This window comes from Somniosus microcephalus, chromosome 21 (assembly GCF_052327205.1).
Source record: "Somniosus microcephalus isolate GS21.2 chromosome 21, FLI_Smic_1.0, whole genome shotgun sequence".
In the NCBI taxonomy this organism is placed as follows: Eukaryota; Metazoa; Chordata; class Chondrichthyes; order Squaliformes; family Somniosidae; genus Somniosus; species Somniosus microcephalus.
In genome coordinates this window covers 57017962-57139857 of record NC_141007.1, presented here as the reverse complement: position 1 = coordinate 57139857, position 121896 = coordinate 57017962, and the positions used below count along the sequence as shown (strand labels likewise).

At 45.4% G+C, this 121896-nt stretch overlaps 3 protein-coding genes across 6 annotated transcripts; all 3 read left to right on the top strand.

Annotated features, from left to right (window-relative positions):
• Window positions 1-303: 303 nt before the first annotated feature.
• sirt7 (sirtuin 7) lies at window positions 304-41698 on the top strand. Its single transcript, XM_085963721.1, has 10 exons — window positions 304-500; window positions 9001-9138; window positions 14859-14963; window positions 22987-23057; window positions 23985-24057; window positions 29140-29238; window positions 31232-31468; window positions 33052-33132; window positions 34798-34904; window positions 38040-41698. Exons 1-10 carry the CDS (start codon window positions 411-413, stop codon window positions 38206-38208), a joined length of 1170 nt encoding a protein of 389 aa, XP_085819847.1. The 5' UTR covers window positions 304-410; the 3' UTR covers window positions 38209-41698.
• An 8765-nt stretch (window positions 41699-50463) lies between these two features.
• On the top strand, window positions 50464-80327 carry LOC147102838 (Fc receptor-like protein 5). 3 transcript variants are annotated; one of them, XM_085963718.1, is made up of 8 exons: window positions 50464-50701; window positions 51852-51887; window positions 59399-59677; window positions 61723-62016; window positions 62995-63264; window positions 64168-64410; window positions 65099-65197; window positions 79906-80327. In XM_085963718.1, the coding sequence occupies exons 1-8, from the start codon at window positions 50668-50670 to the stop codon at window positions 79956-79958; spliced, it is 1308 nt and encodes a 435-aa protein (XP_085819844.1). In that variant the 5' UTR covers window positions 50464-50667; the 3' UTR covers window positions 79959-80327. The 3 variants fall into 3 exon arrangements, with proteins under 3 accessions (XP_085819844.1, XP_085819846.1, XP_085819845.1); XM_085963720.1 differs by lacking the exon at window positions 79906-80327 and adding an exon at window positions 66404-74824; XM_085963719.1 differs by lacking the exon at window positions 79906-80327 and adding an exon at window positions 68253-74824 and having other exon boundaries at window positions 50465-50701.
• Window positions 80328-94995: 14668 nt separating this feature from the next.
• Window positions 94996-103745, top strand: pde6gb (phosphodiesterase 6G, cGMP-specific, rod, gamma, paralog b). Of its 2 annotated transcripts, none has more exons than XM_085963715.1 (5): window positions 94996-95099; window positions 95533-95721; window positions 99332-99572; window positions 100846-100886; window positions 101680-103745. In XM_085963715.1, exons 3-5 carry the CDS (start codon window positions 99367-99369, stop codon window positions 101754-101756), a joined length of 324 nt encoding a protein of 107 aa, XP_085819841.1. In that variant the 5' UTR covers window positions 94996-95099; window positions 95533-95721; window positions 99332-99366; the 3' UTR covers window positions 101757-103745. The 2 variants fall into 2 exon arrangements, with proteins under 2 accessions (XP_085819841.1, XP_085819842.1); XM_085963716.1 differs by having other exon boundaries at window positions 95049-95140.
• The last annotated feature ends 18151 nt before the right edge of the window (window positions 103746-121896 follow it).

Sequence of the window (121896 nt, the reverse complement as noted above, 5' to 3'; positions counted from 1 at the left end):
TTTGTACGCAATCCCCAACTTCAATTTTGTTTTCAGATGGGGAGGGAATGAGAGTAATTCATTGCTACTCATCCCTTTTTTTTGTTTGAGAAAAATTTAAAAGGAATCAAAATGTGCAAAATATTTTTAAATGTAAAAAAGCATGTATATTTTAAAATAGTTTATTGTACTTGTACCTTTAAAATCAATAACCAGATATTAGGACTCCCCTTTAAGAGAATTACCACTGGCGAGCTGGAGGCAGCAGTGGGAGCTGTTTGGACTCCGGCCACGGGGGGCGGTGTGCGGCGGGAGCGGGCCTGGGAGGCGCCCGGGGAGTGGGGGGGGAGGCGCGCTGTCTGCTGCTGCCGCTCTCTCGCTGTTTAAAGGGCCCGGGCGGCTGGCCGCGCCTCCGCCCCCTCTCCCCGGCAATGGCCGGCGTGTCCCAGAGGGAGGCCCGGAAAGCGGCTGATCGGCGGCAGAAGCGAGTGGTGGAGGAGCAGAGGGCCAGGAGCAAACTGGTCAGGTTCCGGCATTGCATCTTCCTCGGTGTGCGGGCGGGTTTTTGTCTTGCTTTGTGTTTTTATCGATAATCAAACCAAGCGGCGGGCCTGAGTCGGGCCCTCCAGCTCGCACCGGGTTACAGGGCAGATACCCCCCCCCCACCCACCGCCCCCATCTGTGGCATCTAGTGCAGCAACTTCACTCCTGTCAGTCACTGCAAGGAGGCAGCGCTCACACCGTGCCTGCCCCAGTTCACCCCCTCCCTTCCCCCTGACTGTTACTGGGGGTCGGTTCTTCAGGCTCTTGCAAACGACCCTCGCCTCGGAGTCAGAAGGTTGTGGGTTCACAGTCCCACTCCAGCGATTTGAGCACAAGAAACAATCTAGGCTGATACTGCAGTGCAGTGCTGAGGGAGTGCTGCACTGTAAAAGGTGCCGTCTTTTGGTTAAACCGAGGTCCCTCTGCTGTCTCAGGTGGACATAAAAGATCCCATGGCATTATTTTGAAGAAGAACAGGGGTGTTATTCCTCAATTCATCCCTCGATCAACATCTCAAACAGATTACCTGGTTGTTAACATAAGACATGGGAGCAGGAGCAGGCCATTTGAGCCTGCTCTGCCATTCAATAAGATCATGGTTGACCTTCTACCTCAACTCCACTTTCCTACACTATCCCCATATTCCTTGATTCCCTTAATATCCAAAAGTCTATCGATCTCTGTCTTGAATATACTCAACGACTGAGCCTCCACAGCCCTTTGGGATAGAGAATTCCAAAGATTCACCACCCTCAGTGGAGAAAGATGAGAAAGTTTTCCTCATCTCAGTCCTAAATGGCTGACCCCTTATTCTGATGTAAGAAGTCACACAACACCAGGTTATAGTCCAACAGCTTTATTTGAAATCACAAGCTTTCGGAGCGCTGCTCTTGAAGGAGCAGCGCTCCGAAAGCTTGTGATTTCAAATAAAGCTGTTGGACTATAACCTGGTGTTGTGTGACTTCTTACATTTGTCCACCCCAGTCCAACTCCGGCATCTCCACACCCTTATTCTGAGACTGTGAACCCTGGTTGTAGACTCCCCAGCCAGGGGAAAACTCCCTCCCTGCATCTACCATGTCAAGCCCTGTAAGAATTTTGTATGTTTCAATGAGCTCACCTCTCATTCTTCTAAACTCCAGAGAATATAGGCCTAGTCTACTCAATCTGTCCTCATAGGACAATCCCCCCGCCCCCCCCCCCCCCCCCCAAAAGCCCAGGAATCAATCTGGTGAACCTTTGTTGCACTCCCTCTATGGCAAGTATATGCTTCCTTGGGTAAGGAGACTGAAAACTGTACACAATACTCCAGGTGTGGTCTCACCAGGGCCCTGTATAATTGCAGTAAGATGTCTTTACTCTTATACTCAAATCCTCTTATAATAAAGGCCAACATACCATTTGCTTTCCTAATTGTGTGTTGTACCTGCACGTTAACTTTCAATGATTTGTGTACAAAGACACCCAGGTCCCTCTGAACACCAACATTTCCCAATCTCTCACCATTTAAAAAAATACTCTGCTTTTCTATTTTTCCTACCAAAGTGGATAACTTCACATTTCTCCACATTATGTTCCATTTGCCATGTTCTTGCCCACTCACTTAGCTTGTCTATATCCCCTTGAAGCCTCTTTGCATCCTCCTCACAACTTACATTCCCACCCAGCTTTGTATCATCAGCAAACTTGAATATATTACATTTGGTCCCCTCATCCAAATCATTGATATAGATTGTGAATAGCTGAGGCCCAAGCACTGATCCTTGCGGTACCCCACTAGTTACAGCCTGCCAACCTTAAAATGACCCATTTATTCCTACTCTCTGTTTTCTGTTTGTTAACCAATCCTCAATCCATGTTAGTATATTGCCCCCAATCTCATGAGTCCTAATTTTGTTTAAAAATCTCTTGTGTGGTACTTTATTGAATGCCTTCTGAAAATCCAAATACACCACATCCACTGGTTCTCCCTTATCTATTCTGCTAGTTACAACCTCAAAAAAATTAACAGATTTGTCAAACACGATTTCCCTTTCATAAATCTGTGTTGATTCGGCCCAACCCTATTATTATTTTCTAAGTGCCCTGTTATCACGTCCTTAACGATAGATTCTAGCATTTTCCCTACTCCTGATGTCAGGCTAACTGTTCTGTAGCTCTCCGTTTTCGCTATCCTTTTTTAAATAGTGGGTTCCAATCTGCGGGAACCATTCTAGAATCTATGGAATTTTGGAAAATGACAACCAGTGCATCCACTATCTCTCACCACCTCTTTCAAAACCCTAGGATGTAGGCCATCAGGTCCAGGGGATTTATCAGCTTTCAGTCCCATTAATTTCTCCAGTACTATTTTTTTACTAATACTAATTTCTTTCAGTTCCTCATTCTCGCAAGACCCTTGGTTCTCCACTATTTCCGGGAAATATTTTGCGTCGTCTTCCGTGAAGACAGACGCAAAGTATTTGTTTAATTTTTCTGCCATTTCTTTATTCCCCATTATAATTTCTTCTGTCTCAACCTGTAAGGGACCCACCTTTACTTTTGCTAATCATTTTCTTTTTACATACCTATAGAAGCTTTTACAGTCTGTTTTTATGTGTCTCGCTAATTTACTCTCATTCTATTTTTCCTTTCTTTATCAATTTCTTGGTCCTCCTTTGCTGAATTCTAAAATCCTCCCAATCCTCAGGCTTACTATTTTTGGCAACATTATAAGCCTCTTCTTTTGATCTAATATTATGTTTAACTTCTCTTGTTAGCCACAGTTGGACCACTTTTCCAGTGAGGTTTTTGTGCCTTAAAGGAATATATATTTGTTGTAAATTATGTATTTCTTTAAATGCTAGCCATTGCTTATCTACCGTCATACCCTTTAATGTAGTTTCTCAATCTATCTTAGCCAACTCGTCCCTCATACCTACATAGTTTGCTATTTTTTAGATTTAAGACCCTAGTTTCGGATTTAACTAAATCACTTTCAAACTCAATATAAAATTCTCATATTATGGTCACTCTTCCCTAAATGCCCCTTTACTACAAGGTTATTAATTAACCCTTTCTCGTTGCACAATACCAGATCTAAAATAGCCTGTTCCCTAGTTGGTTCCTCAACATACTGATCTAGGAAACTATCTTGCATGCATTCTATGAATTCGTCCTCCACACTATTACTGAAAATTTGGTTTGCCCAGTCTATATGTAGATTAAAGTCCCCCATGATTACTGTATTACCCTTGTTACATGCGCCTCTAATTTCTTGATTTATACTCTGCCCTACATTACAACTACTCTTTGGGGGCCTATAAACAACTCCCACCAATGTTTTCTGCCCCTTGCTGTTTCTTAGCTCCACCCAAACTGATTCTACTTCTTGATTTTCGGGGCGAAGATCCTTTCTCTCTACTGTCTTTATCCCATCCTTTATTATCAGGGCTACCCCTCCTCCTTTTCCATTCTGTCTATCTCTTCTAAAAGTTAAGTATCCTGGAATATTTAGTTCCCAACCTTGGCCACATAGCAGCCACGTCTCCGTAATGGCTATTAGATCAAACCTATTAATTTCTATCTGCGCTATTAATTCATGTATTTTGTTGCAGATGCTTTGCTCATTTAGATATAGTGCCTTTAGCTTTGACCTATTTCTATCTTTCCCTGATGTCGGCTTAGTCACTGATGCCTTATTACCTTTGTTACTCTCTGTCCCTTCCTGACCCACTCTGCTTATTTTTAACCAAAACTCTGCTCTAGACCCTTGACATTTCTCTCACTGCTTTAAAATTTACTCTTTCATGACCCCCCCCCTCCCTTCATTAGTTTAAAGCCCCGTCTACTGCGATAGTTATTCGATTCACCAGGACACTGGTCCTAGCCCAGTTTAAGTGGAGTCCCCGTCCAAACGGAACAGCTCCCTCTTTCCCCAGTATTGGTGCCAGTGCTCCATGAACTGAAACCCCTTCCTCCCACACCACTCTTTGAGCCTCGCGTTTAAACCTCTAATCTGTTTGTCCCTAAGCCAATTTGCGCGTGTCCTAGGTAACAATCCAGAGATTATTACCTTTGAGGTTCTGCTTTTTAATTTGGATCCTAGCTCCTCAAACTCCCTCAGCAGAACCTAATTTCTAGTTCTACCGATGTCATTGGTTCCTATGTGGACCACGACAACTGGATCCTCCCCCTCCCACTCCAAATTCTTCTCCAGCCGCGAGGAAATGTCTGTAACCCTGGCAACACAATCTTCGGAACTCTCGGTTGCGGCTGCAGAAAACAGTATCTATCCCTCTGACTATACTGTCCCCTACCACAACTACATTCCCTTTCACTCCCCCCACTTGAATGGCCTCCTGCACCATGGTGCCGTGGTCAGCTTGCTCATCCATCCTGCAGGCTTTTTCCTCATCCATACAGGCAGCAAGAACCTCATACCTGTTGGACAAGGACAAGGGCAAAGGCTGAGGTTCCTCCATCACATCACCTGGGGTCCCCTTACCTGCCTGAGTTGCAGTCACACCCTCCTGTCCCTGACCACTAACCAGACCTGTACCACTACCTAACCTAAGGGGTGTGACTGCCTCCTGGATCAAAGTGTCCAGGTAACTCTCCCCATCCCTGATGCCCCGCAATGTCTGCACCTCAGGCTCCAGCTCAAAAGCTCTTGAGCTGAAGTTCCTGAAGATACAGGCACTTACTGCAAACATGGTTGTCCGGGATCACAATGCTCTCCGCAAACTCCCACATGCTGCTGTTGCGGCACATCTCCTGCACTGCCATCCCTATATGACCTAATTAGGTAACTTAGCTTACAGTGTAGTTTCTTGGCTACTTACTTGATCTAGATTAAGTTATGGGTACTGAAATTAAATATCTACCTGTAACACAAAGCACTACAAGTTGTGTAGGCAAAAAGCAGCAACTCCTTCCCCCTCTTCTCCGAATTCCCAAATAAAACACTCTTGTTTAAGTACATTCCGTTTTAATCCCACTCTGTGCAGACCATCGTTATCGCATTACCACAAGTTGGCGGAGTACAACTAGACTGCATATGCTGACTCAACCGAGACAAGATATGACCGTTCTTCCCTTGTCAGTGAATCCCGACAGACCACGGCCAACTCAAACCTCTCCTGGCCGGACATCGGTGCATATGCACTTCCAGCAAGGGCTCCTGGATAGTGACCACAGGTGGGAAGGCTGGGTGATTTTTATTCCCCATCTCCCTCACTTCCCCCTTTTTGCTAGTCCAGGGGTGTTGAGGCCAATTGTAGCTCCCTTTCTGTCACCCCAGACGAGATCGGCTAATTTGGCATGCACTCATGATCGAACCTGGGACCTCCTGGTCCATATAGTTCAGTTCTGGGCTGTTGTCTTACCCCATTGGGTTATTTTGGAACTAAAGTATTAGCAGATTGAAAAGTTGTTATGGCTATTTTGGGAAGGGGGAAGCCCTTTTGCCATGCTGGTTATGCACAAATGATGTGACTCCTGTCAGATTTGCAATATAATTATGAATGATGAAGGCCATTTAATTGGTCCCAATTCATCAATCCAGAGAAGACCTAAATCTCCCTCCCACCACCCCCCCCGCCATTTCATTATCCAATTCATTCTTAAATGATTTGTTTTGTATATGTGGAAGACAAAAGAAAAAGTTTGCTAAGCACTTTTAATAAATATCATGCCCATTTCAGGTCTATGCCACATTCACACACAGAAGAAAGTCACCTTGTCGATGGTGCATCATTTTGGAAAAGAATTAACACACAGCCACAACTTCAATAACCAGGACCAGAAGTAGTGCAACATGACCTTATTTGCAAAGGATTGAGTGGTTTAGTAGCTTACTGAATGAGTAGCTGAAGTGTACAGACCCGAATACCCAGGTCTGATTTCCTGTCTGTAGTTATCTTAATGGGGTGGAGATAGGTGCTGTAAATGGCTCTGAGCTGTGGATTACAGAAGAGCAGAAACTGCCACGGTTCCTGATTGCTCCTTTTGGAAACGTGTGTTTGTGGATGACCTGCGAGGACAGAATTGGGCTCAGCCATGATGTCTCCTTGCTGTGACTGATGGCCACTTGGGCAAGGTGCCAGAAGGTGCCTGGCACCCATTGATTTGTATTCGAGTATACAGTCAGTGTTTTCATGGGAAGGAGGGGAGAAAATTGTTGAGTAAAAGGAAAAAAACAAGCCAATTGTACATGCTTTATTACTATCAAACTTCACACTGTGTTGCAGTGGTGGGAAGAATAGCTACATTCTCGTAAGTGCTCTGTGGCCATCTGTGGCTGGGACTGCCCAAATGGTTAGGGTGAGTGATTTAGCATGGGACTGCAGTCCCCAACTAGTCTTGTGAATATTTACAGTCACTACTTGTAGTAGGTTTTTCTGCTAAGCACCCCAGTTTTGCATTAAAAATCTTGGAAGCAGTAAACATGCCATTTCCTAAGTGAAAACAAATCACTTTCCCTATAAATGACATGCTGTATACTGCCTCTATTCCCACTTGAGGGCTGCTTATAACGCACAGTCATTGGTAGCATATCCAGTATTATGTGGGTATGAGTCACTTAACAGTTCAGTTTGCTAGAAAACGCATCTATAATTAGGTTGGAGACACCCACGATAAATATATTATGCATCAATAAATTCAGTTAACTGTATTAATCTTTATACTGAGAAAACCTCTTCGTATTTTTTTCGTGCAATGAGTATGTGTTTAAAGCCCATCTAGTCTGACCCATGAATAAACAGCATATTGCCCTTTTAATGAGGTATTAATGGCATTCTTTCAGCTTTGTCAAAGATTAAAACTTCAACCGTCTCTGCAGCACTGACGTTCTGTGATACTCACTAGCATGTGGTGGCTGTGCCATTACATATTAAACTAACTGTTGTTTTACCATGTCCATATACTCCATTGATGAGGTATCTGTGGGACATCGTGGAGAGTTAAAAGATTAACAGTCAAACTTCTTCGTTTCATGGAGCAATGGACTTTCCAATATAAACAGGATGACTTTGAAGTGTCGTGAGAGGAAAGCATAGCTTGTCTTCTTATATGTAAAGTGCTTGTGCAAAGAAATACATGACAGTAATGACGTCAGCCATGAGTGATCAAAGTGTAACTTTAGGGGCTAGGGCAATAAACATAGGTAGAGGTATCCATTAGCTATAGTATAGAAAGTTAACGGTTATAAAACCTGTTCTTCAAAGATGTTGGAAACTTAGGTCAGGAAGTCTTGTTTAGGGGAAGTAGCTTTAGAGTAAACAGTTACAACTGTTTACAGGAAACTTTTTTATCCAGCACCGACGGGACCGACGTGGTGCCGGTTCATCAAAAATTCCGGATAACCGAAAGCTATAGTAAAAGATACGGAGAGCTGACAGCTCCGTATAAAGCAACAAACCCTGTTGCTTAGCAACAAGTGCAGAACAATGGCCACAAGTTCCAAGCGTCTCTGTAGCTTAGCAACAGCTGCAGCCACACCCTTACAGAGCAACAGATCGAGGAAGGCAAGTACAATATGAAGTAAAACTTACTTGAACCTACTCCTGAATTTTGCCGGTTAACTGAGATTTCCGGTTATTTAGGTGCCGGTAAATCGAAAGTTTCCTGTACATGAATAGTCTGTCTTCAAAGAATTTAGGAATAGATACGTCATGAAGTCTTATCTATGACATATATCTTTGATGTAGGCAAAATATATATATGGTGTATAAAGGAGCATGGTTTTCAACAGTAATTCAGAGGGCTTGAAAGATAGAGAAATCGAAAAGCCACTCTGATCAGGATTCGGTTGCTCCCTCAACCGAGGTATTAATAAAGTCTGTTCTGTCTACTATACGAAGTGCCTCGTGCTTACTCGAAACATGTTATTGTGAACCATAGAAGGAAGGAGGTTGAATGCTAACAGCATCACCAGAGGTTATGATATATTATAGAATAACATTGTTCCATGTTTCGCAGGAGATTATTAAAAGAGATTATTTTTTCAGCTTCAATGCAAAGTTAAGAGCCTGGTGTATTAAATTGTTAATGACATTTTTACTGTCCAGGGACAGGAAGCTCACACTAAAGAGGGAAAGGATAGTAAACTGCAGTGTTGTCAATAGGATTTTAGCAAAGTGTGATTGTGGGCTTGTGAAATTGGAATTATGGAAAGCACTCGGCAGTACAATCAAATTATAGTTTCTTTTTGATATTTTCATCTGTGCACTAGCTTTAACGAATATATAAGTTTGTAAACATGTTTATGATTCATTAAAACAATCGCACAAATGAAAATATCGGAGCTTACAAACTTGGAATGTTTTTTCTATGTACCTTTTACTATTTTTCTTCAAGTATTTATCTAACTTCCTTATATTTATCTAACTTCCTTATAAGTGTAATTGAATTGGCTTCAATGGCAACTGGTGGTAATGTCTTCCATATTCTAATAGCCCATTTCTTCTAACCTCCCCTTAATTGAATCTGCTGCAGGTCTCCAAAATCCTTCAAAAACCAGAAGAACTACGAACAAAGGATGACCTCACTGTGCTTGCAGCATGCGTCGACACTGTGCAGGAGTTGGAAAAACGAAAGCAGAAGAGTGATGCACGAAAGAGGAAACTGGAAGAGGTGGGTAATTTATACAGTGCAATGTAGCTGATTGCTGAGCTTCGTTATTACTCAGTTATATACAGCAACAGATTTTCTCACCCAGTCGATGGTAGTTTAAATTGGAGAAACAATTATAAAAAAACTTAAGATCTAAATTGTAGTACCGGACTGCTGTCATGACCAATTCCTGCCATTCCTTCTACTGGATGCAAGAAGAACTTGCATTTCTATAGCACCTTTCACAACTTCAGGACATCCCAAAGGGCTTTATAGCCAATGAAGTACTTTTTGAGGTGTAGTCACTGTTGAAATGTAGGAAACATGGTGGCCAATTTGCACACAGCAAGCTCCCACAAACTGCTATGAGATAATGACCAGTTAATCTGTTTGTGATGTTGTTTGAGGGATAAATATTGGCCAGGACTCCGGGGATAACTCCCCTGCTTTTCTTCGAAATAGTGCTATGGGATCTTTTGCATTCACTCGGGGCAGCAGACGGGGCCTCGGTTTAACATCTCATCTGAAAGACGGCAGCTCCGACAGTGCAGAACGCCCTCAGTAGTGTCACTGAGGTGTCAGCCTAGATTATATGCTCAAGTCCCTGGAGTGGGACCCGAACCCACATCCTTCTGATTCAGAGGCGAGAGTGTCAGTACGATAACCCGTTCTCATATATTAGTGGCTGGGCTTTCAGTCACTGAGGTAGCTGTTAGATTTCCTTCATCCTTTGCCCACGTCCTCTGTGCCATGTTTAATTTTTTTGGCAGGTAAACTGTTCTTTGGCTAATGGCAATTTGTAAACCAGCACGAGGAGGCAGTTAGAAGTGTAGGTGTTCCCCTTTTTCCTCGGGGAAGCACCTTGACTCTGCTCTCATCTCCCTGATGCTTTGACCATTATTGGAAATTCCATGTGTAAAGAAGTCACAGACATTAATCCAACTTCTGTCACTCTTGCAAAGTGAATGAACTCACTGGGCTGCCTGTTATATCAGCCTTGGGTCAGTGGTAGCGCTTTTGCCTCTGAATCATGTCATGAGTTCAAGCCCCATTCCACGAGCAATAATCTAGGCTGACACTTTTAGATGAGACGTTAAAATGAGGTTTTGTATGCCCTCTCGGGTGGATGCAAAAGATCCCACAGCACTATTCGAAGAAGAGCAGGGGAGTTCACAATGTGTCTTAGCTAATATTTATCTCTCACCCAACACTAGCAAAAACAGATTAACTGATCATTCATCTCGTCGTTCGTGGGATCTTGCTGTGCGCAAACTGGTTGCTGCGTTTGCCTATTAAAAACAACAGCGACTAAACTTCAAAAGTAATGTAATGGCTGTAAAACACTATGGGGGAGAAATTCAGTATCGCCCATTTGGGGCGCAATTATCGGCCGGGCGCAAAGATTAGCGCCTGGCGCTAATTATCGCCTCCGACTGCAAACTTGGCTTTTATCGCCCCTGGAGGTGATTGGAGCGCTAAATCAGGTGCTACACACCTGTCTTAAGGTGCAAAGGCCGAGGAGCGAGGCGCTACCTCACAGCGCTGGCGAAGCTCATGTGATGTCAGTCAGCAATGGAACACAGACACACTGGCGCTGGCCAGTTCTTAAAGGGGAGGGTCGATCCTGCTCTCCATCCACACCCTGCTCATTGCAGCCTTGAATCTCGGCCTGGAGAGACCTGTATATCAAATCTGTTGGAAGGAACAAAGAAGAGGCCCAGGAAAAGAGCTCAGAGTGCAGCCCCCATATTCTTTTTTAAATCGATGCAAGGAATATCAAATCAGAAAGAACCTGCAAAGTGCTGCTCAGTACCCAAAACTCCTCAACACAGCTTTGAATATCTCCTGCAGAGTCTCTCACTCCGAATGCGTGGTGCAAAAATTTTGCCGACAAAAAAAGGCAGGAAATGGTCGCCTTTAAATAGCGCTCCCCCAGTCCTTTCCCGACTGCAAAACGCTCCCCTCCAACCTGTCGTTGCTAGCAGCAGGCGGTAAGACAGGGGGCGCCACTCAATATCCGGTCCGGGGCGCTACCGGGCGTTGCACACTTGACTGATGTCACAATCTGCCAGCACAGGAGATCGTGGCGGTAGTATTTAGCGCCGCCACAAAATGTCTAGTTAATTTCGTGAGCGGCGCAAACATCGCCGCGCACGGGCGCTAGTTGCTTTGCGCCCATTAGCGCCCTCTTAAGGCGTTAACAGGAGGTGCAAACCAACTGAATTTTTCCCCCTATGGGTTGTCCTGAGAAGGTGAAAGGTGCTATATAGATCCAAGTCCTTCCTTTAATAAACTCGCAGTATTAAACTTCGAAGCTAAAACTTTACATTAATGGAACAAGACTGGCTCACTATTGTACATTTCAACCACCAACCTTTAATGGTGTAAATACCAGCAGGATCAGCTAAAGTGAAGGTATTCCACTACAATAAACATTTTAAAAAAGTTAATTCAAGAATAGGAAAAATAACTTTGATTCAATTATCACTTCAGGACTTGAGCACATAACCTGGCATGACACCTCAGTGCAAGACTAAGGGTGTGCTGCATTGTCAGAGGTGCCGTGCTTTAGATGAGATGTCAAACCAAGGTCCTTGTGCCTGTTGCTGTGGATGTAAAATAAAAGTAGGAGAGTTCTGCCGGTGTGGTGGCAAACATATATCCTCAATCAACGCCACTGAAACGGAGTAACTGGTCATGTATCTGCTGTGCTGTTTGTGGGGTCTTGCTGTTATGAAATTAGCTGGTGGGTTTGCCTAAATAACAGAATTGACTACATTTCAGAAATGATTTAATGGCTTTGGAGCAGTTTGAGATGTCCTAAGGATGTGAAAGGCATATTGGCCCAGAAATTCGGGTCGGGGGCTTGCCGCGCGTGCAAGCCCCCGATATGCACTTACCCGACGCGCCGGCCGTTGAGCTTCAGGGACGCCTGGAATTGCTGTTTTAAACTGTTGACTCCCGGGCAGCGTCTGACGTCACGCCGCCCAGGAGTGCAGCCAGCGCAAAGCCTGTAGCGTGCTGTGCAAGTGAGACACGCCCCTTGAGGTCTCAGTTTAATAGGACACGCCCCCTATGTTTCTCATAAGCTGCTAAGCATTTTTACATGCAAAGCAGCATTTTAAATAGGTTTTTGGTATTTTTATGAAGCTTTTGGTAACTTTTATAAACTTTTAAAAACGTTTACATTATTTTGAAGAATCTGAAGTAGTTTTAAACAGAATTAAAGCAATTTAAAGACTTTTAAAAGCCCTAAAAGAATTTTTTTTATTCCATTTATTTATTTAGCAATGTCGTCGTCATACGTGTCTTCACACTGTTCCCTTTGGGGAACTGTATGAAGTGGTGGAAGGATTTATGGCCGTGATTAACGCTCATTCCGTGACCGTAACCATCTTTGAACCAGCCATTAGGGTGGTTAGTCCTATGGCGGGAGGGTTTTACGGGCTCCCACAAGCTATACAAGGAGGGGGGGCCACCCACACCCACGGACGCAAATATCCCACTGGATGCCAACCCAGAATTTAGAGCCGGAGCTCCGACTGCACTTGCTGGGACTGTCTGGAGCAGGGTTTGAAACCCTACCCCGTCTGGCCCAGCGGCGGGGATCCTACCGCTACGCCAAAGGCCCAATCCGATTAGCAACGTGAAATGGCTGGAATGAGCACAATTCACGGCATTAAAAGAACTCACAATTGAACTGATGATGACCTCAGCAATCTCCTCAACGAGGTGGAGGCGCAGCGCCTGCTCATCATTGGTAATGAGAAGTCAAAGGCGCCGCAAAAAGGACAGATGATAGCTTGGTCTTTCAAGTGGCAGCATAGGGCTCCAGTCACGGGGAGGGAAAAGGCGCAGGAAACGTATGGGTGTCACCTTTTGCGCGGAGTGGGCCTTTTGCGTAGCGGTAAGCATCCCCGCCGCTGGGCCAGAAGGAGTAGGGTTTCGAACCCCGCTCCAGACAGTCCCGGCAAGTGGAGCCGGAGCTCCAACTATAAATTCTGGGTGGACATCCAGCGGGATACTTGCGTCCGCGGGTGTGGGTGGCTCCCCCCCCTCAGATGGGTTGTGGGAGCCCGTAAAACCCTCACGCTATAGGACTAACCACCCTAATGGCTGGTATGAAGATGGTTATGGTCACGGAAGGAGTGTTAACGTGGCCAGAAATCCTTCCACCACTTCATACAGTTCCCAAAAGGGAACAGTGTGAGGATACGTACGACGATGACCTCTTGCGCAATGCACCTCCTTGGACCCTCAGTCGCAGATGCAAGGGGGCAAATCGTGCAATTGTTAAATTTTTCATTTTATTGACATGTAAAATGTTGGCCCAGTAATTCCCTTCCAAACGCGCGAGTACGGTCGGGGTACTTACGCGTCTGGCCGGAGGAAATGCCGGTTTTCAGCATGCACAGCGCATGCGGGGAAAACCGGCATTTCCTGTCCTCTGACCGAAGGGGTTCAGAGGCAGAACGCGTGCGACTGTACAGGCAGCGCGTGCACAGTAAAATTCGCCGCTTTCATTCATGCTTTCAGTGAGGTCAAGTCCTTACAACTTACACATGAAAAAAGCATGAGTACAGTTGCTCCAGAGGCTGCGGAGGAAGATATTTCTTATCGTGGAGCTTCTGAAAGGCAATATTTTTGTTTGGGAAAGGGAGGAAAGTTATTTTAAGAAATGCTGAGGTAAGTTTTAAAGTTTATTTTTGTTTTTTAAAACGGGTTTTCAGTACTGTAGGTAGAAGGATCAATTGTGGCTATGTGAATTGAATTTGCTGTGTTTATTAAATGTGAAAATGACTCCAACATTTTTAAGAAAGAAAATTTTCATCAGTAATATATTCTTTTAAGTAATTATGTATGTATGTCTGTATATATTCCTTTGCGTGTATGTATATATTCCTTTACTTATGTGTATGAATGTATGTATTTAATTATGACTTTCAGAGAAAGTAACTTATTGGAAAATCATAATTAAAAACATACATTCATACACATGTAAAGGAATATAAAACATACATACATATACGTAAAGGAATATATGCGGACATACATACATAATTACTTATTACTGATGAAAAGTTTCTTTCTTAAAAGTGTTGGAAATGTTACATTACTCATTTTAGAACACTCATTCTCACATTCAATTCACACAGCCACAATTGCTCCTTCTACCTACCGTACTGAAAACCCGTTTTTAAAAAAAAAAAAAAAAAAAAAAAAATTTAAACTTTAAAACTTACCTCAGCATTTCTTAAAATAACTTTCCTCCCTTTCCCAAACAAAAATATTGCCTTTCAGAAGCTCCACAATAAAATATATCTTCCTCCGCAGCCTTGGAGCAACTTTACACATGCTTTTTTCAAGTGTAACTTGTAAGGACTTACCCTCACTGAATCCATGAATGAAATCGACGAAGTTCACTGCGCAAGCGCTGCCTGTGCAGTCGCACGCGCTGTGCCTCTGAACCCCTTCGTTCAGAGGACTGGAAATGCCGGTTTTCCCCGCATGCGCTGTGCATGCTGAACACGGGCATTTCCTCCGGCCAGACGCGTGAGTACCCCGACCGTACTCACGCGTTCAGAGAGGAATTACTGGGCCAATATAAATGCAAGGATTTTCTTCGTTCTACCTTTAAACAATTTGTAGAACACCATTTTTTAAGATGCTAGTGCAGAGTGGATGCATGTTAAATGTTCATTTTATGCTGTGAGATCTCTGATGGTTTATCTTCTTGTCAGGTTACAGATGAGCCTGAAGAACTAAAGAGAAAAATTAACCTGCTGGCGGCAGCTATTCAAGAAGCACAATACCCAGTCATCTATTCTGGCGCAGGGATCAGCACGGTAAGGCAGTACCATAACCAAGCCAGGGAGAAGTGAGAACCATCATTCACAACTCAATAGAACTTGAAACCTCTTCTGCATAGCAGTTTGAAGGCATGTGCAGCAGAGTATGAAACAGCAGTTTGTAGTCGTAGCTATATTAGCTTGGCAATATATAAATGTGTTACTAAAGGTGCTAACACGATTTTCATAACGTCAATTTGAGAGTCCCATTGACAGCCAAAGGAAGCAGCAGAGGGCAGTAACAACACGTCTTTTCCTGAGTCGCATGAGACTGAGGTGAATGCTCAGTTCCATTGCTTTCAATCGTGGAAGCATCCATGCAGCACCCAACACTGACGAACAGTTTAGTTTCTTTTGATATGTTGTAATGTATTCCATACAGAAACATCATACACAGTGCATTTAAGTGGGAAATGCAGCAGGTAATTACATAGATTTACAGCACAGAAACAGTCCATTCGGCCCAATAAGTCTATGCTCTCCAAGCCTCGTCTCAACCTATCAACATATCCTTCTATTCCTTTCTCCCTCAATTTCTTATCTAGCTTCCCCTTAAATGCATCTATGCTGCTCACCTCAACCACTCCACGTGGTAGCTAGTTCCACATTTCATCTGAGGCCGAGGCATGAAAACATGATATTCAGGAACATTAGCTCTCCCAGCATTGTTTGCTGATTAACCAAGGCAGAGTCAGAATGGCATGTTTCCACACACCAGCCAATGAATTAGGAGAAGGGCCTTTACTTTGAAAATCTAGAGAGACTAAATATATCTTGGCGCCAACAGAAAGTGCCTCTTATTACATCACTATGATTTATTTGTCTGTATTCTCCATGCTTATGAGCTGGAGGTAGGTTTCCCAGTGAGTGCTGAGTAACAGGCGGCCTTGTGGACAGGACTGAGTGTCCATTTATTCCAATTAGGAACCTCAACGTTTTTCAGAGAGGAGACTGTAAAGCCATCAATATGAGTGAAAACACACAGTTGTAACATAGGAACAGGAGTAGGCCATTTAGCCCCTCGAGCCTGTTCCACCATTCAATGAGATCATGGTTGATCTGTGACCTAACTCCATATTACCTGTCTTTGGCCCATATCCCTTAATACCTTTGGTTAACAAAGATCCATCAATCTCAGATTTAAAATTAACAATTGACAATTGACTCAGCATCAATTGCCGTTTGTGGAAGAGAGTCCAAACTTCTACCACCCTTTGCGTGTAGATGTGTTTCCAAATGTCACTCCTGAAAGGCCTGGCTCTATATTTTAGGCTATGTCCTCTAGTCCTAGACTCTCTAACCAGCGGAAATAGTTTCTCTGCCTACCCTATCAGTTCCCCTTAATATCTTGAAAACATTGATCAAATCACCCCTTAACCTTCTAAATTCCAGGGAATGCAACCCTAGTTTGTCAAATCTCTCCTTGTAATTTAACCCCTGGAGTCCAGGTATCATTCTGGTAAATCTACACTGCACTCGCTCCAAGGCCAATATATCCTTCCTAAAGTGTGGTGCCCAGAAATGAACACAGTACTCCAGATGTGGTCTAACTAGGGCTTTGTATAGCTGTAGCATAACGCCCTCTAGATATAAAGGCCAGCATTCCGTTAGCCCTTTTGATTATTTTCTGTACCTGTTCATGACGTTTTAACAATCTACTGTATATACATGGACCTCTAAGTCCCTTTGGATCTCCACTGTTTCTAGCTTTTCACCATTTAGAAAGTACTCTGATCTATCTTTTTTTAGGTGGATGGCCTTACACTTGCCTATATTGAAATCCATTTGCCACAGTTTTGCCCATTCACTTTATCAATATCTCTTTGTAATTTTATGCTTCCGTCTACTCACTGCATATCCATTAACATACAAAAACTAAATTTTGTCTTTATTATTTCACTTCTAAATGCAGCTCATGTAAAAAATATTATAGTTTAAATCATCCAAACCTAGGACCTAGAACACATCTTCATTTTATCTATATATATAAAACAGTCTTTCTGTCTGTTTGTCTTTCTGTCTGTTTGTCTTTCTGTCTGTTTGTCTTTCTGTCTGTTTGTCTTTCTGTCTGTTTGTCTTTCTGTCTGTTTGTCCAAAAGTTACAGAGCGTACCTACACATATGTTATATCAAAAGAAAGCTTATCATTAGGGGAGTCTAATAGGCGTATTTACTTTTTGGTCAGACAAAAATTGTTCAGACAGTATACAAAAAAGGTTCAAAAAACGGCAACATTCCGCTCTATAGCGTTGAGTGACGTGATGGTTGACCAATCGTACAGGGGATTAACCTGATGATTGACCAATCGGTGCGTCACGGGGGGCGTTTCATTGCGTGTGTGGGCGGGCCTAATCCTTCTGAGCTGAGGTGAGTGGCCGCCATCTTGATTCCTAACGATTTATTTTCCCACTTTCTGTGTGTTTATTTTTCCCACTTTGTGTGTGGAGGGGAAATTGTTTTTTTTTAAAAAAAAGTAAATTAATTTGTAAATATTTTTTCTAAGCTGATTAATTTTCCTACCTTTCACCCTCTTTTTTTCTTCCTGACTCGCTACCTCCGCCGGGCGCCGCAACCTTGGAGGCTTACCCCACCTGCAGGCCTCGAAGCCTCGGCCTCTCCTAGCCAGCCATGCCCGAGCTAGGCACCGCCCGTCCCGCCCCGCGGTCGCCGCCATCTTGGTAAAGGCTGGCGGCGCGGGACTGTGCCGAGTGTAGCCATCGCTGCCATCTTAGTAAAGGCTGGCGGGGCGGGAGTCAGCACGCGCGTCAACGTCGGCCCGGAGCGCGACCTGAGCTAAGGTGAGTCCGGCCGGGCCTCACGTGCTAGGCCGTGCACCGGCCGGCCCTGAGGCGCTGAGCCGCGGAGGGGGAGGGAGGGAGAGGAGGGGGGGGAGGGAGGGAGGGAGAGGAGAGGGGGCGGAGGGAGGGAGAGGAGAGGAGAGGGGGAGGGAGGGAGAGAGCTAAGGTGAGTCCGGCCGGGCCTCGCGCTAGGCTGCGCACCGGCCGGCCCTGAGGCGCTGATCCGCGGAGGTGGAGGGAGGGAGAGGAGAGGGGGGGGAAGGAGGAGAGGAGAGGAGGGGAGGAGGGGAGGAGGGGTGGAGGAAGGAGGAGAGGAGAGGAGAGGTGGAGGGAGGGAGGGAGGGAGGGAGAGGAGAGAGGGAGGAGAGAGAGAGAGAGAGAGGGAGAGGGGGAGGGAGGAGAGAGGGAGGGAGAGGAGAGGGGGAGGGAGGGAGAGGGGGCGGGAGAGGAGAGGGGGGGAGGGAGAGGAGAGGAGAGGGGGAGGGAGGGAGAGGAGAGGGGGAGGGAGGGAGAGGAGAGGGGGAGGGAGGGAGAGGAGAGGGGGAGGGAGAGGAGAGGGGGAGGGAGGGAGAGGAGAGGGAGAGGGGGAGGGAGGGAGGGAGAGGAGAGAGGGAGGGAGAGGAGAGAGGGAGGGAGAGGAGAGAGGGAGGGAGAGGAGAGAGGGAGGGAGAGGAGAGAGGGAGGGAGAGGAGAGGGGGAGGGAGGGGGTGGAGGGAGGGAGGGAGAGGAGAGAGGGAGGAGAGAGAGAGAGAGAGGGGGAGGGAGGAGAGAGGAGAGAGGGAGGGAGAGGAGAGGGGGAGGGAGGGGGAGGGAGAGGAGAGGGGGGGAGGGAGAGGAGAGGAGAGGGGGAGGGAGGGAGAGGAGAGGGGGAGAGGAGAGGGAGAGGAGAGAGGGAGGGAGAGGAGAGAGGGAGGGAGAGGGGGAGGGAGGGAGAGGAGAGGAGAGGAGAGGGGGGGAGGGAGAGGAGAGGGGGGGAGGGAGAGGAGAGAGGGAGGGAGAGGAGAGGGGGAGGGAGGGAGAGGAGAGGGGGAGGGAGGGAGAGGAGAGGGGGAGGGAGAGGAGAGGAGAGGGGGAGGGAGAGGAGAGGAGAGGGGGAGGGAGGGAGAGGAGAGGGGGAGGGAGGGAGAGGAGAGAGGGGGAGGGAGGGAGAGGAGAGGAGAGAGGGAGGGAGAGGAGAGGGGGAGGGAGGGAGAGGAGAGGGAGGGAAAGGTGAGGGGGTGGGACAGGGAGGGAGAGCTCGCCTTCTTCCTTCCTTCCTTCCTTCGCAGGGGTCGATTGGGCCAGGCCTGAGGCGCTCCTTCCCCCCCCTCTCCAGGCTAATCCCAAACTAAATCCAGCAGTCTCTCCCGCTCTCTCCCCCCCCCCCCCGTCTCTCTCTCCTCCCCCCAGTCTCTCTCTTCTCCCCCCAGTCTATCTCTCTCTCTTCCAACAACAACATGCCCTCAAAAAACCCTCGGCACCGCCGGGCACTCCAGCTAGTTATTTATTTATCTATATATATAAAACAGTATGGCCCCGATTTTCGGCTTCTGTGGGGAATGGTCGGATTTCCCCGAATGTGGGGTTTCTGACACACATAAAAAAAGTGTCAGCCAGCTCCACGCAATTTTCCCTCAAGTGGCCAATTAATTCCCAGCATGTGGGAAGCCTTGCTAATTGTCCAATTCAAGTCAGAAATCCCCACAGTATGATGTCATCATTCGTGGTGCTTTCAAAGTGTCCAGCAAGCTTCTCCACCTCTGCAGGCTTCTCAACCACTCTTGCACAATGGCAGAGGAGCCTGCACCAGCTGCTGCCAGCGGCAGAGGCCGAGCTGCCTTCAAATTCGACGAGGCTTCACTGCAGGCATTATTGGATGGGGTTAGGGCCCACAGGGAGGTCTTCTTCCCTAGGTCAGGGAGGAAGAGGCCTCCCACTGAGACCAATGCTGCATGGATGCAGGTGTCAGCAGATGCCAACTCGCTGGGAGTCACCAGAAGAACCTTGGCATTGCATCTCTAACTCCTTCCTTTACTCCCCCACAGTACCATCCAGAGCCCCCGTCCTCACTGTGGAGGAGGAAGAGGCTGTGCAGCCAGACTCCTCAGAGGAAGCTCCAACCTCTGAGGGCGCAGCATCAGCAGAAGTAAGCGCACCCAGCACCAGCGCAGACACTCACACCTCGGGGGGACCTTCGGGACATAGAGTAGTGTTGTCACCTGGTGTTTCACATCTCACAAGTGAGCCTCAGCAGATTCTGGAGACAGGGACAGCAGTGGAGAGTCCTCGTCGGAGGGCGCAGGACTCTGCCAGCTCAGCTCAGCTGTGCTGCATGACGACCCTCTGCCTCTGGGTCCATCCGCAAGAGAAGAGGTGATGGATCTCCATGCACAGATGCAGGAGTCTCTGGCAGGTTTTGTCTCCAGGGTCGCTGCGAGTGTGGAGCGAATGGAGGAGTCCATAGCGACCATGAGCAGAGCCTTTGTGGAGTCATTGGTGCATGAACGCAGCACCATGGAAAGGTTGGCAACCTCCATGGGGGAGATAACTCGCCAGCATACGGAAAACATGGTGAGTGCTCATAAGAGAATGACATCTCTTGAGCGTTGGCCATCTGTTGAACAGAGAAACCAGATCTTCATGGAAGTCCTTCTGAGTAGGACTGCCAGTGCAGAAACGGGTCCCACTGGCCCCCTAAAGCGCAGCAAGGTGCTCTCAAGCCACTTCCAAGCGCTGGCCCCTTCTGGCTTGTGCAGCTTCAGGTGAGTGAGCAGCAGCCTGGTGCTCCTGGTAATCGTTCTGCTGCTGTCACCTCTGCTGTTGGAGATCCTATAATGCCAGGAAGGGAAGGTGCCAAAGGCCTCCCATGCTTCTAGCAGATGCCTCGGTTGAGGAGGTCCTGAGTTAGGGTGGTGAGCGGGGCTTCCCAGGAGCTCACACTGAAGAAGTGTGTGAGGCTCCAACTTTCTGCAGCTGCTCCTAAGGCTTCAAATACTTCCCCCAAGCCTTGATCAACAAGATCCTGCAGCCTGCAAATGCTGCCTCTTTAAATCTCTTCAGCCCTCAGCGACCTGCTGCTGCAAGCAAGCAAGCCAGCTGTTTTCACGCCAGCTCTCATCGGCGGGGTTCCCCGCAGGCGGGTTTCAGGTGGGGAAAGCCCCAAAGTTGCAACGGCACGGGAAAATCGTCCTTAACAAGGTGATCATTGGTGATTAGTGCTCCGACGAGCAGTCCCGCCAGCGGCGGCCGGGACTGAAGCGGGGCGCGTGGAAATGGCGGTCCGAAAGTCGGACGGGGCGGGGAATCAGGCGGGGGGGGTCCCGACCTGCTTTTTCCGCGATTTTCGGACCACGGCCGCATGAAAAGCCGCCCGACAGCTGCCCGAAAATCGGGGCCTATGTCTCTCTCTGTCTCTCTGTCCGGCTATACAATCAAAAGTTATAGAGCGTACCTACACACATGTTATATCAAAAGAAAGCTTATCATTAGGGGAGTCTCATAGGTGTATTTACTTTTTGGTCAGAGAAAAATTGTTCGGACAGTATACAAAAAACTTTCAAAAATCCTCAAAACTCCGCTCATTAGCGGTTGACCAATCCTACCTCTCATTAGCGTTGAGTGACGTGCTGGTTTACCAATCCTACAGTTCAGTGACCTGATGGTTGACCAATTGGTGCGTCACGGGCGGGACCTAATCCTCCAGTCTCCCCAAACTTCGCCGCCATTTTTTTCATCCCCACAGACAGCCAAACAAACCCCCACATTGCGGCTCCGGGAGCGGCAGGTGAGTTTACACACAGCGGGCGGGGCAGCGGCCGGCCGTCAACCGCGCCACCCGCGGGGGAGCTCAGCTGGGGTCCGTCTTGGCCCGAGAGCCTGGCTGGGCCTGAAGCGCTAGGCCCCGCACGGCCGGTATCACAACGGCACCGGGCCTCAGGCGCTAGGCAGGGAGGGGGGGGGGAGGGGAGGGAGGGAGAGGAGAGAGGGAGGGACAGAGAGAGGGGACAGACGGGCAGGAAGACCGCGCGGCCCAAAATTGCCCTGGCAACGCCGGGCACCCCCAGCTAGTGCAGTATATATGATAGAGATCATGTTCAGTGTATATTTGTATACTAGTTATTTCCATCCTGTATCTTTAATGAGTAGTATCAGTTTCACTGGTGTACTCTACAGCAGAGTACTGCTCTCCGGCATGGCTATCAAGTCCGCATGTCAAATCCATTGATGTCCAGCTGAATTCTACTATGAGAATTATCATCGGTATGCTTTTATCGACACCAACACCTTGGCTGCCCGTGCTTGCAAACTCGCACCACCACACCTATGCCGCAAATATGCAGTCTCCAGAGAATACAACTGCTACACCAGCAAAGTCATGCCGATCCAGGCCGACTTGAACAACCTACCACCAACCCGTCTCAAATCTAAAAGGCCATTTTGGACCGCCGCCGAAGCCCTTCAGCGATCTCCCCTCAGCCTTGATGACCGATGGCAAAATGCTTGGAAGAACTGTGACATACAGAATGGATTACTTATAGAGGACCCCACCATACAACCTGAAGGATCAAACCTTCCTTGCAAACAGTGGACAACCATCACCCACCTCAGAACTGGTCATGGTAGATGCTGCCACCTTCTCCATAGATGGAAGATTAAAGCGTCCCCATCATGCGACTGTGGAGCTCCTGATCAGACCCTGGAGCACATCATTGAGCACTGCCCTCAGAGGAAATTCGCAGGCAGCCTACAAGATATCCACGTTGCTACATCGGAAGCTTTGACATCTGATTTGCTTTGCTACTACCATATAAAAGAAAGAAATTGTTTCACTGGGACTTCTTATGATCAACACTTTAAAGTAGAAATGTTAGCTATTAAGCTGGAGGGCTAACCATGCAATCCAAAATACCGATTTTAATCGCTCCCCCATTGGTGGCTGTGCCTTCAGCTGCCTAGGCACTAAGCTCTGGAATTCCCTTCCTAAACCTCTCCGCCTCTCTACCTCTCTCCTCCTTTAAGATGCTCTTTAAAACCTACCTCTTTGACCATGCTTTTGGTCACCTGTCCTAATATCTCTGTATGTGGCTCGGTGTCAAATTTTGTTTGACGCTCTTGTGAAGCGCTATACTATGTTAAAGGCGCTGTATAAATGCAGGTTATTGTTATATTATTACAAATGCACTTTCTGCATTTTCACTTTATGTCATGATATTAAAACATTACCTTTGTTTCCCCTTAACACAGGCTGCATCTATCCCAGATTACAGGGGCCCCAATGGGGTGTGGACGTTATTGCAGAGTGGTAGGGCAGTGAGGTAAGAAAAAAAAACCTTTATACGAGTGAGTACACCATAAAAAATAGCTGTTAATTCTAACAGGACTAAACATATTGTGATTTTTATGTGGCTAGGGTAAGGAAGTATATTAACCAGTGAAATTAATGTTGTAGAGTGCGCCACAATTTTAGGTATAGCCATAGATGCAATTTAAATGATTAAAAACAGAAGTCATATCATGTTTATGGTGGCAAGCAGGAGCTGAGTTAAACAAAAAATAATTCAGTCCATTCAAAGTAAAATTTTTCTCAAACTTTTGGTTTATTCCAATCTATGTGAAGTTTTAGTCCCGGCCAGGATTGATGTTGGCAGGTGATATAGTTGAGTTTGCAGTAAATTACCATAGCTGCTGCCAGCCCTCTTGGCAAGACCTATTTAATGTAATTTTCAAATAAGGATGTTCTTTCATTGCCTGTGTAAATTACACCAAGAATAGTGTGTAAGGGTAGGCCTCAATGAAGCCGCTTGAAGGGCGACCAGTCAGAAGTGGGAGTTGGCAAAGAGCGGCGTGTTTTTCTCACTCCCGCTGGTGAAACTCTTTTGCGGATTAATAGGTGGGTTCATCAACACAAGGAGAAGCTAAATGCTCAGAGCCACATTCCAAAGTATTCCTGCACTCGTATCAGTTCAAAAGAATCTTTTGATGGCCTTTGTAAAATTAAAGCACTTCAACTATTCATAGCAATGTGTATGTGCCAGTATGTGTTTACCTGTAGCTGTTACTGATCAGGTTGTGTGTTATTTGCCAATGTGCATTTACCCATAGGAGTTACTGAATAGATTTCGGGTCTCCAGCCAATAGTGTAGTCAATACTTTCTCTTGCCCCATACTAAAATGTGGCGAGTTTGTTGATGTTAAGCGTATTTATTCTGCTGAAGTGTATGTGTTTGTCTTTTGTTATAAAGCACAGCAGACCTGAGTGAGGCAGAGCCCACCCTGACTCACATGTGCATCACACAACTTTACAAAGAAAAATTGGTAAGAACTATGATTTTTATTCCATTGTATTACAGCGACTGATCCTCAGAGCACTGTTGTTGGGGTAAATGTTGGATTTAAAGAAACAAAGAAATAAGAAATTGTGTTTGACCTAATATTTAAACAAAATAATTATATTGCTATATTTTTCCTGATGTGGACATAGTATGGAATTTTCTGTATGGTCTGGTTAAATTTATGAAGGAAAAAAAACTCATTAAACTGGCATAAAGAGGTGCATGTTTAGCTGAGTTTTAAAATTATGATAATTGTAAAAAAAACGTAAATGAAGATGAACAATATTTTAGTTAAATTGAGTACCACAGATGCAGTAGATGTTAGAACATTCTAGAATCTCATTGTAGGGCTTTGTACTGTGAGACATTATTGCCATATTATAGACTAGGCACAGCACTTAACCCTCCTGTAAACTAGAGCAAAAAGATCAGATGAAGAAAGAATAATAACATATTAATGTATTTCAGGCAGGAGAAGATCATTATAGAATCATTAGAAAGCTACAGCATAGGAGGAGGCCATTTGGCCCATGGTGCCTGTGCCAGCTATTTGAAGGCGCCTATTCAATTAGTCCCACTCCCTGCTCTCTCCCCATAGCCCAGTAACTGTTTCCATTTTGAGAATTTATCCAATTCCCTTTTGGAAGTTACTATTGAATCTGCTTCCACCACTCTTTCAGGTAGTGCATTCCAGATCATAACAACTCATTGTGTAAAGCAAAAAGCCTCTAGCTCTTTTGCCAATCACTGTAAATCTGCATCCCCTGGTTACCGACCCTTCTGCCAGAGGAAATAGATTCTCCTTATTTACTCTATCAAACCCTTCAAGATTTTGAACACCTCTATCAAATCTCCCCTTAACCTTCTCTGCTCTAAAGAGAACAACCTCAGTTTCTCTAGCCTCTCCATGTAACATAAGTCTTTCATCCCTGGTACCACTCTAGTAAATCTCCTCTGCAGCCTCTCTAAGGCCTTAACATCCTTCCCAAAGTGCGGTGCCCAGAATTGTACACAATATTCCAGCTGGGGCCTAACCAATGTTTTATAATGGTTTAGCATACCGTCTTTGCTTTTGTACTCTAAGCCTCTATTTATAAACAGAAACTTAACTGGACCAGCCACATAAATACGGTGGCAACAAGAGCAGGTCAGAGGCTAGGTATTCGGCGGAGAGTGTCGCACCTCCTGACTCCTCAAAGCCTTTCTACCATCTAGAAGGCACAAGTAAGGAGTGTGATGGAATACTCTCCACTTGCCTGGATGAGTGCAACTCCAACAACACTCAAGAAGCTCGACACCATCCAGGACAAAGCAGCCCGCTTCATTGACACCCCATCCACCACCTTAAACATTCACTCCCTCCACCACCGGCGTACCGTGGCTGCAGTGTGTACCATCTACAAGATGCACTGCAGCAACTCGCCAAGGCTTCTTTGGCAGCAACTCCCAAACCCACGGCCTCTTCCACCTAGAAGGACAGGGGCAGCATGCGCATGGGGTCACCACCACTTCCAAGTTCCCCTCCAAGTCTCACACCATCCTGACTTAGAAGTATATCGCCAATCCTTCTTCATCGCTAGGTCAAAATCCTGGAACTCCCTACCTAACAGCACTGTGGGAGTACCATCACCAAAGGGACTGCAGCAATTCAAGAAGGCAGCTCACCACCGCCTTCTCAAGGGCAATTAGGGATGGGCAATAAATGCTGGCCTTACCAGTGACGCTCGCATCCCATAAACAAATTAAAAAAAATAAAGCCAATGATCCCCTCTACCTTTTTAACAGTCTTCTCAACTTGTCCTGCCACCTTCAAAGACTTGTGTACGTGCACCCGCAGGTCTCTCTGCTCCTGCACCCCCTTTAAAATTGTGCCATTTAGTTTATGTTGCCTCTCCTCATTCGTCGTGCCAAAATGAATCACTTCACGCTTCTGTGTTAAATTTCATCTGCCATGTGTCTGCTCATTTCACCAGTCTGTCTATGTCCTCCTGAAGTCTGTTACTATCCTCCTAACTGTTTACTGCATTTCCGAATTTTGTCTCATCTCTAAGGCTTTGACATTATGCCCAGTATACCCAAGCCTAGGTCCTTAATATATATCAAAAAGAACAGTGGCCCCAACACCAACCCCAAGGGGACACCACTGCACATTCTCCCTCCAGTTTGAAAAACAATCATTCACCGCTACTCTCTGCTTTCTGACCCCTAGCCACTTTCATATCCATGCAGCCACTGCCCCTTGAATCCCTTGGGCTTCAATTTGTCTAAAAAGTCTATTGTGTAATACTTTATCAAACATCTTTTGAAAGTCCATATACATAATATCAACCACACTACCCTCATCAATGCTCTCCGTTACTTCATCAAAGAACTCAATCAAGTTAGTCTAGCCTGTTCAGCCAATTTCTCCTTTCTGTTCTGCAGAACAGATGTCCAAACTGAGCTCATAGTCCACATGCAGCCTCCAAGCTCTGACAATCCAGCCCTCCAAGCCCAGTCAATTCAGTGAAATGTACGCTTCTATCTCATACTCATTGGTTTGTCCTGTTTGAACTCTGTAGGCCCTGAGGTTTGGAAAGGGCTGTTGGTGCTTTTTGTCCTAAATCGAAACAGCAAAATTTGTTAGTACCAGCAGGTTGACATTATTTGCAAATTAACGGGAAATGTAGAATTCAACTTCATATGTGTTCCCTGATGCGCTATGGCTCTATGCTGCCCACAGAGAAAAGCGCTTGGGCACCCCGCTGTAAAATATTTCCATATCATTTTAATAACCATGAATCCTTTCAGATGTCAAGAAAAAAATGAAAGATCTTTTCTGAAATGAAATTCTCCATAAAAGATTGACCTATGTTGAACAAAATTTCAACTACTTTTGAATCCTTCACTATGGCAGGGCAGTGTCAGTTGAATTCCAGATCCTTGTCATTTCTGTGTTCAGGGACAACTCTGGATGAAGTTCAGATGTCACAATTAAAATTACCCTGTGCCCAGAGTAAAGCTTTCCTTGCGGGTCAGAGGAGAATAAAGAAACAGCCTGAAATGTAACTGAACAGGAAAACAAATGCACTAAAGTTTCTGTTAAACTCATGCTGGGAATATAAAAGCAACAGATGACAATGTGGACGAGCTGAGGTTAAAACAAACAATGAAGTATGAATTAGACACACAAAAAACCAGTGGCACACACCCCTCTCTCCAATAATTAGTGGAGAATGATGGCGAAAACTCTCTGGTTGCCCAAGAAAGCTGCAATTGTTAAACTAATGGACTCTTAGGGCTCGATTTTCCAAGCCCCGAGGAGGTGGGAGTGGTGGGAAAATTGCAGAATCGGGAGGCAGGAACCCATTCTGCCCCCAACCCGCCACCGTGCCAATGTCCCAGGAGGTGGGTACCCGACCTGTGCTGGGAGCCGCCTCCCCGAGGCGGGAAGGGGATTAGTGCCAATTAACTGCCTGTTAACGGGCAGTTTTTTGCCTAATCCCTATTTTTAGCCCTGAAGTGTGGGCTGTCCGACGGCTCTGAACCACGCCAAGTTAGCGAGGCGGACCGTCGGTCTACAGGGATTGGAGGGGTCGAGATGTCCGTTGTGCAGTTGAGTGATGGGTGCATGTGTGAGAGGTAAGTGTAAAGTGTTTTAATAAGTTTTACTTACCTTTACTTTCTCCTGCAGGCTTCCTTCCTTCAGTTCTCGGGAGTCCCTCAGTTCACCGGCACAGAAAGCAGAATGACCGCTGAACTGTCAAAAGCTGCAGCCTCTGCTTTCTGGTCTGGAGAGATCTCTAACTGAGTCTGAGTAGAAGAACTCAAGTTAGAAGACAGATTGTCAGCGTTTGACAGCTTCACAGAGCTGTCAAATGCGGATTTCTCATCTGTCAAAAGCTCTTGACAGATGAAATGTCAATCGCTGACGTCACCAGTAACCAGGTGTCCCTTAGTTGGCCCGCTGGGCGGGTTTAACAAGGTCAATCAAGGGAAAATAGCGTGGGTTGGCCACAAGCCGATGGAGGCGGGACTACAACCCAAAAAGTGGGAGTCCCGCCTCCAAAAGCTCCCCATTGACAAAATCGAGCCCTTAGTGTACTCAACAGAGACTTGTTAAATGCGTAACTATTCAACACACCCATTTTTAGTAGTCTGTCTAAGTTTTGGTTTAGGCTTTGTTTTCTTTATAGAAAAAGAGATTTCCCCCCACTTTTGCAGGAAAGCTAGTAACTATAAAATTTTAGTGGAGCTGTATAAAATAATGCCCCCATACTGCAAGATGTAACTGAGGGCTTCTGCACAATTGTCCCATTAATCCTTATTCGGTCGCCTTGCAATCAGGTTCTTGATCACTGCTGGTTCACATTATGTTTATGTTGGTATGATCTACCGTCTGTTTTTCAACATGGTTCCTGTTAATTCAGTAAAGACCAGTTAATTATAATTATAGCCAATGAATTTTCATGATGCAATTAAACCATGTCCTGTGAGCAATGCTCACTTGCTCATAGGATAAAATTACTCCATACTGACAAAAGTTTCCACACTATTTTAAATGTATATAATTTTTCTCAATTATTGGTTTGCTATTTTATATTTCCACTGCTTACAGTTTACTGAAATACTGCTGGTTGTTTTCTCATTTATTTTGATTTGTTAAAAACTGGCAGTTTCTAAAAAAAAAAAAATAAGAAAACCAAGAAGCCATGGGATGTAGCAAATTATGTAGTTTAACCTGCAAACTAACTAATACATTTTCTGAAACACATGACACATATTGTAAAAGAATGGTTCATTCCTGTCCCTCCATCCTGGGGAAATCCTGAGCCAGCACAGAAAGCGCCTGAGGTATAGTTGAGGGGGAGTGTGTCTTGGGCCACTTTTATTCACTGTAAATCAAGTGGTTAGCTCCTGCCTTTTACAAATTGATTTATGAACATTATACTTTTTATTAAAATATAAAAACACTCAGGTAGGCATTTGATTGAGTGCCTTTCACACGCTTTCTATAACCAGATCAGAATGATGTGACATCATAAACACAGCTTTAGAAGTATTCTTGTTATATATCTCCCTCCAGGTGCAACATGTGGTGTCTCAGAATTGTGATGGATTACATTTACGTAGCAGTTTACCCAGGAAGGCACTTTCAGAACTACATGGAAATATGTACATAGAGGTAAGGTAATGGAGGAGGCTGGCGTGCAACTTAAGCATGTTATAGTAATATTAATCTCACTATTGGAATGTTAGGATGGGGCCCATAATTTATCGTGTGGAAACATTATTTACAAATGGTCTGTTTTTCTGCCTCTTGAGAATAGTTGCTAATGTCAGATATTACATAGGATTACATCGGATATAAGGCGCAGAAACAGGCCATTCAGCCCAACCAGTCCATGCCGGCGTTTATGCTCCACTCGAGCCTCCTCCCGTCTTTCCTCATCTAAATCTATCAGCATTAACCCTCTATTCCCTTTTCCCTCATTTGCTTGTCTAGCCTCCCCTTAAATGCATCTATACTATTCGCTTCAACCACTCCCTGTGGTAGAGAGTTTCACATAAAGACGTTTCTTCTGAATTCCCTATTGGATTTCTTGGTGACTATTTTATATTATATTACTAATTGTGTTCCGGTTTCTGAAGCCATTTTTAGTTTATGCATAGTTTCCTGTGGCAATGGAAAAAAAAGGTTACGACAACATTTTTTGGAACTTCTTTTTCTATCAAATTTCTCCCCTTCTTCTCCTGAAGGCATTGACTCCTTACAGGGGTATAGTCACACAGTTACTGGTCACCTTGTAGTACCTTGCCAAGTGACCATTATTTATATGAGTTGTAACAGTAAAGAGGCAATACCTTCAGGAGAAGAAGGGGAAAAAATTGGATAGAATTTTTTTCCCAAAATATGTCCTCTCCCAATGTCCACACATATGCACTTCCAGTATGATCTCTGAATGGTGACCAGGGCAATGTGGGCAGTTGTAGTCCCCTCATTGACTTGACTGAGATCAACTAACTTAGCACAGACTGGATTGAACTTCAGACATTCCTGGTCTGTACGGCTCAGCTACTTACTGGGAAAAATGTTTGTGCCGTTGAGGGAATGCTCATCAGAATATTCAAAATTCTGCAATGCAAGAATTCAAAATACTGTATTTCCCTAGTTTTTATTGACTTACTTCAAAAGAGGAAATTATGAGCAGAAATATCCTGGGCGTAGCTCAAAGGGCAATGCAATAAGAGATTTTTAAGTCTCGGAGTAAAACAATTGACTGAACTACTTACAGTTTCTAACATCAGGGATTTTCCACATTATAGACGCAGATTGCGCAGGCTCGGGAGGAGAAAACTAAGAGACCTGTTGAGGTCTTTAAGATTATGAAGGGGTTTGATAGGGTGGATGTTGAGAAACTGTTTCCTCCTGTGGGTGAGTCCATAACAAGGGGACATAAATATACGATAGCCAGATCAAATCAAGAATTTAAGAGGAATTTCTTTACACAGAGGGTGGTGATAATGTGGAACTCACTGCCGTGTGGAGTGGTTGAAGCAAATAGCACTAGCATATTTAAGGGGAGGCTTGATACATACATAAAAAAGAAGGAAATAGAGGGATATTGGGTGCAAAATGGGAGGAGACTCTGGTTAGCGTATAAACACCGGCATAGACAGTTGGGCTGAATGGCCTATTTCTGTGCTGTAGCTTCTATGTAATAGAAGTAAACTAGTCTTTGGATATCAAAGTAAAAAGCCTACTATTTTTTAAAATTAATAACGAAAGAAAATACTATCTCATCTGTAGTAGTTTTATTTGCCAACTTTTGTCGAAGTGGTCTACCTACCATCATAATGCTTCAACACATTGCACCATGGAATGATTAGATCTCATATGGTGAGTTCTTGATTTCAATCCTGCCACAGTGAGCAGTTGCAAAGCAGAGGCCAAGCAACCTTCCCACAGGAAGGTTTTCACAGAACTATCAGTCCTTTTGTAAAATAGTGGCCTGGGTTGTTTTAGGAGTACTGCTGTCCCGTAGCGTTAAAATGGTCTCTCAGCTTCTCCATATATATATATAGTTAGACTGGATTTTTTTCTCCCTGATATAATTACAGCTAGTGGTTAATGTCTGTCAGTAATTCACTTCATTATGATGATGTGGTTTTCACAGGTTTGCACATATTGCTCTCCTAACCGAGAATACATTCGTCTGTTTGATGTCACGGAACGCACATCACTACACAGGCACAATACTAGAAGAAAGTGTCACAAGTGTGGCAGTGAGCTGCGAGACACAATTGTGCACTTTGGGGAAAAGGGGACGCTGGAGCAGCCACTGAACTGGACGGGAGCCACAGAGGCAGCCAAGAGAGCTGATGTCATCATTTGTCTTGGATCCAGTTTAAAGGTTAAGCATTGTTTTCCAGAAATTTCCTTTGTCACTTCAGATACTGAATGGACTTTAGTTGCTTATGAAATACTCTAGCCACACCCCATTGTACATTTTGCGTAAATAAGAATTTCTAGCAATTTCTTATGTTGATGGCTATAAAAGATAAGTAAAGCTGTGAATAATGGACTGGAATCCACAGTAATCTCCTTTTAATTCAAAATTAGTAACCTTTATAAAAATATTAATAATTGTAGTAATGCTATGTTAAAAGATTTAGGGGGAAAAATTGAATCGTGCCCCCTTCAGCAGCGCCCTGAAAAAATTAGCGCCCCCGCAGCTGAAATTCATCGGTAGCACCCCAAGAGGGAAGCGGGGTGCTACTGGAAGCGCCCCACCTCCCTCTTGGGGCGCTGCGAAGGAATATTGCGGCGCTACGTGCTGCGGTATTGCAGTCCTTCCTCCTCTTAAAGGGGAGGGGCCTTGCTCAGCATGAACTGGGGCCCAGCTGGACCACCAGGATTGGAGTGACGGCAAAAGAGCCCGGCACTCGAAGTGCCAGGCTCATGGAGCGCAGCCGGCACTCGGCGGGGGGGGTGCTCAGGAGGCTGGGGACGGCAATGGAGGCAGGTGCTGGTGTCCGGCGGTAAGTCAGGGGACGCTATCGAAGATTGCGAGCGGGGTGCTGCGGCCGGGGCGCGAGCAGGGCGCTGCGCATGACGATGACGTTATCGCCGGCACGCAGCACCGCACTAATGGGAGGCGCAAAGCAACTGTATTTCTCCCCATTAACCCTTTGAGAACAGCAACTCTCATAATTCTTGTATCTAAAAGCTAAGAAGCAATATTCTGTAACGTGTACAGTACAAAGTAAAAACAATATTGGAAACAAGCTTAAAAAGTACCAATCTTGCTACGTAGTATTTTTGTATTGGTGCAGAAACGTTACTACTGACTATGCAGGACCCTTTTATTTACAGCTCCCAGATGTTGAAGTGACCATCCTTTCTATACAATTGTTTTTTTTGCACTCATCCAAGTGAGGGATATCATTGCGAAGGATTGCAAGCTTTTCCACTTTTTGCACTCAGTTTTGGCACCAGCCGTTGCCAGATTAGATTAGATGCAGATTGAAACTCTCTACTCTGCCCCAACAGTATGCTTTAACACGTATCTGAGAATACCACCACATGCTACCTTTCTTTTTCCAACACTGCCCATCTTTGTGGTCTCTGTGAGTGTTAACTTCTGGAACTCTTGGCAGCTGGTTTTAAGAGTGCCCAAACCCTTTCAGTTGAGGACACTTGTAGACATTAAATCCAATACCCATGAGTAAGAAGACAGTATTCTGCTCCAACAATATGTGCATGAGAGGAACAGGTACATTGGATAGCTGCTGAACGTGTTTAGATTTTGGCACATAGGGCATTCTGCCAGTTCACAATGCGGACTCCCATATTTGTTGAAACTGCTTCTTTGTGTAAATAGCTTCACATTTTTACTTCCAATCTGAATGTTTATTCTGCCTGCAATCTGAATTTAAAATGTGAGCAAGTTCCATCAAGCTATTTTTATTTAAAGCAACACTTTCTTTATTACAGGTTCTTAAAAAATATGCGTGTCTTTGGTGTATGAGCAGAGTACCTAACAAAAGGCCAAAACTGTACATAGTAAATCTGCAGGTAAGAACCAGTTTTTCTTTATTCATTCTCGTGATGTGGGTGTCACTTCATAGGGCAGTTACGAGTCAATTACGTTAGTGTGGGACTGGAGTCACACATAGGCCAGACCAGATAAGGACAGCACATTACCTTCCCTAAAGGACATTAATGAACCGACAGCTTCGTGATCATTTTTACTGATTCCAGCTTTTTATTTTCAGATTTTTAAAAACTGAATTCAAATTCTCAAAATGTCATGGTGGAATTTGAACTCACCTTCTCTGTATTACTGTATTAGTCCAGAACTCTGGAGTAGTTATCCAGTAACATAACAGCTATGGTACCATACCCTACGTTGTATTATCTCCCTTTCTTTAGATCCCTTTTTGATTAGATTAGATTAAAAAGTGATGGCCTACTTTGATTTTTTTAAAACATGCTGTGTGACAATGCCTTTATGTTTAAGACTGGTTATGTGCCCACTGACAGAGCTGAAATTGTAAATGAGCCTCAGGGATCAGGGAGCCTGGCATCCAGTCATACATGACCTGAAACCAATCAGCAATAAATGACATGACCTGCAGTACATTTTAATAATGGGTTAAATAATCAACTAGTTGGACTTGAAATGAGGTAAACATTTGACTTCAATTCATGCCAAGTCTAACTTCCTCTTGACTGGGAGGATCCTTGAGATGGTTTCCATATTTTGTGTTGAGTTGCCTGGAAGTAAAATTCTTTGTGTTTGTGAGAAAGAAGCAGTCTTTGTGCTTGATCGGCTTTTGTGTAAATTAAGCAGTAGTAACATTAAGCGGCAGAATATGTTCATGTTTGAATCCACTCCTATTTTATTTTTACACCAGCAAGTTTAATTTTGTTGATTACATTTGAATGCTGATTACCACTTGCAAATTGCCACAACTGCATAGTAATCTCTGGTGTGTCATCCTTGGTTTTATCTTTGACCCCTCCTATGCCTCATCTGTCACTGTGCTTTTGGGCTGCCTGCCTAGCATCGCGTTATGGATAAGCCAGAATTTCTTGCAACTCAATATTGGCAAGACTGAAGCCACCTTGCTCGGCCCCAGCCATAAACTTTGAGCCCTAGTCCCCCTGATTCCATCCCCTATTCTGAATGCCCACTGAGGCTGAATTGGATGACATGCAACCTTGGTGACCTGCTAGACTCTGAGCTGAGTTTCAAACTCCACACCCCTTATCAATCCCTTTGTGACTATCAGATTAGAGTTCTCCAACGCCCTTATCATTGGCTTCCTGAGCTCCACCCTATATAAACTCCACTCATCCAGACCTCTAGCGCCTGCATCCTGTCCAGAGCAAAATCCCCTTGTCTATCACCCTAGTTATTGTCGATCTCCATTGGCTCCCATCTGTCAGTGCATCAATTTCAAAATCCTCATCTTCAAATCCTTCCACGGCCCTGCTCCTTTCTAGCTTTGCAACCTCCTCAGATCCTATGCCCAGGCTTGCACTCCCCACTCTTCCAACTCTGGTCTATTGCACAGTCCCCTTACCCTCTACTCTAACAGCATCTTCAGTTGCCTCTCATGACTCCCTTCCTATTTTGGTCTGACCCACAACTGTGAAGCACCTTTGGACGTTTTTCTATTTTAAAGCCACTAAATAAGTATAAGTTGTAATTTGTTGCTCCCTTATCTTCTGCAGTGGACACCAAAGGATGATTTAGCTACACTGAAGATCCATGCAAAATGTGATGATGTCATGCAACTGCTATTGGAAGAACTTCGCCTTGAAATTCCGCACTATGACAGGTATAGGCTGAGAATTTCACCTTCCATTTCTCCTCTGATTTCACTGCCCTCCAGTCCTTCCTTAACCTCTTCCCTCCAAATAAACACTTCTACCCATATTCACAACAACCCCCTCAACCATGCCATCTCACATAGCCTCTCTACTCCCATCGTCTCAATCACAGATAAGGCCATCCCAGTCCACTTCCTTGTATCCCTCACCGCCCACATCCCCCTTCCAACCCTGTTTTCCTCTATGTTTGCCCCTGGAATAAACTCTTCTCCCAAGTCACTTACAACTGCACTTTCAAACTCGCCTTTGGACCACCGTTCACCACAATACTTCTGCAGCTGTCCAACCATTCCCCCACCTTCACCTTTGTGATCTCTCCGACCCTGGTCATTTCCCCATAATGTCCCTCATCTTCGCTCCATCAAGTCCATGGGGCACAGCCTTGAACCACATCAAGCACTATCAGACCTTGCTCTCCTCTGCCAAAACCATTCACTGCTCCTGGAAAGCAAAGATAACCCCTGTCATCGTTTCTCCACTACCAGCTGTCTCCTTAAATCCCCCACCCTCACCTCCAATAACAAATGCGAGGAGCTCACTGATTTCTTGCCAGTAGGATTAAGATAATCTGTTCAGCTGCCTCTGCTGTATCTCCTCCTTTGCCCATCAAACCAAGCCTCCCCAGGTTCCCCCTCCACTTTTCTGTAGTTTCTCTCCTCTCTCCCTTCATTCCCTCTCCAAGCTCATCAACCACAGGACCAATCTCTTGCTCTCTTGACCCCATTCCCACTAAGTTTCTGATCACCCAACCTCCTTTCCTGGCCCCCATGCTAGCTGATAATGTAAATGGTTCCCTCTCCTCAGGTACTGTCACTCTCCCTTTCAAAACCAGTGTCATTACTCCAGTCCTCAAAAAAAACAACAAAAAAAAACAAAAAAAACTACCCTCAAACCCTCTGTCTTTGCAAACTACCACCCCATCTCCAACTTCACTTTCCTCTCAAACCCGTGCCGATCTTTCCCGCAACTCCATGTTTGAACTTTTCCAATCTGGTTTCCGCCCCGCCACAGCCCTAATCATAATCGCCTCTCTGCAGCCTTTGACACAGTCAACCACACCATCCACTTCCTACACCTCTCCTCCATTGCGCAGCTCAGTGAGACTGCCCTCGTTTGGTTCCACTCTTACTTATCCAATCGTAGTCAGACCATCTCTAGCAATGTGTTCTCTTCCCACATGCACCATTTACCTCTAGAATACCCCAGGATCTATCTTGGCCCCCTCCTCTTCCTCATCTGCATGATGCCCCTTGGCGACATCATACAAAGACATGGCGTTGTTTTCCAATACAACACCCAGCTCTACTAGCATTTTCAGCCCGTGCCATAAACTCCATACCGTCGCCACCATTCCCCTCCTCAGCCTCTGTCTCAGGTTGAACCAGACTGTTCACAACCTCCGTGTCGTATTTGAGCCTGAGCTGAGCTTCCGACGCCATATCATCTCCTTCACAAACACTGCCTACTTCCACCTCCGTAACATTGTCCATCTCTGCCGCTGCCTCAGCCCATCTGCTACTGAAACCCTCATCCATGCTTAATCACCTCCAGACTCGACTATTCCAATGCTCTCCTGGCCAGCCTCCCATTCTCCAACCTCCATGAACTTGAGCTCATCTGAAACTCTGCTGTCTACATCCTATCCCGCTCCAAGTCCTGCTCACCCATTACCCCTGCTTGCTGACCTACATTGACTCCTGGTGCCCGAATGTCTTACATTAAAAAATATCACCTTGTGTTTAAATCCATTCATGGCTTCGCTGCTCCCTATCTCTGTGACCTTCCTCAGCCTTACAACCCTCTGTGAACCCTGCGCTCCTCAAACTCTAGCCTCTTGTGCACCCTGCCACTCCTTTTGTCCCACCATTGGTGGCCGCGACTTCAGCCATCTAGGCCCTAAGCTCTGGAATTGCCTCCTTAAACCTCTCCACCTCTCTCCTCCTTTAAGTCCCTTCTTAAAACCATCTCCTTGACCAAGCTTTTAGTCACCCCTCCTAATATCTCCTCCTTTGGCTCAGTGACAATTTTTATCTACCACAAATTGAAGGCTTTTTTAGATTTTATTTAAACAATTAAATTGAGATTATTCAGACTGTGACAGAGGTAATTTAGTGAATTATACTTAAAGTGGGGAGACTAAACTTGATTGGTTGAAGGATTTGCTATTTTTCAATAGCATGCAAACATCGCATTTCTTTTGTTGCCAGTTGTCTCCCCATTTCTCACTTTCTCTACTGAAAGCATTTACTGTATTTCTGGTGAGCTGCAGTTTCACCGGGTGTCCTCTGGTTCCTCGACCAAGTGGCCATTCTTGTATAATCTAGACAGTGAGTGTTGAGATTGAAGGGGCAGCTTTACAGCCGAGTGTCATCCTGTCCTCACCGGACACACACACTTTCAGCAGGGAACATTAGATAACAGCCAGGAACAGAAACGCTAGCTAAATTTTCCCCTCCATAGCCCGGGGGCATTGAGAACAATCGTAGTGCCCCTGGCTGAGGTCTGCTAACAGTGCAGACTGGGAAACTAACCTGGGTCTGACCATTATAACTCACTTACACCCTGTCTTTACCAGTTGAGTAATCAGGGGACAAATGGTTTTTATGGTCTGTTGTTGGTGAATAATACAGGTCCACAACCCCTTATCCGCAATTCCGAAATTCGAAAAGCTCTGAAAACCGAAAGTTTTTTCATGGCGCGTCACTCGTGTGCACGACATGACCCGAGTGGCGCCACACATGACCCGACGCGGCCGATGCTTGACCCACGCAGGTGTGAGGCGTCAGTTGTGTCTCAGCGCTGCTACCAGTCACACGTGCGTCTGCTGCTCTCTGATATTTTTTGTTATTTTGTGATTTTGAGTTTAATTTCACTGAAAATGTCAAAAAGAGCTGCAGATACCCCTACCGTTCTGAAATCCGAAAAATTCCGAATTCCGAAACGCATCTGGTCCCAAGGGTTTCGGATAAGGGGTTGTGGACCTGTAGTTGCTGAGGATAGATTACAAAGCTGTGGGACTGGCACTATCTTTATCCAGTGATATCTCAAAATGACTTTCACCGTGATGCCTGATTCTCTTCAAGGTCGAAAGATCCGATTTTCAGTCTAGCCACTCAGCTGAGGCCAGGTGAAGAAGACAGTCACAGTCGTAAACTACTTACCAAGGACAGCCCAGGAGGTGTGGGCTCCACTGTCTCCGGCGGTTGGTACGGCAAAGGTTGTGCAAAAGGCAGAAGAAGGAAGAAAGTCTAATCTGGGAGCGCTGATTGTCATTGTTTACATTTTTTCTGATTTTTTTTTCCCCCTCCTTCCCCATGCAACCTCTGTCACCTTGGGGAAGGAGCAGAGCTAATGGCAGATTTCTGCAAACCCTGATGCCAATACTGCATAATACTGAGTCAGTAGGCTGTGTGCTGGCTGCATGACTAGAAGTTCCTTTTAGTATATCAGGTACGCCATCCTGTGACCACTGGCTTGAGATTTGAACTAGTCTGTTAATGTGAGTCCTCAAGGTACCACAATATTAGTTGGACTACTAAATTTCAACCATTTGAAAATTAGTGGGCTACCTGGTTTAAAATCACGTAGCATTTGATATTTGGTTACTGAATGTTCAGTATGATGTACAGCAAAAATATTCCAGAGATAAGTAATTTTAAATGCCATATAAATCAGGGAGAGTTGAAGGACTGAATCGGATCCCTGATGACTTTGGCCAAAAAAGCATTAACGGGCAACCAAATATGATTTGGGCCCACTCACTACCAGTGAAAAAACAAATGATCTCTTCTCTGGAGCACCCCATATTTATTGCAATTATAGAAAGTGAAGCAATGCATCTCTTTAAAACAATTGATATTTCAGTGTCTCTTCGGAAGAATTTTGCAGGGGAGGTTAGTTTCAAGGCACGTACTCTGGGTATTCTTATACAGCTGATAAATACACTCTGCCCCCGGTTTCCTGCAATGAGAACACAAGACTTCAGGGTGAAGAACAGACAGTTACCACCAGTTTTCCGCCCACGCTGAAGTTGAAAATGACCCCCACTCGATGCCCAACGTCAGTTCCAGTAGTAAGTGCTGGAAACAAGTGGGGAGCCGGTGAGGCTCGCACATAATTTTCCAATGCACTCCGCTCAAGTTATCCCCAAGAGCCAGTGTAACTCGAGCAGAAAATCCACACCCATATCTGTAAATTCTCTTTTTATAAAGCAGGGTAATCTGAATAAGTCTCACTAAACTTGATTAGTGACTTCCTGTTAAGTCAGCCTCTTGATTCTTTTGAAAACTCAAACCTGTTCCAGCGACTTAAATCTTGTCATTAAAACACAGAAATAGTAGCTGTGTGCCGAAATAGCTTTTGCAAATGCACTTGCTTGTGTCCGATCTCAATGGTATTATTTTTTAAATTTCAGTTTCATCTGCAGAACATTAACTCTCAGCCACTTTCCATCATCAGTAATGGCGTCGGAGCAGATAAAGCAGCAAAACCTGTCTGTAGCTCTGAAAGGTTTATCTTAAATTTTGAAAAAGTTAGAGAAATAACAGAAGAAAATAAAGCTTTTGAATATATTTTGCACTAGTAGATATTTCAATTTACAATGCCATTTGTATGTCTTTTGTTTACTTTTATTACATATTTGGACTACTTCTTGAAGGATTTTCAAAACCACCTCTTCTACACAGGGATTTTTCTAATGATTGGTCACTTTTCTAGTTTTACTACTCTTGCTCACTGTTGGAGGCCTCGAATATGTTAGTTTACGGTTTACTGTGATGTTGCAAGCTAGGCTATCAATGGATTGATCCTGAAATGATCCCACCATTATCAACAAATTTAACAGATATTTATCAGGGAGACTGCCCACCCTAATGTAATCCTTGGTTTTCTCTACTCCGCAGTTTCCTAATGTACCCGAATCACGCTGTCTGGCATCAAACAACGGGGATTATGCATATTGCAACACATAGAGCTGTACTTGCTAATCAGCAGAAGCTTTAAAGTAATATTAATGCAGAGAATTTCCTGTGGGGGGGAAATGTATTCCCCTTGTACAACTGTTCAAAACATTCTACAGTTACAGTTTGCTGATACTGGAACATGGTATGTTCTCAATGTGCAAAGAAGGACTTTTTGCTGAAGTAGTTTATTTATTCTGGGGGAAGAGAGGAGAGTGCCAAATCTTCAATTACTTTGCATGCATGCAAGGGGATTGGCAGCTTCTGTGAAAGTACTGGTAAATATCCTAGAGTAACAGTGTGATTGCCTACAGACCAATGATTCTGCCTCGTGATACTGTCTGTGTACAGTATGTCATTGGATGTGTTTCCAAAGGATTTTTCCTTCTAAGCCCTCACAGAATTGGAAAAAAAAGTGTTGTTTCAGGATCAATCCACCAGCCAATACTGAATGCTGCGGCTTGTTTTTAATACAATTTTAAATCAGTTTTTACACCGAAACCATGTAAAGACATGTATAAAACGGGTATTTTCATTTTTTAGTTGTTAAATAGATTGAGTGTTCCGATCCTGACAGTTAATGAACGAATTGAGTGTTAGTATCCAGAAAGTGAATGAATGGTAAAACAAAAGCAAAATACTGCGAATGCTGGAAATCTGAAATAAAAACAGTGGATTAAATGGTAGTATCCTGACAGTGATTGAGTGGTCGTATCTTGATAGTGAATGAGTGGTTTGAGTGGTAGAATGTTGATCATGAATGAGTGGATTAAGTGGTAGTATCTTGATTGTGAATGAGTGGCAGCATCCTGGCAGTGATCAGTGCATTGAATGGCAGTACCCTGATGGTGAATGAGTGGCAGCATCCTGGCAGTGATCAGTGCATTGAATGGCAGTACCCTGATGGTGAATGAGTGGGAGGATCCTGGCAGTGATCAGTGCATTGAATGGCAGTACCCTGATGGTGAATGAGTGGCAGCATCCTGGCAGTGATCAGTGCATTGAATGGCAGTACCCTGATGGTGAATGAGTGGGAGGATCCTGGCAGTGATCAGTGCATTGAACGGCAGTACCCTGATGGTGAATGAGTGGGAGGATGTGTGTTTTGTTAAACGATGCTGCTGTTTTTATCTGATTGAGTCTGTTTTTTTTCCCCCTGTTTAAAACAGTCTGGCAGTCACTAAACTCGTTCTTACATCTAATAATGCTGAGTGAATTAAGCCCAGGGATGGCTTTTCAGGTTAAAAACTGAAAAAAAAACTTTTCAACAAGTTTGTGAGGACGGGGCTTGGGCTGACTTATAATCGTTTTTTAAAAATCCTGACCACTGTCTTATGCCATTCTTGATGTTTTGTTTTGTACTGTTATGTGATGTAAAGATGAAAATTGTTCAGCTCTCCAGCATTATCAGCCTATGCTTTTAAACATGTAAAAAAAGTGAGGTTCAAACATGTGGTTGTAAATTTTAACACCTGGGTTGTTCTCTACTTGTGTATCATTGGTCATGTGATTGTCTCTCGTGTCTTGTGTTACACCTACAAGGATAACATTTTTCAGATTTGTCAAATGCTGTGTGCCTGTAGAGTCCCAAACAGAACTTCGCATAATTGCATTTTACTTTACAGGAGCAAGAGCTCTTGGTGATCTTGCTGGGAGATGAACATACAATTGGTGACTCGCTGGTAGAGAACATCTGTGGTTGCACTTTATTTGATATATAAGTTGTCAATCATATTACAACAGAACTGTAATGATCATTTTTTAAATAAACAGTCCTAAGTGGAGAGCCTGCATTCTTATTGTTCTGTGTAAATTAGTTCTGTTATCACCAAGAAAAAATCTACATTAGCTGCACGATCTGCTGCCTTATAGTGATATTTCTATCGTTTTGTGTACTGTTGTGAATCTTTTTTGCAGATATTCAGGTTTGATTAACTGCTTTGGCTGATATTTGCACTTCCCATATAGTGAGTTGTTGATATCAGGCTTCCTGACGGGATTGACAATTGGCAGGGTTCCTAACATGGGTCTTACTTTAGTTCCTCTCTTCCTGATTTAACTGACTGTAACTGGCATTGATAGTAGCTATAAAGATGTCATTGAGTCATAATGACACAGAAGGAGGCCCTTCGGCCCATCAATTCCATGCCGGCTCTCTGTAGAGCAATCCAGTCAGTCCCATTCCCCCGCTCTATCCCCGTAGCCTTGCAAGTTTATTTCCCTCAAGTGCCTATCCAGTCACCCCTTGAAAACATTGAGTGTCACCACTTCAGTCGGCAGCGAAATCCAGGTCCTCACCACTCGCTGCGTAAATTTTTTTCCCTCACATCCCCCCTGTATCTCTTGCCCAAAACCTTAAATCTGTGTCCCCTAGCCCTTGTACCACCAACTAGTGGGAACAGCCTTTCCCCATCTAGCCTATCCAAACCTGTCAATCTTGTACACCTCTATCAAATCACCCGTCAACCTCCTTTGCTCTAATGAAAACAAATCCAGCTTCTCCAATCTGTCCTTGTAGCTAAGATCCCCCATCTCTGGAACCATTCTGGTAAATAATCTCTGCATCCTCTCAAGGGCCTTCACATCCTTCCTAAAGTGTGGTGACCAGAACTGGATGCAATACTCCAGCGCTTTATAAAGGTTCAACATAACTTCTGTACTTTTGTACTCAATACCTCTATTTATGAAGCCCAAGATATCTCATGCTTTGTTAACCACTCTCTCAATATGTCCTGCCACCTTCAGGAACCTATGCACATTAACACCCAGGTCCCTCTGTCCCTGCACACTCTTTAAAACTGTGCCATTAAGTGATGGGAAGAGCAAGTGAACAGTCTCTCCCCAGTATGAACTCGCTGGTGTGACTGGAGGCCAGATGGTGAAGTGAATCCCTTCGCGCACACGAAGCAGGTGAACGGCCTCTCCCCAGTGTGACTGCGTCGATGGATTTCCAGCTCAGACGGGTATTTGAATCCCTTCCCACAGTCCCCACATTTCCACGGTTTCTCCGTACTCTGGGTGTCCTTGTGTCTCACCAGTTTGGACAATCAGCTGAAGCCTCGTCCACATACACAACACGTGTATGGTTTCTCCCCGCTGTGAATGGCGCGATGTTTTTTCAGGCTATGTAACTGGTTAAAGCTCTATCTACAGTCAGTGCACTGGAACACTCTCACTCCAGTGTGGGTGTCTCGGTGCTTTTCTAGCCACTGACATTTGAAATCTTTTCCCACAGACAGAACAGAGAAAGATTTCTCCTTCCACATTCCAAGGCCGATGATATTCAGGTCCTGATGAATCAAGTGTCTCTGTCAGATCTGGTTTGAGTTTCCCGTCTGTAAATCCTCCCCTTCTAACACCTGCCTCCTGGAACCGTCTCTTCCGCTTCACTCCGTCTCCACCACTCGCATGTCTGTAAGAATTGACCTGTGCACTCAGCATAAGACCAGGGCGCACAGCCACAAGCAATACAATGGGAGAAAATAAATTATAACTATTTAGAGAAGGTATATCTGTGGAATTTACAATGAGGCAAATAGTTTGTAACTGTGTTGAGAACAAAAGACTTAGGGGGAGAAAAACAGTATTGAACGAGAAAAGGCCATTTGGTCCATTAAGCTTGCTGCTTGCACAGACCATGTGCTATCTACCTTAACATGGACTCTACATACTTAATCTCCTGAGGGAACTTCCCTTTAAAGATACGACCCAATCGCCACAAGAAATCAAACAAAACTGCAGAATATTCATCCGCCCCCACAGATGCACCATTCAGCTCGGGCAAGCTGCCGTCCTCAGACAAAACCCATCCTTCAGCATCAGGGAAACTATTACCTCCTGCGAGGTATTTGATTAACTAAGTATATACTTACTATTTTATCCCATTCCCAGTCAGATTTTTGTCCAGTTGATTTTTGAAGGAGGTAATGAGCAGACCATCAGCTGCTTTTACTGGGAGTCTGTTCCCCATATCCATTGCTCTTCTAAACTTTAATCTCACTTGAAGCTTAAATTTGAACCTGTGACCCCCCCCCCCTCCAGTTCTTTGATCATCTTCCAAATCCAATAGCCTGTTAACATCAACACCATCCATGCCTCTCCACATTTTAAAGAATTGGATCATGTCTCTTTTTTTCTCTTCCCCTTTCATTTTCCCTGATGAAAATAATTTTAGCTCTGCGAGTCTGTTCTAGTAATTTACAACCTGCAATCAACCGTATCATTTTCCGTGAGCCCTCTGCAAAACCTCTGACGGCACAGCCACATCTCTATCATTGTGCAACAGGGATACCTAATTAGACTGGAGGTCCACTTATTAAAAATATTAGTGACCCAAATAAATAGAAGTGGATTGAAAATACATTCTACAGTTAAGCTGTTTAAGTTTTTTTTTATATTAATGAGATATACTGGTGAAACATAGACTGGTGAAATGGCAGATGAAATTTAATGCAGACAAGTGTTAAGTCATGCATTTTGGAACCAAGAATAGGGAGAGCCAATATAAACTAAATGGTGTTGCGGCTGCCGCAGAACACGAATGGAGGCCGAACCGATCTGAGGAACACATGGCTTTTATTACATTCTCTTGAGAGATGACTGCCCCAGCTCCTCTCTCTGCTAAACCCGAAAACAGACTGAGGGCGACACCCACGCTTTTGAGTACACACTGAGGGCGACGCCCGCTCCTTTGTCATGCCTTAAAGGCAGCATGCTTCTTAAAGGCAAGGTGCCCGATTTATTGTCCACGGACGGAAAAGTGGATTGCGCCCGTTTAGGTGGTGATCCGCCACACAGCTCCCCCCAGAATCCGCTTAGGAGGTGTGGACGAGACGGTGCGGCGGTCTGATGGGCCGGCCGGAGCGGCTCTTGTAGGACGCCGGTGGACGTGGAACGGCCGGGCGTGGAGCAGCCGGGTGTACTGGCTTGAGGGCAGGTCGGCCGCGTGGCGGTGGACGAGCTACTGGGACCTGCTCACCGGGCTCCGAGTGTGCTGGCTTGAGTCGGTCAACCGACACTTTTTCAGTCCTGTCGCCCACTTGTAGGTCGAAAAATTTGTCCCCAGCCTGTAGCACTTTGTAGGGCCCGTCGTACGGGGGTTGAAGGGGTCCGCGGTGGGCATCGTGCCGGACGAAAACGAACCGTGCCTGGTACAGACTTAGCGGGACGTGTGAGGTGGATTCGCCGTGCCGGGCAATGGGCACCGGGGCGAACTGTAGCGCCGGTGAGGCGAAGTCGTGACGTTGCTGGTCGGCTGACCAGGGTGTCGTGGCGGTGGGCAGGAACTCACCGGGTACGCGCAGCGGCTGGCCGTACACGAGCTCTGCCGCCGATGCGTGGAGGTCTTCTTTAACCGCGGAGCGCAGGCCGAGGAGGACCCACGGGAGTTGGTCGGTCCAGGCGCCGTCCTGGAGGCTGGCTCGAAGAGATGCCTTCAAGGATCTGTGGAATCGCTCACACAGTCCGTTGGCTTGGGGGTGGTACGCTGTGGTGCGGTGAATGGTCACCCCGAGATTGCGTGCGATGGCGGTCCAGAGTTCAGAGGTAAATTGCGGACCTCTGTCCGATGTCATGTCGGAGGGGACGCCGAACCGTGCGACCCAGGTGCTGACGAAGGCTCTGGCGATGTCGGCGGTGGTGGTAGAGGTCAGTGGAATTGCCTCGGGCCAGCGCGTGGTGCGGTCGACGATCGTCGATCGTCAGCAAGTGCATGTGGCCTTGCGACGGCGGCAGGGGCCCGACGATGTCCACGTGGATGTGGTCGAATCTATGTGAAGGGACGGTGAACTCCTCGAGGGGTGCTTTCGTGTGTTGCAGCACCTTGGCCCGTTGGCAGGCTAGGCAGGAGTTGGCCCAAGTATGCACATCCTTGCGAAGGCCGCGCCAGACAAAGCGGTTGGCTACCAATTTGATGGATGCGCGGGCGCCGGGGTGGGAGAGGTTGTGGAGAATCTCGAATACCCGGCGGCACCAGGACGCTGGGACAACGGGCCGAGGTTGAGATAGGGATATGTCGCACTTGACCGTGACTGCGGTCGGGCCGCAGGCGACGTCGGCCAGGCGTAGCCCTGGTAGGTTGGTAGGTGCGGAGAGCAGATCAGGGTCCATGAGCTGGTCTGCTGCGAGTTGAGCGTAGTCGACTGCCAGGTGTGCGGCGTGGATGGCGGGGCAGGAGAGGCAGTCGGCTACCACGTTGTCTCGGCCGGAGACGTGTTGGATGTCCGTGGTGAACTCGGACATTGCCGCGAGCTGGCGCTGCTGCCTGGCGGACCAGGGGTCGGTTGTCTTTGCCATTGCGAATGTCAGGGGTTTGTGGTCGACAAACGCAGTGAAGGGGTGGCCCTCCAGCAAAAAACGAAAATGGCGGACCGCCAGGTACAGCGCGAGGAGCTCGCGGTCAAAGGTGCTGTACTTGACCTCCGGGGGGCGTAGTTGGCGGCTGAAGAAGGCAAGTGGTTGCCTGGCGCGTCGACCCACTGCTCGTACACGGCGCCAACCGCGTGGTTGGAGGCGTCCGTGGTGAGCGCTACTCTGGCATTGGGCCGTGGGTGCGCGAGCAGGGTGGCGTCGGCGAGCGCGGTCTTGGTGGAGTTGAAGGCGGCTGATACATCTGCCGTCCATTCGACCACCATCTTGCCGCTCCTGCCCCGGAGGGCTTCATACAGGGGCCTCATGAGGGACGCCGCTTTGGGGATGAAGCGGTTGTAGAAATTCACCATCCCGAGGAACTCCTGGAGTCCTTTGATGGTGGTGGGGCGGGGAAATTGCTGGACGGCCTGCACCTTGGTGGGCAGGGGAATGGCCCCAGCATGGGTGATGTGGTGGCCGAGGAAGTCGATCTTGTCCAGGCCGAACTGGCACTTGGCTGGGCTGAGGATGAGCCCGTGGTCGCTGAGGCGCCCGAACAGGATGCGAAGGTGTTCGAGGTGTTCCTGCTTGGAGGAACTGGCTACCAGGATGTCGTCCAGGTAGACGAACAGGAACTTCAGGTCCTGAAGGACCGAGTCCATGAGCCGTTGGAATGCCTGGGCCGCATTTTTGAGGCCGAAGGGCATCCGCAGGAACTCGAAAAGCCCGAAGGGGGTGATTACGGCCGTCTTGGGGACGTCCGCGGGGTGGACGGGGACTTGGTGGTAGTCGCGCACCAGGTCGACTTTGGAAAAGACTGAGCGGCCGGCCAGTCTAGCCGAGAAGTCCTGAATGTGCGGCACGGGGTACCGATCAGGGGTGGTGGCATCGTTGAGGCGGCGGTAATCCCCGCAGGGGTGCCAACCCCCGCCTGGTTTGGGGGCGATGTGGAGTGGGGAGGCCCAGGGACTGTTGGAGCGGCGGATGATGCCGAGCTGTTCCATAGTGGCAAACTCGGTCCGCGCGATCTCCAGTTTGGCCGGGTCCAGCCTGCGGGCGTGGGCGTACACTGGGGGGCCTGTGGTAGGGATGAAGTGTTCCACCCTGTGTTTGGCGACCTCCGCGGAGAAGGTCGGGTTGGTGAGGGCCGGGAATTTGGCCAGGAGTGCAGAGTAGTCATCCGTGGCCCGGGCGTGGCACTGTGACGCCATGTCGGCGGGTTGACGGGGGGCCATGGCACCCAGGATGGGGGACATGGTGTTCATGTCCATGAGGCGGTGTCGAGGGATGTCTACCAGTAGGCCGTGGGCGCACAGGAAGTCTGCGCCGATGAGAGGGGAGAGTACCTTGGCAGTGATGAACTCCCATCGGTAGCGGCAACCAGCGAGGTCGAGGGTGACTGTGCGGGTGCCATACGTCCGGATGTCCGAGCCGTTAGCGGCAGCCAGCGCCTGTCCTCGTTCACCCTTTTGGATGTCGAGGGCGGAGGCCGGGATGATGCTGTGCTGAGCTCCAGTGTCGCACAGGAACCGGCGGACGGTTTTGTCATCCGTGACGTACAGCAGGGAGCCCGCGTGGCCCACGGCCATCGCGGGGGCTGGTACGGGGGCGGACTTGAAGGAGCAGGGAGGTGTGCACCGTTGTGCCCTGGTGCCGAACCGTGCGTGGTAGTAACAGTAGCCCGGGTTTGTGGGGCGCGAAGGCCCTGTGGGCCCCGTGGCTGGGCCTTGTGGCCGGTGAGGGGAGCGCCCAGGCTGTGGCTGCCAGGTCCGGAGCGACGTCGCGGCTGGAGTGAGCGGGCAGCAGCTTGTCGGCCTCGTCGGCCAGGGCTTCTAGGTCCGTGAGGCCGGACGCCACGATCGCTGGGCGGATGCTGGGAGGTAGCTGGCAGATGAACAGCGTGTGGAAGAGGGACCCGGGTGGGCTCTCATCAGTGAGTGAGAGCATGTGGGAGAGGAGGTCTGACGGTGAGGCGTCACCGAGGCCTGGAAGGTCGAGGAGGCGGCAGTTTCGCTGGTATGTCGAGGTCGTAAATTTTTTAAGGAGCGCGGCCTTAAGGTGTGCATACTTGCCCTCCTCTGGTGAGTTCTGCAGCGCTATCCAGACCTTCGTGACTGTGGAGCTACCGAGTGATGCGACGAGGTAGTCATACTTCGTCCCATCTGTGGTGATGTGTCGCAGCCGGAATCGGGACTCAGCTTGGAGGAACCAGGCTTCGGGCTGGTTTTCCCAAAACTCCGGCAGTTTCACGGAAACTGCGTTCATGTCCGCCATTGCAGTGCTCGGAATACGTTCTGAGCGTCGGGGTCACCAATGTTGCGGCTGCCGCGAAACACGAATGGAGGCCGAACCGATCTGAGGAACACATGGCTTTTATTACATTCTCTTGAGAGATGACTGCCCCAGCTCCTCTCTCTGCTAAACCCGAAAACAGACTGAGGGTGACACCCGCGCTTTTGAGTACACACTGAGGGCGACGCCCGCTCCTTTGTCATGCCTTAAAGGCAGCATGCTTCTTAAAGGCAAGGTGCCTGATTTATTGTCCACGGACGGAAAAGTGGATTGCGCCCGTTTAGGTGGCGATCCGCCACAATGGTACAATTTTAAAGGGGTGCAGGAACAGTGAGACCTGGGGGTTCACATACACAAATCTTTGAAGGTGGCAGGCTGTTTTAAAAACACCATATGGAATCCTTGGCTTTATAAATAGAGGCATATAGAGTACAAAAGCAAGGAGGTTAGGCCTCAGCTGAAGTATTATGTTCAATACTGGGCATCACACTTTAAGAAGGATGTCAAGGCCTTGGATAGGGTACAGAGGAGATTTGCTAGAATGGTACAAGGGATGAGGGACTTCAGTTATGTGGCTAGAGTAGAGAAGCTGGGGTTGTTCTCTTTTGAGCAGCGAAGGCTAAGGGGAGATTTAATAGAGGTGATCAAAATATTGAAGGGATTTTGATAAGAGTAGATAGGGAGAAACTGTTTCCACTGGCAGGATGGTCGGTAACCAGGGGAGACAGATTTATTTTGTAGGGCTATGGGGAAAGAACATGGGAGCAGGACAAATTGGATCGCTCCTTTAAAACCCACCATGAATTCTGCTTCTACTACTGTTTTTGTATTCCATGTCCTAACAGCCCTCTGCGGCAAGGAAACATTCTCATAACTCCTTTCTTCGTTCTTCTGGTGATGATCTTAAATTTATACTTTTAGTTACTGATTCAGTGGAAATAGTTTTTCAAGATTAACCATCAAATTTTCTCATAACTTTGAACACCTCTTAGATTGCCTCGTAACTTTTTGTTCTAACGAAAAGGCCCCCAGTTTCTGTAGTCTCTCCTCAGACCTAAAGCCTTGCTCCATCCCTAGTATGATCTTAGTGAACCTCTTACACCCTCGCCATGGCTTTGACATCCTTCCTAAAGTAAAAAAAAACAAAACTGGGTGCAATATTCAAACTATGGCCTAACCAATGACATGTTTAGGTTTAGGTTTTCAGATGAAGTAGGGTTTGAGGGTAGGGGATTAATTAAACAAGGCAAATAGACCTGCTGTCCCCATTTTAAAGTCATACATTCTGTCCTTATTTATATATTTGTATTATAAATTCCTATGCCCACATTTATAATGGAAATTATCTATGTAAACTTGTCACAGTGTAACTACACCCTCCTGCAAGTAGTGGCGCTGCAGTTCCTCCACTGGTGGTAGGTGGTAGGTTGTAATTAAAGCACGACAAGCTTACATAGGCAGTTTCCATTCTAAAATATTAATTTTTGTTTTTTAACTGCATGAATTCATTATTTTAAATTAGCACTAACATTCTGGATTGGCATATGGGAGTGAGCAGGATGTCATTCTTCATTAAGCAATGTTAACAGTTGCTGACTAAGAGCATAGCTTATGTAGATGCAAGCATGAATCAGCCACAGGGCTTCCACTTGAACTGAAATGTTGGTTTGCTCCGGGATAGCGAGTAATGCTGGTAAGAAGGATCTCTCATTACACTTGGGTGATTTTTAAAAAAATAATTCACAAAACTGAGACATAAAAGGAAGACATATTCTTTGCTGTGTGTCCTTTCCCTTTAAGAAGAGAGATACTTTCATTCAAATCTGTTTTTAAAATTATAATTTTGCTGAAAAAGGAAGCCTGGTGAGTTTACACTGACCAATAATAATGCAGGATGTCCTTGTCCTTTTCCACTTCCATTTTATTATCACTCTCGTGCAGTTATCACAGCTTCGAGTGTGTGCTAGAAACTCCCAGTCCCGGGTGTGGGTCTCTCAGCCATCTGCCAGCACAAGAAAAAAAACATATTCCATTGTCACCGCTGTGTTTGTTGAAGAACAAATGAAGTAACAACAAATTACAGCACCAGAAAGGGGATAACTTGTTTAAGAAAATGAGAATCTATTTCCACCTACTAATTCTGTTCGGTGAGTATTAGTTTTACAGTTGGCATTTTTCAATGAAGTGAGAAAAAAATTGAGTATGAATATAATATGCAGTGTATTATAATGTTCATTCTTTTTTTTAAAAACCCAAATTGATTTACAGAGCATGTTACAGGGGAGTGCATATTCAAAATAAGTTGGCTCTCTATGAGGAATCATAAAATTTCACGTTTTCTCAGAACTAATTTTAATTGGAGAGTTTTGTAAAACGGCTCTGTTAGATTTCTGTACATACAGGCAGTTCTCCTTAACACCAAGTACGCTCCACTTAATATAAAGCACAGAAGTCCTGATAGGAGTTTTGTCGTTCAGTTCTAAAATTCAGTTTGTGGCGACGACGGCAAGCATTGACAGAGTGTGATGTGTAATTGTTAAAGTTCTATTAGATCTCTCTAGCATTTAGAACGTTGCCACACAAGATTCTATAGATCTCTCCACCTAAAAGCAGTTTGCCGTCATTGTACCAGTTATAGGATTACTGACTGTGGAAAAAGTCAACTTTTGTTAAGAATGATTCTTTAAGTGAAGTCTTTTGTTAGCCAATCGAACTTGCACTAAACAGGAATCCTAAGCTTTCTGATATTTGGGCTTTTCTTTTCACAAATGTGCGTCAAAGTATTTGGTGAAATTAACTGTGAGCAAATTCATTCCATTTCAAGGTAAAAATGAAACACAATGGTTGTAAATAGAAACTTTGGGTATAATCAGCCAAACAATTTTGGAAGGAATAAATATATTTTAAGTAATAAATGTTTACAACTGTCCTCACAAAATATAATGCTGAAAATGAGTTGAGGGGGTAGCATTAGCCACATCCTTAGCGTCTTCTCCCCCATGCAACTTTGTTCAGCCATTTGTAAAGTGGCTGAAGGTACGCTGAATATCCCTGTTGTCCCTTACATGGGAAGAAGGTAAACGGTTGTCTGCATCACATCAGAGCCGAGTCTGCTAACGTTGATCTCTCCAGGTTTATTGTGTTTAACTTAATTTTGCAATTCGTCTATTAGGGTTTAATCCTTGGGTTTACCCTAAAATAAGATTTAACCGTCACACATACATACAGAGAAACAAATCTTGCATAGGCATAGGTGTAAACACTACAATGTATACAAATAATGTTCTCCTCTTACAGCTTTGGCTCAATATGCTGCATGCCGGGAACTCGCAGGTGAGTACTATATTATATCACTAGATTGCATTCAGCTTTTGTAAATACAGTGTAATTATGCTATTGCAATGTTCGTGGTCAACTCTATCATAATCATTTGAAACATTATCATAGTAGCTATTGAGAGAGAAAGTATTTACATCATATCGCCAACTTTTGATCTGTTCAGTGAAACAAAACGTTGAGTGTCACACATGGTTTATCTCGTAAACAAATATACCAGATGTGTTATGACAGTAAAGCCACACTGCTGAAAAGTTCGAGGACTTTAGTTCTCATTGAACTCGGTCCTAAAGTTTGATCTGAGCCACAAGGACACTCCAGTACTCTGTTACAGCTGCCATTAAAGACTAAGATGACTCCTCCAGTAAGAAGTGTTTCTTATTTCCATTTCCATTGTTCATCATTATAGCAGAGCTGCATTTTTGGTTTAGTGCAAACGTGCCGAATAAGAGGAAGCCAACATCGTGAAATGACTATTGACGTCATCTAAGCTATTAGAGGTGGTTGTCGAAAGCAGATAAGAGAGAAATATTGGATATCTTCTCACTGCCAGTATTCTTTCATGAGTAAAAAGGACCAGAGTATGTGACGCCCACAGGCGTCAGTGGGCCGTGAGGATCGTTCTGATGTCCAGATCAAAATTATAATCCAACATGTATAGCATTGTAATCCTAAGAAGAAATAGTCTATTCTCAATGAGTTGGATTGAAAGTGTCTGTTCTGACAAAAAAAAACAGGGGCAATGAAAAGAAAAAAGTAATAAAAGAAAAGGAGGGAAATTTGATGGAGGGTTAGAAATCTCAAAGAAACAGATGAACAAAAATGTGCTGCATTTAAAAACAAATTACAAAGGAAGGAAAAAGCAATGAAAGATGAATATACAATGGTCACGGCTTTCCGCTTCAGCGCTTCTGGCACATGCCGGGAGCATGTATTGGAAAATTCCACACTCATAGTGCATGATTTTCTGACTATTTATTTTAATGGTTAGAAAATAATTGGATCGGGTTGTGGAATTTCCCAATATGTACATCAGAAGTGCGCCAGTAGCACTGAACAGGAAAATCTCCAAGTGTAGGTAAAAATGAGTGTGAATGAAAATGCAAAGTAGTGAATAAGTATGAAACAGGTAGTTATTAATGTATTGGCAATGTAACAGTTTAGAATGTAAATCTGAGTGTTTGGTAAGGGGTCATAAATGCTATGGAAAGAAAATGTTACATTGTGAGAAATGAAGAACTTTAAAATGGCTGATAAAGATTTCAAATTAAATCTCAGGAAAGAGAAAATGAATGGCCTTCCTGCGGGACTTAATGGCCCATTCACAGATTAACACAAAGGCATGGGACTAAAGATGGTTCCTGACCCTTCACCCCATCCCATTGAATTGGTAATGGTTTTTGAGAGAATTGGCACTGTGTGAGGAAAGCATTGTAAGAGACTGCTATGACTGCAAAAAAATTAAAAATGGGTTTAGAATGCATGTACGTAAACGCACAAAGTGTGGTGAATAAGGTTGGTGAGCTACAAGCACAATTAGCCGTGTGGCAATATGATGTTGTGGCAATAACAGAAACGTGGCTTAAAAGCGGTGAGGACTGGGCACTTAATATTCAGGGGTACAAGGTGTTCAGAAAAGAATGGGAAGGAAAAAAGGGAGGTGGGGGTGGCAGTGCTGATTAAGGAAGACATTGTAGCATTGGAAAGGGAGGATGTTCTTGAGGGGACAAGGACAGAATCCGTTTAGTTGGAGTTGAGGAGCAAAAAGGGTATGATCACGCTATTGGGGGTATTCCATAGGCCTCCAAAGGTTGCAGAAGCTGGATTTGTTTTCATTAGAGCAAAGGAGGTCGAGGGGTGATTTGATAGAGGTGTACAAGATTATGACAGGTTTGGATAGGCTAGACAGGGAAAGGCTGTTCCCACTAGTTGATGGTACAAGGATTAGGGGCCACAGATTTAAGGTTTTGGACAAGAGATACAGGGGGGATGTGAGGAAAAACTTTTTTACGCAGCAAGTGGTGAGGACCTGGAATTTGCTGCTGACGGAAGTGGTGGAAACGGAGACACTCAGGCCTAGAAATTCGGTGGGCTTTGCGCCCAGTTACAGCCCAAAGAGGGCTTCTGCGCCAGTAGGGGTGGTAGCGCTGATTTTGAGGGCCACGGTAATGGCGGCAGTAGCCGGTAGCGCTGCGCCGGCACCGATGACGTCATCGGTGTGCGCAGTGCCCCGGTTCCGCCCCGCTACCGCCCCGACCCCCATCTTCAGTAGCGGCCGCCTCTTCCGTGGTGGCCGCTAACAACATCGGGAGACCGGGTCCTTAATGCAGCGTTAGCGGGGCGCTTTAAGGTGGAGGTGCGGCCGGCCGCTTTTTCGGTGGCCGCCTGCCTGCACCTCCTTCCCCGGCCTCCTCCACCCCCCCCCCCCCCCGCGGCATTGCCGGCTGGTTTCCGTGGAGCCCGGCACTTCTCCGTTGTGCTGGGCTCTTTTGCCGGCACTCGCGATCGGGGCTCCGGCCGTTGCAGGCACCTCCTCCTTAAGAGAAGGAGGAGGCCTGCAGTACAGCAGCCTGCCGCACCGCATCAGGTGGCGCAGCGGCACCGGGAGCACTGAAATTCACTTTTAGCGCCCCAAGCGGAGGCGGGCACACCCTGGAACAGCGCCCAGTTCCGCCTTGGGGTGCTAAAAGTGAATATGGGACGGGCGCAACTGGCTCCGCGGCCAGCGCAAAATTTTTGGCGCAAACGAGCCGGCAGGGCTATACCCAATTTCTAGGCCTCAATGTTTTCAAGGGGAGACTGGACAGGCACTTGAAGGAAATAAACTTTCAAGGCTACGGGGATAGAGTGGGGGAATGGGACTGACTGGATTGCTCTACAGAGAGCCGGCACGGACTTGATGGGCTGAATGGCTTCCTTCTGTGCCATTATGACTCTATGATAGTGTCTGATTAAAGAAAGACTTGCATTTATATAGCGTCTTTCACGACCACTGGACGTCTCAAAGTGCTTTACAGCCAATGAAGAACATTTGGAGATAGTCACTGTTGTACTGTGGGAAACGCAGCAGCCAATTTGCACACAGCAAGGTCCCGCAAACAGCAATGTGATAATGACCAGATACAGTAATCTGTTTTTGTTATGTTGATTGAGAGATAAATATTGTCCAGGACACCGGGGATAATCCCTGGCTCTTCTTCGAAATAATGCCATGGGATCTTTTACGTCCACCTAAGAGAGCAGATGATCTCGAAACAACACATAGTGGGGAAAAACCCAAGTGTAATTGCAAATACACTTTCAAACCTTTGATTTTGAATTCAGTTTCTCTCTCACTATACAACATAAATAAAAACAATGGCCTAGATTTGCCAACCTGACAGAAATCCCACTGGATCAGTGATATTGACACCTTCCAGTGCTCTGATCCCAGTGGATCCTCCAGAGAGAGGCTCATTTGGATTTTGTTGGTGGGCTCCTGGCAGTATTTCCAGTACAGTCAGCCGCTGCCATGATGCAGCATGGTTGGCCGCACCAGTTGAAGAGAAACATTTATTTAAATCTCCCGCATGGTCTGCTGTGATTGATTGCTCTGCAAGACATCCTTTCATTTCTGGACCCGCCCCGCTACCTTAGCGATGCTGGATGCCAGCAGCACAATAATATTTCTGACACCCAATATTGTCAGTAATGACAGGAAACAAATTGGATGACATATTCCCAGGATCTCAAAACTATGGAACTCATGACCTCCTTCAGCCTTTCCTTCTTTCTACAGTGCGAGCCACTGATCACCTGTGGCTAATGGGGAATCCAGATGTAGCTAATTGCATTTCCGATTAGCAAACAGGAAACTCTCTTTTAACCGGCACCTAAATATCCGGAAATCTCTCTTAACCAGCAAAAGTCAGGAGTAGGTTCAGGTAAGTTTTACTATATATTAGTGGCTGTTTAACCGGGGTTCCTGGATCTGTGGCCGTGTAACCGGGACTCCTGCACAAGTGCCGTGTAACCGGGGCTCCTGCACCTGTGGCCATGTACGGGGCTCTCGTACCTTGGTAAGTATACCTCTCTGTAATCCGGACTTTTTGATCAACCGGCACCACGCCGGTCCCGTCGGTGCCGGATAAAAAAGAGTTTCCTGTACTGTCATTGGGCATGTGATCTCAATACGTGTATCCGCACATTGTATGCATGTGTACTGTAACCTTTTTGTGTGTTTGTTGCTAAAACAGTAAGACAAAAAGTAGAGTGCGCAAGTGATCCTTGGTTCCTGTATGGTGGTAGATGTTTATTCAGTAAATGTGCACATGTGAAGTACATTTATCTGGATTGTGTGAGTGTGTGTAAGGGGTTTTCTACTAAAATGAATGCATGTGGCTAAAACATTGTCACCATAGCCATATCTGTTGCTTGTCAGCCAGTTCTATTGGACAACACTGCTTTAGACTTGTGATCCTTTTATTACTTTCCTATAGAGGAGTTAGGTGGAAGGATTTCTACTGTAAAAATGTAACTATTATATGACTTACTTATTTGCTTGTTCATCTTATGTTAAGTAAATTTGTTTAATGGTTTTAAACATAACATTTAAATTTGAAGGTGTGATGCCCTATTTGCTCATTGAAAAAGTCCTATGGAGGCGCAGAATAATTCCAATAGCCAAAAATATTGAAGAGAAATGATTTTCTGTTCTGACGTACGCTACAGGAAGCTTACCTAGATATCGAGGCTAGTGCAGACACTCTCAAAGGCAAAGGAAATTTGTGAGAATGAATATAGAAACAGAGTAGAATCTAGAGTAAGAAAGGTAGAAAAGAACTGAAAATGTAACAACTAATCATTCTAGGACTTTCATGCTGTACTTATGTCCATAGCAGTGTAATAAACAGCATAAACATCAGTATAAGCTTCTTAATAAAAAGCCACTTTAACCCCACCAAGGTTCGTGGCTCTGTCAACAGATGCACGTTGGTGCTGAAGTTCATTTATTTGCCCCCTCAGACCAGGTGATGCTATGCCAATAGGTTGGTGTTAGAACCTCACTGCGCATGCTGTTGAGTGCTTTGGCTCAGGCCTCTGGGTCAGAAGGTTGTAGGTTCAAGCCCCACTCCAGCGAATTGAGCACTTAACCTAGGCTGACACTTCAGCATAGTACTGAGGGAGTGCTGCACTGTCAGAGGTGCCATCGTTGAATGAGACATTCAACCGAGACCCTGTCTGTCCTCAGGTGGAGGTAAAAGAATCCACGGCACTATTCGAAAAAGAGCAAGGGAGTTCTCCCGGTGTCTTGGCAAATACTTAAACCTTCAACCAACACCACCAAGACCACCAAGAACAAAACCAGCGCTAAATATTCCTTTCACATGCCTGCACATGCACAGTTTCTGATTTCATTTCAGAGGAAACTGGAGTACCAAAGGTGTGTCACCTGGATAACTTGTCTGTCAGAAGTTTAATGGCATTATTTAGTGAAAACTCATACCAAATGAGATTAACAAGAGCATAAAAGGAGCCCTGTTTTGTAAATTTTTGAACCCAGAGAAAAATAAGCTAACCAGACTAAAAGGCATCCTATATATCCATCGCTGTTTAAAGCTAATCAATCAATTAACCTTAGTTTCTCTATATATTTTCTAAATTTGGTTAATAAAGTTCAAATATTAATGTGTTTAAAATGTCAAATTTAGTTTATTGCTGTACATTCTGAAAATCAGTGAATAACCTAGCCTGGCACAACACAGCTTGATATCCTGTAGCATAACATTATGAGTAGTTTTTTTTTAATGTAAGTTTGTGACACCAATTTTTCATTAAGCAGTTCACCTAACACAAAGAGAACACCACATTGTTAACAGTTTCCTGTAGTAGTCAAAAATAGCCCTGTTAATATAAATTCCAATTTCCTGGACTTCTATTCTTTTCTACGTGTGGTTCTGTATCCTTGGGTGGAGGTGCGGTGAAAAGGATGAAGCTTGTGTTACTTAATGGGAAGAAGGTCTCCTCTCTCTCATTGTTTTGCAGGAAGCAGAAGGATATGAGCTGCAAAACCTATTGTCACTGACTATTAGTGCTAGATAGCAGATATTTTTGTTCTCCAGACACCGCCCCATTAAAAATTGAGACCCTGGCCATTGTTTGAAGAGAAAAAGACTTAGTTTCCTCTGTCTGTGTAGCTCCAGGTTCCATAGGCAAAAGGACAGCGTTCAACCAAACTCTGATCTTTAAGCTTCCCAGATGAACTGATAATAATCAAATGCTTAAACTAAGGAAACATACAACATGCACAATCCATATAACATAACAAGTGCACAAAACAAAAACACAGTAAAATAGCCCAATATAATTTTTCACTTGAATAAAAATGGCATGGTTGATGAAACCGGAACTCAGCTAGAATTTCAATTAATTCAGACTTTGTAAATTCATGAGTGAAATTCTCCTCCGAGATCGTGCCTGAAATCAGGCAGAGAATGAGGAAAATTCCAGGCAGTGAGGCCTACTGCTGCCTCACTGTCCGGACCGGGATTTCCTCCACCACCTTCTGCCAGGACTGCCGCCAGCCTCTCCTTCCTCACCTACTGCAGGAAAATAGCAGTTGATTTGGGGCTTGATTCCCCGGGGGATTTCCCTCCAGTCCGCCCTGCTATAGGCCTTGGTCTCGGCCTTCAGTGAAAGCCTTGATATGATCTTTGGAGCACTTTTTCCCCTTTAAGGTCCCGCAGCGCCTCTTCTGGTGCTGCAGTGGTGTCAGAATTTTCTGCCTTGCACTGGCAGGCTCCCTCCTGACGGTGGGAATCCTGCTGGGAGCCCACCGTGCATACAGGATGAACCCAGGAAAATGGGTCGGGGTTGGAGCTGTTCCAGAAGAGCAGGGGGAGCTCTGCCCTGAAGAGGTGAATCCCAGAACACATTTCCTTAATCCAAATCCCACTAAAATGTACTGAGAGTTCAGTATGGTGCGTTGGTGCTCTGATAGCTGGGTGCTGATTCATGGGCACAGTTCCCATGGTAACTTCTGTTTTTGTCATTATTGCCTGGGCATCAAGCTTTGTCTGGGCAGAAAGGAAAGTCAGGAGGGGAGCAAGACAGAATTCCTGTAACGGCACCTAGCCATTCCGAATGTCCCTCACTGAAAAGTATTTATCTGAGGATGCCACATGAGGACAGGATTGGTTTCAGGTGTGATCACCCCAATGGATGAATAGCCAGCAACACCGTTGTTCAGGCTTGGCCCAAAGAATGGCAACTTTTAGAGTGTTGTACCAGAGAGCTGGTAATGCCCATGAAACTGTTTGGCAGCAAAAGTCAGCACCATTAGGGGAAGAGACATTTAAAAATAAGAAAAACCTGACCTGAGTGTAGAATTCCATCTTACCTTTCCTAATAGATACCCTGATCCAAGCAGAGCGTGTTATTGATCGATTTGGTATATTATGAGATTCAACTGCATTAAGTGTCTTGCCACAACCTGAAAGAACTAATTTTTATATTTATTCTTTTCCTAGGCCGATTATCAAATCCAACTATCCAAGGTCCAGAAAGAGTTCATTTAAATGACACGGCAACAATTTCCTGCATGTTATCGAATGGAACGCATTCAATAATGTACAGTTTGTACCGAGGGAAAGCACTTGTTCAAGCAAAGAACGTGTCAACACCTAACCCAGCTAACTTCTCAGTATCATTTCACAGTGAGAGCGATGCAGGGGAATACAAATGCAAAGCTGAATATGGTGACTTCACCCAAGCAAAATATAGTGACAGCATCAACATTATCATACTAGGTACCATTGAAGTTTAACAGTGTAGAATTTTTCCTGCGGAGGAGGGAAAAGGGAAATTGATATTTGGTATCACAACCAAGCATTAATTTTCCTGAAACTTATTTCTATTTCAAACACTAAAGGCCCCATTGAGCTAATCTTCCTGCATCACAGTTGGTCAAAAACCCGCCTCAAATCTTAATCTGAAACCTGAACCAAGTTAGCGCCCAGATAACTCAACAAGCAAGTGGACTTGGCGCCAAATCGCCTCTGCCTAAAAAACACCTCTCCCAATTCCTTTCCTTCTCCCATAGCTGTCTGGCACACTGCGCACAGCGGCATTGCCCCTTCTTATCTTGGCCTCTGTGCTGCGACCAGACGTGGCTGAAATAAACTGGTCAAAATAAATGACTGCATGAATGAGCAGTATGTGAATCTCTCCATTTCTGTTTCATGCCTCTGTTAGTATTTGGAATTTGCTTTGGAATTTGATGCTTGCACCCCACCAAAGGCTGTCTGAATTTTGGGAGAGGGTTTCAGCTTTCCTAAGAGCTTCAATCTCAGATTCTTCCAATTGCATTGACATTGGAACAATTCAGTATTCCAAGTAGGGCCTGAGTTTGAGCAACTTTGTGCAGTAACAAACAAATATCATACTCATAATCCTGAAAAGAATCTCCTTTAAATTGAGTGTCCTGCACCAGTTAACAGGAAATTATATTATAGAGAGAAAATGAATTGTGTCTTTATACACGCAATACGCCAGCTCCCATATGGAATAGAGTGAGGAGCCCAAGGAGTAATTTAGGGGAAATGTTGCTGTATCCGATGAACACAAACATATACACATTTATTGAAAGTATTGATTTATTTCTTCTTCACCCTCACTATAAATGTTGATATGATGGGAAACAAAAATCACAAAGCCACAGAGAATTTGTAACAAGAACAGAAAGTGTTGCAAATACTCAGTAGGTCAGTCAGCATCCACAGGAGAAACGTAGGTTGATATTTCAGGCGTAATGTTTCATCAGAACTAATCAAAGTTATCCTTTCTTTCTGGCATTTTAATTTCAGATTTCCTGCATATGCCATTGTTTCTTTTAACACAGAGAATCAGTTTTTACTTGTTTATAAAGAATTACTGCTTGCCTGACATCCAATGCTGGTTTAGCTGTAACTTCCTCCAGCTGAACATTGGGAAGACTGAAGCCGCTGATTCCATCCTCCTTCCCGGCCACTGCCTCAGGCTGAACAAGACTATTTTCAACCTCTGCATCCAGTTCGGCCCTGGTCCGTTTCCAACCCTATCCATCACACAGACCGCCTATTCCACCTCCATAACGTCACCCACATCCATGCCTTTGTTACCTCCTGACTCAACTATTTAAAAAAAATTCATTCATGGTATGTGGGTGTCGCTGGCAAGGCCAACATTTGTTATCCATCCCTAATTGCCCTCGAGAAGCCAGCCTGTTCTCCTGGCTGACCTCCCATCCTTCACCCTTTGTAAACCAGCTCATCCAACATTCTGCTGTTTGTATCCTATCCCGCACCAAGACCTGCTTGCCCATCAGCCCTGTCCTTCATGGCCTACATAGGATCCCCACAAAGCTTCAAAATTAAGATTCCCATTCTTGTGTTTAAACCCCTCAATGCCTCGCCCCTCCCTGGCTCTGTAACCTCCTCCAGCCCTACAACATGCCTCCCTGAAGTCTCTGTTCCTCTGACTCTAGTCTCTTGTCCATCCCCTCATTCCTTCACCCCAACATTGACAGCTCTGGAATTCTCTCTCTAAACCACTCTATCTTTCTACCTTCCTCTCCTCCTTTAGGATTCTCCTTAAAGCCCACCCCCACCCATCCTAATCTTTCCTTGTTTGGCTCGATGTCTGTTTTTTCTTCACACCTTGCGGAGAGGCTTAGGATGCTTTTCTACGTCTAAGGTGGCAGGGAGCATGCCCAGGTCATCTTCATGGCCTGCTTTCTAAATAGTGACTACTTTTGAATAAGAACTTCTGCATGCAAGGACATAAAACTAACAATTTATTTTGTATTTATTTTTAGCTCCAGTATTGGAAGTTATGGTAATTTCTACACCTGATCCACCTGTCCTAAAAGTACACAGCAAACTGACTCTGAAATGCTTTGTAAAACAAGGCTCTAATGTGACCTACAAATGGTACTTTAATAAGCAGGAAATAAGCTTGTCATCTCCTTCAGTCAAAATAAACCAATCCAATCTGGTTATTGATAACGTGAGTCTCAATGCTACTGGTGGCTATCAATGTGAAGCAAGCAATCAATTCGATATGCAAACATTCAGGATTACCAGCAATTCCACAGAAGTGACTGTTAAAGGTAACTGATTTCCAGATTATTTTATTCATAAGAACATAAACATGTAGCATTGAGGAACAAACTATAAGTTGCCCTCATGGCTCAGTGGGTATATGGTCCGATGAGAAATGGGGGGAGATAGTGATAAATATTGATAAACGGAGAAGGACTAAGCATTAAGGGTAAGAAGTTATGGATTGGAAAAAATCGTGAAAATAGTACCGGGGTAGATTTTAGCTTTCAGTGCCGAGTGGAAAACAAGCGGATCGGCTGCCCGTTAGACACACCGCCCGATTCCCATTGAAGTCAATAGAAAGGAAAATCACGCGGGGTATGTAACATGCAGCTGATCCACTACCGCTGGGAGGTGGAAGTTAAAATGTACCCCACAGCCTTTTGGATCTACCTCATTCTTACAACATGTGAGTTATAGTCCCTTCACACTACTGCGTAGTATGAGGCCAAAATGTCACGGTGTACAAAGAGTTGCACTATTTCAAAAGCAAAATACTGCAGATGCTGGAAATCTGTTTGGAAAAAGAGAAAATTCTCAGCAGGTCAGGCAGCATCTGCGGAGAGAGAAACAATGTTAACGTTTCAGGTCGATGACCCTTCGTCAGGCCTGTTCTATTTTAGCATATTATCTTTCTTGCTACAAATAGTGTGCTGATTTTTTCATTCACTGCCCTAGGTACAAACATAATACAAAAGCTTTAGGCTGCACTAGAAGTTGAATCTGTATCCACTCCTGCTGTTTATAATGAATTCAATTGTGATGGGACACAGCCACGCATCCTCTGCTGGCTGCGCTGGAATCATCCCAGTTGTGAAAATGTTGGACGTGCTTCATGACACCAGCAGGATTGCTCATTAGACAAACGCTCTTGGCACTGTTCTGCGCTGGTTCATTTACAACTTGTGTGAGCTGTATTTTTTTAAACTAAGTTAAAACTTATCATTTTAAAGTGTTATTTATGCTTTTCATTTTGTTTTTTTAAGTTCCGGCGTCCAACCCCGAGATTTCTGTAAACGTTGCCCATGTGGATCATACCCAAGTGATGACAACTATTTCCTGTTTATCACGTGAAGGAACCTTGCCAATAATGTACACATTGTATAGAAACACGAGTGCTGTGAGCAACTACACCGCACAGAGTCGGAGAAAAGCTCAATTGCTTTTGGTGCTAACTTACACTGAAATACTGGACACTTTGAAGTGCAAAGCTGAGAATGGATTTATGTCAAAATACAGCAATGGGCTGGTAATCGGTACGGAAAAATCAATGTTAGAATCTAATTTATTTTTCTTATTTTATTCTCCTTTCACTTTGAAGGGGGTCCTCATGGAACATGTTTTACTAAGTATACCTGCTAACCTAGAAAACTAGCAAACAGCGCCATAGTCCAAAGAAGCTGACAACTCAACTGACCCTGAACATATAACATGTCAAAACAAGTAATTACACTGAAAGTGCAGTGGGACACACACTTGTAATTAAAGCTGTAGACATACCCAACACGCTTTCACTTGTAGTGGAGGGGGAAAAGCAGCCCACCCAAAAGATTGCTCCTGACTGCTCTCCTCTTATTTTGCAAAGTGCCGCTGACAGCTTCTCTTTCCCTCCAAAGCACTTCTTCTGTCTCTGCCTTCTCCCTTCCTCCCTCCAATGCTGCTCCTACCCAAATCCTACCTGCTGCTCCAAGTGAATGCTGCTACTGCCTACTACTCCCACCATCGTTTTCCCTGACAGGACAAGTCCCCAGTCCTAGTTGTGCCATTGTGGAAAGGTGTGAAGTGGAGGTCAAATATTTCCCGATGTACAGAGCGGGGAAAAATCAGAGGGTGAGTCACCCTCGGCTGTTCACACACATCTTGGTCATTTACTGAAGAGCAACACTGACAACTGCTGGCTGCCTGCTGTCTAAACCAGGGAACAGTGTCCGGATATAGAGCCCTTCCCAGGACTGGAAGAATCTTAAGGATTATATAGTTGCGTTCATGGATGCAAAGCTTCTGTTATAATACCATGGGTTGCAAAACTATTGTCTATGCTATGGAGCCCCCAGTAATGCCAGTTGTAATTTGTTTAATAGATAGATTTTTTTACATCTTGAATCCAATTTCATTGGTTATACGGCATTCAGAGATTTCTGTTCTGAATTTCTTTTTAGATTTGTCTGTTAAGTTGACCTCAAATCCAGATTCCCCTATTCTGGACCACCAACTCACACTTAACTGCAGTGTCAAATATGAAACCAACGGATTCTACACCTGGCACTTTGTGTACCCAGGAAAGAATTCGACCAAAAACACACAGCAGAACCAATTCATTACTCGTGCAGTAGATCCTGGAAAGTATTACTGCTCTGTAAATGGACAGATTAGCAACTGGATTGAAGTGCTACCAGGTCAAGGTAAAGTGCTTTTGTAATGTTATCAACCATGTAACCATAGTTCCTTCTATTGGAAAGATTTAGGTTTGTATTGATGCTGGGAATTTAAACATTTTCTTATTTTCTCATTATCAGCCATTTGCAGGTCAGATATAAAAACTCAAAGTATTCAGAGTTCCCAGTACATATCTCAGCCTCAAAGCACCATCGGCAAGGCTGTCAATTCAGAGCCACATTAGTGTAAACTGAGTGTCTGATTTAAGCCGGGTCCTATGTATATCCTGATTTGCATAATAACAGCCTGACTCAGTCAGGCACCCCGACCATCCAGTGTTGGGACCTTGGGAATATGGCATCAGAGGGAACGAGGCGGTAAGCCATACCCTTACGAGTGTATAATCCTCCCCGCCTGATTTTCCTTTATTCACTGTGCACAGGCAATCCAGTGCACTCAGGGTAGCAACAGGAAAATTTGCCCCTTGCTGTTTCAATTTTAGTTAACAGGCATTAGCCTGATTAAGGTAACAGGCAAAAGAATTGCATACAAATGCATTAAGGCTTCATATGCTAATTGTTGCAAAGTGTAACTTCAAGGCCATTGAGACTTAACAACAGAGTGTAGTGAATTTATTAATTTCAGTGGAATAAGATACATATGACCTTTTATGCAACAAAAAGAAACAATAATCGTTATGGTTCTACTTTCCAGATCCCAGTTACCAACCTGTGACGGTTGCTGTCAGTATAGCTGCCACTGTGCTGCTTGTTTTGGCTATTGGGTTGATTTGTTATTGCGCTACAAGTAAAGGTACGTAATAAGAAGCAAAATGTTCACTGACTTTAATTGCAGTTAATTTTAGTCCCACTTGAAAGGAGCTATCATGAATTACTTTAGCTGTAAAACTGCAATTTTATTTTCAATTTTTTATGATTAATCATTACCTTAAGAACAATCAAGGGTGATAAAAGGCCACCTGGCCCATCAAGCTCACCCCTCAAGGACTCGCACTCTTCCAGTGCAGCATTCACTTGCGTTTTCCATCCCCCCACTACCCCAGATGGCAGATCCTTCTGAACATTTATCACCCTTTGAGTTAAAAATATATATTAAATGTTTTCCTCATTGACCTGATTTTATGATTTCTGGTCCAGCGAGCCTGATTTTGCAACATAGCAACATAAAATACTAGTTATTAAAGCCAGGGACTTTTTCCACACAGTGACATAGGACTGGACTGAGTTCACTAAGCTCGGAGCTAAGGTTGTTAGAAAAGAATTATTATAGATTATAGATGAATGACTGCATGTTTGTCTTTAGAGCTAGTGATTCTGATCGTACTGAACATTATATGAATATTAAATCTCCTCTCCAGCTCATGCACTCTTATTTACTTTCTATAAAAATAAAATTCTATAAATATCTATGCGCCGAACATTCTTTAAATCTACACAAAACAAATTTAAACAAAACGTAATATTTTAATTTTCATGCAAAGATGCTGCCATAAACCCAGATAAAAGCATTGCAGCCCCTGTCTCCCAATCAGAAAGTATGGGTTTGAGTTCCAGCATTGTCTGTCACTTGAATCTGCTGACCTTGGTTTCTTCATTATGGATGTTGGGTGGAGAGTAATTCATAAATGAGGCAGCTCACCTCAATGAGAGGGAAATCTGACACTGACTTGCCCTGTTAGAGCGGCACCTCCCACAGGACACCTCGGGGGGGGGGGGGACTGACTCGACTGCTCTGCAGAGAGCCGGCACGGACTCAATGGGCCGAATGGCCTCCTTCTGTGCCGTTATGACTCTATGACCCCCTGGAGTCCCATTAACAGTGGTCACAAAGACGTCAGTAGCCCAACGTGACCCACCTTTCCTCCAGGCTGAAACAGGACGGATGGTGCCGAACAGGCTCCAAGAAAAGAACATAGGGAGGTGAGAGGAAAGTATGTACTAAAAAAGAGACCATTATTATTATATAGTATGTGAGCTGAAAGGCTGTTTATTTTTGCAGTCATTGTTTAGGTCTGGTTACGCAGTGTTCCTGGCTGCAAGAATTCCATACAGGCTGATGCACTTCCTGAAGAATAGGGTGTGTCTCTACTGGCTTCTTCAGTTGGAATACTGGAACTGCGGACAAAAATTTCTGGCAAGCTCTCCCCTTGGAGTCTGGGTTAACTACTGTACCAAGGAAATGCTTGCAACTGAAAATTCTGGTCTTTCTTTATGCACTTATAGTATACGGGCATTGGAAAAATACACTTAGGTACAAGCAAAAGAACTTGCATATGCACTGGAGCATTCACAAAATGTCATTACAAGCATTTCCACTGTGAAGCAATCTGGACAACAAAATCCACTTAATCCGGGTATTGATTCTGTGGAATTGCACTTTGTTATTTTCCATAATTATTTTGATTGAGAAAGTGGAAGAAAGGAATAGAACCCACTGCCTTTAATGTCCTGTGAACCTGTGCCCTCAAATCCCTCTGCTCTTCCACCTCACTCATTGGAATTCAGAAGAATGAGAGGCGATCTTATCGAAACATATAAGATTGTGAGGGGGCTTGATCGGGTGGATGCGGTGAGGATGTTTCCACTGATGGGTGAGACTAGAACTAGGCGGCATAATCTTAGAATAAGGGGCTGCCCTTTCAAAACTGAGATGAGGAGAAACTTCTTCACTCAGAGGGTAGTAAATCTATAGAATTTGCTACCTCAGAGAGCTGTGGAAGCTGCGACATTAAATAAATTTTAAACGGAGATAGACAGTTTCCTAGCTGATAAGGGAATAAGGGATTACGGGGAGAGGGCAGGGAAGTGGACGTGAGTCTAAGTTCGGATCAGCCATGATCCTATTGAATGGCGGAGCAGGCTAGAGGGGCCGTATGGCCTACTCCTGCTCCTACTTCTTATGTTCTTATGAGTACTTCCATTAAGAGTATAATTATCATTATCGCTTATCAGCTTTCTTCGGCCTTCAGGCCTAAAACGGGTGCAACGAGGCCCAATTTCAGGGACCAATGTTCTGCGCCTCAAGAAAGCCTGAAAAACGTCCCACCTGAAATTGGGTTGCACTCTTTCTCAGGTGTCCCTGGCGGCCACTTAACACAGGCATTGGGCCCTTACAAAGGTAACCGAGGGGCCTACCATCTGTTTCAGGTCTCCTCATCGGAATTGCTCTGCGATGTGTGGGGCAGGTGTTGGTAGTGGCCGCCAGCGTAAGGTTCGTTTTTAAACAAACAAAAAAGAATTTATGAAACTTTCCTGTGGACCCATTGGATTCCTACATTGTCAACATCAAGAGCAGATTAGGGACCACTTTGCTAAACACCTCTGTTCTAAACTGCAAGTGTGATCTTGAGCTCCCCGTGCCTCACCACTTTGACTCCCTCTCCCATTCCTGCTCTGGCTTCTCCATCTTTGACTTTATCCATTGTTCCAGTGAAACTCAAAGCAAGTTTCAGGAACAGCATCTGATATTTTTTTCCTTGACACTCTGGTCCAAACATTGATTTGATTAACTTCAAACTTTAAGTACACCCTCCATTTTCCAGCATTTCAGTTTTAATTCCAGACCTACATTTGCAGGAATTCTCTTTTAGAAATAAATTACACCATTTCTCAACAATAAAAACGATATGCTTCACAGGAAAAAGCATGGATTTATAAATTTAGGTGCAGTATTAAACTTTAAGGAATTTCATGTATTTGGACCTAATGTGAAAAATTATAATTTTGGGGGGCTATTTTAATTAAGGGACACGTGCCATAAAAGTAAGTTTGAGATAGTTAGATGGTTATGGCTGCTCCATTAATGGTGTTTCTTCAAAGATCTTTTCTTTAAAAAAAAACTTTTTTAGTCCGCAGATTCAATGTTGCCTAAGTTATGTGGATATGTGTCTGTCAGCAAGTTTCCGTTTTAAGTTATCTTCAATCACAAGAAAATTTGTTCCAAGAAACTCTACACAACCATCATGATCAATGATTCATTGTTACTGCCAGACAGTGTGGGTTCTGTTGGAGCAGCATGCTGGTCTTTGATAAGTCGCTCCTTCCTCAGAGATGGGTCAGTCTGCAACTTTATGTTCTATCAAGAAGTCTGGTTGATAAACCCAGTGAAGTCAAACCCAAGTGTCAATCAAGGCTGGAATGTGAACTCACAAGATAATAGGCTGGGAGCACAATCCTGCATCACTGAAGCTGCCAGACAGCCCTAAATTATTTAAAGAAATTGGATTGATGTTTCAGAATAGCATGGTTGTAGTTTAAGCTTTCAAATATCAAATATTCCCAACAGTCCGGTATAAGGGAAAGCTTTAGATCTGACCAGTTGTTGTTTCCTGGTGTGTCTGCACAAAGTGACATAGAAACATAGAAGATAGGAGCAGGAGTAGGCCATTCGGCCCCTCGAGCCTGCTCCGCCATTTAATGAGATCATGGCTGATCATCCAAATTACATATTCAGAAAGGGCACAAAGTATGTTCCTGAGATTAGTCTACTTTGTACTATTTGTACACAATGCCTTTCTTTCATTAAAAAAAACAAATCATGCTTAGTTAAGGAAATTAAAAATTCTATGAGAAAAAAATCAGTCCGTTATCCCCAGCTCTCCAATTTTATTTGCAGAATGTCTATGGTGGTGGGACCTATTTAAACCAATCCCTCAAGTTTTGTGTAAAACATAACGGTCCCACTGAGCTACAGAGGAAACAGGCAGAGATTGCGGAGGCAAAAGTGAGCGATGTAGGTTCAGGGCAAGAAGGAACGTAACGAGGAATATGTGCTGTAGAAACATACCCATTTTTGAAAAACCATTTCATTTTACCTGTTTTATATTCAAACATTTTGACAAAAGTATTTAGAAATGAACAACTATTTTATGTGACATTGAACAAAAAAAGCTCGTAAAGCAAAGAAAATAGCGGCAGTGATTATCTGTGCTTTTTAATGTACAAACAAGCCTTGCATACCCATAGGGGTGAGTGTTGGGATTAATTCAGTCTTTAGATTTGTATTTAGATTCACTTTCAGATGGTTCTTCAAAGTTGAATATTAAGATGATAGTACCCAAATCAAAATGGGGCTGGTTCCTACCCACCCTTAGCAAGGTTTTTTTCCTATTTTGGGTTAGAACTGTTATCATGTTGATTTTCATACCCTTTAGCATAAGTTTCAGAAGTTGCTTGGGTGCGATTGGATAGATACTCACCACAGTGACATCTCTTGTCGCCCTCTCCATACGACACAGTTAGGAAACAGGTAGATGCATGTCCACCAAGGAGGTCACTTGTTGTCCAGCTGCACTGAACAACCCATGCCAATGTTGGTAAGATGCATCTCCACCCACACATTAGATTGCTATGGATCAGATATCTGCCATTAAACCTATATTTAACCATTTATGATCAAATGTTTTGTTACAAAAGCTGTATATAGTTTTTTTTTAATATAGAAAAGGCCTGACCTTTGATGCTATGGCTCCAGCCACAGTTGGCAGTTGCTATGGTGTTGTAAAGCAGTATAACTGTATAAGACATTTATTTATATATAAATGTTTAAGCAGAACAAACTGTTCCATACCTTTCAAGGCAGGTCTTGTAGAATTCTGCAGTATAAAAAAGATAGTAAATTACTTTGTTAATATTAGACCATAGGTCTTTTGGTAATGGATTGTACATAATTCATTTCAGCTTATTTGCTTTCTGTATGTGTGAGCCTGTTTTTACTAAGGCCACATGTTGTCCAATAGTAGAAGGTGTCAGAGAGAGATGGCAAGAGTTTAGAACAGCCTATGCTGTTACCATAGTGATTACCATTCACTTGAGATAGCATCAGAATGGAATTCTGCCACTATCTTTGAAATAGCAATGTTTGTGAAGAGTTACAAAAGGTTTATCCTTATTACATATATAAGTAATTGCCAGTTATACAAAAAAAATTGTCAAACTTGTAACAGAAATTCTGTACAACACTGTCCCTTAAATAGGGTGTGGTTTTCAATTTCTTAATCATATGTCTCTTTTCAGCTACTCTTTCTTATTGAAACATAAATATTGTACCTCAAAATGTAGACTTCTGTGCATGTGTACGATCTTTTTTATTCAAATGCATATTGGATAAAAGGTGTACGGTATATAAATACGGTACACTGTATAGTTACTTATTTTCCATCTCCGCTCTTGTATCGTCAGTGTACATCTGCTGTAAATTGAGCTGTATTCCCACCACAACAGCCAAGCTAGAGTTTGAGATTCAGAGAGGCTGTTTTGGTGCTGGGGTCACAATGTTCACATGCCTAGCATCTCAGGTAGGTGCAGCAATTGCACAACCTGTACTGTGCATGACTCCTGTATGAATCTCACTTTAAATGTGCACCAGTGTTAATATATTGCTCTGCGCAATATATTTGAGGTTCCTATTTACAGTGATTATTTTTTCCAGTTTCAATATTTACTTTAATTGATTTTTCGTTTGCAACCAATTTACTGTTTGATCAGTATCTTTAGCTGCCTTACCATGATCCATTAAATGAATCTGAGTTTTGTTGGTATTTTCAGTGAGAGTTTCTGTTCAAATATTGCCTCCTGAGCTTCCTATCCATTCCTCACCTGACTCCAACACCCTTGGGTGTTGGCACCTAGAACATTGTGTTGCTCACAAATCTCTACAGCCTGAACAGCTAACAGTTGCTGTGCTGGCAGCTCAGCCTCCATCCTGTCGCTATCAATTCAAATCTCTGCAGCTAAAAGCCCGTGATTGGTTGAGAGGAGCGAAGAATTCAATTGAAGGAAATGTCAATACCATTGAACAAGTTCAATTAAACCATGAAACAGTGCCGAAGGAAGTAGGAACATAGGAACAGGAGTAGGCCATTCAGCCCCTTGAGCCTGTTGCACCATTCAATTAGATCATGGAGGATCTGTATCTTAACTCCATTTATCCGCCTTGGTTCCGTAACCCTTAATACCCTTGCCTAACAAAAACCAATTATTCTCAGTTTTGAAATTGTCAATAGCTTTTTGGTGGAGAGAGTTCCAGATTTCCGTTACGCTTTGTGTGATGAAGTGCTTCCTGACATCACCCCTGAAACTAGCTCTAATTTTAAGGTTATGCCCCCTTGTTCTGGACTCCCCCCACCAGAGGAAATCGTTTCTCTTTATCAACCCTATCAAATCCTTCTGTCAGTGTGAAGAAGCACCATGCACGCGCACAGGGAAAGACAGAGATAACAAGTGGGAGGAGGAAGAGCTCCATATGTGCAGGATAACTAGGAATTTAAAGAGTTTGGAATGATCGGCTGTTTCCATGGTTGGGTATTCCTGGCGAAGAGCGATGGGGTGGATGATGTGGGCCTTGCGCAGGGCTTTGGGAATGACTGCTCCTTACGCCCCCACCCCACCGAGCTGATCTCACCTGACAATGCAAGGTCAGGTCATTTAATTGTCTTTGGTGATGCTTCCAGTGCACAATACGTAACGTGCTTAAAGTGCCACAAGACCAGGGCTGGAATATTGGCTGCCAGCAGCTATTAAAGGGCTGCCGGATGGCCTTCAAGCTCCACCATATTTGTTTTCATGCTTTGTGGCAGTGCAACCTCTGGGGATGAGTGCCCACATGATGGAATTTGGGATCAGAGAATGATCCCAAAATTAAAAGGGGATGAGCTGAGAGGAAAGATTGAGAAGCTTAAGCTCAACAATCAAGGGTGGTGGTCAAAAATCGGGGGGGGGGGGGTAAATTTTACAATTTAGTGCCCCCAGCTACAACTTCAGACAGTCAGGAGCATTGATCAGCGTGTATGATTTGCAGCCTCCTGATTTGTGGGTTATTAAAATCAATAAGTGGGAAGGTGGTGAATCAGATGTGCTAACGTCCCCTCTCCCCAGCTGTCCGATCTACCCTCCTGTCATACAACGCGCCATGCTGGGAGCGCTATCTCGTAAAACTTACATCATAAGGTACTACATAATATAAATAAGGGAAGCTTAGAATGTTACTTCAAAGTAAGTCAGGCCAGCAGGAGCAGTGAACATAAATTTAAGGTTATTCACTTTGGGAGGAAGAATAGAAAAACAGAATATTTTTTAAATGGTGAGAAACTATTAAATGTTGGTGTTCAGAGAGATTTAGGTGTCCTTGTACAGGAAACACAGAGAGTTAGCATCCAGGTACAGCAAGCAATTAGGAAGGCGAATGGCATGTTGGCCTTTATTGCAAGGGGGCTGGAGTACAAAAGTAAGGATGTCTTACTACAATTGTACAGGGCTTTGGTGAGACCGCTCGGAGAACTGCGCACAGTTTTGATCTCCTTATCTGAGGAAGGATGTACTTGCCTTAGATGCGGTGCAATAAAGGTTTACTAGATTGATTCCCAGGGATGAGAGGGTTGTCCTATGAGGAGAGATTGAGTAGATTGGGGTTACACTCTTTAGCGTTTAGAAGAATGCGAGGTGATCTCATGGAAACATACAAGATTCTGAGGGGGATTGACTGGGTAGATGCTGAGAGAGTCTAGAACTAGGGAGTATAATTTCAGGATAAGGGGTCGGCCATTTAAGACTGAGATGAAGAGGAATTTCTTCACTCAAAGGGTTGCGAATCTTTGGAATTCTCTACCCCAAAGGGCTGTGGATGCTAAATTGTTGAGTATATTCAAAGCTGAGATAGATAATTTTTTGGACTCTAGGGGAATCAAGGGATAAGGAGATCGGGCAGGAAAGTGGAGTTGAGGTTGAAGATCAGCCATGATCTTATTGAATGGCGGAGAAGGCTTGAAGGGCTGTATGGCCTACTCCTTTCTTGTGTTCTTGATCTTATTAAAAGTAAATTTAAAACAGATAATAGATTTTTTTTTACAAAGTGATAAATGATTGCAATAATCTGCTAGGTAAAGTAACAGAGGCAAGCATTAGGTGCAGTCAAAATGCTGTTGGATTATGGGGAGTAGCAGCACTAGAGGAATTTTGCCCACCTTTGACTTTTTCTTAATGTTATTTTTATAGTTCTGGGTTTTATTGGTGTGACTGAAATAAACACTGACTCCAAATGTTTCTGTCCCGTGATGTTTTGTCAGTTAAACCCCAAAGCTGGCTGCCCTAACTGTACTCTGCTTGTTATTATCTGCAGCAAAATCAGAAGCTTGTCTCCCCTGTAAGCTGTCTATTGTATTCAACATTAAAAGGGCGGTTTTCTCTGGGGCATGTGGTGTTGAAAAAGTGGAAACCTTAAGAGTGGCACAATGTAAAGATGGTAAATTCATGGGATAAAAATGATTTTCAATTGCCTCATGGTAAGTCAGTATGCATGCAAAGCTTAATATGATAGCAAAATACTGCGGATGCTGGAAATCTGAAATAACAACAGAAAATGCTGGAAAAATGCTCAGCAGTTCTGTAGAAGGGTTTCGACCCGAAACGTTGACTCTATTTCTCTCTCCACGGATGTTGCCTGGCCTGCTGAGTTTTTCCAGCATTTTCTGTTGTTATTTTGCATGCAAAGCTTCCTGTAGTGTGCCCTTATGGGCAGCAGAGGGCAGCATGATGCACCACAATTGATCTCAAAGAAGATCTGCTGTCTGTCACCCAGTTTTACGTCAGAGATTATATTGCTTGATTGCAAGGCAATGTCACACAGGTCGCCTACTAGGATAAGTGATAGATGTTGACCACAGAAGTGGTGTTAACGTCAGTGGCTCTACACTACGCTCAAGCAATTATTTAGCTTTTTTTTTCAGTTGGGAAATACTGAGAGCAAAGCAGCAAATGTAAAGGACAGCAAAGAGGAAGGAATCTGAGAAAAGCCACAGAGGAAATGAGACTCAAATAATATATCAGTCTTGCATACATAATCTGTTAACTCATCTAACCTTTTACAGGCTCTGACATACCATAACCACCAATATATTTAGGATGCTGAATGAGTGATAGGAATTACAATTTTATAAGTGTAAATACCAACTGACTGAAAGTTTTAAGTGAGTTACAATCAAATCCTTCAATAGAAATAAAAGACAAATAATATACAGTCAGTTTTTATTTAGTCTGCAACAATTCCTGTTGTATTTTGAGTTTATAAATAAATTTCTAGCATGGAAATATCTCTACAGTTCTGGGATAATGTTTTCCTTTATTAAAAGGTAGATTACATTGTTCATACAATTCAGTTGTGATAATGCAAGTCTTTTCTTTTTTAGATTATGTGAAACACCTTGTGATAATACATCTGTGTTACAACTATGAAAAGAAAGCATTATAGTAATTGTATTTTTGTAATGTTTTATTCTCTTCACTGGCTTTCAGAGGTGGAACTGTACTGAAAAGCCGATGGAAAAAATGTAATTACAGCTTTGCATCATATCTGCCAGAATCTTTCAGCTCCACTCCACGTAATTAGGATTTGACAATAAAGCATAGTGCTGAAAGTTACCAATAATGTCTATCCTGCTTTTACAGAGAACATTTGTTTAATCTCGAGAAAGTATTAACCTCAGCAGAGGTTGCAAGTGTTGAAACTATTACTTAGAAAAACAAATGTCACTGGGATGACCTACTATGTTAATAAAACCACTGGGCCTTTTAAAATCTAGTTTAAGTGAATGGAAGAGGAGATTTTCAACAGCTATGTGCCTGCAAACATAGGAACAGGAGCAGGCCATTCAGTCCCTCGAGCCTGTTCCACCATTCAATGAGATCATGGCTGATCTGCGACCTAACTCTCTATACCCGCCTTTGCCCCATATTTGGTTAGCAAAAATCTATCAATCTCAGATTTAAAATTAACAATTGATCTAGCATCAGTTGTCGTTTGCGGAAGAGAGTTCCAAATTTCTACCACCCTTTGTGTGTAGAAGTGTTTCCTAATTTCATTCCTGAAAGGTCTGGCTCTAATTTTTAGACTATGCCCCCTAGTCCTAGAATCCCCAACCAACGGAAATAGTTTCTCTATCTACCCTATCTGTTCCCCTTAATATCTTGAAAACTTCGATCAGATCACCCCTTAACCTTCTAAATTCTAGGGAATACAACCCTAATTTGTGTAATCTCTCATCGTAATTTAACGGGGCATGTATGAACTTGGTGTGTGAAAGGCAGAAAACTCAGGGGAAAGTTGTTACACTAAAAGTGTGTCAAGAATGCGCTGCCTGGTTTTTTAACTGGGCACCACTAGGTGCTCAAGGCTCAAGCTGCTGGTGTGTGCGGACCTCATTAAGGATTTGAAAATCATGTAAGTGAAGGCAGAGCCAGCATTTCCCTCAAACACCATGGGCTGGATTTTCCTGGGTCCCGAGAGACGGTGAGAAACGCGGAAGTTCCGGTTTCCCGGCAAGCTGTGGAGTTTTAACTCCACTGTGTGTGTGCAACGTGACGGGTGGGTTCCCCACCTGGAAGTCAGCCTGATTGATAGGCTGGCTTCCAGTCAGGTGGGGAGCTCAGAGAAGGAGGCCACTGGGTGGTGCGGGGGAGGGGTCGATCCCCGACTCTGGGGCTGAGTTGCGATCTCAAGGGTCCAATCCCCAACCCCAGGGAGGGCCAGGCTGATGGTGGGGGAGCTTGGGGGGCCGTGAGGAAGCACTCCTCCTCCCGGCCCACAAGGATTACTCCCTGAGGCTGAGGCCGCTTGTTGCAGCCACCGGGAATCCCGATCCCCGGCTGCCTGCAGTAAAACCTGCAAAGCAGGTTAAAATAGAGGCTCCGGGCCTCATTATAATATGTAAATTGCCACCCTGCCTCTTGGCAGCAAGTTGGCAACCCGACCCCCAACCCCGTCCCTCCTGAGTTAAAGGTGAAAGTGGGCGGGTCGGGGTCCACTTGCACTTCCCACCCATTGTTACCTCTGAAAATTCCAGCCCATGTAATCACTGAACACAATTATAACGCGGGCTCTCGCAGGTGGACATATCAGCTCCTATGGCACTATTCAAAGAAGAGCAGGGGTTTTCCTTTGTCCTGGACAATATTTATCCCTGAACCAACATCATTAAAACAGTATGGTCATTTATCTCAGTGTAGTTTGTGGGAGCTTGCTGTGCACAAATTGGCTGCTGCATTTCCCTACATTACAACAGTGACATGGAAACATAGAAACATAGAAGATAGGAGCAGGAGTAGGCCATTCAGCCCCTCGAGCCTGCTCCGCCATTTAATGAGATCATGGCTGATCATCCAAATTCAGTACCCTGTCCCTGCTTTCTCCCCATATCCCTTGATCCCTTTAGCCTTAAGAAATACATCTAACTCCTTCTTGAATATATTTAATAAATTGGCCTCAACTGCCTTCTGTGGTAGAGAATTCCACAGGTTCACCACTCTCTGGGTGAAGAAATTCCTCCCCATCTCTGCCCTAAATGGCTTACCCCTTATCTTTAGACTACACTTTAAAAGTACTTCATTGGCTGCGAAGCACTTTGGGACGTCCTGAGGTTGCGAAATCGCTGTATAAGTGCGTGGACCCCTGCTCAACGGAAGCATATATCAGAAATGACAAGCATGCGCCCCACAGTTTTCTGACCATTAAAGGGAAGCACAAATGGGAACGGTAGCATAGTGGTTATGTTACGGGACTAGTCTGGATTAATGATCCGGGAGACATGAGTTCAAATCCCACCACGGCAGCTGGGGAAATTTAAATTCAGTTAATTAAATAAATCTGGAATAAAAAGCTGGTACCAGTAATGGTGACCATGTGACTACCAGATTGTTGTAAAACCCATCTGGTTCACTAATGTCCTTTAGGGAAGGAAATCTGCCGTCCTTACCCGGTCTGGCCTATATGTGACTCCAGACCCACAGCAATGTGGTTGACTCTGAAATGGCCTAGCAAGTCACTCCGTTGTCTCGCCGCCACCTTCTCAAGGGCAACTAAGGATGGGCAATAAATGTTGGCTTTCCCAGCGACGCCCACGTCCCGTGGGTTAATTTTTTTTTAATTTGGTAAAATCGACCCTAATAAGTTGAAAACAAACAATGCAAACATGCATTTATATAGCGCCTTTAACATAGAAAAATGTCCACGGTGCTTGACAGAAATGTAAGGAAAACTGGAAACTGAGCCAAAGGAGAGAGTCAGAAGGGAGACCAAAAGCTTGGGTTTTAAGAATGACCAAAAGTGGTGGGTTTTAAGAATGGTTCTGAATCAGGAGAGACAGAGGGATTTAGGCAGGAAATTCACAGCCACATGATGACTGGCAGCAATAAGAAAAATCTGATAATAGTTATGGATGATGTGAGCACCAAGCTAAAGCGTCAATGAAAATACTAAAGAATGCACGTAATATATAAAAATTAAAGGTATGTTTGGACATTTTTTGCTTTAAGCCTCCTCGTGCACGCTAGATAAATATTTTGGGAAATTGTACATCCCCAAACCCATGATTTTCCATCCATTTACAATCACAGCGTAATTTCCCGCTACGTGCTTTCAGCGCGTGACAGAAGCGTTGAGTCGGAAAATTTCCTCTCAGCTCTGGGTTCAAATCACAGATAAACTGCTCAAGCTTTGCCCTGATGGGTTGTGGCACAGTCCTCGGCCGTCAGTGTTACTCTGCACGCTTCACCAGCACACACAGTCTTCCAAGGGCAAATGAGGTGGACTAGAGGTTAGAGGAAGGAGCAAGTTACTTTCCTGTAACAGATTTCAGAAAGAAAAGAGGGATTTCGAAACACAACAAGCTACATGTCAGATCGCAGACTGTTCTTTCTTTACTGGGGATCTTCTGGTCTGTATAACTCGGTGCCCATCAACTGGTCATCCCCCCACTAAGCCATCAGTAGTGAAAGTAAAGAAATATCAAATCAATTTTTTTTTCTCAGCCAGTGGGTTAATTGTCAGGTGACATATTTTCTCTCTCAATAATTCACAGACTGGAGCTATGATTCATGCAGCTACTAACTGCTGTAATATTCTTTCCTGTCTCTAACTGTTAGTAATTTGTCCTCCACACTCTTGAACCGTGTAATCCCATCATTAGCACTTGTATATATTACGTTAACAAGAGCTGATTAAAGTAACATTAAGCACCCACTAGCGTAATAGAGACTAATAAGACTGTTGATGGTCTGACCTCTGTTGCGCATAAACCATTTAATTAGATGCTTGACACGTGAGAGACAAGAACTGCCTTATACGTCTAGGTCAGTTAAAGTAAGGCCGGCCACTGGCCAATTTCAATTTGTTAGCACTGAAAGTGCAATGTGTTTGCTCCAATAACTTACTTGCTACTGAATCTGAGGCTACTCCAGTAATAGTGAGCAAAATTATTCATTCCAGAATTGTGTGAATTAAAAAAAATTATTCCCTTGCCTTAAGGAAATAAATGTACATGTTAGGAGTTAATGTCCTTTTCTTATTCTATACTTTGACCCCGAAATTCCATGGGAGATCTACCGATCAACCCCCAAGGAAATGGAGGAGACCTGATTACGTTGGGTTTCTGCAGTTTCTTCTAGTATGAACTTGCAAGGGGTGGAATTGAGGAGCTGTGCTGGGGCTAGAGGTGGAGACTCCTTGAGCTGGGAGTGTGTGCTCCTGATCATGGATGGGAACACAGCGATTCAGTGGCGGCTGACATGCCAAAAAAAGATGAGGCGTATCTGCCGCACACATGCTCATATGGGCTGCGCTGATGAGGCCAGGCCAGGAAAATAGTCTGGTCCCTGAAAAGGACACATTAAAAAAAGCATAATCCTCGATTGGCCCCCTTGCTGGGTCCAATATGAGCCATGGCAGAGCCGGGGGGGGGTTCCAGTTTCAAGGTGCACGAGGCAGGCAGGCGCAAAAAAAGCACCCAAGTAGTACTTGGCTTGCTATTGACCCCATAAATTCGTGGGGTTCAGTGTTGGAGAGCACCGGCGAGCATGATCCCAGCATAGCTGCCAGGATCAGACCGGTGGAATTTCAGAGCCTCTATGTTCTTCAAGAGCAGTTTGTTGAATTAGCCTGAACTCTCAGTATTTATGGTGCAAACCTCTCTTCAGTCAGAGCTGAGGCTCCTCAGCTTGCTTGTGCTGATCTCCCTGAAGTCTCACCTCTTGTTCCTTAAGAATTAAATTAGCATCAGTGCGAAGATGCTGAATGAGCGAATGAATCAACATAATCAATACAGTATCAAGGTGCCAACATGATTCTAATGAGTGGCCCGATCAACCAAAGGAAGATACGTTGCAGTCCAACAGTAATCATTATTGGGCCCACTGTAGCACCAGAGTAGATGTCATTGTGAAACTCATACCTGGTCCTATTGATCCATCACATTCACTACTTGTGATGAACTTAATTATTTTCAGAAGCATTCTCCCTTTTCTGCAGAAGTGATTTTACATTTTGTGTTGAGAGGCACTTCCCCCTCCATCTATACTATCAGCTGCTAATGCATGCTGACAGAATGTAATTCTACATAGTCTGCACCTTGACTGCCATACTGGGGTTGATTTTATTGTAAAAGCAGGGGTCCTGGTAAATCTGCACAATAAAATGTTTTGTGAAAGTATAAATGTCGTGTTTCTATTTGTTTTTAGTCATTCCAATAGCAGGAGGCAGCCATGACAGCTACCACTATGACCATTTGTGAGAGATTGCCTCTGAAACCTGGACCAATGGCATTGGGCGAGTATCCAATACCTGACCGAGGATCGGAACAGCAGTGCAGAGATATTGAGCCCAACCTCCCAGCCTAATAATAAACACAAGAAGCCAGCAGTTTCCTCTCTCCATTTGCTGCATGCCCTTGAGCTCGTCTGTCACTGACCAATGGCTGCATCAAGGAAAAGAAACAAGATCACAGACAACAAAAAAATTTAAGACAATGACAAAATATTTGGGATGAAATAACTTTGTGGTCTGAAGCAATTCTAGTTGTGAAACAGTTATCATATCAAAGCAGGTGGACGCAGATATACAACAGTACAAAAACATTAAATTGGTTTAGTCAATGACAGAGCGTATTAATCAACTGGATTTGATTTACGCAACCCATCATTTTTAATTCATTCCAATTATCAAGAACTGTAGTTTCAATCAGGCTTCACCAAGCTTACAACACTGGTAATTACCTTGCTGAAAGAAGATTAGTTGGATTTAAGCTCTCCAGCCACATGTTTTGATTCTTTAGGGGTGCAGAAACATAGCGAACTACAAGACACCCCGGCCTAGAAATTCAGTTGGGCGCGCCAGCCGTTAGCGCCTTAGGAGGAGTAGATCTCGAGCGCTAGGCGCTTAGCGCCCGGGCGCAGCGCGATCTGCGCCTCGCCCCAACTTCAGTACACATTTTGCGCCGGCGCAAAGTCTTAGCGCGCGCCCTGCTGCGCGCGCAGATCATGACGTCATTTACTAGTGCAACGCCCTTTGTGCGCCCCGAACCGGAACTTCACTCGCGCCGGCCCATTGTGTGCCGGGCGGCCCTAACGACTGTGAAGTGGAACGGTATACAGCCGAGGCGGGCCGCGGGGAGCACTAATTAAAGGGCACTTACCCTGCACTATAAAGGGCAGCCATTTTGCAGCATTCACTCTTGTGCAACGGTTTTTTGGAGAGAGACCAAGGAGGAGAGCTTACTGGTTTGGACCAACACTAGGACAGGTATTTTTGGCTCAGGCCAGAGCTTAGCAATTATCTTTGCCTTCATTGAGAGCTCATTGTTTGCCAGCATATAATGGGGGCTGCATTGGGTGCCAACGTTGACTTTCAGCCTTATGCCAGAAGGGCTTACAGACGCCGTGAGAGAGTGGCAGCCCTGGCTAGACGCAGAGGGGGCAACAGGCATCGCCAACTGAGGCTTTACCCACCCAGGGTATACCGCCAGCAGTCCTCCTATCTGACCATGTCTGCCGCGATGTGTGTAAGGAGGCTGCGATTCAGAAGGGAGGTGGTTGCAGACATCTGCCAGCTGCTTCAGAGAGATCTGCAGCCACAGCTGATGCGCAGGACGTCTCTGTCGGTGGCAGTGAAGGTGACGGTGGCTCTCAACTTCTATGCCACCAGCTCCTTCCAATCCGCTGCTGGGGACATCGCTAACATCTCCCAGTTCGCCGTGCATTGCTGCATCCGCCAGGTGACCGAAGCCCTTTTCAGAAGGAGACATCAATTCATCTCCTTCCCCATGACCCTGGACAAGCAGCAGCAGCGTGCAGTGGGATTTGCAAGAATAGCGGGCTTCCCCATGGTGCAGGGCGCCATTGACTGCACGCATGTGGCTTTGCGGGCACCTCTGGAGCATGCCGAGGATTACCGCAACCGGAAGGGCTACCATTCCCTCAACGTACAGCTGGTGTGTGACCACAGGCAGCGCATCCTAGCTGTCAATGCCTGCTTTCCAGGCAGCAGCCACGATGCCTTTATCCTGCGACAGACAACTGTGGCTGACATGTTCCAGGCACAGCCTCCCCCAAGAGGATGGCTTATCGGGGACAAAGGCTATCCTTTGTGTACCTGGCTCATGACCCCGCTCCGTGCGCCCACGACCCCTGCTGAAGAGGCATACAATGAGAGCCATCAAGCGACTAGGAACATCATAGAACAAACAATCAGCGTCCTCAAGCAACGGTTCCGCTGCCTCGATCGCTCCGGGGGAGCCCTCCAGTATTCGCAGGACCGAGTCTCCCAATTCGTCGTCGTTTGCTGCGTGCTGCACAACCTGGCTATCCGCAGGACTCAGGCACTGCCACCTCACGTTGGACCCCCACCTCAGGAGGAGGAGCAGGAGGAGCATGAGGAGGAGGAGGACGAGGAGTACCAGCCCAGGAGGGAGGCACAAGGTCCAAGGGCCACCCGTCGGCGGCTTATTGAACGTCACTTCTAGGCCCCCTGTCAGGGAATGGCTTGTGCCAATGAAAGAACATGATTGCAGCCGCTCCGCAAGCCCTCAGGCGGTTAAGGCAACAAACACTTCAAAGATCAAACATGGACAATGTTAATAAATAAAATGCTTTATTGTACAAACTCAGGGCCCTTCCCACATGAAAACCAAAAACAGACGAAACCCCCAAAAAACACTCAAACACATTACTCGCTCCCACAACCTGGAGAGGATTAACAAAACAGTGCAACTAAAATGGCCGTCATCCTCGGACTTCGTAAAATACAAACATCACATCCTCGGCCTTCAAAAAACAAACATCCAATTCTCGGCCTCAAAAAACAAACATCCAATTCTCGGCCTCAAAAAACAAACACAATTGGCCACACAATCGACTTTTTGGCCCGCTAGGGCGATGCCTTGGCCATCTTTGTGTGGCCCCTGCCCGCCCTGCTGCTCCTCCTCAAAGTAAGGCCATTGGCTGCTGCAAGGCTGGGGGCAGGCTCCAGAGGGGCACATGTCGTGACGGCAGATGCCCTTGGGGGTCGGCCTAGTCGAGGTCTGGCCGTCGAGCGGGCGGCTGTTGAATGCTGCAGCTGTGGCTGGCCAGCATCAGTCGCTGCAGCAGCTCCTGGCAGCTCCACTGGGGGAGTGGCAGTGGCAGCTGGAGGAATGGGGGCAAGCTGGCAGATGGCAGGCGCTCGCTGGTCGCCTGAGACACTGGCACTCGCCCGGGCCAGCACTGCAGCATGCGCACCAATCTGCCGAGGGACAGACCGCTGTGCTGCTGCAGCGCGCCGGGTGCCCTGGCGATGCCTGGCTGACACAGCGAGTGTGGCAGCAGTGAGTGCCCGTGTTGACCTGTTCAGTGACCTCATCAGAGCACCCAGTGACTGCACGGCACCACTGATCAGCTGCCCACTCGCTGCCTGAGCTGCCCCGAATGCCGCACGACTCGCTGCCTGCTCTGCCCCGAATTCCGCCAAACTGATGGCCTGTGAGACCCCGACGTCGGTGACACTCCGAGAGAGGGACTCGATGGCCTCAGGCAACCGTGCCACTACCCCCATGAGCTCCGTGTGCCGGCGCTCCGAGTCCGCGGACAAGTCCTCGAGGCGTTCCATCTCCTCGGCGAAGACCATCTCCGGACTGGAGGCCGGACTCTCCCTCTGGGGAGAAGGCCGCTGAGCTGGCCGACCCTTCCTGCATTGCTGGAGGCCGCTGGGCCCAGCAATTGGACTCCCCTCCGACCCTTCCCCCCTCTGGGGAGAAGGCCGCCGAGCTGGCACCCCCCTCCCACGTTTCTGCAGGCCGCAGGTCCCATGAGCTCCCCTCCCCTCCGACACTTCCGCGACGCTCCCCTCCAGGGAAGACGTGTCCCCTACATTGGCATGGGTTGCCACGGCTGAGGGTTCCCCTGATGGGCCGCCTTCCTCTTGCTCCTCCTCCTCCTCCTCCTCTGAGGGGCTGTCACTGGCAAGTTCAGGGACCTCCTCCTCACCATCTGAAAGCAGGAAGGCACAAGAGTAGCTTTAGAGTGAGGAGAGGGCGTCAGCGAGGGATGCATGAGTGGTGGCATTCAGCGCATTGGTCGGACAGTGGCAAAGGATGTAGATCTGATGCGCAAGTGGGACGAGAGAGGTCCAAACGTTGATGTCCTTACCATTGGTGCCCAGAACAGGGTCGGCATCTCCACATGCAACGGGGCCAATCACCCGGGCACCCATGATGCGCTCCACGCGATGTTGCAGCTCGGTGAGCGGCTGGATCTGGGGTCGGCCTCCCCCGGTCGCAGTGCGGCTCTTCTTGTTATTGGCCAGCTTGGCCTGCAAGAGAAAGGACGGCCTCTAAGTACAGTGTGTCGCCCTGATCTTGTGTGCACTGCCTCCCATGGTGGAATAGCCTGGCCAGTGTGTCGCCCTGATCTTGTGTGCACTGCCTCCCATGGTGGAATAGCCTGGCCAGTGTGTCGCCCTGATCTTGTGTGCACTGCCTCCCATGGTGGAATAGCCTGGCCAGTGTGTCGCCCTGATCTTGTGTGCACTGCCTCCCATGGTGGAATAGCCTGGCCAGTGTGTCGCCCTGATCTTGTGTGCACTGCCTCCCATGGTGGAATAGCCTGGCCAGTGTGTCGCCCTGATCTTGTGTGCACTGCCTCCCATGGTGGAATAGCTTGGCCAGTGTGTTAAGTGCAGAATGTGCAATTGATGTTCATGCCTGTCCCATAGCTGCTGGATGAGGGCTGGCCATTAGGGCTTTCGGGTCCCTTTGCCCATAATGTGAGTTGCACATGCAAGGATGAGGAGGTCACTGGAAAGGGTACTCACCCTGACAATCCGCGTGAGGTCATTAAACTTTTTGCGGCATTGGACACCGGTCCTGGGGACCTCGATGTTGGCTGACACCTTGCTGGCGACATGCCTCCAGGCTCTCCGGTAGGCGCGGACCGGCGCCTTCCTGCCATTGTCCGGGTACAAAATATGGCGCCTCTTCTCCACACCACCAACCAGCACACTCAGATCACGCTCTGAGAAGCGCTGCGCTTGTTCACGGGCCCTCTGCATGGCTTCAGGCGCTATTTGGGTCCAACAGCAGTGTTCAGGCCTAGCTGGAGGGCTCCACTATCCAGGGCGTGGCAGCAGACAAAGTCGACCCTTCCCCCTTAAGAGCTGGCCGGCGCCAGGGTGTCTGCTGTCAATCACGAGATGGCCGCACCTGCGCTGCGCCCAGCTCTCGCTCAGCACCTCCGGCTTAGCGCCTAAAGAGAGACGTCCAGCACCAGTTTTAGCGCTCGAGCAAACTCTTAGGGCGAAGCTAATGAATATCGCAGAAGTGGCCTTGATTTGGCGGCGGGCGCAAACTTCAGCGGCCGCCCGACTTTAACGCCCCAAAAGTGGCTACAATGAATTTCTAGGCCCCTAAGTGTTACATACAGTAAACGGTTTACTGGCAATTATAATATCCCACTGTCCTTTGAGAAAATAATGAATGTGCAAGTTCTGCTGTTGGCGCATGGACATTTTTCCCATTCATTTTTGTACCTCCAACATACAAGTTGGTTCTATTTTTATATTGCTGGCACCATGGGGGCTGATTTTCTGAATGGACGCTCTTAGTGGAAAATCATGTGCAGCATGCTGATATGTGCTGGGGGTAGCAATAGAAGGAGAAGTGTGTCGATAAGCTGGGATACTTTTTCTGTGCAACATTCAAAGGACAACCTGATGACATAGTTTGGGGGATTCTCTTCGGGTTGGGGTTCCAGCAGGGTGGTTGTTGGTGTGCGCCAACACAATAGGCTCTGAGCAGCCGTCCTTGCAGTCGACTGGGCACCAATCACTTTCCTCTGACTGGGGAAAGTATAATGATCCGGACAGGGCTGGGCTGGGCTGGGCTGGCAATGTTTTCCTGACCTATATCAACAATGCCCCACAGTTAGCTGATGGAAAGAGGATTTAACTGAGCTGAGACAAACTGTGCCAATGTTCCCTCCACTGAATTAGCCCTTTGTGATGCACTTCCATCCTTTGGTCTGATTGGGGACTGGTAAAAATGTGCTATACTAATGTAAGTATATTTGAACAGTCTTAAACTTTTGGCACATTAGCATCAAGAAGTTAAATACAGATTCAGAAAAGTAGATAAACCTACATACAACATTATTGACTCTCTGTTTTCTGAAAAAACATAATTTGAACCGAGGGGAAAGTTTTCCACTCTGCGCTACATAGAATTACCTAGAATATACGGCACAGAAACAGGCCATTCGGTCCAACCAGTCCATCCCGTCGTTTCTGCTCCACTCAAGCCTCCTCCCATCCTTCCCCATCTAACTCTATCAGCATAACCCTCTATTCCCTTCTCCCTCATATGCTTATCCAGCCTCCCCTTAAATGCATCTATACTATTCGCCTCAACTACATAGAAGATAGGAGCAGGAGTAGGCCATTCGGCCCCTCGAGCCTGCTCCGCCATTCAATGAGATCATGGCTGATACTCCCTGTGGTAGCGAGTTTCACATTCTCACCACTCTCTGGGTGAAGAAGTTTCTTCTGAATTCCCTATTTGATATATTGGTGGCTATCTTTTATTGATGGCCTCTAGTTTTGCTCTTCCCCACAAGTGGAAACTAATTATCGTCCAGGAATGGGTGCTAACTTTAGAAAAGTTTGAGATTTAGCACCAGGTGCTAATGAATCTTGTTGCACGCAAAATTCGTTGTCATCGTTCAAAGAAAGGATGGGAGCACTAAATCAAGCGCTAACGACCTAGCTCAGTGGCGTTACACTCAAAGCACTAACCAATATCAGATGCAGTCTAATCGCAAGTCATCATTGCCACAGGCTCTTTCCAGTTCTTAAAGGGGAGGTTCATTCATGCTGCAGAACCTCATTCTCAGCATTGCTGGTTGTGAACCTGTGTCAGCAAGTAGGAGTAGGCCAAGCCCAAGGAGCTGGGCGACTCAAGCAGGTTTCATGATGGCAGATCCACACCCCAGGGAGAGAGCCCGCAGATTTTCGGACCGAGCATTGGAGGAATTGGTGTCCGCTGCGGAGAGATGGAGGGTGGTGCTCTACCCAGCAAGTGGCAGGAGGCCCTCGCCACAAGTCTTCCGTGTCATATGGAGGGAGGTTGCCCATCAGGTCTCGGGCAGCACTGTGGTCCCAAGGACCCATACACAGTACAGGAAGAAATTTAAAAACCTCACTCGGGTGGTCAGGCAGGGCAACAAATGCTACATACCACCATCTGAACCACAGTCTGCACACACTAGCCAAAGCACCATACCCCCATCACTCACCCACCAACAATCTCTACCTACCAACACTCACACCCACATCTCACACCTTGCACACAATGATAGCTATTCAACAATGGCAGGCACATCACCCAAACACATTTCTCCACACTCACTCACACGCTTGCTTTTCTCTTGCAGGCCAAGGTGGCTTTCAACAGGAGGGAGCAGGAGCGTACAGGCGGGGGACAAGCCAACACCCAACCACTGTCTGCGCTGAAAAATAGAGACTGGAGATCATTGGGCGCCAGGTTGTGGGCGCCATGGCCACCAGCGACATTGATCCTCTTGGGGACAACAACAGTAATTTCATCCCTACTCCTTCTTCTCACATCCCACTTCCCCCTCACCCCACAAGCCTTTCGCACTTTCCAGCTAATCATGCTGTATGCAAGCATTTCTCCCTTCCTGACCCCTCCCCTCACCTTAACCCGACTAGTGTGCCTTTATGCTTTCAGATAATGAGCAACCTGTCCCTGAGGGCACCATTGAGAGTGAGGTGGGAGAGGAGGAGGAGAAAGAATACATGCATCACTACATGTCTCACCCACAGGCATCAGCTCAGATACTGGCACTACACGTTCTTTAGAGGCTAGTATAGTAGTGGGATCTGCACAGGGTGATACACCAGGAACGAGTGGGCTGCAGCAAGACCAGGGGGAAAGGGTAGCTTGGGGGCCAGCTCCCCGGAAGGCGAGTTCACGCGCGAATTCTGCTGCACAGGACTCAGATGAGGACCTCGATGGGAAGCCTTTAGAAGAAGGGTGATGGGCATGCACACGGAGATCATAGGTGCAATGGCAAGGGTGCCCGAGAGCCTGTCGACAATGGTAAGGAGCGTGGAGGAGTCCACCTCCAACATTGCACAAGGCTCTGCGCACACCATGGAGCCCATCATTTCCAGTCTGGAAAGGAAGGTAGACTCCCAGAGAGACCGTGGCGACCCAGACCTGATGCTGCATGTGATGGGTGATCTGGCAGCTTCCATTGCAGCACAGGCGGAAGCGACGCAAGGTCTTAGTGCTGTAATGCAGCCTATTGTTGGTGCTCTCATGCAGTCTCAGCTTGATGCCATGCAAGTTCTGACTGCTGTCATCGTGGTTGGGTCTACCACCGTTGACCGGGGCTTTCACGGTGTTGCAGCAGGCCAGCAATCGGTGCTGCAACAGATTGGTAGTGATGCTGAGGTGCTACCCTGGGGGAGTGGCAGTGGGTCAGTGGAGCAGGAAGCTGCTGTCCTCTCTCAGGATGACAGCATTCCTGCTCCCACCACTGGCACTCCGTCATTGCCCTTGCCGCTGCCTGTCATCCAGCCAGCCCAGACTGCAGCCGCCCATGCTGAGGTGGTGCAGTCTACAGCTGGGCCTTCCAGGTCCAGAGCTGGTCGAGAGCATCCTGCAAGACCATTTGAAGTCTCCCGCACGGACACTCAGCAGCCTTCCACCAGCCGTGCTGCAGCCACTCGGCCAACAATTCGTAGGAGCGCTAGAGTAGGCAAAGGCACAGTAATGCGAGGCACTAAGGGATTGCACAAGGGTGAATAGTAAATATTGTTGTTGTAAAGAGGTGTTCACTGATAATTGATAAATTTATTTATTCACTTTGGATAATTTTATACTGTCTCTCATTTCAGCTGTGCGCTGTGATATGGCCTGCGACAGGGATGGAATGATGGGGATGTGGTGAGCAATGGGGATCTGGGGTTGAATTTACTGGAACCGCAGTCTGATGAGGCGGTCACGGAAGACCGATTCAGTGGCTGCCTCCTCTCTCGATCCTGTTCCTCCTCCTTGTCTTCCTCATCGTCCTCGTCATTCTCCTCCTCCTCTCCCTCCTCCTGAGGTGGTCCCACAATCCCTGCTGGCAAGGGCTGGGCCCTCATGATGGCCAGATTGTGGAGCATGCAGCACACCACGACGAAATGGGACACCCACTCCAGCGAGTACTGGAGGGCTTCTCCCGAGTGGTCAAGGCAACGGAACCGTTACTTGAGCACCCTGATGGTCTGCTCATTGATGTTCCTGGTGGCAGCATGGCTCTCATTATATGAGTGCTGAGCAGGAGTGCTGAGGTTGTGGAGGGGAGTCATGAGCCAGGTGGAGAGCGGATATCCCTTGTCTCCGACCAGCCAGCCATGAGCTTGATGAGGTGGCTGGAAGAGTGCTGGAACACAGGTCTGGTGCAGGTTGAAGGCATTGTGGCTGCTGCCAGGATAGGCGGACATTCACATTGAGGATTCGCTGTCTGTGGTGCAACACCAAATGGACATTAAGTGAGTGGTAGCCTTTGCAGTTACAGAAAATTTCAGGGTTATTATGCGGTGCCCGCAAAGCCATGTGGGTGCAGTCAATGGCGCCCTGCACCATGGGGAATCCTATTATCTTGGCAAAGCCACATGCACGCTCGTCCTGTTTCTCTCTGGTGATGGGGAAGGAACTGTAGTCCCTTCTCCTACTGTAGAGAGCCTCTGTGCCCTCCCGGATGCAGCGATGTATGGCAAACTGTGAGATGTTACCTATATCTCCTGTTGCGGACTGGAAGGATCCCCTGGCAAAGAAATTGAGGGCGACGGTGACCTTGACTGCCACTGAGAGAGCTGTCCTCGTCCTGAGCTGAGTCTGGAGCTCTGGCTGCAGGAGGTGGCAGAGTTCTGTGACCATCTCCTTGCTGAAGCGGAGCCTTCTAATACACTGCTCCTGGCTTAATTGAAGGTAGGAGAATTGCTGTCGGAAGACGCTTGAAGGGTTAGGCCTACTGTTGAGTGCCCTGATGGCCATCCTCCTCCCTCTGGCCACATGTTCCAATCTTTCTAGCTGCCTGCGTTCCCTCCGCAGTAGATCCTGGCGGGCAAGGTTGACTGCCAGAACAGCCCCCATTAATGTAAGGAAGTGCAGCACTTTGATATTTTGTGAGAATAAATGTAAGTCATTTTTAGTAGCCACAACACTTCGGAGACGAATCTACCTTTAAATGACTGATTTAAACTGTTGCACAATGTCAAACTGAGAAGGAAGCAGTGACATTGCATTAACCTGACAGCTGCGGCTCATTACTCATGATCCCTTTAAGTAGTGCCCCTGGAGCCGATTACTAACTGTTTTACCCCTCCTCTCCCTGTCACTCTCGGTGCAAGGCGCTAAGGCAGGGGGCAATACTCAATTTGGCAGATCGGGCACCCAGTGAGCGTTGCATGCTCACTAACGTCACGATCTGCCTGGTGTTGAAGTCCCCGGTGTTAACTCGTAGCGGCAGCGGCAGAGTGGGGGGGAGGGGCCAAATTTGGCATACAGTGCTGGATTCACCTCGTCGTGCCGCTACTGCCTCAGCGCCCCGTTAGCACCCCCACCAGGCGCTAACTGGAGGCGCTAACCAATCGAATTTCTCCCCCTATGTGTCTACTCTATCAAAACCTTTCAGAATTTTAAATACCTCTTTTAGGTCACCCCTCAGCCTTCTTTTTTCAATAGAAAAGAGCCCCAGCCTGTCCTGTTAGGTATAACCTCGCAGTTCTGGTATCATCCTTGTAAATCTTTTTTTGCACCCTCTCCAGTGCCTCTATATCCTTTTATAATATGGCGACCAGAACTATACACAGTACTCCAAGTGCGCTCTAACCAAGGTTCGATACAAGTTTAGCATAACTTCCCTACTTTTCAATTCTTTCCCTCTAAAAATAAACCCTAGTGCTTGGTTGCTTTTGTTATGGCCTCATTGACCTGCGTCGCAACCTTTAGCGATTTGTGTATTTGTACTCCCAGATCCCTTTGCTCCTCTATCCCATTTAAATTCTTATTTTCTAAGTAATATGTGACCTTTTTATTTTTCTTACCAAAATGTAATACCTCACACTTATCTATGTTGAAATTCCTTTGCCAATTATATGCCCATCTGCAAGTTTATTCATTTCTTATTGTAATTTGTTGCAGTCCTTCTTAGTGTTGACTATCCCTCCCAATTTGATGTCGCTCACAAATTTAGAAGTTGTGTTTTTGATTCCACCAAGTCTAAATCGTTAATATAAATTGTGAACAACAGTGGTCCCAGCACTGGTCCTTGTGGGACCCCACTTTCCACCTTCTGCCACTCTGAATAGCTACCCTTGGTACACTATGTGTAATGGAATCATAAATCAATATAGAAAAGGAGTTTATGATTTTGTTACATCTAGCACGCAGAGTAAGTTGTCCCTCAGGTTCTTGTATTGCAACGTGAATATTTTTGAAGGCAGGTTCAGTACTAATAAAATTCAGTGTTAAAACATCACCACTGAGGAATAACTGAACAAGCTGAGACTCAATTCTCTGTCAGGAATGACCTGCCTGAGGCCTCTGTTTGCTGCTCTTTTATGTGATTTATCTGCACACTCGTCTACATTGCAGAAAATGTGCAGAACATTATTCTTTCAGCAGTCACGATTTCTTGAAAGTTCAATCACGCGGAAAAAGAATCCTAATGCAAGTAACAACGGTGAAATGACAGATTTGGGTACATTTTCAGCTTTGTGCTTTGTGCATGCTTTACTGAAATCACTGCTGCTTTTGCTATTGTTCAATGATTAAAAAGGAAGCAAGGATCTTCCATTGAATAGTCAGGTGTCACAATTTCTGGTCATCTGTCACTAGGACCAGTTATTTGGGTATGACCACTTTAACTAGTTCCCAAAAAGATTACAAGAAAATTAAGTAGAAAATCTGACAAAAAGGCTATTCAGTCTTCTAGGCAAAGTACTCCAAGGTGAGACAACATGGTACACAGAATGGGTGTCCTATGTGTGGCATTTTACTGTTTCCTATTCAAAGACATGCCATTCTGGGCAGTACATCTAACAGCCACCTATGTGGAAAATCTATAATTTACCTGGTCTTGTTTGGCCTATTGTTGTTGTTGTTATACATTCAAAAGGCATAAGATAGCAATACATGTTCATCTGGCCAAAGTATCATCCCTCTGAGATTCACAATATGACTCTGCCGCCTAGATTGATTTCAAATACATCCCCTACAGACATTTGAAAAGAGCCAGACCAATAAAGATCATTGTTAATCCAACCATTGTGTTGAGTAGGCAGGGCATAACTTCCAGCAACAATGGAATTCACATTCTTCTTGAGAGGTGAAGCTCCCTTTGTTTGATCAGCTGCTCCCCTAACACTGGCCTGGATGTTCAACTATTAGAGGAATGTAAGCATGGGAAAGAGTACCCTTTATATGGGGGAAGAGGAAGAAGGTTGGTAACCTCTTACAGCTTGTAGTCATCTGTGCAACTAGGCAATAATCATCTTGTTGGCGTGGAGTTCAGCAGCAGTGAAGCGTGGTACTTGCAGATAATTAGCGGCTATGGGTTACTGCTGTCATTTATTTTTCCACTAAGTGCAATTGTGTAGACTTACAGGAGGTGAAATTGGTCTTTGCCAGTAGTGCAAAAAGGTCTCACAGCGAATCAGCAGTCCATTTTACATCATGTCCGATTTTCTTTTCCATGGTTTTGTCATAGAAGCCCAATTGGTTCACTAATGTCCTTTAGGGAAGGAAAACTGCCATCTTTACATGGTCAGGCCTACATGTAATTCCAGTCCCACACTAACCTGGTTGACTCTGAACTGCCCTTGGAAGTGGCCTAGCAAGCCACTCAGTAATATCAAACTGTTACTGCAGCAGGTGACGAAGGCCCTCTACCACCTGCTCAGGGCAACATTTTTTTTTATTAGTTTCTGGGATGTGGGCATTGCTGGCAAGGCCAGCATTTATTGCCTATCCCTAATTGCCCTTGCGAAGGTGGTGGTGAGCTGCCTTCTTGAACTACTGCAGTCCATGTGGTGAAGATACTCCCACAGTGCTGTTGGGTGAAGAGTTCCAGGATTTTGACCCAACGATAATGAAGGAACAGCAATAGTCCAAATCAGGATGGTGTGTGACTTGGAGGGGAACTTGCAGGTGGTGGCTGCTACCCTTGTCCTTCTAGGTGGTAGATGTCGCGGGTTTGGGAGGTGCTGTCAAAGAAGCCTTGGCGAATTGCTACAGTGCATCTTGTAGATGGTACATATTGCAGCCATGGTGCACTGGTTGTGGAGAGAGTGAATGTTTAAGGTGGTGGATGGGGTGCAAATCAAGCGGGCTGCTTTGTCCTGGATGGTGTCGAGCTTCTTGAGTGTTGTTGGAGCTGCACTCATCAGGCAAGTGGAGAGTATTCCATCACACTCCTGACTTGTGCCTTGTAGATGGTGGAAAGGCTTTGGGGAGTCAGGAGGTGAGTCACTCGCCACAGAATACCCAGCCTCTGATCTGCTCTTGTAGCCACAGTATTTATGTGGCTGGTCCACTTAAGTTTCTGATCAATGGCAAGCCCCAGGATGTTGTTGGTGGGGGAGGTGGCTAGACTCTCTCTTGTTGGAGATGGTCATTGCCTGGCACTTGTGTGGTGCAAATGTTACTTGCCAATTATCAGCCCAGGCCTGAATGTTGTCCAGATCTTGCTGCATGTGGGCACAGACTGCTTCATTATCTGAGAAGTTGCAAATGGAACTGAACACTGTGCAATCATCAGCGAACATCCCCAGTTCTGACCTTATGATGGAGGGAAGGTCATAGATGAAGCAGCTGAAGATGGTTGGGCCCAGGACACTGCCCTGAGGAACTCCTGCAGCGATGTCCTGGGGCTGAGATCATTGCCCTCCAACAATCACAACCATCTTCCTTTGAGCTAGGTATGACTCCAGCCAGTGGAGAACTTTCACCTTGATTTCCATTGACTTCAGTTTTACTGGGGCTCCTTGATGTCATACTCGGTCAAATGCTGTCTTGATGCCAAGGGCAGTCACTCTCACCTCACCTCTGAAATTCAGCTCTTTTGTCCATGTTTGGAGCAAGGCTGTAATGAGGTCTGGAGGTGAGTGGTCCTGGCAAAACCTAAACTGAGCATCAGTGAGCAGGTTATTGGTGAGTAAGTGCCGTTTGATAGCATTGTCGATGACACCTTCCATCACTTTGCTGATGCTTGAGAGTAGACTGATGGGACAGTAATTGGCCGGGTTGGATTTGTCCTGCTTTTTGTGGACAAAACATACCTGGGCAACTTTCCACATTGTCGGGTAGGTGCCAGTGTTATAGCTGTACTGGAACAGCTTGGCTAGACGCGCGGCTAGTTCTGGAGCACAAGTCTTCAGCACGACTAGGGATGGGCACTAAATGCCAGCCTTGCCAGCAACACCGCATCCCGAGAATGATTTTAAAAAAGTCACCAATCCTGCTATTTCTTGTTAATCTATCAAGAAATGTACTACAGAAATGCCAATCTGTTTTTCCTCCGTCACCAACCTCCCTACTCAAGCCTTTCAAAACTTAACACTTAAAAGAAGTCTAACTGGGAATGCCATTGGCAACTAAAATCTCAACTGAAGTTTTCAGTTGAGAGTCTAGTCCTTCAATATTACACAGATCTCTCTGATCTGGAGCTGGACTCACTCAGTTTGGTTTAAAAATTTAACCTAACCTGATGTATGTCACTTTTTATAAAATAAACTTTGGCCCAAATTTTATTGTGGCAGGGCATCTGCACACTTAGATTTAAAAAAATGTCTGTAGCAAGTTGCTGAAAGTGCGAGCTGATAACGGTGCAGCGAGGGAAACCAGGACCTGAGTGAAGAGGGGAACCAGCAGGGTATCTCCTTAACCAATCTGATTGAAGGATTGTGAAATTAACAGTGCAAGGACTGAGAAAGAAGTGTAAATTCGAGAGGGTGAATTCAATGTCAAATGAGGTACAGAAGGAGAAATAAAGAGAGGGAAAGAAAGATTGGATTAAGAGAGAAAAAAAGAAACAGAAAGGAAAAGTTTAAAAAAGTTACATTTAAAATTTTACATTAAAAAAATCGCCTACAATTAAAACCTGAAGGAATGAGACTCCATACTTGTAAATAGTTCATCTTCAGCGGCTGAGAGGTTGATTGGCAGCAATTAACACTTAGTACGTCATTAAAAGGGTACTTAGACTGGAATTAAGAAGACTTAACTTTCTGTGACGTGTTTAGCTTGTATCAGCCGCACAAATACAGCAACTTCACGCCATCCAATACATTTCACTGGTGAGGCAGGCAGTGAGATGTCGTTTTCGTGAAGCTAACGGTAGAGCAGCGCAACTCGGACAGCAACTGTTGGATATTTGAGTTAATCAAGCATCACCATTATTTTGACAGCAAAATCTGGGCCCAAGTTCCATATCCTTAAATGTGTCTGCAAAGTGCTTTCAAGCTTTTTGATAGTAATTCTCAACCTTATTAGTTTCCTAATGTTGACAGCTCTGGTGTTATAACTATTGAACTGTCCCTCTACGCATTTTTACTATATTTTATATCTTATTAAAAGGAAAGATATTTGCTTGAGATTGCATTTTATTTAAAAAGCCAAAATAAAATTGCATAAAGTATTCAACATTCTTTGTTTAAGAACGAAACTGGGGAAGGGCCTTTTCAGTTAGGTTTTGCTCCAAAACACCAAAAGGTGACATCTGAGTCGGGGCTCAGCTTATCTTCTTCATATCAGCCTTTTCTTCCAACAGTGACGTCATCAGATTAGTATGGGGACAGGCGTGATGTCAAAATCCTATTATTCAACGGACCAATAAAAGCTGGTTTCTGTGCAGCGGCGAGCCTAGAACTGCGTAGATAGAAACACAGAAGCATCGACGAGAGCTAGTTAGGGCTCTCGCCTTTCATTGGCGAATGTTCCCTTTTGTCTCCACATAGTGGTAAGTACCTGGTCTTTTACTTCTCAGCAACACAGTACATGCCTGTCAAATATATAACACATTTCACACAATTAGGTTGAGTATTAAGATATATGGCATTAAGGAGCATAAAACTAAATTAATTGAATAAAATAGCCAATAGGAGAGTTTAAGAATATTTATACTAATTGAGTCAATTAATGATGAAGCCGTGTTAAACGCATACCTTCCAGCTAATTAAAATCAATATTTGTATGGAAATTTCTGAGACTATTATCCAATACAGAAATATTCATTGTATGAATTTCAAAACTGCACATTCAAATGACAACTACCCATACTATTATATACTTAACAGGCTTCTATTGTAATAAACTAGGAGAAATTATTTGTCTTTGAAAATGTCTATACTTAAAGGAGGTGTAACCTTAACTGGCTTATACTTATGTTGAGCAGCTCTTAGTGTCAAATCTTATTGGAGTCTATTATGTTGACTTAAAAATGCCTTTATTATGTTTTACTTCCCATGAAGTTGTGTTCAGTTTTTCCTTTTCCTTGTCCGTTTGATAATTTGAATGTTGTTCATGTGAAGGTCAGAGTGCAAGATTCTTATAATTGTTTTTACATTTAGAAATGCTAGCAATGATTTTCTCTGTGGAGATAAGTACTGTGCATACTGCAGAGGGACACGAAACATCAACACGTCAAACATTTGTGTTGAACCTAGTCATCCTATTTGTACAATTTTATGATTAATTATACCAAAATATGGGGATAATCTTCACACAAATGTTTTATGCTACTTGTGTCATAACTGATACAATTGATCTACCCCCTGGATAATTAAAACACAGCTCCATTGAAGAGAGAAAAGACATTTTGGGATCTGAATATAAATATTTAGTGATAATTTCCATTGAACACACTGAACTGTGGCATATTAAAATCTAAGAACAACAAAGTCTCAATTAGGTTGTGATGGTCAGGTTGTTGGTTCAGTATTCTTTGCATTTTGACAATTCAGCTCCACTGAATTGTATGTTAATACTATAAAAACATCACCTCTGGTATTTTTCATCATAAAAAGATTTGTAGATACTGATGTGCCAGCTTCACCCAATGATGCTTTGAGATTTGTTTAGAATATTGTTGTTGCTTGGCTCCTGAAGCCATTGCACTTAAAATGTGGTTTTCAATAAGCCACAGGAATACTTTGTTTAACCGTAGGTACTTCTGAACAAGAACATTTTTTCTATTCTAAACCAATTCTTTCTGTCAATAATCTAGCAATAGATATTGGAATATTGCCCACTAATAAGGCACCAATCCTGGGAGAATCAGACACTGGGAGAGCATTTTGCTCTCTTTAAATTGTGTGATGGGATCTTCTACATCCATCTGAACAGGCAGATGAGGCCTTAGTTTAACATCTCATCTAAAAGATAGCACCTCTGACACTGCACTCCCTCAGTGCTGCACTGAAGTGTGTTCAATTTCTGGGCGGACTAGGTTTTTTGCATTTGACATGCCCTGTTCCAAAATTTGACCGGCTCCTATTGGGTGAGAAACAGCTCTTATAAAGCAGATTATAATTTCAATTGGATTTGGTAAAGTATACCAAAGGAATAATGTGCTTAAACTGCTCATTCCTTCACCATCTGCCTGTGATTATGTAGAAACTCTTCATGTAGCACATTGCATTTATTGGTCACCCCGAGAACATCACACAGATACAAAATGTTACTGAGGCACAAACATAAAGGTACTATTACTAGGAAAATAATCTTGATCCAAATTAAGCATGTATAGGAGAAGGGGTTAAATGTTTGTAAAAGTTGCATAAGCGAAGTAAAGTAAAGCGAAGTGTTCATTTAATTATGGGCGATGAGGGCCTTTCCGAAAGGTACATCTGGCTACAGTGCCCATATTCATTTAAAATGGTCACTTGACCAGTTCAGCTACTGAAGAACAGGTGGCTAAGTGTCAGGGATTTGTGTAAATAAGCCTCTTACTGATCTGCACTCCTGTATCAGCAAAAACTTAACTCAACTAATTAATGAAAATGCAATGTCAGTGTGTTAGGGTTGATTTGACCTTGAAACCCAATTTCCGGGCTTTCGTTTGTTAAAAGGTGTATTACTGCTGCAGTATTCTTAGGATTATTTGCAAACAACTGCACTGTTCTAAATGAGAATGTTACAGTCAAAAGCATAAAAACAACTTAAGTTAGTTTGTTTTTTCGGGATATATGGGGCACTTTATTTATATCAATTTACATGAAATAAAACAGCTTTGTTTGACTGCGATTCAAAATGGCACACTGGCATCTGGAGTATTAATTTTGAATTGTTTCTCTTAAAGACTTTAATAACTGTTTTATAAAGTCTTTATACCATCAGGTAATTTATCAGAATTGTAAACAATAGTGGTTGAATCTCATGTATAATTTCCATCTTGCCCACCAAAACATATGTAGCAGGGAAAAGAATTAAACATTTGGACAAAAAAAATGAAAGGAGAATTTGGCAAAAGCTCCTGTAAACAGTATGTGATTATAACTAAAGATCTAATTGCAGTGAAATAGCCGTCCAGCCCTATAAACGATATTGATCCAGTCATCTAGTTTCAATAACTTTGAAACTTTGATGAATGACATGGACTGCATCAGATAAATAGCTGGTGTAGTCTAGTTGTGAATGTGTTTAGAAAAGGGCATTACATATGGTTAAAATATGATTGACGGTGCAGTTTTTAAAAAGTTCCCAGTATAATCTAAAATTCTTCACTTTTCTGCACTCAACAAAAATTGCCGCTGAACTTTGTGTCTGAACATGCGGCGACTTTCCTACCAAGATTACAGCCCTTTTGAATTACTTTATAGAACATTTTCACCAATCATAGAATTATAGAAACTTACAGCACAGAAGAAGGCCATTCGGCCCATCATGGCTGTGCTGGCTCTTTGAAAGAGCAGTCGTGCTCAGTACCACTTGGACAGTGTGTTTTATCAACTAATTCTCAAAATATAAATATAAATTACAAAAATTTAGCATTATATTGTGATTCTGACATGTTCTATAATATTAAATTGTGCAACATATTATTTACAACCAATGTATTTATTCAGGGTTATCATCCCTGGAAGCCTAGAACTCATTGCAATGAACCATCTAGACACAAAAGGCATCAAGCGGTATGGGGAGAGAGCGTGAATATGGTATTGAGATAGAGGATCAGCCATGGTCATATTGAATGGCAGAGCAGGCTCGAAGGGCCGAATGGCCTACTACTCTGCGCCTATTTTTCTATGTTTCTATGTTTTGTCTTCCGTTACTTTACCTTTAAAAATCATTTGAAAGGAAGGAAAGAGAAAAGGGTTAATTCTCTCAACCTTAAATCCTTTGCCATCCCCCTCTCCTCTTGCTGCACTCCAGTTTTCACAATCCTATTACGAGCAGAACTATGGAAAACTAATCCCATTGTACCTGTCCTTGGTTCTCGTACCAGAGATTAAGATTAGTCGGAGCAGGGTCGCATTGATTGTTTGATAATCTAGGAGATATGAAGCAACGTCCCTGTATTTACCACGTTATTAATCAGCAAAGGTTTTTGGTTTTCTTTTGAAATATAGCACCCTAGTGAAGTGTGGAACAAAACCAATAAATTATGGCGGCAAATCCCCTGGAAATTCAACCAAACTTGAAAGCACAAGAGATGGCTCTCACTTTAGACACATCAAAACATGTGGGAGAAATGAAGTCAGCCACAAGGGTAACTGGAGGACCAGCAACTGCTAGGAAAGGACCACCAAAGTTCAAACAAAGACAAACAAGACAGTTTAAGAGCAAGCCGCCAAAGAAAGGAATACAAGGGTAAGAGAAAAAAAATCCATTTAACAAAAGAGGATGTGGCATCAGTAGAGCCATTAGAGGGATATGAATGGAATGAAACCTAAATTCAGTTTAGATACTGTACGATGCCTAAAAATATGAGCTGCGTTGCAAAACAGAATTTTAGATTTCCGCTTGTGAAATAACAACCCTACAACATTCTCACCTACAGCACGGTGGTATAGTGGTTAGCACTGTTGCCTCACAGCGCCAGAGACCCGAGTTCGAATCCGGCCTCGGGTGACTGTCTGTGTGGAGTTTGCACATTCTCCCCGTGTTTGCGTGGGTTTCCTCCGGGTGCTCCGGTTTCCTCCCACAGTCCAAAGATGTGCGGGTTAGGTTGATTGGCTATGATAAATTGACTGTTAGGGGGATAGGGTGGGATATGTGTTGGTGTAGGGGTTACGGGGATCGGGTGGGATATGTGTCGGTGCAGGCTCGATGGGCCGAAATGGCCTCTATCTGCACTGTGGGGTTTCTGTGATTCTGTGATAAATAACACCAGCTGGCAGTTATGACTGGTGTGCTTTTTAATAAGTATGATAGATGTGCAATCACTTCCGATCAAGCACTCTTTCACTGTTTCATTAGTTGCCACAGTCCTGCTAAGTCCTTGAATAGATGCTTTGACATAGACAGTTGGATTTCAGTGCAAAGGTCTATGGAATAAGAGAAAGGAGCTGATTGAAACAATATGCTAAAAATAATGTTTTAATATGCTCCTGATTCCCTCAATAGAACGTGCACATACAGACATTACTTCCAGTAGTGTACAGCTGGGCTAGAATGCAGAACACGACACTATGGAGTGGTAGAACACAAGCTGTAGCAATTTCTTCATACAATTTGTCGAGCTTTCTCAATGGCTCAAAGGATAAATGCACTACCTGGTGTTTACTAATGATACAATCTGGGAAGGTCCCAGGTCTGATCACCAGTCTCGACTGAGAAAGCTAATCTTAATGGGGGCAGCAATTCGGCCATTACAGCTTGCCTCAGGGCAACTGCACTAGGAACAGGGAAAAATCAGCCAAAGTTCCCACGCCCGATCACTAGCCAGTGAATCCTGCTGGAAAGTGCTCGTGTGTGGACATTGGATGAGGACAGAATCAGGTTCGGCTGTGATGCTACCCACAGTCAAATAACCTGCTGAAACTCACTGTCTATGCTCACATGTGAAGATTGATATAGGAAGCTTTTGACTCAAAGAATGGATTTTATGGGTTGTTAAACACTGTTTCTGCCTCTCCCATAGGTTTGGTGATGATATTCCTGGAATGGAAGGATTAGGCACAGGTATAGTGATATTATTTTTCCAAACAGGATTATTCATTATTCTAGGCTCATGTATTAACATTGAACAATCAATTATTTCATAGCATACTGCTGCCACATATAATGTTATTCAACATAGGCTGGCAACAGACTTGTACTGCAGTCTCACTGATAAATCACATTTTAAAAATGAAAAAGGCATATTATGGAAATAGCAAAATAAAACATATTACTTCAGACAAAACTGTCATGGACATGGAATATGTGTTAGTAAACCCCTCACTAATTCCATTCACGATAACCTCTGCTGAATACTAGTGCTCTTCATCGGAGCTGCTGTGTGTCTTTTTAGCTGTCAATATAAGGGCGAAACTTGTCCAATAACAATTATTTCCCTGCAACTAACTGAATGGTCTTTTGTAAAGTAATACCTCGGTATAGTCACCCATTTTGACAGTTACCCAAGTGAAGCTAAACCAAATTTTTCATATTATGCTGCTAAGGCAGTCAAGAAAGGTATGACAGGATTGTTTTTTGCTGATAAAATTCAACATTTTTGAATTATCCAAGGACACCACTTGGAAACATTTGTTATGACAGCTATGACGAGATAAATGTACCATTCAAGAATCACACTGAACAGTCAAAGAGAAGCCCATAGCTCTGACTCTTCCCTTTTTCCTGGTTGGAAGAGTGACCAATGGTCTACATGGGCATAAAGGCTGAGAAAAATAAAGTATTAAACATTTAGATGATAGTGGTAACACGGTGCTTACTGCACTCTGGATTAAATTATCCTCCTTTTGCTTTACAGATATCACTGTCATCTGCCCCTGGGAGGCCTTCAATCATCTGGAACTACACGAGCTGGCACAATATGGTATCATCTGAAAGCGACAACTGTCCCAGAATTCTGTGTGCATTTCTACTCTGCTCACCAGAAGGGTTTCCAGAACCTCCCTGCCCTTCCCCCTCCATTTCACCAGTGGCTTCAAAAGCAGAAATGAGACCAGGCCTCAAGATTGCAGACACAACTGCAAAAAAAAACCACATAATAGTAAAAGAAAAGTCTCCTTTTTAAACTCACATTTCCTTTGCAACCTTACTCCACTTAAAACATGAAAGCATTTTCCTTAAATGCACAGGTCAGAATTCTTGTCTCTCGTCTTCAACAATGCTGAACACTTTTCCACTGACCTTCTTTGATACAGTTTCCAGAAATGTTAGCTAGAAGCTGTTTGTATCTATGGGCATATTGCACATGTACTATTATGCTTTTTCAAAACACATCTCTATCGAAACATTATGACGGCACATATGCAAATTCATTCTGATCGTTGTGATTCTTTAAGCGTCGAACTTTGTAGGAGAACTATGCTGTGTGTGATTCTGTGAATGTGCAAGGTGGATTCCCTCACACATGCCTCCTTCTGAACAGCAGACTCACCCAGTACAACACCGCACTACTGCCACTACCTATCGAGTTAAAGTACATGTTCTCTCTGACTTTTTGACGTGTTCTAGTTTTAAGTAGTATTTTTTCTCCCCTAAAATGAACTACTCAGGGATTCTTAGAAATTTTAGGTTGCTAAGAGCTGCTTGAAATAAGAGCTTGCTGGTGATCTGTGTGTTGTGTGGGTGAATGATTTTATTGTTAAGCGATTACCCTTTGTCCAAGTTACCCACATACTTTCACTAATATGTACTCAATTTATTCATTTTCATCTTTTGTTTCTTTCCTTTGTTAGTCATTAATCTTTTTCATTTTATCCTCATTGACTGTAATTCATACGTTACCTCTTTTATTTTCTTTGTATTTTTAATTCGGGCAAGGCACGTCATTTCACCTTCAGGATCTTTCATAACTTGTGGTTTTAGATTCTTTTTTGCTTCTGCCATGACATTCCATCGGTTAGCATCTCATTAAAATATTCCACGCCACCTTCTATTCTATTTTCCCAAGTCTTGACCCATCATACCTTGTTATCCAACACTTTCATCAAATGTTGCAGTGTTCAGAAGCTCGCTGCATCTATTTCATCCTTTGTAGCAGTCCCTGTCCCCCTCTATCCGCCCTTTTACAGCTCATTCATCATCTGCCTTTTCCTTATCCATCCATTTTATGCTTTTATTCCATCTTCACATTATTTTTTATATCTTGTCTCACATCTTTCTATTTTTATGTGCTTGTCCCTTCCCTCGCTTGTTTTTACTTCACTAAATTCAAAATCCTCTTTTATCAGCTCTATAATATGGCACTTACATTTTCACCTGATCTCATTTTGATAATTGTTGTTTATTGTTGCTGTGCAAACTTTTTCTTAAAGTACTGTAACTATGCAAAGTGAATGCTCCAAATTGCACTATATTTTCAAAGCTTTTACGTTTGATGTTTCTTTTTGTCATTTATCTTTCCTGTAATATGCTAATTTCCTTTTATTCTTCACTATAAATTCCTATTATATTTTCCATTCCTAAATGTCACTGTGCTTTGCCTATGATTTTGGATTATTTCTTCAGTACTCTTGGAATACTGGACATTCTATCGAATCCATTAATTTTTCTTTTGCCAGTTTACCTCACTTTTTTAGTTTATCATTTTGAAAATACCAAAACCAATATATTTCATTAGGTTTTCCTATTCTTTTATTGCTGTGTTTCCTTTCTTGTCTGATTTGGGGTTTTCTATTCATATATAATTCTGGGGTAAAACCAATAGAAGGAGGCACGTTTAGGGAAAATCTGCAATGTCATGTGGGGAACATTAAGAAAGACCTTGATGGTTTCTAGTGTGTTTAAACCAAAAAATTTGTCATCTGGAGATTAGCTTGTTCTCTCTACAACATATATCTAATAAAGCTTGAAAAAAAAAGGAATAAATGTGCAACTTGCTTTTTATTTGGTTTTGTTTTAAATCCTCTAGTTAAGCCCCATACTCCACACAGCCTTGTGTCATCCCAGCTGGAAAACATTATAGTTGAATCCAAGGACAAGAGCCATTAGCGCCCCCTGCCCCTGTTTAGTTGAGCCACCAGGTAATAATCTGGATTAATATGGGAAAGTGAAATGAAGGTTTCCCGCTCCCTCCTCCAAACAACTTGGCCAAGTGAGCGAGAGGAATTATATAACACCCTTTTGCTGAAGTTGAAAGGGCCAGTAGCCCCATCGCGCTGGATGGGGACATTGCAAGATCACTAGATAGATAGGGATGAGGAAGGCCATTCAGTCCATCCTAGCACATCCATCCAGAAAGAGCTACTGTCATCCCCATCACAGCACCCAGCCAGTTCCCAGGGTTTTTGCCTCCACTACCCTACCTAGAAGTCCATTTCATGTGTTACTAACTGTGAAAAAGGACTGCCTGATGTCATTATTGAGTTTGCCTTTCTCTGGTTTGTGCCTGCTCCCCTTTTTTCCTGGAGAAGGAAAGAATGGACTATGAGTGGAATGCTATAACGGTGATAGTATCAAGAATTACTAAACTATGTCAGAAGGATAAGGATAAGGGACATCTCCTACCCACGTTGAACCAAGTGTAGTCTCAATGTTACATATAGCTGAAAAGGATCCCTCATGCGTAGAAACTACAAGCTTATATATCTTTACAGACTTAATTTCCAGATATTGGCTAAAAATTCTGGCCAAACGAAACAAGTGTGGGTACCATCAGAGCAGGTAAGCTTTTATTCTAACCTGCAGCAACTCTGAATGGAACAAACTGCTACCAGAGACAGTAGAAATGTTAACACATTGTATAAACAATAATTACATACACTTTAAAAAAATGTGACCCGAGCATAAAGGTCAGGAAGCTGTTGAATCACAACAATATGTTTAGTCTAGAGAGGGTAATGCGGAAAAGGAATTCAAAGTATAGTAAGGAACAGGAAGCACAAATCAAACAGGGTAATCAGCCACAAAGGTCAAGGGTTTGTAAAGGGACATGCCAAAGGAAGGACGCTTTTTATCCTAGAGGAGCCAAGGCTTCCTATGAGGATTAGTGGTGAACGGTTGTTTTTCAGACTGAAGGGAAGTGTGCAGTGGTATCCCCCTGGGGTCAGTGTTGGAACCACTGCTGTTTTGATATATGTTAATGAACTGGACTTGAGTATACATGGCATAATTTCACAGTTTGCAGATGAAACAAAACTCAGAAATGTAGCAAACAACGAGGAGGATAGTAACAAACTTCACAAGGACATAGACAGACTGGTAAAATGGGCAGACACATGACAGGTGAAATTTAATGCAGAGAAGTGTGAAGTGATTCATTTGGTAGGAATAATGAAGAGGCAATGTAAACTAAATAGTACAAATTTAAAGGGGATGCAGGAACCGAGAGACCTGGTGGTGTACGTACACATGTCTTTGAAGGTGGCAGGACAAGTTGAGACGGGATCCTTGGCTTTATTAATAGAGGCAGAGAGTACAAAGCAAGGAAGTTGTGCTAAACCACTGGTCTCAGATGGAGTATTGTGCCCAATTCTGCGCACCACACTTTAAGAAGGACGTCAAGGCCTTAGACAGGGTGCAAAAGAGATTTACTAGAATGGTACCAGGGATGAAAAACGTCAGTTATGTAGAGAGACTAAAGAAACTGGGGTTGTTCTCCTTAGAGCAGAGAAGGTTAAGAGGAGATTTGATAGAGGTGTTCAAAAGCATGAAGAGTTTTGATAGAGTAAATAAGGAGAAACTGTTTCAACTGGCAGAAGGGTCGGTAACCAGAGGGCACAGGGTTAAGGTAATCGGCAAAAGAACCAAAGGCAACATGAGGAAAAAAATTTACGCAGCGAGTGATGTAAAAAGACTACTGAACACTTGGTTTGAGTATAAAACAAGGCTTTAATCAACTGTTTCACAACCATGAGATTCTAGTTACATCACTAGTTCCTGGTTACAGAAACATCCTGAGCAAGCTGGGCCCACGCCCGAGTATTTATACTCCTTGGACGGCGCCACTAGCTGGCCGCCCAGTGTTATTTCATGAGTCATTTCTTCATGAATGATACGATTCATGACAACGCGTTGTTATGATCTGGAATGGACTGCCTGGAGGGCGGTGGAAGCAGATTTAATAATAACTTTCTAAAGGAAATTGGATAAATACTTGAAGGAGGAAAATTTGCAGGGGAGTGGGACTAATTAATTAGCTCCTTCAAAGAGCCGGCACAGGCACAATTGGCCTTCTGTGCTGTATCATATGATACTATGCCCATGAAATTTGGCTCCGTAGCGCCTGGTATTTCGGCGCTACGGGTGCAGTTTTGGGTCCAAAATGGTGACCGCCTCGTGTGTGCACACTACTGGTGCGGGCCACGCCGGACGCCATATTGGTGAGGTCGTTAGCACGGGCGCTGGGAGCGTGCGCCAGATGTATGCAGAGTAGGCAAATCGTGACGGCAGTCAGCGTGTATCGCTGATTTGACGCCAGCGCTGCCATTTTCAACATCAACGCTCCAGCTAACGCCCTCTCTTAAACACGCGCAGCTGAACATGTGTTCAGCAGCTGGAAGGACCTCCCACCAGTGCTATTTAAAGGGATCAGGATCATCAACTGCTCTAAGGTTAGTTGCTGATTGATTTCTACTGGCTCTTGGTGAGTTTGTAGAAGTGTTTGGTAGTTTGTTATCTTATTGAAGTTGCTGAAGTCTCCAAGCAGTGGTGTAGCAGGTTACTTCAAGGCTTCTGCTCAGACCAGTTGTTCCCAGACATGGGTGCAGTAGTTTGTATCCCCCTTGGCCTGTAGCATGACATGGAGAATGAGCAGAGGAGACACAGAGGAGGACAAGCTGCTGGAAGAGGGAGGAGGAGGAGGGGGAGAAGGGCTCTCAGCAGGAGGCCATATCCCCCCAGGGTCTTCAGGGATCAATTCTACCTCAACCTCAGCAAGGAACACTGTATGTGACATCTCCACTTCACTAAGGAGGTGCTCACTGAAATCTGCCACCTGTTGCAGACACAACTGCAGCCTCAGAGCAGGACGAGGAAGGCAATGGCAGTGGCTGTTAAGGTGAGCGTAGCCATGAATTTTTATGTGTCGGGCTCCTTTCAAGCTGGAGCAGGCGATATTTCCAACATCTCCCAGTTTGCCATGCACTGTTGCATAAGGGAGATCACTGAGGCTCTGTATGCAATGAGAGGTGAATACAATTCATTCTTTCTTACCAGGTGAATGCAGGTTCACCAGGATAGCAGGCTTCCCCATGGTGCAGGATTTTTTCTTATTCATTCATGGGATGGGGGCATTGCTGGCAAAGCCAGAATTTATTGTCCATCCCTAATTGCCCTCGAGAAGGTGGTGGTGAGCCGCCTTCTTGAACCGCTGCAGTCCATGAGGTGAAGATACTCCCACAGTGCTGTTAGGGAGGGAGTTCCAGGATTTTGACCCAGGGACAATGAAGGAACGGTGATATACTTCCAAATCAGGATGGTGTGTGACTTGGAGGGGAATTTGCAGGTGGCGGTGTTCCCATGCACCTGCTGGTGGAAGAGGTCGCGGGTTTGGGAGGTGCTGTCGAAGAAGCCTTGGTGAGTTGCTGCAGTGCATCTTATGGAAGGAGTGAATGTTTAAGGTGGTGGATGGGGTGCCAATCAAACGGGTTACTTAGTCCTGGATGGTGTCTAGCTTCTTAAATGTTGTTGGAGCTGCACTCATCCAGGCAAGTGGAGAGTATTCCATCACACTCCTGACTTGTGCCTTGTAGATGGTGGAAAGTTTTTGGAGAGTTAGGAGGTGAGTCACTCACTGCAGAATACCCAGCCTCTGACCTGCTCTTGTAGCCACAGTATTTATGTGGCTGGTCCAGTTAAATTTCTGGTCAATGGTGCCCGCAGGATGTTGATGGTGGGGGGTTCGGCGATGATAATCCTGTTGAATGTCAAGGGGGAGGTGGCTAGTCTCTCTCTTGTTGGAGGTCATTGCCTGGCACCTGTGTGGCGCGAATGTTACTTGTCACTTACCAGCCCAAGCCTGAATGTTGTCCGGGTCTTGCTGCATGCGGGCATGGACTGCTTCAATATCTGAGGAGTTGCGAATGGAACTGAACACTGTGCAGTCATCAGCGAACATCCCCATTTCTGACCTTATGATGGAGGGAAGGTCATTGATGAAGCAGCTGAAGATGGTTGGGCCGAGGACACTGCCCTGAGGAAGTCCTGCAGCGATGGCCTGGGGCCTCCACAACCATCTTCCTTTGTGCTGCGTATGCCTCCAGCCAGTTTCCTCCTGATTCCCATTGACTTCAATTTTACTAGGGCTCCTACATGCCACACTCGGTCAAATGCTGCCTTGATGTCAAGGGCAGTCACTCTCACCTCTCCTCTAGGGTGCCATTGACTGCACACATGTCATTTTGCAGGTGGCGTATGTGAATTCGGAGTTGTACCACAACTGGAAGGGATTCCACTCCCTCAATGTCCAGCTGGTGTGCGCCCATACTGAGCGCATCATGCAAGTCAATGCTCGGTATCCTGGCAGCAGTCAGGATGCCTTCATTCTGTGGCAGTCCGCTGTATCATCCATATTTGAGCCACCACGACAAACCAGAGGGTGGCTACTGGGCGCCAAGGGCTATCTGCTGACTACCTGTCTCATGACCATGGTGTGCAACTCAAACACACATGGGCAGCTTGCATATATCGAACGTCATGCTGCCACACGGAATGTGATCAAGCAGACCATTGGGGTGCTTAAACAAAGCTTCCGCTGCCTGGACCGTTCTTGAGGAGTCCTGCCGTACTCGCCAGAGTGGGTCTCAAGATTCGTCGTGGTCTGCTGCAAGCTACAAAACCTCGCCATCAAGAGGGCACAGCCCTTGCCACCAGGTATACGATGAATAGCTGAGGAGGAAGAGGAAGGGAGGAGGCAACCAACATAGCCCCTTTCTGGCTGGGCTGTCTGTGATCAACTCATCTGACTGCTGTACCACTGAACATAACCCCAATTCCCCATTTACCAACAGTCCCACACTTTACCTTCCCTCTGTTACTGGCCACCACAGCAGCCACTTGGCCACAATACTACAATAAAAGCCACCACAAAACAAACAATCCAAACCAAATTTATAAATCAAACCATCCAATATTACATACCAAAGTCAACTAATCACCCTTGTGCATTCCCTTAGTGCCTGTCTTCCGTGTACCTTTGCCTGTCCTAGTGCTGCTCTACAGTGCTACCCCAATGGCTGCAGCATGGCTGGTGGAAGGCTGCTGATTTTCAGTGGGGGAGACAGCAGATGGCCTTGGAGGATGACCTCAAGCAGCTCTGGGCCTAGAAGCCTCGGCTTCGAACTGCACCATCTCAGCATGGGCGGCAGCAGTCCGGGTTGGCAAGTTGACTGGCAAAAGCAAGGGCACTGACGGAGTGGCAGTGTGGGGGGACGAATGCTGTCATCCTGAGAGAGGTGCATGCTTACACTATCAGCCGCTTGTAAATCAGAAGAGATTGTGGGATGAGGGGGGAGTGGGATGTGAGAAGGAGGATTAGGTATGAGAATACCGCCATCTTCCACTGTTTCAGCCCCACCGCTGGCCATGGGCTCAGATATGGCCACTCCAATAATCTCCAGCACTGTCTCCTCCAAGAGGGTTAGGTCATGCAGCGCGCCTGTCTCCCTGCGGGTAGCCCCTGCTGCCTCCGGTTATGATGCATTTTGGCAGACGGAACAGGGAGAGGCAATATACACTTAATGGCACAGTTTTAAAGAGTGTTCCGGGGCAGAGGGACCTGGGAGTTAATGTGCATAGGTCCCTGAAGGTGGTGGGCATATTGAGAGAGTGGTTAGCAAAGCACATGGGATCTTGGGCTTCATAAATAGAGGTATTGAGTACAAAAGTAGAGAAATTATGCTGAACCTTTATAAAGCTCTGGTTAGGCCACAACTGGAGTATTGCATCCAGTTCTGGTCACCACACTTTAGGAAGGATGTGAAGGCCCTTGAGAGAGTGCAGAGGAGATTTACCAGAATGGTTCCGGGGATGGGGGATCTTAGCTACAAGGATAGGTTGGAGAAGCTGGATTTGTTTTCATTAGAGCAAAGGATGATTTGATAGAGGGGTGATTTGATAGAGGTGTACAAGATTATGACAGATTTGGATAGGTTAGAAGGGGAAAGGCTGTTCCCACTAGTTGATGGTAGAAGGACTAGGGGACACAGATTTAAGGTTTTGGGCAAGAGATACAGGGGGATGTGAGGAAAAACTTGTTTACGCAGCGAGTGGTGATGACCTGGAATTTTCTGCCGACGGAAGTGGTGGAAGTGGAGACACTCAATGTTTTCAAGGGGAGACTGGATAGGCACTTGAAGGAAATAAACTTGCAGGGCTACGGGTATAGAGCGGGGGAATGGGACTGACTGGATTGCTCTAGAGAGCCGGCACAGACTCAATGGGCCGAATGGCCTCCTTCTGTGCCGTTATGACTCCATGACTCTATGAACCACCTTGTCCTGCAAGAGAGAGGGAAGTGTGGCAGTGAGTGTGGTGCAATGTGTTTGGGTGATGTGCCTGTCATGGTTGAATAGCTGACAGTGTGTGCCAGCTGTGAGATGTGGGTGTGAGACTTGCAGCAGTGCTAAGTATGTGAGGGTGAAGATGAAGCTACGAATGTGAGGTATGAGTCATGATTGCTAGAGATTGTTGGTAGGTGAGTGAAGGGGTTGTGGTGAATGAGCAGTGACTGAGCCTCATGGTTCAGTTGTAAGGATATGGCATTTGAAGACGAATTCACTGACATTGACCACTCATGTGAGGTCATTAAACTTTTTATGGAACTGCATCCAGCTCCTCGGGGCTACACTGCTAGCATTGCCTGCAATGGCTATCTGTTCCAATTGCCTTCTCACAGTTTGTTTGGAGGGCCTCCTGACCCCCTGTGGACAGAGGACCTCTCCCCTCCTGTCCACCTCCTGCACCAAGGCCTCCAGTGCTGCGTCAGAAAATCTTGGAGCCCACGCTCTCCCCTGTTGTGCCATTAGTGTGTCTTCTTCCTGCTCAAAATATCTTCCCCAGCCACTTCCAGCACCTGATCCAGCCACATTGCACCTCCCCTTTAAGAGGTGCAGGCTGACTTTAAGTAGTGCAGGCTAGCTTTAAGTAGTGCTAGCCTTGCACGAACCTGGGGCCCCTGTTCAGGCGTGCAGCCACTCAACATCGCGTTCAGCGCTGGGCTGCACACTACTATCATTTAAATTAGCGGGCAGCACGAAGTTTACGCGCTGCCTGCATCAGACTCAACGGGCGCGGGCTAATCACGCATCACGATACCCGCGCCCGTTTATGAGGGCTATCGAATTTAACCCAAGGATTATAAAGAGGAAATGTGTACTCAAAGTGTACGAGTGCAGCAACCTAGTGTATCTCTCTTAGGCAGTCCCTCGGAACCGAGGATGACTTGCTTCCACATTAAAAATGAGTTCTCAGGTGACTGATGAGTTCAATGCGGGACCTACAGTCTCTGTCACAGGTGGGGCAGACGGTGATTGAAGGGGCGGGTGGGTGGGGTGCTTGGGTTGACGTGCGCGCCTTGCGCTTGGCTTCTGCTTGCTCCCAGCGAAGAGACTCGAGGTGTTCAGCGCATTCCCGGATGCTTCTCCACTTTGAGCGGCCTTGGGCCAGGTATTCCCAGGTGTCAGTGGAGATGTTGCACTTTTTCAAGGAGGCTTTGAGTGTGTCCTTGAAGCGTTTCCTCTGCCCACCTGGGGCTCTCTTGCCGTGTCAGAGCTGCAAGTAGAGCGCTTGTTTTGGAAGTCTCGTATCGGGCATGCGGACGATGTGACCCATCCATCGGAGCTGATCGAGCGTGGTCAAAGCTTCGATGCTGGGGATGTTGGCCTGAGCGAGAACACTGACGCTGGTGCGCCTATCCTGCCAATGGGTTTGCAGGATCTTGCGGAGGCAGCGTTGGTGGTACCTCTCCAGTGCTTTGAGGTGCCTGCTGTACATGGTCCATATCTCTGAGGCATACAGCAGGGCGGGTATCACTGCTGCTCTGTAGACCATGAGCTAAGTGCCGGGTTTGAGGTCCTGGTCTTCAAACACTCTCTTCCTCAGGCGACCGAAGGCTGCACTGGCACACTGAAGGTGGTGTTGGACTTCGTCATCGACGTCTGCCCTTGTTGACAGTAAGCTCCCGAGGTATGGAAAGTGGTCCACGTTGTCCAAGGCCTTGTTGTGGATTTTGATAATCGGGGGGCAGTACTGTGTGGCGGGGGCAGGTTGGTAGAGGACCTTTGTCTTACAGTTGTTTAGTGTAAGGCCCATGCTCTCGTATGCTTCGGTGAAGATGCTGACGATGGTTTGGAGTTCGACCTCCGAGTGAGCGCAGACGCAAGTGTCATCTGCATACTGTAATTCGACGACAGAGGATGGAACGACCTTGGATCTGGGCTGGAGGCGACGGAGGTTGAACAGTTTCCCGTTTGTTCTGTAAATTAGCTCCACTCCAGCGGGGAGCTTACTAAGGGTGAGATGGAGCATTGCAGCAAGGAAGATCGAGAAGAGCGTTGGTGCGATGAGACAGCCTTGCTTGACCCCGGTCCGTACGTGAATTGGGCCTGTGGTGGAACCATTGGTCAGGATCACGGCTTGCATGTCGTCGTGAAGCAGGCGGAGGATGGTGACAAACGTTTGAGGGCAGCCTAGTGTATAATGCAAAACTAACAACTAAGGAAATGAAAAAAATTACTTAGCGAAATTTTTCCTTTAAAAAGCAAAAAATAAAAGCTTGTCTGAAGTTAATTACATTTTGTGAAAAAATGAAGATATATGGTTAAAACTGACTGTCAACGCTCTATATTATTTGATACATATGGAGAAAATGGAAATGAATACAGGAAACTTTCTGGTATCCGGCACTGACGGGACCGAGCTGGTGCCGTACCATCAAAACTGCCGTACAAACCAGCGCTAATGTTAAAACATACGGAGCTTTTGAGCTCCGTATGAATCAACAAACCCTGTTGCTTAGCAACAGCTTTAAAACAGTTGGCCGCAGCTTAAAAGCATCTCTGTAGCTAAGCAACAGCTTCAGCTAGACCTTGCAGAGCCTGACTGGAAAAAAAAAGCAACGAGAAGTAAAAAAACTTATAGGAAACGGCTCCTGAATTTTACCAGTAGTTAGAGCTTTCCGGACATTTAACCTCCGGTTAAACGAAAGTTTCCTGTACCTGGAAATTGTTCCTAAAACAGTCACCAACACCTTACATGCCAGATGAATGTTTCAGGTTAGTTGCAGAGTTTATGCAAACCCAGTGACACTGGTTCGTGGCACTGCTACTAATCCTGGACCATTCCAGGGGGCATAAAAGGTCAATTTTCCTGGGGTCCATTGAAATGAATGGTACGACTGACACTATCAACCACAGCAGCAACTTCGTGCCCAGGACATGAATGCCAAATAAAATTTAATGACCTCACCAAGAGGTAAATGCGAACTTTAAACAGATTTAAAAATGTTTGTGAGCTTTGTGAAAAGAATCTAGTGCTTCCCATCACGCAATGCAATGAGCTAGTTATAATAGCATCATGAGCTAGTTAAAATAAGATGGTACCGGCTCACGCACAATAAGGATTGACTCATTAGTCACACTCAGCCCATACAAGCATCTGCAATGATCTAATGCTGGAAAGTAATGCAGCAACACCCACACAGCTAATTCTGAATGCAAAGGGAAAGGGGCCTGCTATTGTTGTAGGGGTTCTGTTGTGTATGTACCTTTAAGGGAATAACTGGTCTCAGACTGCAGTACCGGCAGTGACCACCCCTGAATAAAAGGCCATAGCAGGCTTCTGTAGTTTCAGTTTCCAGGTTGTCTCCATTCAGTAAAGACTTGTTATAATCAACTCCTGCCGTCCGTGTCTCAATTATGCACGGACATAATACTGGCGACGAGTAAGAAACGAACTTACCTGCAACTCGGCAGCACCTCAGACGACGTTATTGAAGGTTGAAGCCAGAAGAAAAAAAAAATAATCCAAAGAAACTCGAGAAACGGGCGTCGACAGTGGGCAACCGCCCTCCAAATCATCGAATTGAAAAGTGCAGGAGAGACTGTCGAGAGCCAGGCTTGGTTCTCCAGTCTGTGGTTTCCCAGCTAATCGGGCTGGTGGCAGGTAGTGCACTGATCCTTCCTGGGCTACGGCGGGCTAGAGCTCGATTGGGTGGCTCTGCAACGGGGCCGGGCAGCGAGTCAGGAAACAAATAGAGAGAGAGAGGGTGGAGCACACAGGGCGCGGCCGGTGCTTCGAAGCCGGGCAGCGTTCGGACCTAAGAAAAGGGAGGGAAGTGTCCCAGAGGGTCCGCTCCACGACGGGAACGGTTCTTCAATTAACAGAGCAAATATTGAAGCGCGATAGAAAAATAAAAATACCACAGAGAGCGGCGTTGGCAGCAGCGATCGGGGAGGCGCGAAGACCATAGGGCGTCGCCATTACAGGATAGTAAAATAAATATAATCACCAGCAACAGCGTTGGCAGCAACGGCAGCAGCGGGAAAGCGCAGGAGGCGCCATCTGAACTCGGCGGGGAAGAAGGAAAAGCGCGGGAGGCGCCATTTTGATCCATCGGGGACGAAGGCAAAGCGCGGGAGGCGCCATCTTAGATTTTCAAGATGCCAAAGACTGGCGATATCACTGCCTTCGATAATGCAATAGAAGACTGGACCACGTATGTGGAAAGAGTCGAGGTATATTGCGAGGCAAACGAAGTAGCCGATGAGAAAAAGGCATCGGTATTGCTAAATTTAATGGGCGCAAGAACGTACGGCCTATTGCGGGACCTGATTACTCCAGCCAAACCGAAGGCGAAGAGTTTTAACAAAATTGTTGCTATCCTACAGGAACACCTAAATCCTACACCGCTGCTGATAGCAGAAAGATTTAAATTCCACAGGAGAAATCAGCATAAAAATGAGAGCAATGCTGATTACCTTACGGAACTATGCAAGCTATCAAAGCACTGCCAGTTCGGAGCAGGACTGGCAGATACCTTACGGGACAAATTTGTCTGTGGACTCCTGAGTGAAGGAACCCAGAAGAGGTTACTCTCAGAGAAAGAGCTGACGCTAGATAAGGCTTTCAGCATGGCAGTATCGTACGAAGCAGCAGCAAGGGGAGCTGGGGAAATACAACAAAAGCCACAGGAATACGGCAGCCACGAAATGACACGGGGATTTGCAAAATGTTATCGCTGCGGCAGAACAAACCATGACCAGAAGGACTGCTGGTCCAAGGACAAAATATGCAGGCAATGGGGAAAGATGGGACACATTGCACGAGTTTGCAGGTCTGGGAAGAAGACCAACGACAACAAAAAGGCTACTAAGGAACCGTACAGGAAAGTACAAAAGATGACGGACAGTAGTTCCGAAGACCAGATGAGCGATAGTGAATCCGGGAACAAGAGACTAAGCTGTCTCAAACTTCACAACGTAATCGCAAAAGAGGATCACCGAACCATTTGGGTCACCCTCACGATAGCAGGGTCCCAAGTCAAAATGGAATTGGATACAGGATCAGCTCTGACCGTCATGAATCGACGAGACTACGAGCGGCTATTCTCACACATACCCTTGAGAGAGACATCCATTGTCTTGAGGACGTATACGGGGCAAAAAGTATACCCCAGAGGAAAAATAAGGGTGCCTGTCGAATACAACGGCAAGAAAATACGGAAACTGTATCTCTACATTCTGCAAGATGGTGGACCACCGTTATTGGGACGCGAATGGATCAGAAAGATAAGTTTAGACTGGCACTCCATTCAGGCACTGACGGTGGCTGGTAAAAAGGATGACGACGTCACTCCTGGACTATTGTCAACAATCTTAGCTGACGCCAAAGAGGTATTTCAACAAGAACTGGGCACTCTTAAAGGCATAACCGCCTCGATAAAAATAGAGGAGAATGCAATTCCCAAGTTTTTCAAAGCAAGACCAGTACCATATGCAATTCGCCCAGCTGTCGAGGCAGAGCTGGAGAATCTGGAGAATGCAGGCGTGTTATCTAAGGTAGACTGGAGCGAGTGGGCGACACCCATCGTTCCTGTCATGAAGAAAACGTTAAACAATAAGTCTGAGGAGCCAAGGAAGGTTCGCATCTGTGGGGACTTCAAGGTGACGGTGAACCCAGTCCTTCACACAGTACAATATCCTCTTCCAAGGATAGAAGATATCTTCGCCTCACTATCTGGAGGGAAGCGTTTTACAAAAATTGACCTAGCACAAGCATATTTGCAGATGGAGGTTGAAGAATCCTCTAGGAAGTATCTCACGATAAACACTCACAAAGGTCTTTACCAGTATAATCAACTGGTATTCGGAGTAGCATCAGCTCCGGCGATATGGCAAAGAGCGATGGAACAAGTCCTGCAAGGGATTCCGGGGACTCAGTGTTACTTGGACGACATCCTAGTGACAGGTGAAGATGACAGTGAACACCTTGCCAACCTAGAGCAGGTGCTCACTAGACTACGTGAACATGGGCTACGAGCCAATCGCCCCAAGTGCGAGTTTTTTAAGAAACAGATATTGTATTGTGGCCACGTGATTGATGAAGAGGGGTTACATAAGTCCCCTGACAAAATTGAAGCGGTTGTTAAGGTCCCAGCGCCTGAAAATGTGTCGCAACTGAGGTCATTCCTCGGATTGGTGAATTACTACCATAGGTTTTTGCCGAATTTGTCCACAATTCTGCATCCACTGAACGCCCTACTACGAACGGGAGTAGCATGGAAATGGAGCGATTAATGTAAGCGGGCCTTTCAGAAGAGTAAGGACCTAATCACTTCAAGAGAAGTATTGGCTCACTACAACCCATCACTACCGATAAGACTGGTGTGTGATGCGTCTCCCTACGGCATTGGGGCGGTACTGTCACATGAATTCCTTGATGGTTCAGTGAGGCCGATAGCTTTTGTGTCACACTCGTTAACTTCAGCCGAGCGTAACTACGCCCAGATTGACAGAGAGGCCCTCAGCCTGGTGTGGGAGGTGAAGAAGTTCAATCACTACCTACACGGTCAGAAATTTATTCTACTAACTGATCATCAACCTCTCGTCTCCATTTTCAACCCTCAGAAGGGCGTACCGATAATGACGGCACAACGGCTACAGAGGTGGTCCCTTTTCCTAGGGGCACACCAATATGACATTGAGTACAAAGGAACTAAACAGCATGGGAATGCTGATGGATTGTCGCGCCTACCGGTGCCGACGGTGGAAGAAGAACTGGCAGTGGATCCAGTGGAGTTATTCCACTCGACTATAGTCGAATGTCTCCCTGTGACGAATGCAAACATAGAAAAGGAAACACGAAATGACCCAACACTCTCCTGGGTCTATGATTTAACGGTGAAGGGATGGCCAGCACATGGCGAACCACTGCTGCCAGCATTCTCGCCGAGAAGAGAACAGCTGTCAGTGTGCAGAGGAACCTTGATGTGTGGATCCAGAGTAGTAATTCCACCCAAATTGAAGGATAGAGTGCTCAATGAGCTTCATGAGGGTCATCTGGGAGGGGTAAAAATGAAGAACTTAGCCAGAGCGTTTGTGTGGTGGCCGGGAATCGATAGAGAAATCGAAGAGATGACCAAGAGCTGTACAGGATGCCAGAAGGTCCAAAACGCCCCACCACAAGCCCCTCTACATCCATGGGAGTGGCCCTCATCTCCATGGCAAAGGGTGCACATTGATTTTGCTGGTCCCTTTATGGACTCGATGTTTTTAATTGCGGTGGATGCACATTCAAAGTGGCCAGAGGTAATAAAAATGTCCTCAACCACCACAGAAAAAACTATCACAGTCTTACGAACCATATTCGCCAGGAATGGGCTGCCTGAACAGATTTGCTCTGACAATGGACCACAGTTTGTGTCTGAAGAGTTCCGGAGGTTCTTAAAGAACAATGGTGTTAAGCATTACACATCCGACCCATATCATCCAGCCACTAATGGATTGGCTGAGAGGTTTGTTCAAACATTCAAGAAGGCTATCAAGGCAATGTGTAATGAAGATATACCCCTACAACACAAGGTGGATAACTTCCTGTTTGCCTACCGGAATGCGACACATGCGGTTACCAACCAAACTCCAGCCATGATGTTCTTCAATCGAAGACTACGATGCCGCTTGGATTTGGTTAAGCCAAACGTCAGAAGAGATGTGGAGAACAGGCAGTTTCAGAATATGAATGAAAGGCCGACCAGGAGTTTTAAGATAGGTCAACCAGTTTTGGCCCGGGACTACCGCACAGAGAAATGGCAGCCAGGATCGATCTGTACATGGCAAGGACCTCTAATGTATACCGTGGACGTTGGAGAGAGCATTGTAAGACGCCATGCTGACCAGATTCTAGAGTCACTGGAAAACGTCAACTCCACACCACGATCTGATACACCTGGCGATGAAACCGAAGTACCAATTGCATCTACCACAGAATCGGTGATATTGGAAGCAGACGAACCAAACAACGACATTGATCCCGACTCAACCTTGCCAGAAGAACCTGATATCCCAAAGAGGCGTTATCCACAGAATCAGGAAGCCTCCTCAAAGACTGAACTTATAATTGCTTAACTTCAACCAATGTATCTAGCAACCGTAATTGTAATTGTAATGAGTTATTATTTAGTTGTTAAATGAATGTTATGTACTGTTTATCTAAAAGGGGAGGAATTGTTGTGTATGTACCTTTAAGGGAATAACTGGTCTCAGACTGCAGTACCGGCAGTGACCACCCCTGTATAAAAGGCCCTAGCAGGCTTCTGTAGTTTCAGTTTCCAGGTTGTCTCCATTCAGTAAAGACTTGTTATAATCAACTCCTGCAGTCCGTGTCTCAATTATACACGGACATAATAGGTTCATGATGCAGCAGTAAGTCATCAAAACCTTGTGTGTGTCTGCAGATGAAGGCAGCATGTTGAAATTTCCTAACTAACACCGATGAAGAACCACGATCACCAGCGGTTCAAGAAGGCCTATCACCATCTTTTCAAGAAAGCTAGGGGTGGGTGATAAATGCGGCCTTGCCAGCCTTGCCCACATCACAAGAACAATTTTTTTTTTTTAAATACCTGTTGGAGACAGTGTGAGGAGGTTTAATATTCTTAACGGCACCAAATCAAAATACTGAGATGGTCGAAAAGCTGCAGTGATTACTCAAGGCAGCTGTATTTACAACAGCCTTGTTTAACTCCCAGCGGTTGTCAGGGTAAGGAGTACGGCTGTGAGAAACGCTGGTTCCTGAACCTTTCATGGCAAATTTTCTTTCCGATGTTTGGTTTTTGCTCCAATGAGACAAACAGAGGGTGAAGTTGTGAGGCGGTGTGAGTTGGACAGGAAACTCAGAACATTGCGGTTAATCTTAATTATTTACCGCGGGCTCCTTTTTAAAAATGGGGCCTGTGACCAGGCGCTCTCTTGCTTGAACCAAAGAAACACAAAGAAAGAAGGAAGCTGAGAGTTAAAAATAGATTTCACAAATTAAGTTTCCTTTCGGTTTTGGGGAAGTGATTTTGAATTTAGCTCAGGATCACAGAATAAAGATGTACCTCCTTTCGACACCAAGCAAAGATTTTAGTGAAAAGAGCTTAATCGATTTTCCACCATCTTCGCCAGTGTGGAACAAAATGAAACAATATTCTCTGCATTGCAAATGAGTACATTTAAAGGATGAATTCACAAGTTGATTCTCTGTCAAAAATTCTGAACCCCGTTCAGCTGTGTTGTGGAGAAACCCAGCTTGTAACAGTCATTTTTAAACATTAATTCCCCCATATATTCCATTTTTCATAATCTGCTCCTAAACCTGTCAGAAATTACAGTTAAAAAAGTAATATTTTGTTTTTCAATAGACACTGAGGGGATATTTTTTTTAAATCTCTCCCAAGAATGCCCTTCTTCTCTAATATCAACCAGAAGCTTATTATAGTGATTCCTTGATGATTAGCAAGAGACGTGTTTGCTCCTCTGCTGCCGTGACACACTGCTGGTCTTCATTAGTAAGATTTAGATTGAAGTCCTCTGTGGATTGGAAAAACAATTGTAGGATTCGGGAACTGAGATATTTCTTAGTTTGCTTAAATTGCAGAATTAAATAGTGAGGGCCTGCGTCAGCTGTTCTTGGCACCAGAACGAAAGAAGTTGCTGCACAAACATGCCTTCCACCACTGGGCTCCTGCACTCGCTGGTGTTTTGCAGAGACCTCTGAGATAACTGTACTTTTGCTGCCCAGTTTTCAATCAAATAAATTACTAGCCAGCCAGCACCAAACCGGACTAATAGAACAAGGGACCATAGGCAAGTTGCCTTCTTACTGTGTACAGAGGCATTGGCTGTATACCAACCACGGGGCTGAATTTGCAGATGCCTCCGACCAGCAAAAAATCTACGAACTTACCTGATGATCCCGGAGGTTCGGACACTCGCGCTCCTGGACCTCTACGTGTAGGTCTGCTTAGAGGCCCACGTATCCCAGGGGCGCAGGCGGTTCGCAAGCGCTCCTGGGATCACGTGGGCCGGCCCAACCAATCAAAGAAGGGGGAATCCCCATTCATGCTTATGGAAGTTCCATTTGAACGGAACCTCCAAAAGCATGAATGGGGATGACATTAAAAATAGATTTAACATAACAAATACAGTTTTAAAAATTACATATTTAAAATTAATTAAAATACAATATAATTAAACATTTGAAACAAAATTATTTTTTGGAAAAATAATTTACATATTTTAAATGGTCTAAAAATAAACTTACCTTATTGTACATGTGTTTTAATGTTTAAATGATTGAAAAACAAATTATTTTTATGTCTTTTAAAACTCTTACGCTGGTAACAGCAGGCCTTATGCCTGCTTTAATCAGGCGTAAGAATTTCACGAGCATTTGCTGGGCAGAAGTTGGGCAAATAGCGCAGCTCTCCGCCCACGGCGGCCCTCTTCCCGGGAAATGCGTGCGATCTGTCAAGAAGATTCTTTATGGCCTCCACAACAATTATTTGGTTGAGGCGGCGCAGGTAAGGTGGTCCTCCTGCAGTGCAGATTCTCTCACCGAGGTAGTAGACAGCCTTATTTTGCAAAATCAGAACAAACAGATGCTTTCAGCGTTAGCTTGAAGACAAGGTGCAGCACTATGCCCAGGCTACATTCCAGCTCATGTGAAAGAAAGGGGGCGAGCTGCGGGGGCGAGTTGTGGGGACGATATGCGGGGGCGAGCTGCGGGGGCCAATCGAGCATCCAGCTTGGTTGCTGGACTGATGAATCCAGGAAGCTCTGACACCGAGCTGGCCCACAGGTAGGTCCTGGTTGGTTGCGGGGGAGGTGAAGCCAAGTGGGGAGGGTAAGCTCGGGCTGGCAGCAGCCTGCAACTGTTTTTGTGGAGCCAGGAGGCATATTTTTATTAAAACTATGCGATGACCACAGTATTTTTTGACTGACTCCACTAATGACCGGAGGGCTGATTTCCCAAATTACCCGAGAAATGGTTTTCGCACAGAGGGCTAGATTTTCAGTATAGACAGTTTTGGGGCGCTAACCTTAGCGCCCGCCCCAAAGTAGCGCCCCGTTGCCGGAAATTCAGTGGCTTCGCCCTAAGAGGTTGGTGGAGCGCTAAAAGAGGCGTTCCACTACTATCTTTAGGCGCTAAGCCGGCGGTGCAGAGCGCAACACCCGAGCTCGGGCGCAGCGCACGGCAGACACTCTGGTGCCAGTGAGCTCTTAAAGGGGAAGGGTGCATGTGTTTTTTTCAAAGGCAGAGTCTGGGGAGGAGGAGTAGGAGTAGGAGTCGGAGGAGTAGGAGTCGGAGTAGGAGTCGGAGGAGGAGTCGGAGGAGGAGGAGTCGGAGGAGTCGGAGGAGTCGGAGGAGGAGTCGGAGGAGGAGGAGGAGTAGGAGTCGGAGTAGGAGTCGGAGGAGGAGTCGGAGGAGGAGTCGGAGTCGGAGGAGTCGGAGTCGGAGGAGTCGGAGTCGGAGGAGGAGGAGGAGGAGGAGGAGGAGGTGGTGGTGGTGGTGGTCGGAAACATAAATACACCGTTCACAA

Bases quoted from the DNA above. Each gene is read 5' to 3' on its own strand.
- sirt7 (XM_085963721.1), top strand. From the start codon at position 411: ATGGCCGGCGTGTCCCAGAGGGAGGCCCGGAAAGCGGCTGATCGGCGG. The intron at 14,964-22,986 runs GTAAGGCAGTAC...CCCTTAACACAG, and splicing joins CTGGCGCAGGGATCAGCACG to GCTGCATCTATCCCAGATTA. The intron at 24,058-29,139 runs GTAAGAACTATG...ATCTCCCTCCAG, and splicing joins AACTTTACAAAGAAAAATTG to GTGCAACATGTGGTGTCTCA.
- LOC147102838 (XM_085963718.1), top strand. From the start codon at position 50,668: ATGAGAATCTATTTCCACCTACTAATTCTGTTCG. The intron at 50,702-51,851 runs GTGAGTATTAGT...CTCCTCTTACAG, and splicing joins CCACCTACTAATTCTGTTCG to CTTTGGCTCAATATGCTGCA. The intron at 65,198-79,905 runs GTACGTAATAAG...ATTTGTTTTTAG, and splicing joins TTATTGCGCTACAAGTAAAG to TCATTCCAATAGCAGGAGGC.
- pde6gb (XM_085963715.1), top strand. From the start codon at position 99,367: ATGGCGGCAAATCCCCTGGAAATTCAACCAAACTTGAAAGCACAAGAG. The intron at 99,573-100,845 runs GTAAGAGAAAAA...CCTCTCCCATAG, and splicing joins CCAAAGAAAGGAATACAAGG to GTTTGGTGATGATATTCCTG. The intron at 100,887-101,679 runs GTATAGTGATAT...TTTGCTTTACAG, and splicing joins AATGGAAGGATTAGGCACAG to ATATCACTGTCATCTGCCCC.